This window comes from Pseudopipra pipra, chromosome 5 (genome assembly GCF_036250125.1).
Source record: "Pseudopipra pipra isolate bDixPip1 chromosome 5, bDixPip1.hap1, whole genome shotgun sequence".
Lineage (NCBI taxonomy): Eukaryota > Metazoa > Chordata > Aves > Passeriformes > Pipridae > Pseudopipra > Pseudopipra pipra.
The window spans coordinates 33,659,937-33,779,633 of NC_087553.1; the positions used below are offsets into that span (position 1 = coordinate 33,659,937).

A 119,697-nucleotide genomic window follows, 5' to 3' on the forward strand; every position below is an offset into this window, starting at 1 on the left:
ACATCTGCAAGCCTTGCTTGTGGGGAGGGAGAAGGAAGTAGGAAGAGGGAGGAACCTTTCCACATACTTGCCCTCAGAGGTTTGCATACATTTGTGTACTCCACATTGTTTGAACCTGATTTATAAAATAGTTAAAATAGTTGCATTTCAGAGATAATGAACATCACAGATTACCTCTCCAGAGGGGTTTCCCTTCCCTTTTAGGGACAGGGGGAAGAGAACTTGCTAGCCACAGAAGAGCATAAACGCTTTAAGGAGCTTTAACCACCTAACTCCAATAACTTTTGTGGGATACGTTATATATGAGCAGACCTGTGCAAGAAATTTTTTAAAAATATAGTCTCCTTATTCTTCCTTGTTTCTCATCTCAATCTTCATGCGTGGCTCCACTAAACACAGGGGGTAGGAATACAAAAGAAAAATCCAGAGGAGGCAGATTCATGTGGGGTGAACAGAACCAGACTTGATCTGACTTCTGGCAGAGGTTCAGAATTATGAATCCCAACCTGGGCAATGACTGAGCACTCAGATAGGGACAGCACAGAATTCACCTTATATTCTTCCTTACTGCCCATAATCATCTCAGGATGGGCTGCAGTAAGCCGCTGTAAGCCTAAGGAGGCTTTAATTTATACCAGTCATTCTTGCAATCATCTTTCATATCTGTACCTTAAAGCCAAAAAGATATATGTACTTTCTGCCTAGTAAGTCAGTGCAAAAGCTTCAATAAAACTATTGGTTTCACAAAACTAACTTCAGATAGGCAATGCCAGCTTTCCGAGGCTTCCTCTACAGCCAGTGCTGTGAAAAATGCTGGTTAGAAGTTTCCTTTAGTATCTTTAGTATCTGAGGAGACTATCACTTTCCATTAATACAAGAGTTTTCTGAGCAGAAATATTCTTTGTATAACTAGAGAATATTGCTGCTTCCTTATCTTGTCCCACTTATTTCCTGCAGAAAAGGTTAATGGCAGTGGATTGGTTCATCTCCATAGACTAAGCATTACAGAACTCGCCTTTTACCCTTTGCATTTGGTAATGAATCAGGAAAACATCCTTTATGTGTTCTAGCACATGAGGAGTTAGAATATATAGAAAATGTTTATCAGGTAGAAACATGGCAAAAAGTAGCATCCATGAAAGGGATAGTTCTAAGTAGTCCCTCTTGTGTGATTGTTTTTACAGTGCATGTTTTGATACTTATAATATTTACTTGGCTATATTTTTATTCAATTGCTCCTAAAGTAACTTCTATTTATGATTAATGGAATGCATAAAGTAATGCAGCTTACTCATCAAAGACCTGGTTCTGCAGTATTCTCACTCCTGTAAATTTTTAGAGCAGTTTAATTTCCACTGTATGAGTCCTTTGCAATGTAAATACTCATAACTGCTTTCAATGGTTTCCAGTGTACTGCAAGCGAGGGTGAAAGAGTAAAACTGGGAGATGATCTTTCTAAGATGTGACATTAAACTCAAAATAAGAAAGAACTTTTCTCCAGATTCTGACTCAAACTTATGAAACATCTTTTCTGTCCAACACACCATAAATGGTGTCAAATAATGGGCATTTTTTTGCAAACTGGGACTTGCGAAATTTTTTGAGAAACAATAAAACAACATTTCACAGAAAGACTGACAAGTGAAAAAAATTTCTCCTGGGCAGTGGAAGACTTTTAATCACTTGAAATCTTCAGTCTGATGACTGCACAACATGTCTTAGATAGACCCAATTTGTTCAGAGCTAGAACCAGTTTGGTTTTAGTGGTGTCTCAGCCTTGGCTAACAACCAAACTCCCACCCAGCTGCTCAGTCACTCTCCACCCCAATAGGAGGTGAGGAGAAACGAGGATTAGAAAGCTTGTATGTGGAGATAAAGACAGGGAGATCACTTATCATTTACTGTGATGGGCAAAACTGACTCAACTTGGGGAAGACTAATTTAAATTTAAAACTTTGCCAGTTAAAATAGATGAGAGTAGTGAGAAGTACAGGCAAACATTAAAACAACTTTCCTTCTCACTCTCCCATGCTCAGCTGTGCTCCTTCACTCCCAACTCCTCTACGCACCCCAACACTGGCACAGCATGAGTAGGGCAGTGAGTCAGTAGGTAATAGCTCCTCTCTTCTGTTCCTTCCCTATCACACCTTCACCCTACTCCAGCGTGGACTCTGTCCATGAGCCCTAGATCCTTCAGTAACTTCACTGTGGGTCCTGCACAGATTGCAGGAGATACTTGCTCTGGTGCCTGGAGAACATCCACACCCTTCTCCTTCTCTTCCTCTGATCTTGGTGTTCCGTCCACTGTTCTTCACTCTATTACCTCCTCCTCTCTCTGCCCAGTAATTTTGCCTTTTCTGAGGATTTTCTCAGAGGCACCACCAATTTCACTGCTGGGCTCTGCTGTGCCCTGCAAGGGATTCGGCACAAAGCAGACCCTGCCCTTATCCCACAGAGGCCTCCTCTGCAACTCCTAGCAGCCAGCACCTGCATGTCTACTCACAATGCCATTTTCAGTGAGTAAAATCCAATAGCTTGAGTCGGAGAATCAGCATTATGACACTAAAATTTTGTCTTCGTTTATAACAGGCACCAAATGCTCTCATCAAAGCAAGTTCCAACTACCAATCAGTCACTGCTTCCACACAGAACTTGCAACTCTTTGCACCACTGATACAAAGTCTCTTCAGAATCTGTAAAAGAGAAACCATATTTTTATGAAAGACAAAGTCAGAAACCAAGATTAGTTTCTAGAATTGGATACAACTCCCACTTTAAGGCTTGTAAATGTTTCAGGTTCATGTGGTTTTGTCTGATGAACACTTTACTGTAAATATCACCTACCTTGAAAAAGCCACAGTTTCAATTTCTGCATTTTAACATCTTTCATAAAACTTTCTGCAACTAATTTGACAACCTGTTTAAAATATGCATAGAGAAATTCAAACATAAACATTTTATTAGTGTTAAAATATTTGCTTGTATATTTGGAATATATCAACAAGATATTGTGTTATGCTGCCTTTGAATACTGAAATTAAAAATGCAACCTGGATATTCTTAATCATGGAACATTGTTTTATAAATATGGTAATAAATAATAAATCTTGTGTAATGCACCTATGGAAGACATAGTTTTTTGGAGACATGCAGGGTCATTTCTGCTTTGCAAATCATGGACCTTAAGAGAAACATCCCCTAGAAGAGACAAAAGAGAGGAATTTGGGAGCAGAGTCAAGGATTTATGATAGATCCTTATTGGAACTCTTGAAGATTTAGGCATCCAGTGCCATTTTTTATGCAAGGTTAAAGGTTGCAATTTCAACACTCCATCTAAGATGATGCCTAGCCCAAGAGGTACCCATATCTTCAACTTTAAAGTATTCAAGGTGAGGGGAACTGTTTCTGGGCATGTCCTTAAAGGCCATCTTCTCCCTGGGCTTCAGCGACAGAAAACATAGCTCACAGCTAAACCTTTTAGGATTTATAAATTCTTTCGCAAAAGGTGGACTTGAATTTTCAGAGCATGTGAAAACTTCAGACAGGCTTATCGCTAAACTCCACTTTTTATGACAGCAGGCTCAGCTTCTTCTTCTGCTTGAAAAACTGTAATATCGTTTACCTAAACACTATCATTGCAACAAGCTATCAGATATTTTAGAGAGACATGTCCTTCTATTACCTTCTGCTGAAGCTTAAGAAATCACCATGGGTAAAAGGAGAGCAAATGTGAGTGAGAATTACTTTTATCATGCAGTAAACAGACACTCATCTGGAAAAGACCCCATCCTGTTCCAACCATATTTGCCAGATTCTTCCTTTAAGTATTCATGAGAACAAAGCTGGAGTCTTATCTTGTAATACTTCATGTAGCAGAGTTCCCATTGATGGCCTTGAGCTAAATGGTACTTCTCTCATGTCTCCTAATGATGACTTCAGTATTAAAGAAAGGTTCTTCTGCTTCAGATTAAGTCCTGTGCTGGGACTGGAAAGCCACTTCTCACCTCCTATGATCTAGGCTAAGTAAAGCTCATGGGGCAAATTCTCAGGGAAGAAGGAATAAAAATAGGTCGAGTATAGGGAGAATGGTTTCTAATTCTACATTAAAAAACATTTTTATTATTTATTTAGAAAGGTGGGAGAATAAAATATGGATATAGATTCATATATCTATAGTGTAAGTCAGGAGAAATGTTATGGCAGGGAACTTTACTTAAAATTCAAAAAAAAAGTAAAATGACATATCATGACTGTTTAGCAGAAAATCTATTGTGTTCTGTGACAAATGCAAAATCAATCTGTTCTATATGAGTAACATATTTTTAAAAAAATAGTCGTCATATTCAGTATATAAACTTGTTTTTCATGTGTTGGTCAGTCAAAGAGAAAGCTGCATGTAAAAGATGTCCTCATGAGATACTTCTGCAGTGATTAAGGATTCAAGTGTTGTTTCCTCATGCCCCCTGAACTTTGCAGAAGGGCAGCTGATAAAGAACTAACAAGGTCGACAGATCTCAATTGCTTCTTCTCCAGGATTCACAGGGAAAAATATATAACCCATGATTAGTTTGCTGCTACCATGATTTTCCCACTACCAATATATTTGCAACCAGACTTTTGTGCTAGTAAAAGCTAGATGCTGACAGCACTTCTGTAGTAAACACTGGATAGAAGAAGTCTTTTAGTATGAATCACATACAAGACAGCATCAGCAAGAACACGTTATGCACACACTTAAGTGGAAAAATATGTTGGCCAGTACATGAAAACTACATCAGGGCTGCAAGCAGAAAAAGGTGCTAGGTTGATGAAAAGAGGGATGCAGCTTAGAAAGAAAATAGAATCAGTATAATACTAAAGAAGACTAGTTTATGACAATCAGGTGGTTGAATAGATGGAAGGTATCAAACGGGAAGCAAATATGGAAGTTTTGTTCAGATGAGAACTAAAAGTGAGGAAACTGTTGACCTATAACAATTACTTTACAAAGGGTTTTTTGCTAATCATTCTGCACAAAATTATGGACAGTTTCTGCTTTGACATTTGGGCAAATGAATGACATTAGATTTTTTTGTACAAATCCATAACATCCTACAAAACCAAGGAAGACAATTTAAAGAACTCATTTTTGGGTTAGTCAAATCATTAAATGCTCTAATACTCTATCAGGACTATGTAAAAGGAGCATTTAAGTTGCCATGCAACAACTTCGCTAACACTGATGAAGCAGAGACAATAGTTGACAGCCAGCTTGCATGTTAACAATAGGAAAGCAGAGATGTTTAAAACCCTGAAGAGTTAAAACAGGCTTGATTTTGCTTTGACATGCTACAGAAATGTAACAGGACTATTTTATATAAAAACAAAGAGCTCTAAAATCAAACTGGAAAGTAGCAAACACACTTTATGTATATTGGATGCCAAAAAGGAATGGACGTGGAGAAATTAAAATAAGTAAAATGTCTTCTGTAGTAAGCTATTGCAGTTTATAGAATTCTTGCCTCTGACAACTTCCTAAGGACCCCCATCAGAATACTAATAGGCAGAATAAATGGAAAATAGCCCTTTTTATCCTGGGCTGTGGTTTCCAGCAGAATCAATAAAGCTGAAGGACAATAGAAATGTGATTACTCCATGAATCCACAGGACCAAATTTAACAGCAAAATATAATCTCTGCAAACATCCCAATGAATTTTCAGGCAGATCAAAACTGTGAGGGTTGATTTCAGGATGGATTAATGCTTTTGGAGAAATGTTAAGACATTACAGGATTCCTTTCAGTAAGTGTCACCCATCTTGGATGCTTACTGCCTGGTGCAAAACTGGTGAGAGGGAGAGATTTGGTTTTGTTTCATTTAAGGCAGATGATAAACCATGTTTTCTTCCTCTAAAAAGAGACAAGTTTCTTCCCAGGCTAATAAAAGTTTTCTGTGAACTTTGATCTTCTTAGAGAGTGTAAACAGATGCATGCTTATAAAAAATGTGAGTGAAGATAAATGTTATACAGTAGGACTCAATCACAGGATGTTTGCTACAATCTTTCCCTTTTTCTGTAAATTGTGTATTTTCACTCGAAGTATACTGGGTCCAGGGCCCAAGGTCCTTGCTTACACCTCTGTAAATCAGAGTAAGTGATTATAAAACTAGGGAAATTACATCAGAATTGGGTCCCTCATCTCTGTATTTGACACAGAAACACCTAGCACGCACACACACGCACACAGAGGTGCACAAATAATGAATAGCTATAAGAAGAAAGCAAGTGGCCTTTTGTCTTTTCTGAATCTAATAGCAGAAGACTTTGAGAACTTGACCTAATGAAGAACAAGACATAAATCTGCTAGGCAGCTATGAATATATGTAATATAGTGCCTTTTAAGGACTTGGGAAATTCCTTTCATTGTTCTGACCTCAAGAGGGTCAGTATTGATATCTCCTGGCAATGAAACATAGACTGGCAATAAAACAAGACTGTTTTCTCGGTTTTTGAACACTAAAGAGTTTCTATGATGAATCAGGCAAGACTTGGACAGCATAGATTTCTCCTGAGCTAAAATATGTATCTAGCTTTTGGCTGTTCACATAAGACTCGTAAATGATGTAGATGATGGAGGCTCCATGCTTTTTGAAAGCTTTGGGAAATTTAATGACATGAAGGACTCCACATATAGACTGTTAAATTTCTGAGTATGAGAAGAAAAAGCTTCTTCTCACAGTCATCAACACTATGATTTCTGAAACAGTATCAACAAAAAATGCAATAAAACATTATCACTTATACATTCTTATTACTATAGACTTCGGGGAAGTAGTAATTGCATCTCTTTTGTTTGGGTAGATGCCATAGGAAAAGTGAATCTAAAAAAGCTGAATATTTTGGTCAATTCCCTTCTGCAAATGTTTCATGATTCTCTTTTTGGAGGCATAAAGGAGATTATAATACTATCAGTTCTGCTGGTACGACTAAAATTGATACAGATGGGGAGGTTCTGGTCTCCACATTATAAGAAAGATATTAATCCATTAGAGACTGTCAAAAGGAGGGCAACAAAGATGGTGAAGGGCCTTGAGGGGAAGCCGTATGAGGAGTGGCTGAGGTCACTTGGTCTGTTCAGCCTGGAGGAGACTGAGGAGAGACCTCATTGCAGTTACAGCTTCCTCATGAGGGGAAGAGGAGAGGTAAGCACTGAGTCCTACTCTGAGGTGACCAGTGACAGGACCAAGGGAATGGCCTGAAGTTGTGTCAGGGGAGATTTAGATTGTATATTAGTAAAAGGTTCTTCACCCAGAGGGTGGTTGGGTACTGGAACAGGCTCCCCAGGGAAGTGGTCACAGCACCAAGCCTTACAGAATTCAAGAAGTGTCTCAGGCCCATGGTGTGACTGTTGCAAAAGGTCCTGTGCAGGGCTGATTTGAACTCAATGATTCTTTTGGGTCCCTTCCAACTCAATAGATCTGTGATTCTGTGATTCTGTATGTCCACAGTAAAAACTTAGCTTACTCATCTAGTGAGTCTTTTCTCCACTTTACCATGCAACCATTCCCTTGGGCTGGCACATGATCTTCTCTTCCCACACATCAAGGTTATCTTTGTGCCACTGAATATCTTCATTTTTCTGCCTTTCTTATGATCATTGCACAGAAAAAAAAGATGCAAACCATTGTGCTTTTGTTACCACTAAAACCCTGCTCTCACTTAAAAAGTATATGCACAGACTTGGGAGAAGGAGAGTTAAAATTCCTGCCTGCAGTTTAGGTATCCTGTTAAAGGAAGAAAAGTTATTGGTAGAAGTAGGAGTATCAGCTGATCTAGACAACTTTGTAATAATCTATTGACTGTTTATGTTCTTTTTCCAACACTGGAAATAAAATAGACACATGCTGAATTGCTTTTGTTACTCTGCTAGTGTTCTGGTAGTTAGATGCCATTCGATTTCATATTGATCACTATCATCCATATGGGTAGTGATTACACAAAAAACTATAATAATGGCAAATTGAAGTATAAATACAGATGATACATATTTGATAGATATGCTAAACTTGAAATGGAGATTTAATTTGGGTAGTGATCAGCAACTTTTGCAAGAACGAGAAAGCAAGATGGGTGTACAGATTTTCAGATAGCCGCTAGGGAGGGAAGTAACCTCTGCTATCCCAGTGTTTGTAGGTACATCTGTGATATCTCTCAGCACTCTATATTTCAGGAAGTCAGCCTGTTTGTGAAGTTATTGTAAGGTAGCAGCGGGCATAAGTAAAACACTGCTAATATAGTACTCAGCCAAAAGTAGCCTCCCCTGTAGGAGTTTGTTTATAAATTGCTTTGGTCCACTTGACAAGGTCAAATCCATTCTCTTAATGATGAATCTCATCTGTTCTGGTGCAGAAAGAAATGTTTTCTTTCACTTCTACGTGTGGTAAGAGCTCATTCATCTCTGTATGTTCTAAAGGGAAATCTAGCTACATCAGAGAGAGAAGGAGTATTCAGAGGGCAACTGATGGCCAGGAAGATATATTGAATTCACTTTCCTGGGACAGACATTCAAATGGTAACAAGTGATAGAAAACAGCTCTATATTTCAGCATGATGTGTGTTCTCTCTCTTATGATTAAACCCCCTGTGAGCCATCTGCATTTAATGGGTTAGAACTACTTTGTAGCTGCAGTTTTTTCCTTCCACAGCTCTTATTTATTTGAGAGGAGACCAAACTGCACTCTTAAAAGTGCAGCATGTAGGAAACACTGCCAAAAGAATGAGAACAAAAAGGCAAATTTATGGGCCAATGTTGTTTTAAGCATTTAGCAGTATAAATAGAAAGTGTAGATAAATGTGGACATGTAAGTGACTCTGTTTATCTTAGTTACATTATTTGCCTAAATTCCATAAGAGAATTAGTCCAATTAGTTTATACAAGGGTTAATGCTCTGCTCTTGACTAGAAATTTAGCATATGCATAGAACTGTTTTCACACCAAAACTAACACTCCTCCTTAGAATAGGTCTTCCTAAAAATAAAAATGTTTTAAAAAATCAGGCACAAATATGGAAACTGTTCTAGTAAAATAGACGTAAATTGTTGATTTAATAAATTTCAGTGTTTTAAAAATAGGTGAATGGACTACCTCAGAACAAAACATTCATATAAACTAAGTAATGTTGTTCCAGGACAATTTGATTTAGGATAGTAAATCTATTATGTGTTTATTAGTGATCATATTCTGCTCCCAAGTGAGATCACTGGCAAGATTCCCGTTAACTTCAATTAGGATTTGATCATAAGGAGATTTTTGAGTAGAGTTAAGAAAACTTCATTCCTTCTTGCCAACTCTGAGTATTCTGGCTCTAAATATTCAATAAACTCTGAGCCAATGAGTGTATTTTCCTCTTTTCTCATTGTATATACTACTTAAGCATTTGCTAAATAATATTCAGTAACTCTGATCTCTATTCCAGACCTTTTTCTAAAAGGGCTCCAAAATCATTTAGTCTTTTATTTACCCTATGTGTTCAAACGACAACTGATAGATTTTTCCATATATAAATATGCATTTCATTATACATTAAAATGTTTATAACAAGTAATGAGAAAAATCATTCTTAGTACATTAGAAGCTCAGTTGTTCCCCTAATATTGCTTTGAAAGAAAAATGCAATTAGCATGTTCTGTACTGTAATTTTCTGTTAAAGTTCTCAACTGTTTTCCATTTTTTATGATTAAAAAATTTATTTGAATAGATACACCTGAGTAAATAGAGCCTTACAAAGATTCAGATACTTCTGGTTTTGAGGATGCTGTTTAACATATCTTTCATGTTAACTGTACCCTTTTCTTCTCAGATGGGCAAAAATATTATGAAAGTGTTAACTAGGATTTTATCCCACCTACAATCAATCTTTTTAATTATAATCAGATTGGATTTAACCAAAACCAAGCAAACTAAAGTTTTAGTTTTCAACAAAAAAAAAAAAAAAAAAAAGCCTTTAAGCAACTTATTCATCCCTCTCCATATCAATAAATTGCTCATTCACAGGGCAATCACGGTATCAAAAATTTTGCAACTAATGGATTTTAGTAGAAGACTTTGTCCCACTGTAATGACAGTGAGACTAAAATAAGCTCTGGTTGGTAAACATATAGGAATATTCGCACAGGAGTTTGAAGCATGGAGGATCAAGCCTATTTAAATTATTTTTAATATTAAATAATTAGGCAGGGGGAATTTAGGCAACAAAGGGAAGGGAGGGTTGCATTAGTTTTAGGATTCTCTCTTACTCCAGCACTGCATCTTAACTATCCTCCTAGAAAATTATTCTGCTGTCCCCAGTCATCATACTCTCATATTTACGGCACACTCCTTCATCATTCTGATGACAGCCAAATCTAAAAAGATCACTGTAGAGGAATAAGAAAACTGTATTCTGGAAATGAGTAGGCCACTTGTTATTTGGGTATGAAAGTGCTGGAGGAATATGCTGATTTTGGCTGGGGTAGAGTTAATTGTCTTCACAGTTGGCTAGTACAGGGGGCTGGGTTTTGGATTTGTGCTGAACATAGAGTTGATAATAGAAATGTTTTTCTTATTACTGAGCAGTACTAACACAAAGCCAAGCCTTTTCTGCTTTCCGTACTGCCACGGTGGCGAGGAAGTTTGGGGTGCATTGGACGTGTGCAAGAGACACAGCTGGGACAGGTGACCCAAACTGATCATAGGGATGTTCCAGACCATATGACATCATGCTCAGTATATAGACCAGGGGAAAGAAGGAAGAAGAGAGGATGTCTGGAGTGCTGGCCTTTGCCTTGCCAAGTAACTGCTACGCGTGATGGGGCCCTGCTCTCCTGGAGGTGACTGAACACCTGCCTGCCATGGGAAGCAGTGAATTAATTCTTGTTTTGCTCTGCTTGTGTGTGTGGCTTCTGCTTTCCCTATTAAACTGTCTTTATCTCAACCCATGAGTTTTCTGCCTTTTACCCTTCCAATTCTCACTCCAAACCTAATGGTGGGGGAGTAACTGAGCGACTACGTGGGACTTGGTGGTTGCCTGGGGTTAAACCACAACAGGGAAAAAAATCAGTGCCTTGTGACAGAAAGAACTTCCCCTGGAAACATTTTGAAACTAAGAGGTATAATGTTTTTAATGGGTTCTAACTCTGATCAGCCTGATTTAACTCTGATTTCTAAATAGCTTTGATGCTTAAAAATTTATTAAAAAAAAAAAATTAATTTTTGTCATTTTGAAAAAAACTGTAATATTTTATTCTTTGCAAACAAAATAATTTGCTTCTATCATGCTAAACTATCTCACTATTAAACTCACAATATTGGTTATGTTTGTTAAATTGTATACTTCAGGACCTTATCCTAAAATTCACAGCCAAAATAAAGTGCCTTTAACATATTGAACTGGATTTTTTCAACACTTCACAGTGTAAAATGTTATGACAGTGAAGAAGTGAAATGAGAAATATAGTCCATTTCAGCTTATTTGCAGCAACAAAAGATGCTTTCATTGATATGTTCCTGTGGTATGTAACACTGCTGATTAAACTGTAGGTAGAAATCGGTTTTGTCAAACTTTTCTGACCATCTTTATCATAAGGAAACTTTATCATAAGGGTCTTTAGCTCTTAAATGCAGTGTTGTCCATCACTTATGTGAGTCTGTAAAAAATCATAATATAAATAAACTTACATTTCATAGATAAATTTATATTTGTTCAAAAATTTGTTCAAATACAGGCTTAAGATTTTCAAATTGTTGATGAATCAATCATAGGAGTAAAAGTGTCACAGTGCTAGGTCATGGCAATTCTTCACAGCAATAATTACAACAATATTTCACTTTCTCTTTTAACAGGATAGGGACTCTGTCGAAAAGTTCTATAAATTTGCTTCTCAACATAGCATGATGATCACATATCTCAAATGTTAGTTAAAGTACTTGGCAGGATGGCTATGTAAATCACCTCCATTTGTTTTTAGTGCATTTTCCACATGTTCAAGAAGCAGTAAAAATATTTGTTGGTCATGCTAAGAAATCCTTAAGCAGATAAAATCAAAGCACAAGAACATAAGTCCTATCAAATTTGGGAGGGTAATCCAGTGGAAAATAAAGTCATTTACCTTGAATAGAAACTTGCTCAAATTATTCGCATAAACTGAAATGTCTCTTTTCTAGAATTTTCTTATGAAAAAAGAACATTACAAATAGCCCCGTTGGATGTTTGTACACTATTTGTGGAATAAGGAGCTACTCATCTTGGTTAAAAAATTTGAGTCTGGACTTAAGCCAATGTGGCCCAGATTCTACCATCCTTACCAAAGCTGAATAGTACCTTAAGTTGGGCCTGATTATGAACTGATTACTCAAGTTATGCCGAGCAGCTTTTTTTTTCGCATGAATGGGGGCATTGTGAATAAACATTTACAAGTGATTCACAATTTGGCCTATGTGAGTAGCCTAACTCCCATCAATGCATCTACTCATGGAGTAAAGCACTACTAAATAAAAGTGGCAGAATGTGACCCTGTTGTAGTACTTGACATCTAACATGAAGATACTTTTTCATTAGGTAAACGAAACGCTGCAACCAACAGGCTATCATTCATTCTTTGAGACAAGGCTGATGCAAGAGCATAACAAGCTTAATGCAGGCCTGCAACTTATCACACCTCAGGTTTAATGAGGGGTTGAATACCCATTTATTTAATGCATAAAATTATGCTAGCAACATGTAACAAATAATTTCCATTGCTGGATTTGAGGATGAAGAATTATTAGAATTGCTTCGCTTTCACTTAATTAAAATCAGCAGGAAAATAACATGGTCTTTTATTTTCCCCTTTGATTTTGGAGGATTCAAGCATCTAAAAATGTTGTAATATTTTGAAAATGGATATTTATTCTCCCCAAGTAATCTGTCAATGCAATAAATGCCTAGGAATTGCTAGATTTTACTCCTGACACAAACTTCATAAAAATTATTTTGGGGAAGCTGTCAGAAGACAACAAAAGCAAATTCTGCTAAGAAAATAAATAAGTAAATTGAAAAAGGCAACAATAAAAATGGTTTGGAGTTTTCCAGCTAAACTTTTGCTTCTCTATCCACTTACGGTGCTCTTAAAAATTATCTGGAAATCACTTTGGCATGTTTTAATACTATACCTTAAAAAATGATTACGTGGAAACTGGATAAAATAAAACATAAAAAAACCCCAAACATATTTTTCAACCAGAAAGAGTTAGACCTGCTAAAACATCCCCTGTGTTTTCACCACTTTCATCCTTCTGCATGTGACACAATTATCTATCTAAAACTAGTGTCTCTACCTTTACCAATAAAATTCTTTTTTCTGCTTTAAGTTATAAGGCTCATTTTACTGCTGTCTAAACAGACCATAAAAAAGGGAAAAGATAAATTCTAGCCAGAAAACTCTTTTTCAGTTCCTCTGGCCAAAATCGAAGCTAATTTTTAAAAGGAGAAACAAATCAAGAAACCCCAAATTGGAGTATATGTATATGTTAAACTTTGAGTTTATTATTAGTGGCAAATAGGACAACCTTCCTTTCAGCTGTGTAAGAATCTGCTGTAAAAAAAAATAATTCAACTCGTGGTTTCAAAGTTAAGTTTGTTTATTCCTCTGATAGGCTGCCAAATGGATCCATCTCCAATTTTTGTTTCAAGTTTAGCCCCCCTAAGTGGCATCAGAGAATATTTGGGGGTTCCTTTTTGTTTGTGAGTACTGGTAGTTCTGCAGTTTCTGTGAGGAAATGTGCTTCCTGGATCTTCCCTTCTTCCTCCATCCACCCTCTGTTCCTAACTAATGGTCAGAGAGAAAAGCAAGAAGGAACAGAGGGTGCCTAGAGAGTTGTATCCTGTTCTAATCACAGCCATGCAAGTCCTTCTTTATTTCAATTAATTTGCTTGCCTTTATGAACCTGAGAGGCTGACTGTTGCTTTCAAAGAGGCTGACATTTCACTCATCTGAAAGAGCTTGGAATGTGACAAGGGGAAAGGGAGGAGAAGTAAATCAAAGCAGATAGCAATTCTCCAGATGTAAAGTATTTTTCTTCTCCTCTATTTTTTTTCCACCAGAAATGTCAGAAAGTCTGCTGACATTTTAATTCCTTTGTGATAGCCTGGGACCTGAGAGCCAAATCCTTCTTCCACTGCGGTAGAAAAATTTTTTCCTGTATACTTTAAAGGGAGCAAATCAGTTTTATACTCTGGAAAACATATAAACAAAGTATCCACAAATGGTTACTAAAACTAAATGAAATGTTCTTTTATAATGTCTTAAGAGCCGTTACAAACTGAGACTGGCAAGCCTTGTTAGAGTTCTTTCATTTCAGTTCGACTATCATTAGCAAAACCCAGTAAGACAGACTGCACCGGAAGTAAGACTTCACTGTTGTGGGTTTTTTCCCCAGATCTGGATTCTGTTGAAAGTGTAGCAATACTATTGCATGCTCTCTTTTAGTAACCAAAGTTTCATGATCCTATCTGTAACCCTAAAAATTTAATTTAAACACTAGTTGACGTAGATAATCTATGTATGTCTTTCAAAACTCTACTAACCTCTGTGATCCTGCTTTTATTGGTATATTTGACACAAAAAAAAAAAATCTCATTATCTTTAATAAGAATACACTCAGGTCCATAAGATAAAGGATTACTTTCTATTCTTATTACATTAGTTGTTCATTGACATAAGTTTAACAAGCTCAACATGCATTTAGCAAAACAGCAGAGCTGACTTAGAGCAGCAGCGCAGTGCTAAGAAAACTCAGTCTACAAATTCCACCTACAACATGAACGGTCATATATTTTCTTCTTTGCATGATGTGCTTAGAGATTTACATCATGGTTTGAGTATAATAAATTTATTATCCTTTACAGAGTTGTTCCCTTATGAAGTATTCATTTGTAAAGCATGAATTTTGTATACAGGACTGCTAAAAACCATGGACCAGACATATTTGCTTAGTAGTTTTATTCTTTTTTGCAGGTTCTATAATCATATTTCATCAACTGGTACAACAAAACATACCTACATGTAAAAACCAAAACAAAGAGGGTTTGTTGAGCTTGATGTATGGTAAATCTATTTGGTTTATTCTTGTTTTATTGTTAAATATTATATTGCATTGGTTTAAGCAGACATCGTGTATATTGTGATTTCTAGCATTCCACACACAGCAGCTTATTTTTTTTCCCTTTAAATATGGGAAATAAAAATGGTTCTAGTTTGCTATTAAAAAAAAGAAATTGAGAAAGGGTACTGCTATATTACATGGCCCAGGAAATATTGGCTGCATGCTCTTTGGCTTTCATCCGTAGAACTGCAATGCTGGAGGACCTCCTTTCAAACTCTGGTTTGGTTTCAAACGCGTGTCCATTGGTTGCCCCAGAAAGTAATGAGTCAGTGAAAAAATTATTGAGGGGCACGTGGCTGAACTGATTCTGGTGGTTTGAAAAGCCTGTGTAGCCAGAATCTGTCCGGGGTGAATGGGAATAAGGTGTCATACAGGAGGACGTATCTCGTGGCAGCATGCAGGAAGTAACCACAGAACCGCTAGCCGCATTCCCTGCCCACAGATTGTTCTGAATCTGGAACATATAAAATTAATACAATTAAATTTAAGTAGTTCATCTTTTGTTTTCTGTAATGTTTGATTTCCTTTACTTCACATATTCATTATTAGTTGTCCTCTAAAACAAGAAACAAGTACTTAACCAACTCTCTACAATCATGTTAGAAAATAGCATGAAGTGATCACGAGTCAAAATACTAAATTCTTCATTTAAGAGCAAGGGCTGATGAGTCATACTCCTTGCTCTGTCATCCATTTGCTCCGTGGCTCCATATGTGATGTTTACTGTTGAACCTCAGGATGCCATCAGCCCATCCAGTCAATAAACTTAGTGGAAGCACACAATAGACTTCAGAGAAAAGGTGTCAAAAGAGTGTAAAAGATCATAGTTGTTTTCACCATAAAAACTTCTCCTCATTAGAATTCTTACTGTAATGGTAGGAAAGAATAGAAAAGGGTGAACCAAACAAACCATTTTGGATTTCTCAAGCGACAAAGCCCAACAAATATTTGCAAAATTTAATATTGAGAAGCCTTGCATAATTACTTTAAAACAAATTAAACCATAAAACACAGGAATGATTGATAATACATTCAAGAGTTTTGCTTCTTTTCTACATTCAAGAGTTATTCAAAAGTTTTGAGATAAGATTTCTTTTCATTAGGTTTTTAGGTGAAATGATACTTTGAGGGCATTTCTGTTTCAGCTCTCAGCCTTAACAGGCTTCACTGTGCGTCCCTGGAAAATGTTGCATGACAGACTAGGACACAAACTTTGTGGTTACCAGCAATGCTTGGATTAACCATGTAGTCAAGCTTTGATGTATAATCCTTTCTATACTTGGCAGTCACTTAAAGCTTCATTCTGAGTTTCAGGCCTTCAATCATCTATGTATAGATGCTATTTATGGAGAGGTGTTTTTCACTTATTTGTTACTAGACAAAGAGATAGGAAGATTTTAAAGACCTAGTATAAGTCAGTTCTTGTCATTATCTCAGACTGTGCAATTTTTTATTCCTGCCTAATTCACTTTGATTTAATAAAACTTCATACTCAGCAGCTGGCCTTCTGTTCTTTAACACTCTCTACTCTCTATCTCTTTATGAGTATTACATGGATATGATATAATTTCTCACAAAGTCAAACTCCCTCAGTCATTTCTCACTTGCGCACACCATTATACAATATACAGCTTTGTATGTCTTCTCCACTTTAACGTATATCTCTTTCCTGAACGCTGTTTTTTTTTTAATGTACAAATAACATCATGCAAGACATTTTTAGCCCTCATTCACAGCACAGAACTTGTCAGCCAGTAACTATATCCTTTTATTTGTTTTACTTTGCTAAATTTGTCTTCGTCCTAAAAATCTGTTGTCTGTTCAGTATATCATTGCTCCGATGCACTGTGATTGAGCCCACATGTCGTTGTTCTCTGCTATGTGTTGAAGTAATTGCAGTTAATCTTCAGCTAGCACTGTAAAGTGAATTCCCACTTCAAACTTAATTTTACATTCATGTTCCAAATTCATAGACAAAGGAATTTTGACTTTAAGATATGAAGGTTATCTCTCTAGCTGACTGATTTTTTTCTGCCAAAGTAGAGGTCAGGGGAAGTAATGAATTATGACAGACACACACATACACACACAGAGAGAATGAAAACATGTTTCTAATGCTGATGAGTTGGATTTTTTTCCCCTTGTCCTATCACTTTGCAACAGCACATACTCACCAAACCACCAACAAACTAAAGTAATAAATTATGGTTCGCTGAACTCATCTAGCTGAGATCTATTGCAGATAGCAAGGATGAAACAGTCTTATTTTAAAAGTTAGTTTTAAATAGTTATATTAGCAAGGTCACCAGGAGCTGACAAACTAATTTGGGCTCCTTAGAAATTCCAACACCAAAAAAAGAACCAGTAAATGCACCATTTTTGTTTCTTGCAGAAACCTCAGGAAAAGTCATGGTAGCAACATATCTCACCAAACTCCTGGTCTGCTCAACTCCTTGTTTACACAGACATTCATTTCTGCAGTCATACACACAATTCCACACACACTTGTGAATGGAGCTTGCTTTTTCACTCACACACATACACATAGCTAGTTAGGTACATCTCAGGCATCTGCTCCTGTATATTTTAGGTGGTCTGCTGAGAAGTAAAGGAGTGAGAAAAGTATCTGGGGAAGGATACAGAGGATTTTTCCTCTTTCTGGTCAGCCTCCTAAAATCTACATGAGGAAAGAGAATCTAATGAGAGTTTCAGAACTTTCCAGTTCCCTCTACCCTTAATCAGTTTTCAGAAGACTCTGAAACATCAGCCCATGGGAAACCCTCTGTATCTTGGCATGATCATAAGCTACCTTATTACTCCTTAATTAAATTACCTGAGACAGTTTTGACTTATAATCAGACAAATTTACCCGGGGAGGGACCAGTTAATCTATGCAGTGTCTAATACAGGAGCTATTTTTGAAGGAGTTTATAATCTCCAAAGTTAACTCATATGTGACAAAGTCTCATTTATCTGAAATTTCTTTCTAAGAAATGTTGTGCTGAATGCTGCAGTCATCCAGACTGCACAGATATAATTATGGGAAAATTTTTCCCAAAAAATCTGTTTAAATAGGAACATGCACAAATTTCCCTTTAATACAGTCATGATGGGAAGACTTCAAAAGGCTTAGAGACTCAGTTTGAAAGTGCTCAATAACCTATGTGGTCTGGAGGAATCACAAAAACACTCTTTCCTTCCATATTTAGCAGTTTGGTTTACAGTAAACTAAATTTAGTACCATTAATTTTCTTGATATTTTTTCCTAGACAAATCTCTTTCAATCTAGCTTCAGTGAGATTGCACAGGTGTAAATGAGAACAGAATTCAGCTGCAAATCCTAAAATATGCCAATGTCTTGTTAAGGAAATATGTGAACAAACTATTAATTCCTAAAACTTTCAAAGGGTTCTCCTAGGTTTCTTCCTTAGAGGTAGGAATCCAAGTTAGTAAACTTAACTTCAGAAATACCATAGGATGCTAGAAAAGTTTTACATGAGGCAATTATATTTTCCAAAAGAATGTTTCAGTCAAATAAATTTTCTATTCATTTTAGTTGGTAGAATGACTTCACTTTTTATATTAGATTTTCATTTCTTAACAAGGAATTACAACATAAATATCTTGTAGAGAAATTTAGGTGCAGAAGGTATCCCTGTATTAAAAATAAATACAGTAGTGTTTCACAATAAGTTAAAATTATGAAATCTTCTTCTGGTATGTTAGAAGGAAAAGGAACATTATGTACATAAATTTAAAGAAAATATTTTTCCTCTTAAAATCTTGTGTGATCCATGAACTATATAAAAGGCAATTCAGAGACTGTGAATGAGGCTATACATACAGCACATCTCTGGTTTCTTTTAACATCACAAACAACTTGAGCTTTGCTCTTGTGGTTACCATGAAATTACCAGAGCCCTTCGATATATTTACCTACTGTATGTTTTATACACACATACACGTGCACACACACCCTTCCTGATAGAAAAAGAAATAGGATTTCATAGCTCTGACAAGAACATAAGGGAGAGTTATGGTTGTTAACACAGCTATGATATCATTTCCTAAGCACATGACCTTCTGCTCGACACTTCAGAGGAAAATAAGCTGAGGTAATTGGTCATCCCACTTAGTGTCATTGCTTTTTTCTGTTAAACTTTCAAGCTCCTCGAGCTTCAGCCTTTTTACACAGCACCTGGAGAAATCACATAAACTCAAGTCTCAAAATTTTCTGAGTTTTACTTTCAGGTTCTCCCATCAACAAATCTCTTCACTCATTATTTGAGTCACCTGCCTATCCAGACTGGACTCTGTTTCCAGCATACACATATGAGCACACTACTTCTAGTTGAGTAGAGATATATTTTAGTCTTCACATGGGAAACAAAATTCTTATTTCTTTTAAGGTCTCTAGGTATTAATAAATTATAATTGTTATTATTATATTACATAATAAATGTTATGTATGTTAATTATGTTACTATAATTATGTTACTATAATTTCTCTAATAAGTAATTAGAAACTAGACATTTTCTCTGTTTTCATGGTGTTCCTGGACACTGCAAGGAAAACAAGAGCAGCACTAACTTAACAGTTAAGAATTTACGTAATTACATACAACTTGAATATCAGACTGATTTGCTAAATTTTTGTCAGTCCTCTTCTTGTATGAAACAACAATACTTTCACTGTCAGAAAACATCAAGCCTGTGGTAGCACAAGGAGGCACTTTAGGCAAATTAAATGCAATAGCTCTGAAACTGCTCAAAACTGCTAGTTCACAATTCATTCAGCTATTAGTTGTTCCTAGTACATCAGCACAATTAATCTGGTGTCACTTCCACTTTTTTTTTCTGAGATCCTCTTAAGAACATCCAAAATATGGGTAGAGATTTGTTTGTACTTCCCAAATTTATATATTCTCAGAAGAATTTAAACTGAAAAGAACCTCTGGGATTATTATTCAAAACCCTTGCTCACAGCTAACCTTGAATTTAGATAAGATTACCCAAGCCCTATCCAGCCATGTTTTGAGTAGCTCCAGCTACAGTTTTTCATTAATTTCTATGAGCAATTTGTTCCAAAGCTTTACCACGCTCATTGTACTTTTTTTATTTACATCTAGACAGAATATTTCTTGGTTTAATTTTGTAGGAGCTCTTGGACCTACTGAACACGTGAAGATCAGCTGTACTGTGTCGAGTCATAAGAGAGCTGCAGCACACTGTTCTCAGATATGTGCATAAAATGCTACTTGGTCCATGGTAGTGAGAGACTTTATAATACAGCTCTAAAATATGTGGTAGACCCATTCAGTCCATACATTTACATTTGGTGAACAAAATAAAAATCTGGTCATTTGATTCCATGCTTAAACAAGCTTGTTAATCTGAAAAATAGTGTAGGATTTGAAAAGTCATCAAGCTTTCATTCTTGTACAGAATGCTTTGTGAACTGCTGTAAATTCTCCCTACTGCAATCTCAGGGCCAGTTATCATAAGAATTAATTATATTTCACATTTATGATAAAGACAAAACTTCATAGTTTGAAAAATACTATTAAAAACAACTATCTCAGAAAAAAATGAATACACCCTATAATTAAGCCCAAGTAAAGCCACTCGCACATTTAAAGGAATACATGTTTCACAAGAAAACCCATAGAGCAAAAAGCTGAATGTTGACACTATGAGGAGGACCACATACAGTGGTGGTTTAGAACCAAGAAAAAATAAGAGGGCAGTGCACAAGCTACTTTGTGTGTGGAGCAGACACCACCCAAAAAGATTAGAAGTGTTGCTCTTGTTGGAAGATCAGCCACAGCAAGGCAAGCCAGCACACATGCAGCAAGCCATGTACCATCCAGGTGGTGGCTCAGCCTGAGCTTTATGCTGTGGCAGCTAGACAGCACGAGTGTATGATAAAACTTCTTTGAAGCTAGTTCAGATATGTCTACCACATCTACTCCTACCTCATCAGTGTACCCATAGCTATTACCTTGTTGAGCTATTGTGATTAACTGTCATTTATATGTCTGCTATAGTTAAAAGAAATTTTAAGTCCTATAACATGTGATGTCTAATATATTCCATATGAGCATTTAATTGGAGCATGTAACCGATCATTGCTAATGAGGATTACCCATAGGTACTAAGGCTAGGGCAAACTGTAGTGATGATCCAAGGATTTAGTGCTTAACACATGTGTACTGAAATCACTTCTACACTCTTTGAGTGCCAACAAATCATGCGATGCCATGCAGTTCAACATATAATTTGATTTATCAGTCTGGTGGATGGAATGCAAACTTCAGCCTCTTCAGAATGCTGAATTTCTGGATTTCAACATTCTCCCTTTTTTCTACATCTTCTATATCATCCCAGTTCCCATACTTTTGAATTACTTTTGTCTTCTTAGGACTCCCACCTGCACTAGACTTGGTTTTTCCAGCCAAAACAAAAATTTAAATTCTATCTAACTCTTGCCTGCATTTTCAAGGAAATAAAAAAACCCAAACATTTAACATGTGATACTGAGAGGGAAAGTAGAATGGTGTGGCAAAATGAATTCTTTTAAAAGAACTTAGAAGAAAAACCTCAACAAATGAACATGATTCAAAGAACAAGCAAGAAGGAGAAAAAATGCAAAGTAAGGAAAGAGCCTAGGTGGGGGAAAATGTTGCCCCTTACATCTGCTTTTCAGTTATACAATTTAATGTTTATTTACATACTGGTGCACTTAATTATAAAGATAACATCTTTATAAATTTAACTTAGACGGGGAAAACTGGAAATCTGTGTTATAATAGTGTAGGCTTTTGATCAAATTTCACTCTTCAGTGTGAATAAGGAGGGGGTAAAATGAAATTTTGTCTCAGCTTTTTTGGTGCCTTGCTACTTCTCATGCTTAAGCATCAAATCTGAGGAGATCAAGTACCCTTTGTAACAGTAGCCTTCCCACTAACAGGATGGCAAAAGTAGTGAAATAAAGACCAATAAGGTAAGAGAATTATAAGGCTAAAGAAGCTTTTTATTGTTCCTCTCCCAATACATCATATATAGATCCATATAACTACAGAGGACTGCAGCTGAACAAGACATCAGAACTAAAAATACATTTTTAGAGATCATCTTGTCTATTTTATACCTTATACTTTAGAAAGAAAAAAAAATAATTGTTCAGATTTTTGCCAACTATAAAAAAAAAATATCTCTAGCCTAAAAGTCCCTTCTGTTAAGTTTCCTAAATACAAATGTCTAATATTTATCTGACCACAGCTGCCCACTGTGAAGGGTGCATCCTTCTTGCAAATCCTGCTCATCAGCACTCTAACAATGTTTTGTATATCCTGAGACATCTTTAATAACACTAGACACTGTATCTAGGTGACTGAATTAACTATCGCTTGTTTACTAACATTTACTGAGGTGAGTTGAAGTAAGATTTCACTTCCCCATAAAGTGAATCTTCATTCCCCACTGATGGTAAAATGCTCCCTCTTAACTTTCATACTATCAGTAGAATATTGCTAATTAATAAGGCTCAGACTGTCTGGGATATTTGTTTTAATCAGTAAATTATTTTCTGAGTGCACTTAAGATGACAGACCACAATGTGCTGCATCTGCAAGAGAAGCTTGAAGTTCAAGTATTGAAACTAGTGAAACTGAAACCTTTTACTAAAATTAATGAAAAGCACTGTGTGTAACATTTTCCTAGAAAAATCTGGTTCTCAGCATGTTATTAAAGCCTTGAAAAAAACATGTGAATAACAGATGATTGTGCTACAATATTGCACTAACTACCCTCCTTTGTAATCCATTATAATTAATGGAAGATGTATGCATGCAGAATTTGAGCAGTTCAGAAGATATTGAAATTCTTGGCAGAGAGATGAACAAATATTTTACACAATAAGCAACAGCTAAAGAATATACTGTAAAAATAATGAAAGTTAGACTGAAAGAGCAATGCAAACAAATATGATCTCAAAAAATAAAACCAAATTATTATTATTTTGAAGATAAAGATGTGCAATTTAATAGCAAAATTAGACTGGATTATAGAAACGGGTTTTGGACCAAACCACCTCCAGACGTCCCTTCCAACTTCAACCTTCCTCTGTTTCAGAGCCAAACTTCTATCTGAAATAAGTTGAAAGAATCATTTTCCCACAGGACAAACTTTTCAGGTTTATATAGTCACACAATGCATAGCAGCATCATGTTCTTAATTTGTATTTGATGAAGATAATTGGTGAAAAGACTAAGCAGAAGTCTCCATGACACCCTCTGTTGACTGCAAGAGACTGATGCTTCTGCTGGAATGCAAGCGGGATGTGTTTTGTCAACATATCCACGGTGCGATTCAGAGAAGAAAATCTTCAGGCTGCAAATCTTTATAATGCACACCAGAAATTCACATTTGTTCCCATTCCTTCTGCCACACAGCTGTAAACATCTTATCATGGTTTCATCCTTTTTCAATATTCATCCTATACTTTTTTCCAGCCACAGGGAATCTGTTTTTCCCTGTTTTAATAAAGGCTTCATAAATAAGCTCTAGTGATCTGTGTTTCACAGTCCTGAATTAAAACTATTTATTCAAAAGTATGGTAAAGCTTGTCTAATATTTGTTTATTTCATTGTCGCAATAGGAGTGCTTGTACATGGCTGGTGGGGGGAATAACAGTAAAGAAAAAAAAGATATTTGATTTTTTTTCTTGCATTAACTACAATGAAATAATGGAATTGTCTGGGAAATCAATCTACGACACTAAAATCAAACATGCAGATAATTTTAAATACCTCTTTCTGCCTCTGGGACAGATGGATGAATTTATAGCAAGTCATGTACTGTACATTTATTTTCCATAAGTAAGTCATTCAAAAATGGACATCTAGTTCAAAACACTTGAATTTAGTGCTGCTAGTGGTCATCGTGTTTTTAAAACAGGTTTTTATTTTCTCAAGCATTCTCACTGGAAATACCATGTATATTACACAGACGCAGTTTTTCTGAAGGTAAGGATTTAAGAATGTGACAACTATAAAGAATTACCACCAGGTTAGCAAGAACATGAACTTTTATTGAATGCTCTGTGATAATTACCTGGATACTTATTCATATTCCAGTATACAGCAAAGCATCCACCTTCTTCGCTGAAGAGTAAGGTATTATGTTTTTATCATGTAGCCAAACTATACATGCAAGCACTCAGCTGAGATAGCCAATGTAAAGAGGACTCAGACCTTCATTTAGCTCCTTGAAGCTCCTTTAGCTTCTTGAAGTACACTACAGTACAATACAAATTTCTTAAGCAGGTGACTAGACTCAGGTACATGTTTGTGCCTCTGTTTACCTGCAGTGTGTTAGTCTGTGTTTGTAGGTGAGCACAACATATTTGTGTTTATGAATGAGTATACATTTTATATGTGTATACATTTTAGAGATGCTTGATTTAAGATTATGGGACCAACATTTGCATTTCAATTCCTATTTTTAAGAATTTATAAATTAATAATAGAAAGCTTTCCAGGCTGAAACTCTGGTATGTCATCAGTCTAGGAGATATTTTTTTAACAAAACTCTAAATAGAAATGCAGTGAACTCACTTATCTTTTTAACAACCTGAAAGTACAGAATAGATATTTTATTGGTTTTAGAATTTTATGGCTTACACACATATTATCAAAAAATTTTTGGGATTTTTGAAAAACATTACTTTTAAAACAATAATTTTAAGTTCTTACCAATGACATGCATTATTCCATTATGTTTTGCTAATGAAACTTCTGTCAATTGGGAAAATTTGTAGATGACATCCTACTAAAATTACAAGATGAGCTTGCAGACACAAAATTTAGTCTAGAAATCCCAAAGCTTATGTATGATTCCTTGTATGATTTGTTGTGATGTTACAGATAAGTCAGAAAGGCCTTCAAAAGAGAGCTAAACACCTTGAGTGAGATCTGTGAGTGACCGTGCATCTCTCTCTTTGTAGATCTACCTAGGCGTACCTAAGATCTTTTTGCACACCTTTACCTGGGTAAGTCTCAAATAAGTATTGTGTCCACCTAATTAAACACAGAATGTGTAGTGCAGTGGTTGCTGATGTAATTTGGGTTAATGCACTATTGCACTATAAAATAAAAACAGGCTGAACTGGTTACGTCCGTTTTCTGAGCTGATGGAGCACAAAGCAGCTCTGGCTCAGGCACCAAACTTAGTAATGTGCATCCTCTTCAGAGGTAAAGCACATTAAGCTGGGTAGATGACACAGCTGGTTCAAAGCTCTGGTTCAAAGCTAATTACATTCATAGAATCATAGAATCATTAAGGTTGGAAAAGACCTCCAAGATCACCAGGTTCAACATTTGACCAAACACTACCATGCCAACTAAACCATAGCACTAAGTGCCACATCCAGTCGTTTCTTCAACATTTCCAGGGATGGTGACTTCACCACTGTAATGTTTAAGCACCCTTTCAGGGAAAAAAATCTTCCTGATGTACGACCTGAACCTCCCCTGGCACAGCTAGAGGCTATGTCCCCTTCTTCTGTCACTTCTTGCCTGGGGGAAGAGGCCGACCCCCACCTGGCTACAGCCTCCTTCCAGACTCACTTGTAGAGAGTGATAAGGTTACCCCTGAGCCTCCTTTTCTCCGGGCCAAAAAACCCCAGCTCACTCAGCTGCTCCTCATATGACACCCTCCAGACCCTTCACCAGCTCTGTTGCTCTTCTCTGGGCAAGCTCCAGCACCTCAATGTCTTTCTTGTAGTGTAGGGCCCAGAAGTGGACACAGTTCTCAAGGTGTGACCTCACCAGTGCTGAGTAGAGGGGGCAATCACTTCCCTAGTCCTGGTGGCTACACTATTTTTGATACAAGTCAGTATGCTATTGGCCACCTTGGCCACCTGGGCACACTGCTGGCTCATGTTCAGCTGGCTGTCAACCGGCACCCCCATGTCCTTTTCCACTGGGCCACTTTCCAGCCACTCTTCCCCCAGCCTGGGGGAATGCAGAGCATGACCAAAGCAAACCCACATAGAATATAAGCATATTCCTAAGGCTGGAAAAGATTCTGCTACTTAATGAAGTAGGAGAGCAACAAAAAACCAGCAGTGGAAGGGACCCATGGAAGATATTTTGCTTTGCATAGTGCTTTTTTTTTTATTAATTATGTGGTAAAAGCAGTGGGAAGCTTTTACATGAAAAACAATGGCTTCAGAATAAAAGTATTCAATGTGCTAAAACAAGCAAGCAGAAAAACAATAGCAGAAAGCAAGGCAAGACAGTAAACCATAGGACTGGAGACCAGACACAGAAGATTATAGTCTTATTACACAGTATACCTTACTATATGCTAACAGGGAACTGAAAAAGAATAAAACAAATTAAACAAACTACATCTGTCTAAAAGAGCAGTCTTGTCTCTATGCCTCCCTCTCCCAGCCATATATATTCAATTCTGATTGTACATGTCTATAATATGCTTTCATGCTAGTAGAAGACTTGTTCTATTTAATGGTCTGTCAAGGTCCATAAAGAAATGGTGCATGTTTACTATATCAAAAAGAAGTTGTCTAGAGATCGCATAGTTTATGCCTCATCTTAGCAGAGCATACAAGACCAGAGTTATTAAGACAGTCGCCAAATGTAGAACCAAAGTACTACTTGGTATTTGCCATACCTGAGGGTAGCTGTCAGTCCTTGGAAGAACAGATATATCATATGTGGCAGCAAAATGGCTCTTAGCTTGCTGGATCTGACCATAGCGTTCTCTTTTCCTCCATTTTGCTCTTCGATTCTGGAACCAAACCTATAGTATAAAAGGAAGCAGTCCTAATGTTAACTCAATTACATACTGTGCAAAGAATTTTAGGAAAAAGCCAAGAGATTTTGGACAGTAGCTTTGAAAATTTCTTTTTATCTAAGAAAGAGCAATTTTCCACCTGAGAATTAATTTCTTGTGGTTTCAATCTTGTCAGTGTCAAACCTGCTCAGGTTATTCCTGTCTATTTTAAAAGTACATATTATTTTCTTTCTATTATCGGAAAAAAACCCAAAACCAAAAAACCCAAAACAAAATCAAAAGCAACAACCCACTTGAGAAAGATCAGTCCACAGCAAGTCAAATTGTAACGAAGCTTTCTCTTAATTTCTTATGCCCACTAACTTGCTATGACTACCCATAATCTGCCTCTTAGAGGTGTACATAGTCTTTATTAAGTGCGGTAATGAAAAGGTAGAAAAAACTGGCACCAGGACAGTAAAAGCTGGCACTACAGGAAAGGTTTCTATAGGGAAGGCTTAAAATGCAGGATGAAAATAAAAATTCACCATGACACAGACAGTTTTAAAAACATTGTGACTTTTTTTCCACAGTGTTGTTAGGTGATATCTCTTTCTGATAATGGAAAACTAAAGAATTGTATTTTACATTTAGACTATGAAATAATTTGGACTATGAAATGATTTAGAACTGAATGCTTTCTTGTCAACTAAAAGCTAATTTCTTTATGCTTGAATTTCTTTATAGCCTTTGTACTGTTCTCTAATATTTTGAGTGTCGGGTGTTATATCAAAACCTATTATTTACACATTTCTTTCTTTTACTGATATCTGTCATTGTCCCATGGTTTTCAAAATTTATTTTTTATTTCAGACAGTTTAGTTTGGACTGGTTAAGACTTATGCTGATAAAATAAAGGAAGTGCTAAGAAAAATAACACTGTATAAAAGTAATATCCAAAAAGTCTTTATTGTTCTGGTATAAGCATACTCATTACAGCTTTTTTTAAGAAGTCACTCTACTAACAGAACCATTATTTTTTTAAAAGGAAACAATGTGATTGGTTAGTCTTCCTGTTAAATTGATCATGAATCAATTTTGATATATACCTACTTAAACAGAGGCTTTTTGTATAGACAATTCCTGTATTTTGAGGGATATTTTCTGATCCCAGATTCTGGGATAGTTAAAATAACACTGTTACATAATTGCATTCTTGCATTGATCTTTGGAGAACTCAACTGTCCTTTGATGCTGCTTAAGCAATCAGGGCATAGTTTTGCTCATTTTAATTTACAAGGACATGTTGCAGATTTGTATGTACAATCTTTCAAAATGTACTCAGCAATCAAAGCAAGTCTCATGCATGTAACTCCTGAGTATATATTGTTAGGGACTTTGTTGGTCAATTTGTGTTATTTATGATGCCTGAAGTTCAACAAAAAGAAAAGAAAAGGCAAAAAAAAAATTCTCCTGTGTCTACAGGAATGGTCAGGGACAAGATAAGAGAATTTAGTCATGAGTCTCTTTCATTGAAAAAAGACCTTGACAATCTCTTTAAAATGGGTACCAATTACTGCACTGATATGCAGCAGGAAAGAGAACAACTTAGATAAATTAGACTCAGGTTGGCTCTCTCCACATGTGTGCAGGACAAATATTAAATTGGATGTTGATGAAATGGCAGTGAAGGGAACTGTGGGTAAGGTCTCCAGCTGATCACTGTGCTAAAGTAAATCAAACAATTTGCTTGAATTTATAGTAACTAAAGGAGAAAAAAAGCACACATTTTTTTCCTTTGACAATCCCCCAAAATGTTTCTGTTTACACCACTTTACTAGAAACTGACTCTTGGCAGAGATAAAGTAACCATTTGCCTCCACAAAGCAATGTAGAAATCTGCTGCTTGTTATCCTTGAATTGCCAGATGCTTGCCTCTAGTGACGTAAGGCCTTTTAAATTGCTTAATCTTGTGATGGAATACTCCTGTTACTCTGGATAGAAATGCTCACCATATCCTTTCATATTTAGCATATGAGAAATGCAAAGATCACTTATCTTTTAAGAAAGGGAAGAGCATGTTTAAATAAGAGAGAAATAGAAATGTGTGAAAGTCTAGTACAGACATATATATTTTTCATTTACTCTTTATTTTAATTAATCTTGGCATATGAAGCCTCTAAAACTTTGGGGAAAAAAGTGATAAAAAGTCAGTTGACACTGTAATCCAATTCTCCTCTCCCTGTTCTGACTATTAATTTGTTCTTGAAGTAGTTCTCTTAATTCCAGAATTATGCATTTGTTAGAACAGTGTTTTAACATTATGCAAGCTTTTTTTTTAAGTCAAATTCAGAAGGAGAGGGATTGCACAGAGCCTGAAGAGTTAAAAGCCACTGAAATAAATTCTGTCAGCATTGCTGATATTACATCAATGTAACTGAACACATAGTTTTGGACTCTATTTTCTGATGACAACAGTGAATATGATGTCTGGTTGAACAGACATGAAAGGAACACTTCTTTATAAAATTAATTAGCTGACTTTGTTTCTGAAAGTGATTCTGATTTAATTTCAGTTTGTATGCATGTGCACTGGTATCTGTTTCTTTATATGCATGTGTGAGTATGTGTTTAATTACAAGTTGTGAAGTTGTTATCATATTCAAGTCACTAAATTAAAAAAATTAATCCCAGTCTGTAAGAATCAACAGGAGTGCTATTCTCTACATTGAAATGATGATTGTTACCAGAACAGGGAAGATATCTAAAATTAGGATAAACTTGCAAATTGTGGCTCACACCGTTTCCTTATGGAAGATCTCTATAAAGGGGAAGGGCTGCATTTCCTGGATACTTAGCTTCTTTTCTCACCATTACACATCCAAAGCTATAAATATTGTTGAGATTACTGTGCGAGCACATACTGAGTGAATCACATTTGTACACAGTGAAGATACTCAAATAATGCACTAAGTGATCAAGAGTATGTTTCATCCCAAAAACTAGAATAATGTTGTTCATCAGTTATACAAGTTTAAAAACGAGCAAATATTCCTCCTAATTTTGTGATTTCTAACATAATTCCATACAACAAAGATGAAAGGATTGCTTCACACATATACATAAACATATACACATTTATGTATGTGCATTTTCACTACATAGTCATGGGATAGAAAAAAGGAATTTGACTACTTTTTAGACTGTACTTTTCATGCCGTAACACACACAGAATCCTCTGTGTCTGAGTTCTGCATCGTCATCAATCTGAACTATATGCAACACGTCTCTTTAATGGGATCTTTATGTATAACAATTTACATATTCACTGCCTGGTATTCTACAAGAGATCAAGACAGCTTAACTATTGATGATGTTTTCTCATCCTTTAAACAAGTTTCTAGAAGAGCAACACAAGCTATTTAAAAAAATAACAAGTTATTTTAGTACTGCAGCATAACAGCTCTTATCCATAAAGAAATAAAGCAAAATGAGCAGCTTACTTTAGCTTTACAGGCTTTCGTACAATCCCCAAGAGTGTCATTTACCAGTTCCTACAATACGCAATTTGTCATGGAAATGCTGAAGTTTGTTTCCTACCTGGACTCTGGCCTCAGTGAGCTCTGTTCTCAGAGCTAGCTGTTCTCTTACATAGACATCGGGGTAGTGAGTTTTCTGGAATACTTTCTCCAGTTCCTCCAGCTGCAAACTGGTGAAAGTTGTTCTGTGTCTTCTCTTCTTACTACTGGAGACATTGCTGTCACACTTATCACCAAGTTCATCCAGGTCCCCCTTCTCCTGCATCCCTTTCACTGGAGACATCCTAAGATTGTTGCAATTGTCCATGGGCCTGCTCAGCTCTGTGTGAAGAGGCTGTCCTTCCACTTTAGTAATCCCGTAGTTCACTGTACACAAGGTGGGTTAACAACTGGTTAATAACTGGCTAAATAATTGATTAAGAGGGCAGGGGGACCGGGGAGTGGGAGGGAGGAGAGAGGCCAGGGGTGCACAGGATGGGGGGGTTTAGATTCAGGAGTTCATATAAAACAGTTTCACAAGGAACATGATTCTAGGAGGCTGTGTTATTCCTACACGAGATCATGGAGGAGGAATTTGTAATATTAACCACAGACAGAATAAAATGCTAAAACACATTGAATTTTAACTGAGAATTTTATCTGAAAATATCATCTAAAAACCTTCAGAGTAAGGGGACTACACAAGAGTACTTGGAGTACTCTCCCATTACTGCCACTAAAGTAGTTAATAATCCATGAAATTGATGTCAACTAAAGTTGCACAGATAAAGAATCTTAGCCCAAAACGTATTTTCCTAGAAGTGGCACAGACTATTGACAGATGTGGCTTTAAACTTGGAAGCAAATGGAAAAACTTCTATTTTTATGAAAATACAAAATAACAGTGAAATAAACTAAATACCTGTAAACTGACAAATCAAGAAGCAAATGAAAATGAAAATTAACTTCACTTTACAAGCTTAATAAATTCCATATACATTCTCTTGGATTCGTAAAGTGGAATTGTTTCCAATTAGGTTTGTTATGGTTACTAAATACAGAGCATTTCTGCAAAATGTTAACTTATTAAAAGAGATTGCTTCGTATACTTTGTATAAGGATTGAAGGAACTATTTGTCTTTAGGTAAAACCTGAGTGGTAGAGATAAGAAATATTCTGCAATAGGTTCTTAATAGGAAATGAAAATATTTCCTATTTTTTAATATTTTTACTTACATCACTGGAAATGTCATAAGTTATAGGATCCAAAAAACCTTTCTTTTTTTTTTCTCAGAAAAAGGTCAAAAAAAAAGGTTTAAAACTCTATAGAAATTAAAATCTACAAAGATGGCATGTAACACACTAGAAGAAGCTTGCTTTGGGATTTTCCCACATTCTCAAAAATGTTTTTTTTTTCAATCCGAGCTGATAGGAGCAAAACAGAATTTTTACATATTTACCATCAACATATCATCATCATCATCAGATAGGAAATGCACCAAAGCCCTCGAGGCACCCATTAAATGAAGTAATTAAGAAAAACTTCAACGTATAAATCAATTTTCTGTAGTTGTTTTTGTTTTTTTTTTTTTTAAGTGGCACTTGCAGAAATCTGTCATTATTCCTTGTGAATTTTTTCGTACAAAAAAAAAGCATGTTTTCAAAAAAGTAGATACTTCAGTGACTAAATGAAGTCAAAAAAGTAAGATATTGTCGGTCACCTTATTGCAGCTCATATTAACCACGTTTTCCAATTCTGATAGGAAATTATTTTTTTTTTCTATATGCGATTTCCATCATGTTGGAATAATGAGGAAAAAATTTAAATGTATCAAAAATAAAACCTTCCACATTCGCCTTGCCTATCGGCCAGAAAAATATAACAATTGATGGAATGTTTAACATTATTGTTTGGATTACCTACATCATTTTTCGGAAGAATCACCTTTACGCATTATTTGATAACACGGCAGAGAGAATCTCGCTACCCTGGTAGGACGATATTTGAAAGAAGCAAACATGACCAAGTAACCTTCCGTCCCCTTCCTGGTACGGCACTGGGGAGCCGGCCGTGTCTGGTGTCCCTCCGACACCGACACCCGGGGATGCTTTTCCCGGGAGTTTGCTGGGTGAAAATGTCGCTGCCCGCAGCGGGGGAGGGGGTGCCCGGGGTGCGCCCCGGGGGGCGACCGGAGGCCGGCTAGGGGCCGGCCGGGTGGTGCCGGAGGGCGGCCGGGGGACGACCATGCCCTTCGGCAGCCGCCGGGACCCGCCGGCTCGTTGGTGCCCCGGGTGCGTGGGCTCGGGGCCGGGTGGGCTGTGCCGGAGTGCCCGGCGCTGTGTTCCTCGGCAAGCCGCGCGTTCTGGCAGAGGCCAGGATGGAAGGCAGTAGCCAGAGGGTTGCACTGAAAGGAAAAGAGCTCTTTAAAGTAGACAGTTGCCTTCTCCCTCTGTTTTTTTTTTTTTTTTTTATAATAATAATAACTATTATTATAATTTTATTTATTATTATTGGTTTTGTTATTGTTCTTTTACTACGACCTAACAGCCCCTCACATGCCTGCACCCAAAGGCTGCACAGCTACCTTTGGTCTCCCTGTGCAGGAGAACCCCTGCCCTCCCCTGTACATCTCCAGGAGGGAGAATAACTTTGGGACGACGACTCACCGTTGTCCTGGCAGGGTGATGTCCTCTCCAGCCTCACATGATGCTCAGCCCTTTGCAGAGGATTGAAGGCCTGTACGCATTTGCTGCCTGACGTTTTGCTATAAAAGGATTCATTGTCCAAAGTTTCCATAACGTGCTCCAAAGTGCCTCCTGCTCCCATGTAGAAGTCACTGTTCTTGCTCGGCTGGCTCTTCAGGGCAAACTTCTCGCTCAGAAAATCCATAATCATCTAAGGCTGCTTGAAAGCCTCTTCCCTAGACAGAGGCTGGACTGTGAACAAGGGAGGGAGAGTGAGTGGATGGGAGGAAAAGAAGGAGGGAGGGAAAGGCGTTCAGAGCTCAGGGAGCTACTTTGCCTCCGACCCTTTGATTTGTCTTGTCTTGAAAGGGGGGACCCGAAGTTGCTCTTATATCTTGAAGCTCAGCAGGACTTCTTATGCAACCTCCCATTTCTAATGAATATGAAAATAGGCAAGAAGTCTAACTCCACCCCAGGTCCCTCAAGACCTAATCCCAACACAGGAGGGAGTTCCAGGCCCATTTTCGATAGACAGATCTGTTTCAGACAGACACACACACACACAAACGTTAGGGGAGGGTGAGGGGAGAGAGGGAGGGAGGGAGGGAGGAAGGGAGGACAGAAAAAAAAGAACATTTCCCCTCCGCAACCTCTTCACATTTCTCCAGGGATCTTTGAACGACAGTAATCCCTCGCTTCTCTCCCTCTTCCCCCAGCTTCCCGAGAGGTTTAGAGCAAGATGATTTCAGGGGCACATACCCTCAAGTAAAGGGTCTTCTTTAATCTATTTGACTGATACGTCAGTAGCTGCAGCCCTGTTCTCGGAAGCTGTAAAATTAAGAGCTGGTGTTTCTTCTTTATTAAACAGCTTAGAAATTTGTCCTAGGGTTAAAGAGAGAAATAAAAATTATAGGCGGTTGTTTGTGTAGAGGGAATGGAAAACAGAGAAACTTAAAACTAGAAATCTCTCACATCAGAAACCAGCCTAAAAGAGAGTTTGTCTGTTATGAAACAGACCTCATCCAGTCTGCCTCTCTGTCTGTGTTTGGGGTGTGTGTGCATGTGTGCAAAGCGGTTAAAATGGACCTTTATTTTAAATCTGAAATATCACTACTGAGTTGAAAAAAAAAATCAGTTTCTAAATGAAAGTATTAAAAAAAAAAAGGCTTAGGTAATAAAATGAAAAAGAAATGAGCCATATATGGATGCATTCCTGTGGATATTGGAAAAGGAAGTAGTTTTCACACAAAGTGTGAACTTTGAAGTGTTGAATTCCATGGCCCTTTCGCATATTGACAAGATTTAAAACACAGTCGAGAGATAGGAGACTATTTCGAAAAGGGTCCGAATTAAGGAGTAGAGCTGCTCCCTGCTTCCTCGTGAAAGGAGTACTCGGTGAAGTAAAGTAAACCCGAGACTTCAATCACTTCATATGAGTATTTCAGCATCGTGGGCCCGCGCTTGCTTGTTCTACTGAGGCTGTTTTAAAACCCAGTTCAGTGGGCCCTTCCCCCATTGGAGCGGGAAGGGGGAAAAGCAGAGAGGCTTTAATGAAAGGCTGAAGTTTCGGTGCAGTAATGGCCATGGGGGCTGTGGAACGGCTTAGAGACCTTTCCTGTGAACCTAGCCAAAGGTGAAGGGAAGATCAATTCAGGTCCAACGTATTTCTCGGCGAGCGGCTTCCCTTCCTTCATCAGCCGACCTCTAATTTAATGTTTTCCCGGAGAAAGGGGTAGCTAAGTGAGGGATGCTTGTTTCATCCACAGTCGAGTAGCTGCGGGCATCACCCGCCACACGCACAACTTGCCTTTCCCTGTCATTTCTCAGAACCAGGCTGCCACCCCCGCAACTCCGTCCTGTTTCACAGCGTTACCTGCCGCCACCACGGAGCTGGCGCTGCGGGCGGCGCGGATCCCCGTCAGGACAGAACGCAATGGTGGTGCTCGGGGACTTGGGGTGGGCCGGTGTGTTTTGTGGGGTGGGGTGTCGCTTTGCTCTCCTGTGGAGAGGGAGAGATGGAAGCGGTTCCCGTAAGCCTCCGGGAGACGGAAAGGTGAAGGGACGAGGGAGGCGAGCGGTGCCCGCGGTGCGCGGCCAGGTGCGGCGGGGGGCCAGTTCGCTGCCTGCCCGGGAGAGGGGCTGGACACGGCCCCGGGAGCCGCTCCAGGGACAGTTCCCGTCCCCGGATTTCTTTTGAAAACGACGCGTTTCCTCCGTGAACCTCTTGGAGAAACGCCTGCTCCGTACCCGGAGAAATAGATCCTCTCCCTGCCCCCGCATCTCCTTGTGTTGGCACTTCGGCAGCGTGTTTATAACTGTGCCTTAAAAGCACTAAATGCCTTGGGGGAGGAAAAAAAAAAAAGACGGGGGGGGGGGGGGAAGGAGCTCTCGATGTCTTTTAAATGAAAGACACATGCAACGTTGTTGCAGCTTGCAATCCACTTTTATCCCAATAAATATCCCTCTTTAAAGACAGCTATTAAACTCCAGGATAGCCGAGGACAAGGAGAATCTCTTGTGACCGTAAAAAACCCAGGGGCTCCCAGCAGCAGCAGGACTGTTTCTAGCGAGGCCAGAGGGAGCGCGGGTGCCCGTCACGGGGACACTCGTGTTCCGCTGGCTGCGAGGAGCGGCCTCGGTGGCGGCGGCGCTCAGTCCCCCCGGGCTGGCCCGCAGCCTCAGCCCCAGAGTTCCCCCCCTTCCCAGGACGATCTGCCCACCCCAACGGCGCTGACTCGCAGGGGGCGGGAGGCGCCGGCTTCGTCTGGGGACCGGTCTGGGGACTGAGGCTGCCGCGTCCTCTGTGCTCTTCACCCCCTCCCCGCTCCGCTGAGAAAACGCGATCCTCCCGCACCATCTTCACCCCACAGGAGACTCCGCTCGCTTGTCCTCCCGTCTTTGTAAAGCACTCCCCGCCAAGATTAGCGCCGACATTTATATAAATGCACTTACAATATCAGAGTATTAGAGTGCGACAAAACTTATAACCGGATCTTAAAATCCATCCCTCCTTCACGTGAAATAAATAAATAAATGAAAATCAGAGTGGTTCCACATCACAGTTAGTTCCAGGGACCAAATTCTGCTCTCATTCTCCTCTTTGCAACCCAGCAGACTTCAAAGGGAAGGAGAGATGTAACCTAGGGGAGAATTGGCGCCACGTATGGCAATCGTTCTCCTTAAAAGCTTGAAAACAGAAAGCTGACTTCAGCGGGCTAAAATTTTTTGAGATGGGTTGGACACATCCTGGGGGAGAAGGCGGCAAAGGAAAAAAAATTTGTGCTGAGGTGAGACAGCTTTGAAAAGCATCTTTCTTCAGGGACCGACTCCCTCCGCCAGGCAGCCCGGTTATTAAGAGCTGCATGCAGATGTGCCGCTGTGTTTCCAGAGATGGAGTATCTCCTAAACCTTCTGTGAAGGGGTGTTATGTGTGATGGAGAGACATTTCGTGGCCAGAGGTGGTGTGAAGGAGCTTGCCCCTGCAGTGCATAGGGGCTTCTCCGAGGAAGCCTGTCCACTGGGACGAGCCGGCCGCGCATATCCCGGAAGGCTCCCCGGCACCACTGGGCTCTCCTGCGGGGACGGCGGGCTGCCTTCCCCCCGCTGCCCTCGCATTCCTTCTCTTCCTGAGATCCGAATTTACAGACCAAGTGTGGGAATGAGGATCCCGCATAAATTACAAGCGTCTCACTGCCGAAAAATCCAGGAATTTAGGAGAAGTGTGCGAGTGCGGTGCGGGACCCGCACCGTCAGCTTCTGGGTCCTCAGCCGCTGCTGCTCTGCTACTCGGCGTGGCAGCTTCCAGCCCAAACTGGGCTACTGCCTGTTCTAGGGATCTCCTCACACTTGCGTTTGTTTAAATAAAGTGAGAACGGCATCGATACCTTCCAAATGCCCAGGAATCCGAATCCCCTCCCGTGTCTCCTCCCCATTTCTAATACCGGTTTTTAACTATGGATCTCAGTACAGAAAGAAGATTGCTTCTTTTAAATCTGTTTTACACTAACGCTTCTCTTCCCTCCAGAAAAGTTACAACACGAAATGTATTTAAGGATTGAATGAGAAGAAATTTGTGCTACCTTGGACTGGTCTCAACGAATTTTGGGGGTACTATTCACCTTCTTCCACATACGTAAGCTCCAGTTATCCGGGAAAATGGAAAGTGAAGCTATGAAGATGAGAGCTGGGTGTTCCCTCTGGGGAGGGCGGGGGGGGCGGGGGGGGATGGCCCTGCAGTGAGGGGCGCTGAGGGGAAGAAAGGAAGCGATGCGCTCTCTTGAATAGGATCAAGCACCCCAACAGTTGCCGGGGAAAAGGAAGGTTCCTGAAACACAAAGAGAACTGTCTATCTCGAAAAACAGGTGCTCAAATGGTTCGGTATTTTCACAAGCCCTCTGTTTTCCTTGCTGAGGCTTTACCTAGCAGCTCATTTCACGTTCAGTTCCAGGGATTTTATTGCATGAGTTGGATGCAGGCTCCACAGAGACTGCCTGAGAAACCAGCACTTTGGTCTCCACCACGCGGTCCTAGGAACCGACCTGATCTGCGGAGGCGAAAAAAGTTGTAAAAAGACACTCCACGACTCGCTCTACATCTCCCTCCCAGTGGAATGTGACAAACTGCAAATTATAGATTCAACATCTAGCTTGGCTGAGTTATAATTTTCCAGACATCCTGTTTGTGAGAAGGATAATGCGAAATATTGTTGCTGCCAGTAAAAAGAAGTGCATTCCCTCTCAATCAACACTGAAAGAAGTTGAGTTTTGGGGACGGTTGGATTTCCTTTTTATTATTTTTTTTCACTATTATTTATTTTAAAGTATGTGAAGCATCACTATTTTAATCACTGAAAATAAAGATTGTGTTCCGGATTTCTGCAGCTAGGCTGCAAAAAGGTCTTCTTTTAACGAACTTTCTTCCTAACAGGCAGGTTTTGTTCACCTGAGCAAATCGGTTCTGGTGTATGTGGGTAGCTTTAAGATTTTCCGTTTGTAGAGGAAGTGTTTAATTGACACTATTTGGAATGACTTTACCAAATACCTGGGATATGTAGTTTCAGAGATCAGTGAAAGTGTAAGAGCAAGTCGACTACTTTTCTACTCGGTAATTTAAATTCTGCGTGGGCAGCGGAAGAATCTGTCGAGCTCCGTTCACCTCGCACAGGGAAAGCGATGTGTCGCGTCTCATTAGGCGGGCCTGAGCCTGCAGCCTTTCTCACTTTTCCAGCCAGGTTCGAGGTTCAGAAATTCCCAAGTTTAGTCCACAAACCATCCCAAACGTAATGACAGCAATCATTTCACGGTTCTGTAGTTTGGCGCTTTGACAGTACCTCAGCTGTTTGGGGGGTTTCCTGTGTGACATCTGCACGATTCCGACATGGAATCCTCAAAGGCATATTCAGAGGGGAGACAAGAAATTGATGAATAGGAAAGTTACCCCGTTAGGAAAGCACGATTGTTGTCGGAGCTAGACGAACCTCGACAATTTTCTTATTCTGACATGGAGTCACTCTTCTTAAACCATCTAATATTTTTTTTCAACAAGAAATGGAACGAGATAATTTTTAATGTGCAGATTTAATCTTAGCCCCATAGGAAATCTCAGCAGAGATGCTCTATAAAAGCATTAATCTCTTATCTTGATCTAGTTTAAATTATAATGAATCCTACTTACATATGTGCTATAAAAACAAATCATACAAGAATTTAATCTATACTTCGTTGGACTGCTATTGTAGCCCTTTATCAAGTTTAGAAAGGATTTGAAAGTTGGGCAGTGAGACTCAAAGCCCTGTGCAGTTTGGCACCATCAAGAAGAAGAGATCTGCTCCTAAAGATACTTCCTGGATCCGATATATATATTCAATTTCCCTCCACCCCAACCTGCAATTCGAATAAGAGTAGGATCTGACTTTTCACGTGGGATATTAGGGAAGACAAGCACAGACTACTTGCTCTGACTGCAGCCCTGGAGGAGGTGGCTGTCTCCCGCCCTCGCCAGAGGACAAACCTGCTGGCGGCGCCGGCCGAGTCGGGCTCCAGCAGCTCGGAAGGCAAATCCTCCCCACTCCCACTCCGCCGAGATTGCCTACAAATTCTAGAGATATTCGCAAGGCAAAGACAAACACTGTTCTTCATATGATAGAAATAGACGCCTTAGAAGAAAAATCTAGAAGTGAAAAAGCTCACTAGTGGGTTTTGCAGAATGTTACGGGTGAATGGTCTTCTCCCCTCAGCCCCACCCCCGGAATATATTTCCAAGGAGGGGACGCTCCCCGAAAGGAGTTGTGAGTTTTAAGTGAACAATTCTGACTAAATTACCCCTTCTCGCTCTCCCTCCGCGAACCAGCTAAGCTCTGGACTGTCGGGCACTGAGCATTAGCGCATCTCTGCGAGAGAGCAAACCAAAAGCAAGGCCTTCCCTGATGGCAGTGTAATTAGTAATGGGACAATACCGAAAATATAAGGGCTACACTACCGTAGCGACCCGAGGCTCTGAATGTATCGAGGGGCCCGAAGAGTGTGTGGGGGGCTGCCTTGTCATCTCAGATTAATTGATTTCTTCTAAGGTATGAAATATGGGTCGATATTCTAGCTTCTAAGCACGAAGCTAAAGGAAGGTGTGAGACAGAAGGGACAGGGGTAAGAAATAGATCCCTGTTCAAGTGGGAGGCACTAACAAACGGATGCATTGAGCTGCTTTGACAGGGACTGCCGGTTTTCAAGTCTACCTCGTTTAAAAGAATCCTTGCTTTTATGCATTTTTTTTTTACCTCCATGCGATGTGTGCTAGATCCGATTAAAAATGTATAATTCAGAGATGTAGAAAGCCACAGAGCAATTTTATTCCGGTCTTTCAGCACCGCCTCTGTACAGTCTCAGCCTTATTTTGTCACTTGCTGAGAGCTGCCTGTATCTTTTGAAATGCTAGCCTGCATTAAGGAGCATCTATCCCCGAGTCTTTAGACTCTTGCCCTTCTTACCAGAAACGGTTCGATGAATACAAAAAAGAACTTAGTGGTTAACCGATATGCTGCTAATATTTCATTCATGGGCGTCCTCCTCCTCCTCCCCCTGTTTAAAACTTCAGCTCTTGGAAAAACAACATATTTTAAGCTTTCCACACAAATATTGATTTTGGCAAATAAAGCCAGCCCCCAGCCTATGGTTAGAGACAGTCTTCTTTTTGTTTCTACCCTGAGCAATCAAAATTAATCCACTATATTACAAATTGCCTCCAAATATTTCACTTTTCCCGACAAAACCCGTACCTGGCATATGCCACCGCGGGAGACATTCTCCCTAGCCCGTTTGGAAACTGGCTCTTTTTAGAGGGTATCAGGCAGTGATGGGCAGTCATGAGGTGACATGACCCAGCAGGCAAATCTCTTATTTGTGTTTGCATTTGTGCTGCGGCAAAGTATAAAATCCTTCATGTTATCAAGTAATCATGTAACGCGAAACTGGATAAGCATGAATCCCTATCTCGCCTCCTGTTCGCAGGGCAAGAGGTGCGGGCCAGGTGAAAGCAAGTCGCCCCTTGGACCACTTATCACCACAACCAGTGCATCCCCCCAGAGCAGGGATAAATCCTTCCCGCATCGCCCTGGCCGAGGCTCTGAACTTAACTCGGCACACGGCCAGGCTGTACATTACATAAAGGCAACAACTTCTCGAGTCATTACCTGCAATTAAAAGTCAATGAAAAAGGCATAAACATGAAGGGGCTGCATAAAATGCAGCTCTTTGCTCTTGTTTTGGGGGTTTGTTTTGTTTGATGCTTTTCTTTCTTTTCTTTTTATTTCGGTAATTTATTTTATTTTCAGTCAAAAGTCGCACAGAACTCAGTGGGGCTGAACCCGCACTGCAGAATGAAGCTGTCGCTCTTGAAATGGAAGCCAGTTTCTCTGCCGGTTTCCCGGGCACAGCCCCTCGGTGCCGCTCCCGCCTGGCACCGGCCGCAGCCGCTTGGCGCGCCGCAGCAGAGAACCTGCAAATTAAGAGTAAACTGTGGGGGAAGAGAAAAAACCACCAGAAATTACCACTTCTTGAGACTGTGTGGATGATGTATTATCTTCTCGCCTAGCTGTGCTTTTTTAATCCCGCAGCGCGCCTTCTTTTCTCACAATAAGGACATCGTCGTTTAAAGGAAAACGTATTCAATCGCACAAATGGCAACGTATTAGGGAAATGAGAGTCAAGGTCACGGCTTAATTTGTGTTCTTGCAATGAATAACCTCTCGAACCACCCCTACGCGGTGACGGTAGCAGAAAACATGCCATTTGGACGGGGCAGCTCTCATCTTATGATAGGAATGCTGCAGGAACATAGAGCCCGTTTTATTTTTGTATGCTCCTTTTTTTTCATAGCATGGTTCACAAGCACAGAAAATTAAGCTGTCTTGAAACAGAGGCACCTATCCATTATTAGAATTTAACTAAACAGTTACAGCGATCTCTCCTAAAAAGCTGTCTTCTGTCTCAGGATATAAAACCCGACCTTTAGCTATTAGTAAACATGTTTTTAGTCACTTCTTAACTTAGTGGAACTGGCATAACATAAAATGCTTTTACCTGCTCTATTGTTAAAAAGCTATCAATTGCATTTCATTCAGTAGTAATTTTACATCTACCTGTGTATTTGGCTTATGTAATGCTTTACGCAACAAGAAAAAAAAAGCATTATATAAATAGCAATCAATCAACTAAGAAAAGGTTACTAACTCCAAATAAACCTATCTAGCATTTGAATGAAGACCAGGAGAGGAACAAATACTAGACCTTGGTGGATAGAGATCATATGTGCTAACTAGTCGTGTCAGCATCTCTCACCAAAAAAATTGAGGCAGTCCGTCTGTGCTCATAAAGAACAATCCAATTGTCAAAATGCTCTGTAAATAACAGCGTAGTTCACAATGTCATTCACTTCAACTTCCAGTCCTTGAAAGGATGGTCAGTCTGGGGCTGTTACACAGTATTTCTACTAAAAATCTTTTGAAAACCCAGTCCCTGATCATTTGACATCATGAAACTTCATGAACTCCAATGAGGATTTTACTGCTAACAAACCCTCAGCACAACTTGGGGCTCAAAAGAGTGCCTTCTGGATGTAGCCAAGGGCATTTTTCTGTCCATCATTGACCTTGGAAACCAGGAAAGCAGTTCTCCACAAGATGCAACAGCTACTTTAGTCTACTTGTTACTTGCAGGCCATACCAATCTCCTTCCCTACTCTAGGCATATTTGTAAGACTTTGTGTGAGAAGCAAGAGCTGTCCCATTCCTACTTATCCACAGCTACATCCATGACCAGTTGACATCCCATTTATACGAAAGAATATATGAAAGTATATATGAATGTATAGTTATACATTCCTCACACAGGCTCTAGAAACTCCTGCAGTGACAGACTAATATTCAAGGCTCTTATGCTTTTCCAAACTCCTATAAAAATAGTTAATTTTTCACTTATTACTGTAAAAAGAAATAAACAAAACATAAACAAAACAACTTAGCTTGCTGGGGTTTTTTGTTTGGTTGGTTGTTGGTTTTTTTTTCCCCAACTAGGGGAGCTAAGAACAAACTGCTTGAAAGTCAGATGTAATATCAGGTTACTCAATCTTTCATAATATATTTTTAGTTCTATTCCTGTCTTTTGGGGGCCATGTGTTAATATTACTTTTCAGGTGGGTTTTTTTCACTAAAGAAAATAAAGATTGCTTATTATTTCAGTGTGTATCAAGGAAAGACTGTACCTTCATAAATACACATTGCCATTATCACGATAATTTGAAATTAAAATCAAAAGGATATTAATCCAATATATTCCTCATAGTGCTTTTAACAGTTGTAATGGAAGATCAAGTGGCAGTTTTGCAGCCATATGTCAGAGGCTAGATTTGGATTCCACTTGTGGCATGTTTTTGAAAAATGTACAGTGGACACACCTTTAAAGAATGCATGTTTGAATAATAGGATTATTAATAATTAATTATAATTATTTACTCAGTCAGAATGTGACACCAACTCAGCCCGCACCAAAGCAGTGTCTATGCTATACATTGGCTATTTACATACCTGATAAAACAAGCAACAATCTTTTGAGTCAGCATGGTTACCCTGTCTGAATATTTAAGTAGGAAAATATGCCCGTCTTTCGTGATTCAGGTGTGGGTGATCCGAGTGCCATTAGCACTTGGTTATCATTGAGAATATGCATTTTGGGGAGCTTTTTTTTTTGTTGCTGCAGGTATTTTTCCTAATATCTCCATTCAAACAACAGAGGATTTAAAGAAGTACTGTGCATACCTTCAGGTAAATTGCACGGGAAAAGACACATCAGGGGTCCCTTCAGGAGAGATCCCAGAAAGCTTTCCAGTTTGGGGAATGACATCTATCAACGGTTCAATGCATAAATGCACCTTAGTTGCTTTCTTCTTGATTTCTAATGAATTCTTTTCCACATTTCTGAGTCTCAAGCTTCATACATCCAAGGAAGATTTTTTAAAAGAGCTTATTCGTATGACGTCCCTCCTCCTAAAAGATCTACAGGGAACAGAAAAAAGGGTCGAGGAGATGAAGCTAGTAAGCCACAAAGAAGTCTGGAGCACCATCCAGAAACAGAGTTTTGTGGACCTGTGGTGCAGGCTTTGCTGGACTGTCACTGTGACTCAGACACTCCAACATCAGAGCAGACTGCCGGAGAAATTTACTTTTAAGAATATGTTCTTATCCTAAATGGGAATTGCTGCATCAGGGGGTAGATGAAAGAAAAGAAGAACAACAAGAAAATGTAGAAGAAAGAAGGAAAAGAAAACCCCCAAAAGACACAAAAAATCATGAAACTGCTTGCAGAGTAGGGCTTGAAAAATTCATGCCATAAATATCCACCATGTGTATCATTTGCGTTACCTCTGAGCTTACATATTGTAAGATGTGACTATGAACAGCAAGGCATGATGGTTGCTTCGCCTTATTCCTGAATGCAATAAATGTCTCTCCTAGCCTGAACAGAAGTTGCACCTTGCACGTTTTTCTGTATTTGATCAGACACACTGTATTTTCAACACGGCAATTCTGAGAAAAATGTGTTGGATACAATAATAAGATGTCATACTATTACACACTGCAATGTTACGTAATGAAAACAGCAACTTGTTTTGACATACTTTATAATTTCATTTGTGTTGAGTATATTACTTAACCTATGCATAACAATATCAACTCATGGAATAGCAGACTAAGCATATTATAAATCCAAAAAGGCCTGTCAGTGAATATCGCCATTCCGATTTGTAATTTAGTAAATTGTATGTTAAAAAGCTACCTTTTACCTTTGCAAAATAGAATGCTTTTAAAAATGCTGCCAAAGCATTTTATTTAGGCTGGGCCGTATTTCTTATTCAGAAACACTTGGAAAACAAAAGACACCAGGTCTGATAACTTTTATACAGAAGGTAGTTTTTAGATATACAGCTAGATAGAGATATAGATGATATAAAAGATATAGATGATATAGATGATATAGATATAGAAAGGTACACAAAATCTGAAGTATCTAATTTACAGCTCTAGTGATGTGCAGTATATTATGGTTACTCTAGACAAATAGAGGGGATAATTTGCAAGAGATGTCAAACTGTGAACTGCTTGATTTTGTATTTGGATCTCCAGTTAACACCTGTAACAGTGGTTACACACACTGCCACATGTAGCAGTGTATTTTGAAATAACAATTGTTTTCCTATAAAACTTACAAATCTGATGTTAAAATTGAAATCATAAAAGCTCCAGTCTTTGGGGGTGACATTTAATAGTATTTATACTGCAGACTCTGAAATCTAGTTTAACGCTAACTACATACATTGGGAAACCAACTAGATAGCATAAGCATCTAGTGATATTTAATATCCTGCTGACAACTGCAGCATTTCTACAGTCAGGTAGGTCAAGCAATCTTCCCGGACCGTAATTCCCCAGAAAGGCAAAGACATCTTTTCTCAAATAGGCTGCACTGACTTTTCAAATGTAAAATGATAATAAAAACAGGACACTGACTCAAACAAGCAAGGTTATTTACTGGAGGTTTTCCATGAGATCAGCCATCTTTTTATCTGAAAATTAATGTGAGTATTCACAAAATTGGAGATAACTGCTTTTAAACCATACAAATGTGTATGTTAGCATAAAAAGCACCTCACAAAATAATGTCACAAGTAATGTAAGTACATTTTAAAAACTGCCATAACATAAGAGTTTATGTTCTTTTCTTACTAAATTTTCAAACCCCATTGCCTTCCCCACCTCTTTCTCTGTCTGTAGGGAGTTGAGGCTCACAATATTGGACAAAAACAGACAAGTAAATACCAAAGACAGCCTTCCCTAGATTCAATTAGCAACTTCTCCCCTTAAAGTGGAAAACACTAAAATAATGTTAGGCTTTGAAATCTGTCCTGTATGTTGATGAACAAAGCATTCACTAGAAGTAATGAGTTAGATACCCATGAATAGTTGAAATACTATTTCTCTTCTCTTTCTCTAGATCTTGCACCACAAAATGTTTACACATCAGTCGGAAGAGCCTGGCTACATGAACAAATTAAGTTGCATTAACAGCGTCATGTAGGTCTAATTTTTCATTACCCCAGAACAAAACAGGAACCTTTTAAATTATTTTTTTTCTTTAATCCTCTAGGAAACCTTTAGAAGTATTTGAAAGTATAAAACTACAACAGGTTGCTTTATCATACTATGACAATAATTTATGATGAAAAATCTAGAGGACTTCTCATATTCCTAAAAAAAGTGCATTCTCACCATTTGTAGGTTGCTGCGAATTTTTGCTGCTTCAGTAAAATATTCTAAACAGACTTCTCTAAGAATAGCATTGATGGCTGTTATATCTCACAACACAGTTTGCAAGCATGTATTTTATTTAGTGAGAAAATGAGAATTCAGTGTTTCAATATGTGACATACATCACATGAACCCTTATTACAGGTTTCTCATCCAGTTCTTATAAGCAAGCCTAAACTTAGTCACTGTACAACAAACCTTGTAGAGTTAATCAGTTCTGCATTCTACACCACAAGAACATATAAGCAATTGAAAACACAAACTATGATAACTTACTGACAGGTATAAAATACTTTGACCAAAAACACAAAACCCAAACCACTGTAACCATGGATAATAAAATAAGTCAAATGTAGTTAAGTGAAACTGGTTTATTGGTTATAAATGAAAATTCAACAATTGATATTCACTGGCTTAAAAAGAAACAGGTCTCCATATGCTCTCCATATTTGATTAATCAACTAGTTAAATTATCTCAAATACTCAGCTAATATTCTTAAGCTTTTGCCTTTTTTTGCCTGCTCCCCATCCTCCGCTGAGCTGCACTGGATGGTCTCGAAATGATATCCGTTCTTTACGAGATGGACCCAAACAGGATTTTTCTGGAGTAGAAATATTCTTTTCTAAACAGTAAACAGACATGTGAAATTAAAAACCAACCAACCAGAACTCCCTAAATTTCACTGTATCAAATTCTTTTTTAAGACGATAAAATTGTCATGTTTAATTTGACAGCATAAAATTTCATAATTATGTATTGCTCACTTTTAAAAGTAATACAAATATTTTCACAATGCAGTACTTAAAAATAAACTCCTTTGTGTACTAAAATTACTACACAAAATTATTATATTTTTAAAAACGCAATTGTCTGTCCATTTTGCACTTAAACACAGAGATACTCAATACTTTTGACATAGAAACTCATACTTCAAGTAGATGGAGAACCAGTTCAATTAGATATATCTAATTAATAGTTATTGTTTTACTATATTAAACTGAATAAAAAAGAGATTTCTTTTGTTCAAAGTCCAGGTATACTTAAACTTAGATGCTGGATGGTGCCACAGTAAGTTTAAGAAAACACAGAAATACGTGAAACAATCACTTTCACTGTCACGCACACAGATGCTTGAGTAATGTAGACAATAGTTTCTACAAAATACTTAAAACAATTATGTAAATAAAATAACCAGTAGGCTTGACTAAAGGTATGATATTAGTCTAGCATAAATGAACACTTTATGCCCAGAAATATCTTTCTTTGGCATCTGTGGAACAGAACCCAAACTTTGCAAGAGAATGATGCGATATTCACAGTACAGCAGTTCAGTTGTTTATATATATATGTATATATATATAATTAATGATAACTCATCAAATACAAATTTTATTAATATCTTTTTGCCACTTACCAAAGGAAAATATTAATAACTATATATTTTTAGTAAGTATTTTTGATAGTTTAACTTTTTAGTACTTCTCGATAGCAAAATAAATTTCTCACAATACATTGTCCCAAAAAATTAGAACAAAGTTTAAATATGACTGAATATCATTCTATGTACTAATATATACAACATAGCTATAAATTTCAAAGAGTAAGAGTTTTTTTGTTTTCTCATGGATGATTTTCTGTAGCCTGCTAGATCTAAATGTCAGGAGCTTTTCCCAGCCTAGAGTTCCCTTTCTTGTGAATTCTTAAATTATGGCAAATGTATCTTACTAAACAGTTCTCTATTTTGGCAATCAAGAGCTTTCAAGTATTATTAACATTATCTCCATCCATTTTCTTATGGCTCTACAAATGTAGTCAATTGCTTTTTTCTTAAGATATATAATTTACTCTAGGTGTACCTACTAAAGGTTTAAAGTACTGATGTCTTGCCTCTACAGAATTCCCAGATTCTCTACCTTTGGATTATTTAACACCTCGAATGGTAGTAGATCTCTCCAGTGCAGTGCTCTTTTGTTAAAGAGCAAAAAAAATATTATTTAATCAAGCAGTAAACTTTTTTCATTAATTATTTTGCCTGGGAACCATAACATATTCACTGAAGGCTGAAACCCTCAAATTAGTAAATTAAGTGCCTAATTAGTGAAACTTTAAAATAAATCTAAGATGGTAATAATATTTTTAAAATTGCATGCTTTCTTTAATTTAAAGAAATATTTTCTGAAATTGAAAACATTGTTAAACAACAAAAAGAATTAAGATTGGAATATGTTCTTTGTTAAAATAATAATAAAAAGAAAGGAAATTACTATTGCATGTTTAAAGTGGAAAAGAAGTTTGGGGCTAACTTATGCTTGTGACTACTTTTCCTATGCACTTATCTTCAAGATTGTATCAATAATAAAGGTAAACTAGACATACCAGCTTTTTCTTTCTATGTTTTGACAATAAATGTTTTTTATTACATTATTTTTAAAGCAGAATAAATACAATGCTAAAAGAAGCCTATCAATAATGAATTCGAAAACTAGTCTAGAAGTAAAAGAGTCAATGTAGTAAGACAGTCAATCAAACTCATCCTAATTGCCTGATCTGGATTATTTCTGTATTAACAACCTCACTTGTTTATGAACCTCTATGTACTGCTAAATATCATTTTTAGGATGGATTTCAGAAATCTATATGCAAGTTTTCTGGCTTTCAACTCATAAGTACATGCAATTGGAAGGGATATATTGTTCTTACATTAGTATGAAATGTATATTATTGTTTCAAAGACCTGTTGTAATTTGCTGCAAGAAACTTGCGAAAAGTCTTCATAAATTACTAATATATCCTTTTATTTTGGCAGAATAACAGCCACCTTTATTATAGCATGAATTCTGCTCGCCTAAATCTCAGAGTCAAAAGTTCACAAAGCTATTTTTTTATTTTTGATTGTAACTGCTTTACACATTGTTTAGAAGGTAGAGCAGTCAAATATTTTGTGCAAGAAATGTAATAAATTATTAATCTTGCATATATGCAATTATAATCAGCATATAAGGTGTCTGACAAAACAACATTTTATATGTTGGTGAGAATCATTGCTCAAGATTTGCAGACTCTCAGTAATAGGGCAGGATAACTTCATCAGCCTGAAGGTATTTTCACAAAAATCCCAGATACTCTAAAGGTGTTGACTCTCTATTCCTTTGAATGTGGGTTTAACAAAGTCTGACAGTCATGGGTCTCTTTTTCTTTATCTAGTCTCATTAGATTTCGTAGGGTCTGCTTTAAACTTTATTAACAGTTGTGACCTAGACAAACCAATTTAAAGCATAGACTACTCTTTCTTTCCATCCTTCAGACAGATCTCAGCACTTTCAGCCAAAGAAAATAAAACCATTGTAGAGAGTGATCAACTAATTCGGAATGAAGTATCTACAAGACAGGTTTGTTATAAATCACTGTAAATCATTCCCTTTGTATGTCTCTCTTTCCATCTTTGAAACTGACATAATTATGCTTGCACTTCTGATAAAGCACTTTTGATATCTACTAAACAGCACTAAGAGATGGGTATTATTGTCAATGCTGCTGTTCCAGTTATTGGTCTAACTGGAGTGATGAAAGACAGAGCTGGCATGGAAATCCAACAGTCTATTCCCTGAAGAAGAATTCTCAAGCACAGATACGACTCATTCCAGCATAGTGCAGTTTTCTTACTCCTGTTCCTATCATAGCTATTTCTTAGACACTATACTCACAGACTGCTTCTGTCTTAAATGTTATTTATGATTGAAAAATTGTGTCATGAAGCAAGGAAACCTCATTTACAATGAAGGTATTAGTCAAATATGCAGTTCTTTCTCCTAGTTAATGCAAGACCAAACAGAAAGAAAAATGAAATAGAAATAGAATCATAGGAATAGAATCATAGAATAATAAAGGTTGTAAAGGATCTAAGATCATCAAGTCCAACCATTAACCCAGCACTGCCAAGTCCACCTCTAAACCACATCTACATGTTTTTTGAACATTTCCAGAAACAGTGATTCTGCCACTTCCCTGGTCAGCCTGTTCTAATGCTTGACCACCCCTTCAGTGAAAAACTTTTTCCTAATATCTAATTCAATAATGATAATCCAATAATGAATGGAATGCATTGCAAATATATAGGATTTACCTGATTGATCATACTGTGGCCACAAATTATTATGCTTACTTCTACTTCATGTCTTTTGCTATTCCAGGTAAAATCTAGGTATGAGCATTTTTGTACTTAAGTGCAAAGTAAGCATCTAGGTAGAATCTTGCAAGAAGTAAAAATAATTGCACATCAATTAAAAAAAACCTCTGGAGTTGTTGTCAATACCTGTGCTTACAACAGGTTTTCTGATTCTACAGTTTTCAAACAGACAATTGTTTCAGAAATATTCAATAAAGACAGTTTCATTACCAAATGGTTAGAATTTTGTCAAGATCGAGAAGATGACAGAAGATGAGAGCCTGGTAAGGGACAAAAATGCCACTTTGAATTAATAGACTGAACCTAGAAATGTTCCTTAAAAATACAGACTTGTTTTTCTAAAAAAAACCCAAACCAAAAACCAAACTGAAATCCCCCAAACATATCAAAATTAATAGGCAGCTGAATCCTTATTATATTTGTTTCACTTATATTTGTTGTTTTGGGTTTTTTTGAGGAACTTCATATTATTTCTCTTACAGCATTAATAATGGTATGAACAGTTGTTACAGAGAGTTTGGATTTGCAATACCTCCATTTTCCTCTTAACTACAATGTGTCCTGCAAATGAATGGTTAACATATTAGCATATATTACCAAAAACAATTACTATTATCAGATTATTTGACTGATAAAATAAAAGGTGACATTTACCATCATATTTTGCTATAAATATATCTGTAAGGCATATATTTAATTAATATGCATATATACACACATAGGTATGCACACGTGTATTTGTGACTTATGAATAACTGCAACCATAATCATAATACTTTTCTTTCATGTTATGTTCCTTAAATGTATTTGTAGTGGGCAACAATAGAAAGATTCACATTGCTTCAGATATTATCTTTACTGAATATAAATTAAATATATTAATTGCATATAAGCTAAGTATCTTTACTAAACATAAATTTGAACAGTTACATTGGGTTTACTATATACAGTACTGATATTTTTGACAACAACAATAACTATTATTATTATTACCATTACTTGTACTAGAATTAAATAGAACTTGGCAAGTGTATTAAGTATAATTTAACACAATACATGGTCATTCTAATACCAACTGATGTGGGAACAAATCTTAGCCAAAAAAGCAATTTGATTTCTCCTGTCCCAAAGCAGTCTTTGGAAGACAGGCTGCAGCAGGCTGTACATTCTCTTACTTGTAGCAATTTACTGTATGAAGCTCCAGAATGGTCTGAAAGACTTTCAGGTGCCTGTATATATCAAATAACCATTTCTTTTGAGTGTGTGCTGAAAGCTTGTCTTGGGGTAACTTCACAAGCTTCTATTTCTAAGCAGTCACTTTTTGGTTGTTTAATCTGTTTTCTGCTATTGATTTGTTCTGGTCTTTTTTTTGTTAAAGCCTGGGTCTTTTAACAAATGTTAAGGCTTACATATCCTCTGTTTAGATAAGTAATGCAATATGTAAAATGCTTTGAATCAAATTCTTGGTGTCCAAGAAGAAAAGCTTTGTTAAACAGGTTATGATAGAAATTTTATGATGCATAGTAGACGTCATAGGGTATTTATCGATCCACCTAACATTGTGTGTCTGGAGATATAATTTATTTCAAAGTCTTTACCATATTGTATTACTTAAAAGCAAATACAGCATAAGAAGGCATGGAGAAAAAATTCAACATTTTAATGAAAGTGACCAGAACGAATCCTCAGCAGCAAAGTATTTACATCAATTTAAGCTCTGAAAAGAAGGTAGGTTCAGCAGGTCTGTGAAAAAGGTAAATGCTACAATATCAGAAAAGTTACTTTTTAATAATGTTACTTATGCCTATACTGAAGTTGGATCAAATTTGTTTTTTAGTTGCACTGTTTACATAAAAAATTTATTGTGTTGCATTTTTATATTTTTTTTAATTCAAAATTATATTTAAATAGCATTGAAAAGACTCAGGAGGAACTTATATGAAATCCCACATGATATGTAAAGATACATCTTCTTGCTGTATGGAGATTTGAAGACAGAATATATTCATAATTAATTTTTTTTTTGTAAGTAAATGAGGAATTTTGTCTATAAATCTTCTTGACATCACATTGGTAGGACTAGAGACTAGTTTTAAAATCTGGTAGAAACCATGAACTTAAATTTCTTTGTTTATCAAACATTGATGCTGTTCTAACTAGATCCTGCTGACAACTACATACTTGAATAATCTGAACTCTAAAATGTGACTGAGTCACATGAAGGAGTTCAGAGAGATAAGCATTTACAAGATTAATTTATAAACATTTATTAATTTCCATTCCACACACTTAAAGTAAACATAATAACCATAGTGCTCCAAATACATTCCTGTAAAATACAACTTTTTTTTTAACTACAAACAGGACTTTCAGCACCGCTGGTTATTAAAGCTCAGAATTTATTTTGTGTTTCAGCTCCTTATCTATTTCCCCAATTTTGACCATTTAGGATGAAAGTTTACATACTGAGTATATGCCTTTGGCTGAAGTTTCTGAACTGTTGGTCACTTCTAAGAAAATACAAAAATATTTATGTTGCTCCTGCAGGACTTGAAATCTGCCAAGTAACAGAGCCTTCCTTTTAGGATATGTCCAAATTTGGATCAACTATATACAAATTGAAGGTTTTCCATGATCAGAGAAAGAGTTCTTGATTTTTTGGGCTATATTCACTAAAATATCAGTCAGTATGGAAACATGCTTTACCATGACACTATATGGAGCTAAGCAAGACTTCCTAAAGAAAAGGTTGAAGATCATGCTAAGTCAGGGAACTTAAAAGTCTGCTTGTTCCATGCTGTCTGTGGCAGGTGGAGCATAGCTACAGGAACCATGGAGAAAATCAAAATTAAAGCTCCTATAGGAAGGAGACTGAGAGAAGAAGCAGAGGGCTGGAACTAAAATTCAGAAGAGAGATGAGACTGACTTGGAATCAAGGTAGAAGAAACTAAAGCTAACTTGGCAAACAATACCCTGGCACAGCTGGCACAAGAGACTAGAATGACTTGACAGATAGACTGACAGAGCAGAGAGAAAAATATAGGGAAGAAGAAAGTTGTGAATTGGCAAAGGGGAACAGAGTAAGAATAAAGATGATGAATTATGGGGCACCAGATGGTCCCTAATTCTCAGAACTTACATAATTAAAAGTAGTAAAAATACAGGTGATGATAAGGAAGACCACAAAGAGTAAGTACATTAAGAGTCTGGACTCAAAATCTGCCTAAACAGTACATTAAACCAGGCCAAATTTGGAGGAGGTCTAAAGTAGGAGATGGTGAATCTGAGGAACACTGTCAGGAATAATCTGGATACAAAAGGAACAGAGCATGAGAGGAAAAAGGTAATCAGACCAGTATGTTTGGAAATAAACAAGACTTCATGGCATATGTGTGAAAAAAGCCTAAGAGTGGATGGGAGAGGAAGCTTATGCTGAAATAAGAATTTGGAGAAGCAGAAATAAGAACCATTCATAATAAAAGAAAGGATTACAGAACACAGGTGTGGGAAAGACAGCAATTAAAAAGAGAAAAAGTAGAAGGAAAAAAAAAAGGAAGGAAAGACTGACTTGGGCAAGAAGATCTTATAGACACATCTTTACCATCCAGTGCAACAACCTGAAGTAGCCCAGCATCCATTACTGGACCTTTCAGTGCACTGACTTGAGAAATATTTTTGAATCTACTTGACAAATATCCCACAGCAAAGGAAACCTAAAATTGTAATTATTTGCTCATACAAAATGACAGAAATCCTTGTCGCTGGTCTAATGGTTACACGGTTCTAAGTGGGTATCTAAGTGAACTACAAGCCAGTGTCTCAGAATGGATTTTTATCTTTTTTTTTTTTAATTTGGTTTCTCTTTAAAAAAACCAAACAAAACCACACCCACACTGAAGAACCCCCAAACCTTGCAGAAGACTATCAGGCTATAATGTTAAGCATTTAAAACTTAGGAAATGCCTTTGTGTATCTGTTCTTGAATTATTTTCATAATTGAAAACACAGATGATGAAATTACATGAGATCATGTATCATTTTTCTCCCTAGCCTGTTAAATTCAATGAAAGTAAGTTCTAAATGGCTTTTAAAATCTGCATTTAGGTAATTTTTTAATATGCAACCTCAAAGTGAATTAAGCAGCATCATGTAGTCTGTTCAAAAAGATTATGTATACATTGTTTGATAGTTAACTAATACATAGAAAAATCTGTATGTATTTCCATAAAAAAAAAAAGAAAAAAGAAAAAGCAAGAAGGAAAGAAATATGCACAAGAGACCCCTGGATAAAATATAAGTAATGACATGTAGAGCTTAAAAATGAGATGTTTACTACACACAGAGAGTTTACAAATCCCAAATGAAAGACAGCAGTCTTTGAACCAGAATATATAGACAATAGTGATGCTAAGAAGAAAGGAACAGGAAAGTAAGAATTTTTTTAAGTGAAGCTTTACCATACACTGCTTAAAACAAAGCTGAAGACTTTCTAAGGACTCTCATTATCAAAGAAAGGGAGGCAAAAAGAATAAAATCAATGTGGGGTTCTGTTAAGAGCAAAAAGAATGGAAAAGATGTAATAAGAAATTGCAGTAAAAGTTATCATGGGTTTTTTTTCTGAGGTGGAAGACTTTCCACTGTAAGAAATGCAGAATTAAGCTTTATTTCACTGACTAACAAAATAGTAAAGTTTGAATTTATATGAGAAATAGAAATGATTTTTTTTTTTTTTAGTGGGTCCACTTTTTGAACTAAGAGTGATGAAGGAATGACAAGGTTCAGGTCCTAATTTATTTAATTTTTTTCCTGGAAAGCAGTGTTTTACTGATATCAGAGGCTCTCCGAAAAGCTATAATTCAGGGAAGAAAAGAACTAAGAATTCTGGACAGTATTTAAATAATGGTTAAAGGCACAGCTCCCACTGCATTCCACTTTCAAATTCTGGTGCTTCTCGAAATCCCTGTCAAAAGACTGCAGTTCCCAAGGCAAGTGCAATGAAAAAAACTTTAAATTTGCACAGAAAAGAAAACCACAACATTGTGATGACAGTTAGGCAATGTAAATATATAGGAGACTCATCTAAAGGTCCAACATCGGTTGGCCAGAAACAGATTAGGATGATAGACAGTAGCTGATGATTGTCATAGCCTATTCACAAATTGGACATTAGTATATAAAAAATTCGTCCTGTCTAGTCAGATATTAAACAATCCTTAACTTCTAATTCTTGCGAAATATTTCTATGTCCATCTTGCAACTTAGTGATGACCACACTACTAGTGTTCAGGAAAGAACTAAAACAAAAAATACAACCAGCAATTCACACCAATGTTTATGGAGTTAATAAAAATACCAGTGATTGTAGGTCCTATACTTGAATCTTACATAACTGACTGTAAGCCACTAACCATCATGTCTTATGTATGTGTATCACAGAAATATTATTCAGCGGGGAAAAAGAATTTTTTTCCCTGTTATTTTTTACAAAATCAAGGTAAATCTATGTGAAAATAAAAGGCAGAAAATATAATCAGCAAAAGGTCGTGCTAACACAACTACTTTTGCAATTTATTGGGACTAGGTATCACAGAGATTAAGATTTTAGCAGTGGTCAGGTAAGAATGGACAAAAAAAACCCCCTAGCTACACCCACCCAAAAAAATCAGCTCAAGCAATAGAAAAAATAGTTACCTGGGATCATAAAGTAATACCTATGGTTTCCAGAAAGAATATAATGTAGTATATATATATATATAAAGTTCTTAGATCATAACAACTGGCCATCAACAGAAGCAAGGTCCTAAATTAGATAGATAACTAAATAGCCCAACTGAACAATGGCTACTCTTTCTTTAGGTTATATTTAATTTTTTTTTTTTGAGCTTTACTTTTTAATACTGGGTCAATTTAATTAACAGTCAGTTTCCCAGGGAACCAAATCAAATACTTACAAGTAAAAAAATGGTTTCCTTAAACTAAGATATACAATGTTAAAAGCATTTATTTTATTACTTAATTAATTTTGCTTTGTCAAGGAACAGAATTAAGTCAGTTTAGGATTAATATATCTCATCCAACTTTTTGAGAAAAAATAGTAAATTTGGGTTATAAAAGACTTAAATTTTTTTAACCCCGAATTCAAAGAACCCACCTTTGGAAAATATATAAAGTACATAATAGTTGGAAAGTTCCCAAAAATATTTCTGAAAATCCTGACTTAGCCTTTCTAAAAACCCCTGTGAATTAAAGGATAATAACTTCGAAGTGTTGCATGTTTTGTCTTTACAAAGATATGACCACTCACGCTACATTTCCCTGTAGTATATATAAAAGGCATTTTATTTCAGTATCACATAGATTTGGGTTTTTTTATTTTTAAGTAAATATACTTCAGAATCATTTATCTTGCATTTTTAGACCCCACTTTCCAGCCTGTAAGATCTCAACAATTTATTGATACAATTTCTAAATTACAAGTTATATATAAGGAACATGATTTAACAATTTATTCAAGTGACAGCACCTCTGAAGTCGTAGAATCTTTATAATAATCTGTAATACAAAAGCAAGTTAACTCAAAAGGAATATATCTTCATTTAATATTTCAGAAAGCAAAACCAAGAGAGACTATACAACAGGAAAGCATTTTATAACAAATACATTCTAAGTAAAGGCAAATTTATGATATATTTACATTAAGGATCCCACAGGGCTAATAATTTATTTTTGATCATTGAAAAGCAACGGTCTTTGGTAAACAGAACTAATGTAACAAACATGTTTATATACAGCATATGAAACACAGAAAGGTAATAGTTATGTTTGGTTTTATATAGAATATGCATTACCATTGAATGTATCATCACTGTTTAATTTCTCAAATCCATGATGATAAAATTTATATAAACACACATGAAGAAACTTATGTAAAAAGGTGTAAGACCAGGGCCTTTTTTAACATAGTTCCTGGACTACCGAAAGGAGAGTGAAGATGTAGTTATGCTGTAGATGTGTATTTTTTGGAAGTATATTTATATTACTGTAAACTCTCTTTTTCCCCCTGCCTCCCACCTCTGCCCCCTCTCTCTCTCACACACTTATGGCTCTGCCAGTTGACTATTGTCCCTGCTCCTTTCCTAGTCTCTCCTTATTGAAGGTACACTACAATGACACTTTTTCCTTTCCTGAAGAAAAAAATCTTTCCCAAGCTCCTAACATAGGCAAGTTCTACATGCCTGTATTTGTCAAAAGAGCTTACTTTTATTTATTTTTCTGGATGGAGTTACAGTGTAGGTTACAATCTAGACAGCAGTTATACATTAATATGAATGCAGTGTATACTATTTAACTCAATTATTCAAGATATGCATGCATTCTATTCTGGATATATCAATATAATGATAATTTTGCCATTGATAACTAGCTTAGAGTTATCTCATCTAAATTCAGGATCTTAGCAGTTAGGAATCTCATCTAATTTAAATGGTATGGCTTCATCACTAACCAATGGAGAGAAGCAAGAAAACTCAGGACAAAATTTGTTCTTTTCTAAGATGGCAGGCACAGAGAAAGAATCATATTCTTTCTCCATGGATAAAATTAACTTAGACTGTGATGATAAATTTCATCTAATCTAATTTTAGGAATGTAAATCGAGTGAATAAGCACAAACAAATTGTACTCACTGTTACTGTGGTGAACTAATATAATGTAAATAAATCTTTATTCCAAAACCTTCAAAAAGTATGTCAGAAAAATAGAGATATCAAGCATTTTTACATGTTTTTCTTGAATTTTAATTTGCTTCTCATTGAAAGTGAAAAGTCAGCATATATGAAAACATAACCAAAAAGACAATTCAGTAATTACATATAATTTATGAAATAATCCATTTTCTACTTTGATATAAAACATTTCAAGAAAATTCACTCCTTAAAAAGTTCTAGGAATTTTGATAACTTTTCCAAAATTATTTAACACAGCTTATATTTTTCTTAATGCATATTTTTGGGGTTTGGAGTTTTAGTTATTTGAAAAAGACATTGTACACAAATGACAAAATACAGTATGACCTTATCAGAAATATATTAACATTTCTTTAGTTATGTTATGCAAAGTAAGACATGAAACTTAAAATTCTATCATTTTATGACTTTCAAGTATTATTTTTGTATTTTATATATATATATATTATTTTGTTAAGTTGTATGATATTAGAGTGGTAAAAATATAAGGCTTTAAAGGGATCCTCTGCTACTGAGCTATAGTAAGCTCAGTGGGATCATATACTACAGCATAACTGGTAATCAACACGACAGAAATCTGTGCCTTGATTTAGGATATGTGTTCTAGTATTCAGATAACAAAACAAGCATTTTTAAAAGCTCTTTTGGAAAAAGAAATTCAAGCAAAGATAAAAGAACCAAATCTGTATTATAATTTAGGGAAAAGAAAATCTTTTAAGAGCTCAAACATCAGAAGACCTAGAATATGTCACTGGCAACTTCCCATTAAAATCACAAGAGGAAAGTCTATTGATATTAAAGATGCAGTTTTTAAATAGAACTGTAGAAAATGAATGAAAAGGCTTTAGGTAAAAAAGAAACAGAAAGATAAGTAGCATGTGTTATTAAGGATTTCAAGCACACTCAGTTCTACCTAGCATTTTAAAGTGATCTTTAATACTGATATTGAAAGAACCCACAACTTACTCGAAGATCTTGTTGAGTGTCTGTGTGGCAGCGTGTTTTTTTCTCTGTTCTCAGTCAAAGCACTTCCACTGGCCATAGAAACAAGTTCTAAATCCATGTCTTCTCTGCTTACAGGGCTTGCCTGGAAGCAGTGGGAGAGAATGTACACAATCATGAAACAAAATATAACATTTTTTGAATGTAGCTCACATTACTCCAAATAAACAAACAGGGTCTGTCAAACAACCTTCTTCAAAATGATACCACAATCCTTTTTTGTTGCCTAGGCTGAACAAATGCACTATGTCAAAGCACTTTTGTAAATAAGAGCCGATCTTAAAATTGTGGTTTGTGATCTGAGTCAATGCAACAACAAAAGAAAACATTTTAGTACAGTAATTTTGAAGAAAATCAATCTTGCAGACGGCTGATGAAACCTTAAACAGCTTAAGATCATTTACTGACCAGTCTATAATTTAAGTTATAGTTGAATGTCAGAGATGTCATATTGGATTATTTCCTGCAATATTTATGTTTTATCCAGGACACATATCACTTCAATCAGACAAGGGCCCAGTGAGTAATTTAATCTTTTAGGTTTTTGCTAATTAGCCATAACTATCAGACAGCATTTTAATTATACTTTAGCTAAGAGTATTGTATTAATTATAAACTTCTAACATCCAGTGGTCATGTGTTTTGGCATGAGGCAGGTTACCTGCACACAAATATGGCAAAATAGAAATGAAAATCATATTTCATTTTAGCAATGGTATTTTGGGAACACGTAGGGCAAAGTTTAAAAACTCTGACCTGGAAGATACCACACACTGTAAATTGTAGATTGTTAGTTTTGCAGAAACAACTTCACTTACTCATGAAGGAAATGAAAACTATGCAGCCATCTAACTCTGCTGTTCACTAGATACTGAGGGCCAATAACAATGTTGAGAAAAATAAGACACTGCAGATGAACAACCTACAAAATCTCCAGTGTAGAGTCAGTCAGCTGGAAGTAATAAACATAAAGATAGAATTTTCTAGTCGCTGGACCTTCAGAAGTGGAGTCCAGAAAAGCAGATTAAGTCCTTCCTACCTGGGCTGAAAATCTAGGTGTCTTTCAGAAGCTAGGTGTCTAACTGAGTAGAGACCCTTTCTTTTTACATATAAAACCAAACAAACTACAGAAAAGGAAAGACTATGCTAGTAGTAATGTCACCAAACTTTTTTGTAACATTGTAGTAGCATGACTACTCAATCAGGTATCGAGAGACTGGGTCTCAACTCCCAGAGAGTTAAAGCCTGCAGCTCCCTTTTTCTCAGGAAAATGCTGTGACTGTGAAGTTGTAGGCTATTCTGGAGGAGACAATCTCCAGACTTCCTGTTCAAACTAGCTCACTGTATCAAGAGCAGCACTACACCAACGCAGACAGGCTTTGTAGTCCAGTCTAACTCAGAGAACTCAGATGAAATGGAGACCTGTTTCATTTCCTTGTCTTTACTCAGTCACTGTTTAATGTAAAATTCATTAAAAAGCCCGTGCATTTTCAAACCAAAACCTCCAAAGATACAGAGATTTTACACTCTTCCTTAGTGACTGCATACCCTTTGTGTCCGCACAGAAAGTTTATCCCTTGTTTTCTAATGCTTGCCTTTTGTTTAATGACCAAGATTTTAAAGTTTTGCTTTGCACGGGTAGCAGGCTTTATTATTGCTGTAAACATCAATATTTTATTTTCTCTTCCATAGCAGTGTCAAGAAACTTTGAAAATAGTAATGTTTCATCCTGCCAATTCTTTATATTTTTTGGACTTAATATTTACAGTTGCTTTAAGGTTGTGACAACTTCCTATATTCAAAATCTTTAAATAGAAAGCTTTTAGTCTTTCATTAGTAGAAGTAATGTAATCATTGTGATGCTCAGAGAGATTCAAACCAATGGAACTGATCATTCTTATTTCCATCTAACCTTTCAACACACCGCAAAAGTTTTCTAATATCCCAATTCCCAAAGACCCAGGATACCACAGTATTCTAAACAGATAGCCTTTCCACAGTATCCAATCTCTACCATCATATAAACTGAGGCTTCATCATCTTGTAGACAACAATATTCAGGATTATATGATAGCTTTTAATAGGGCTGGCTGTCTCTCTGATATAAAATATTTGTTATTTTATTTCAAATAAAGATAAGTGTTTTCACCCAATTACAGTCAGAGTAATATTTAAGGTCATATTAATCACTGGAGCAAACTTAATTTCAGGTTTGTAAAGAAGCTGATTGAAAGTCCTCTGAAGCTAATTAAAACCTTCCCTTTTATATTTATAGCTTAGAGCCAAAATTTGGAAGAAATTTAAGATATTGATACAGTTTTTTGCAGAGTGTAGTATTGGACTTCCATCTGTAGTGATCTCCATAGTCAACTCTTCAGACTTTATGCCCTTGGTTTTATTACTACAAATCCTTTTTTCCAATTAATTAGAAATTAAGTTCAGTCAAGAGGAATCTTAGCCTTGAACACATCTTTGCATCTGTATATTTGCGCATTCCTATGTAAAATTATCAAGATATTCTGTAACCTTCAAAGATAAAAAGCGCTTTTAAATTCAAGGTATATCTTGAATTTAATGATTTATATCTTGAATATATGATTTGGAGATACTGATCAACAGTGAAATGGTTAACCCTGTAGGTAAGTTAAACTTCATAAAAAAAGAATCAGGAAGTTCATCCTACTTGTTATTCAACAAAATCATACTAATTTAAAGTAGTAAGTTTAAACTGTAAGTCAGCACGCCTTCCTAAGCACTTCTATGGTAGTATTAGTAAGAAAAATCATCAAAATGACCAAGATTCAGATAATACAGTCTTAGATTTACTGCAGGTTACTACATAGGAATAATCCCCAGTGAGAAGTGCTAAGACTTTATTGTTAATATGCAACCATTGAAATACCATTTTGTATCCCTGAAAAATAAAGTTTTAAATTATTGGAATGTGCACAAAAAGCAGTTAGAAAACTATATTAATTTAGTACTTTCAGAATGCAGGCTTATGGAACACATAAAATCCAAGGATCCTATTACACATCCGGAAACTTCATGATCGAGCATATGACATATGAATAAACTACTGGAACTGCCCAGGAATGCCTTCCTCTTCTATTTCTCTCTCTTTTTCTCTTTTTTCTTTTACTTTACTGTATATTTTCCACTTTCTTTCGGTTTACCAGAAATGTTTGATAATGATTGAAGCTAAGTGTTAACTTCCTTTTTATCATGATTTCATAGCTTTTAACTCACCTACTGTGCAAAAGCAGTAGTTGTTCACATTTCAACCTTTAAAAAAGAACCCATGTAAATTTTAAACCCAAAATTCTCCAGCCATCTGTGTGTACAAACCACATCATTATTTCATTGCCTATATAGTACTGTTTTCTGCATTAGATATACATTTTATTCCATTTTCTATTTTTTGAACCCTCTATTTCAATTTTCTCTGCATTTCATTCATGTGGAATAGCTATGTAATTATGTGGCACAGGCTGTGACAATTCCATAACTTTGCCAGTTATGTGGGCACACCACATAATACTATTGTGGGATTGCAGCAGTATTTTGTGGACAGAACCGCTTATTGTAAATAACATACAATCTACCTATGTGCACATATGCTTACCAATAATTACATGATATGTAATTTAGATAACATTATTAGATTATGATTTGCTCAAATTAGATCAATTACTGTTTTAGACTCAGCCTAACAAATAACTATTGGTGCTGCTGCAATCAAACCCTACCACAATCACTTGGTTCATGATTTCAGCCCCTAAACTTTAAAAGAACTTTAAAAGAACCTAAGAACTGGACACACCCCATACCAGAGAAAAATATTTGACAAAATCTGTCTTAAAGAAAACAGTAATAGCAATAACTAAACCTCAAAAGCATTTTTTTCAAAGGTGAATTTTAGAAGAGTTTATGGAATTGTTTCCAAAACATGCAAATTGCATAGGTGGTGAAGCTAAAGAAGACAGAGGTTAGAAAAGGGCAAGATTGCTCAGAGAACAAAATGAGGCATATGACACATCGTCTAACTGGGAAATACTTTTTATGCAATATTTTACATCATGTATATGAGTATAAATCACTAATTCTGTATAGTTTCCTTTTTTGCCCCACCTTTTAAACCCCACATACTAATATCAATAAAAATATTGCTAATTTGGCAATAAAATGTAAAGTGTGTATATATATATCTGAAACGGAGTGAGTATAGTCTAATTTTATGCAATGTTTTTAATAATGTTACCATATTAATATACAATTCCAACTTACAGTATTTCAATAAATGGCACTGAAGGTATATTAAAGTGATTTAGTTATGTGACATATAGAATTTGAGAATATTTAAAGTTGTTCAATAGACAAGAATACAGATTTTTAGTAAATAATGTAGTTGGTATTGAACCATATTTAATTTTTCCTTTTTTTTTTTCAAATGCTAATTTAGAAGCTTTAAAAAACACACAGTGGCATTTGATGTCTTAAAAACAAACTCAGTGTGAGACATGAAACTAGAACTCTATGTACAAACATGGGTTCTTGTGCTTCAATATTTCTTCTGATTTCTATCAATGAGTAACTTGCTTGCCAAACAGAGACAACAGTAAATAATTATATTAATCAAAAAATTCTCTTTTTACACAAAGTGTGGATTGGAAATACCTGAATTCTGAAAAATCTCACAAAGAAACAAGTTCTTACCACAAGCTGTACTCGTCTACTGTCACATATCGCTGGATCTAACTCAGGCAAAAAACGACAGCTGGGAAAAACATAGGATAGAAATTTCAATATGTCCCACTGTACTGGGTTCTCTGAAATACCTGTGCAGAATCTTTTCCTAGCAACAATCCTGCTTATTTTTAAAAATAATCCCATTATTAAAATTCATAATATAAAGTAATATTAACTGATAAAGTAGCAGATTAATATTAAATTTTTTTGTACTTAAGATTAAAATAAATAATTTGCAATTGTCTATTCAAAAGACAGAATACTAAGTTAAAATATATATGTCAATGAATGCAACCATGCATGAATTTTTGCATGTGTTGACATAAATTGCAGCCAAACAAGTTGTAATATTACTCTATGTAGGAATCAAATTGTTCTCAGTTGCCTAAATGTATCAGCTGTTATAAACTGTCTATCAGTGACGTTCCAATGGAGATCAGGACTTTTGCCACATTAAAAAATAATTTTATGATCTTTGCACTAGTACAAATACTAGTGCATTGCACACATCCGGAGAGGTAGCATAATAATATTTAAGAAAATTTTTTTATTAATTTCTGTTCCTTCTCACTTTCAAACATCATTACATGTTTCTGTTCCAGTATTTTCATTCAAATTAAAAGTCGTGGAAGTTATCTTAAACAAACACTTGGGAGTATTTCACTATTATGGAACATGACTGACAGATAAATATTTTTGCAAAGCCAGATAAATATTTCCTAAGGAACACATTCTTCATATAATTTCTACAGTCATTGATACAAACTGGGTATGTGGAATATTTTTCCACACAAGACAGAACAATATGGAGCCATACCTGCCTACTGACACTTTGGTTTTATTAGAGGTGCTTTGCATTGTGTCTACTAATGACTGTACTAAGGCATCAATGATGCCACATTGAATTTATGGCCAAAATATACTTACTGTGTCTTCATGTTAGTTTAGGGCATATTAACCTTTCCCTTAATTGTGTTGATATTTTATCTGTTCAATAACCAAAACTGAATACAGAAGGAGCATTTTACAACATTTTAATACAGTATACTATGAAGATGTAAAAGTTGGGTTTATGTTTTGAAGACAAAATACAAATACACACTATCTAGTTAAAAAAAGGTATTTTTTAACTTCTTTAATCAAATCTAACAATATAGCTAATGTTACAGTTGATCTAATTACATAAACCCATAATATATATCAATAACGTTATAAAATATATGATGAATAAGAACTTTTTTCCTACACTCTTTATGGTCTAAAAACCACTGCATTGCTACCATAAAACTATGTAGTTATTTACCATGAGATTCTGCACTGTTTATCATTTAATTTTCACTGTGGAAGAAGTATCTATACAACGATTACTAAACAAATTCTAAAGGGTGACATGTTTGGGATCCAGAAATATGGTGTACTGTCTGCTAGCTGCAAAATCATGTTTGTTTTAGAACTATTAACGTAGGTTTCACTTTACAAGAGAAATTTAAAATAAAAAAAATCTAATTTAAAGGCAATGACCTCACCACTTCGTATTTCTGGAACTCGCTGCTTCATAATCCAAAAGCTGTGCATGAAGCCACTGGTATGTGAAATCTTTTCTCCTTTGTAATTTCTCATCTAAAGCAGTATCCAGTTGAGAACATTCTTCTTTTTTACCTGGGGAGGAAAAGAGATACTCCTGTCTGTCATCATTATTTTAAAATATATTTTCTTTAAGGTTCTCTATATAAACTTGGAGCCCACTGCCTTTTGCAAAATAAAAAATGCAATTACTTTATTTTCACGCAAACAGTCCAACTATTCCTTCAGATATGTTTAAGAAATACTTTAAAATTAGTTTTATTTTTATGATTATGTTCTGTGTTGGGATGTAATATTGGCCTTCTGAATAAATTTATTTTATTGGGAAATAAAACTATCCTTTATTTTGAAATTCATATAGAGGTAAATGTTACACATAAATTGCTTGTCACACCTGCCATGAATGTTGTTTATTGTGCTATTTCTAGAATTAAAAATACACACTCATTTATACTTACAATTGTATTTACCAGTCTATAAGGTTAAAAAATATATCACCACTATATGCAAGAGGGGACACATGGCAATCATGTTACTCTGATCCATCTTTTACTGATATGATCTACTAAGACATTTCAATGGCAGTTTCTGATATTGGATTCCAAAGCAATTGCATATATGATACTATTTTTTGCAAATTACTACCTACTTTTGGATCACAAAAGACATCTATATATAAAGAATAAAATAGTGACATTATGGAAAAAAAAATATCTGTACAATTCTGGAGACCCTTCAGTTTTTGGGACCATTCTGCTGAATAACAGATATGTTTTGAAACATAAGGAAGAGGATGCCAGAACTGGAAGAGACTGCAGAGGAAGCATCATTGTTGCATGGGGATATTCAACTTTTTAGTTTCTACCCTTATACATCAACTTTATAGGTTATTTCTTTTTTGCACCTTCAACTCAGGGCTCTTATGAGTCATCAGAAAACTTTTTTACTTTTTTTTTTTTTTTTTGGTACAAAAGCTTTTTGTTTTTCTCTTTAATGTTATTTCAGACAACACTGAATTATCATCCCTGCTGCTAATTATTCCTTCATTTTTCTTTCAAAGATTTTTCTTTCCTCAGTGATAGGTGAATTCAGCAGCTACTAAAAGTTGTTTAGTAAACTGCAGGAGCACTTGAACCAGCAAAAAGCATAGGTGACCTCACTTAACATCATTCCATTTGCCCACTATGAATGCTTTAACTATCAATAACTGTAAAGGTGTGGGGGAGGAAAATGTCAGAACTGCCATAGTTTTTATTCATGTTTAGACAACATAAACTGGACTTACAGGCTATGCATTAACTCACCTTTTAAGACATTTGGTACCTGAAGTATTTTTTAAACTTATCCGTAAAAATTATAATTTACTCTGCATAAGCTCCACAATATAATTCCTCACTTGTATTTTACCTGGCTTTACAGTGAGCTCATCACTTTCAACTTTTAGCTCTAAGGGATACTATTAAAGTATCATAGCTACTTATTTCATAGTCTGAAATACAATGTCTTTTGGTTATGCTCTCCATTTGTCTTAGTATAGGGAATCCCTATCCCAACCAAATCCATTCCTTAGGCTGAATGTATTCAATTGTCAAGGCCATAGTTACACCAATAAAATGAGGCAAGGTCCTGGTCCAGAATATAAAGTCATATATGTCTTGCTAGTCAGTCATGGACCAGAACTTAGGCAGAAGAATTTATCCTTAGCTGATGTATAGAATTCTCCTGTACCTCCCTAGGAAGACAGAAAATGAAAAGTTTGGATGGACAGTCACTATCTACGCAAATGAGGTTGTGAGGGCTGATTAAAAAGGTCAAGCAGTGAATTGCGCAATCAGTGCCAAATATTAAAGAATTCTAATTACACAGTTCATCACCTTCCTTTATTAAAGTGGGAACTATTTCTTCTTTTCTAAGTTTGTGATATTGCTCCTGGTTCAGGAGTACAGTTTTCTAACCTTTACATTTTGAAATTTATAGGTTCCAAGTCTACAACTACACTGGTACCTTTGCAGCTCTCCATTTAAGAAAGGTACCGATTTATAACAAGAGTAAGACACATTCTGTGTGACTTCATAAGAGCAGTCCTGGAGACTGAGCTTTCTACATATGTTCTGCAATGAGGAATAATCTCCCAAGAAATTACATTTAGTTTTTTTCTTATTTGTATTTACAGAAAAGTTGTTCCAGTGTTACCATCTTCCTTAGGATAATTACTTCTGAATCAGTGTTATTTATGCATTTATTAAAGTGTTTGCTATCTTTTCATCCATTAAAAGGGAAATCAACATAGGGGATTTAAATTTAAAAACAGTATTAGAAGTTTACATCTGAGTCTGTGTGTTGAAAGAAGATGAACACACAATAATCTATGACAAAACTTACAAAAAAAAAGAATATTTTTAGCTTGACAAGTTACTTTCAAAAATAATTTTAAACAATTTTCCTTAGTTGCAGTTTCAATTTTTGATTGAACTATGTTTGAAACACAATTGGTTTTATGTAATAAAATTTTATTTTAATTTATTTGTATTTATTTTTCCTTGTTAATTATTGAAACACAATTCAAACAAGAAAGCAACCAAGATAAAAGTGCACACAATAGGGTGCATATATATAGCATATATATGGCATATATATAGCATATATGCACATATATATGCTATATAGAGAGAATATTCTTGTTCCATATTAGTGTTAATAGTGACTTTTTTTTCTAAATGGGCAGACACTGTTCAATAATTTGTTTATAATGCTGTAGAACACTGTATTCTATTTTCTTATTTGGAATGTACTCATATTCTTACTTTTAATAGTAACACCTCTCTTTTTAATTCTTATGAAAAAAATATCTATGTTATGAAGTAAAGCACTGCATTATCACTTTTCCACTTATGAACAACATGTGTTTGAGAATCTGGTGAATCAGTATCATTAACATGCATTGGCTTGATAGCTTTCTTACATTAGGGCTATAGGCTTTTAAAAACCTGGACCTGATTTTGTAGAAGTACTAACACTCACAGAAGTTCCAAAGAGCTGTAAGCATCTGCATCTTTGAAATGGATCAGAGCCATAATCTTTAATTGTTAAATGTGGACAACTCTTAGACTACTAGAGAAAAATGAAACACATCAAAGAAGGCACAACTCCACCAAAACCCAAATTAATTTCAGAGGTATTTCAAGTATCATACCCTCATTAGATTATCGCTTCTAAGCATTCAATCTTTTTGACTTTTTTTTTTTTTTTAATACATGACACACACATTAATAATTTAAGATTGGAATTGTCTTACATTTGGCATTAATACAGTAATAATTTTTAGGTGTTGCCAATTAATCATCCACACACATATTGTGTACTTAGGCCAGATACAATGAAGCATTCAGGGCCACCTACTGGCAATTTCCTACAAAATTTGGGCATCCAAATAGAGAGAACTCAGAAAAGCATGGACATATGAAATATCCTTGGAACTTAGTATTACAGGAAACTAACAAATTCTTTTCTAGGTCACCAAATCCACATGCAAACCTATAAGAACCTGAATTTTGTGATCCAGAAAAATCTCATCCTTCGTCTGCCAAATCTGTTTGCTGGGTGTGCTCTGAAACAATATGACTGTACCAATCCTGATCGGTGTAAATCCCAGTTAGCTACTGTACTCTTCATCAATTTATATGCAAGAGGACGCTAAGGACCCTGATTCAACACACTAATTTTTTTTTTCAAATATATTTGTTGATGATGGGTAGATAAAAGGTCTAACTTTATTATGTCATATGTTTCTTGATACAGAGAGAAGTGTGGAGAAGTCTGCACCGTATCCAGCCTTTCAAATTTTGAGCTAAAAGGGTGATTTCATTCACTTCAAAACTTGCTTCATATAGAGTACAATACAAATAAAGTAAGAGACTACGAAACTTAAGACCTACAATGTGAAAGAAGGGCTTGGAAATTCTTGAGCATTCTAAGTTTTCCTCCCTTAATAAAAAAAATCTGTGACCAGAGTTAATTTTCTCAATATGTATTCTGGAAAAGGTGTTCTTAATATAGGCCTTAAGTAGCTGAGCTTGGATATAAAATTATTGTCTGTGCTATTAATGCATTAGATTTTTCCTCTGTCAGTATTCTGGCATAAATTATTGGTCAGCAATATATATAAGAGTGTGTGTATGTAAGCCTGTGTTTGAAATCCCACATCTAAATTATAACTTTTTATCTCATTTTTCCATGTCAATCAACAAAAAAAAAATGGCATTATTTCTGTCACAGTCTATATAAGACATGCAGAACTGAAAGTAAGAACTACATGATTTGTTCTTGCTATTAAGGCAAAAAGTGAATATTTGGAAACAGACAGGAAAATAACAATAATAATAAACAGCCCCCCCCCCGTCCACTCCTAAAACCTCCCAGAAATTTACAGTAGAATGTAAGAGAAATGAGAAGAATTTGTTTTTTTCCACACAAAGCTTGACACATTTGTCAGAAGTCTACTTTGTCACTAAATACACCTAAGCAGTACATAGCAATCACTACAGGCCCCAGACTGTTTTGGAAAAAGAATGGTATTTAGCGTGGTCTTTAGTATGCTTACAGGTATTCAGTGAATACATTTATAGTAGCAAGATCTATATGACTTCCAGGCAGTTGGTAGTACCATGTGGCAGTAAATGGTTCAGAGTTCTTTTTACCAAAAATTATAGCTCCAGATAATGTTTATCTACAACTCAGGTCTGGAATTTTCAGATAGTGGGGCACATAAATTTCTACCTTAAAACCACAGAAACTTGTTTGTGACATAGCTATCCTGTAAGGATTAGATTATAACAGAAGCTACTTTTTCATCTCAGTGACTTTTGACTAAATTGACTTGCAACTCTAGGACCAGAATTAATGAAATAAAAATATTTATAGTAGTGTCTGAGTGAGTTCACAGCTGAATAAAAGATGAAATAGGATTTTGTCACAAGAATATCACATCAGGTGATGACCAACATTTTTTGATGCTTAAAAATGCTTTATCACTTACATAATAAGGAGTTTTGAACATGAAGGCACTGATCAATGTAAATGAGAATGTCTTTCAAAAATTATAAAAGTAAATAATGAAAGGGAAAAAAAATGGAGTTTTTTTTTCCCTAAATCTCGTGCCCTTTTCCCCTTTTTGCTAGGTATTTATTATTTTTTCAGACTACAAATAAGATCTACTATACTGCAAACCTCCTTCTCTTGTACAATCTCTTCATCTACTAGTTCATTCTGCTTCAGTGGTTATCATATTTCAGCCTGTGCTTTCTGTGTTCTCTCTTTGATGTCTTTATTATAATCTAACATATTAGATTATGCAAAAGCTGAACCCTTTCATTGAGATTCCTAAACCACTGAAACAGTACAAATTTCAGCTTCTAAATTCAAGGAAAATAGGATTTCATAGTTGGACCTTCCCCCAAATTATTTTCTATTTTGCTACTTGTTCCTGCCTCTGCAGAATGCAGCACTACTACTATTTATTGGTAGTAATTGGTATTTATCCCTAGCATGCTGTTTATGCTCAATTTGTTCCTTTCCCTATACTGAAGCAAATCCAAGTCTTACCTTCAACAGTGTACTTTTAAGACACCTCACTTACAGTTATTTCTCTCTATTCATGTCACAATGGGGTCTAGGAAGTTCTCCCACTATCTCCTGATTACTTAACCTCTTCTATTGCAACCCTCTGATCACACAAATCCATTGCAAACTACTGCTCCGTATTAAAAGGCTTATGTCTTTTCTTGTGAACATGGTACACTTCCACTTGAATAGCTTCATGAGCTTCATTTTCCTAGCACTGACATCAAGGCAGCATAAATACTGTTCCTTACAATTCATCCAACTGTCACCACTTTCTGTACTCTTCCATTTATGTTAAATACAATTTCTCATTTATCTTCTATAACTAAGACATATGACACCTCTCTGAGTTGATGTATAAACCTAAAGCACTATTTCATCTAGTGTGTACAGGAAGCTACAACATTGGCAATTGCTGATTTCATTTTTTTGCTAATTTGTAACTGTTTGAATCTGATTCAGGAAGTGAATTTTGGGACAAAAACTTGAAGATCTGTTTGGGGAAAGATGTAGGGATTGCATAGTGGAGGGCTAATAACTAATAATGTAAGAATAGATTGCTTAGGTCAATTAAAAATAAGTCATAGACACGCAAAAAAAAGTAAAGAAACAGTAGTGCACTGGTTTAATACAGGTGTACACTCTCTAACAGATTGTATGAGATTCCCTGTTTCTCTAAAAAAATGAGCCAGAAAACAAAACAATATCCATGCCATTTGATTAAAATGATTAATTTAATTAAAGCATTTAAACCATTACATTCAGAGTTATGTAGACTATTGTTGAAACACATCCATATCAAGGAAATACACAGAAAAATTGGTGTATTTCTTCAGAATGCTATTCCAGTCATTTAACACTGGAATTAGATATATAGTTATGGCTATTTATATTAATGCCAGTGAATAACAAAGCCATTGCAAGTTTTTTACCCTAGAAAAGCAGAAGAATAGCAGGAGAATAAACTGCACAAACATCTGGAAATATTAAGATTCTAATTTCTCTGAAACCTTCCAAGTTTGGAAATGCTGGTGACTGACTCTATGATTTTGAATTTTACTGAATTATTGATTAAATGCTATATAGTCATTGACTCTACTTAGATGAAATGTATCAGCCATTCTGTGTAATATTCTTTGTACTAAGGCAAGTATTGAAGGTATCCAAACTTTTCAGCCCCAGTACACTGGACACATATTTTGGCAATATTATAATAAACAACCGTGGTGAAAGAGAAGATAGATTGTATTTTATTCAGAAATAAATGTAAAATAAATAACCACAAATAGGATGAAGAGTATATATAAAAAAATTTGGTAATTCAGCATCCACCTACATACACAGACACATGTTCACACATGGGTTCCTCAGGTTCCCAAAACATTAACAAATAGAAGTTGCAATCCAACTAAAAAGAACAGAAATAACATTTCTCAGTCCAGACACCCAAGAGCAGACTTCTTGTACATATAGCTTGAGAAACAACATGGAATTGCTTCATGCTTGAAAAGTTAAGTTGGTTTCTTTCTTAAAAAAAAACCCAAAACCAACCCTGCCAAAATCAAACGTCAGCTCTACAAAAATGACGAAACTAAAGAGGTGATGTTCTACCCACATGCACAGAGAGAGAAGAATTACTGATGTAAACTACTTCTACCCACAATCAGCATGCTTCCAGGATCCACTCAGGTGCTTACAAGTTCAAAAAGCACACAAAAGCTTTACACCGCTATGCCTGTATGATGCACATCCTTTCACATTATTCTTTCGTGTAGTCTTCTCTGAACAAGGTGTTCTGTAGTCTACATAGTACTCCCTTCAGCCACACAGGCAAATCTCATCAACAGCTTTGCTGAGAAGTAAATTTGGAGAACAGCCAAGAGTTACCCAGAGATAACTTTGGATAGTTAAGACCCTTGAAGAACCAAAGAGATCAAGGGGAGCAAAAAAATATTTTGAAATAGTATGTTCAGCATTTCCATGCTTAGTTATCCGTCAGAAATTGTAAGGTAGAAATAAAATGGAAGTAGATTGAGCCTATTTTGTTATCTTTTCTGTCTACATGCTCATATAATTTCTGTCTGAACTCCCAAATCCGCCTAGTACAGTATCTCTAGTTTTTCTCATAATCTTTGGGAATTAATAAATCCCCCTAATGATGGATGTTCTCTATTGAAAAGAGGATTTTATAGTGTTCAGGAGAAAAGATATGCAAAATATAACCCCCCTGTTTTTACAGAATATATTTTTTATATATTTTATTTGTATCCATTCCCACTTCTTAAAATTAAATGACAGAAACAATCAAGAACTTCAACAGAAGTGTTTAGTTGCTCAATAATGAAACAGTATTCCCAAGTAAGAAAAGATTATCACTTCATATGTAGTCCAAGCCAGAGGAATACCTTTCTCTAAATTCAATAAACCAAGCAAAATTATTTAAGACATAAGATCTTCCAAAGGCATTCTCAAAATAACAAATACAAGGGAACATTTTGTAAGAGTGCAGGAGGTCTAACTACTATGTTGTACCCTATAAAGAGGGCAAAAATTACAAAATACAATCAATTTTTATTGAGTGTGACAACCATTAAAGTAGGTTTTGTTTGTACTGAAGGGCTTAAACATACAAGAAAGGGACTGAAGAATCTAAACCCAACAAAACATTGTTAAAAATAAAAATTTGAAGCTTCCGTGTGACAAGAAGACACATATGACAACTACTAAGAAGAAACAAACAAAAAAATCATTACTCAGGAGCAGCACGAACTTAGTCAGTAAAGTTGACTTACACCACATTAACAATTATCTCATAGTTTTTATGAACAAGTAATTAAATATCACAGAATCACAAAATAGCCAAGTTGGAAGGGACCCACAGGGATGATGGAGTCCAACTCCTTAACCCTGCACAGGACCATCCTTGGGAATTTACATTTTAAAAAAAGTATTATGTTTACTCTTGAGAATAAACATTTTTTCTAGATAGTTATCTGAATAATAGAAGAACTTGTTTTAAGAACTCAAGTTCATCAACACACGTGACATGCACAAGTACCACAAATGATTGGTACTTTTCAGTGCAGAGTAACACTGAAAGGGAAATAATGAAATTATTGTACGAATGTCAATATGTAATTCAATTATGAATACCTATGAACTGGTTATCTATTCTATCTATAGAATTTCATATGATATACATGATTTATCAAAATATCATATATTTTTCAATTTAAAAGGTTTTATTTTGTTTGGGCAAAACTATTTCTGGCTTACTTTCTGATGTTGACTTGAAATACCTGTTGGTATTTGATGAACATACTCTGACAATTCACAGCTTTGTCACTGCAGTAATGCATAACAGCAGAACTACTTTACATTGTCAAATACACACATAAAGCCTACAGAGACTAAGTACAAGCCTGCTGTTTAATTTATTCTATAGCAAAACCAAGAGGTTCCACTGAAGATCAGGCCTGTCATTATGCCAAACATTGTATAAACAAGGCTTGTGCTCATTGAATTAAATGAAAAAAAAAAAGTCTCAGATAGACATGGTTCTTTTTCTTAAAACTCTACATCTAAAGTGAGTTCATCCCCCATTGTGTGCAATTCTTATATATTTTCATCCAGCTTAGATATAACCATAAACACTAATCTTATGAGTTTATGAGTGTCTATAAATAAATATAGACATAAAAGTACTAATTCTTCTCACTAGGTTATACTTAATTGGTTGATATCATGGAAGAAATTAAACAATCCGAAATTGTGTCTTATAGATCTATTAAAAGAAATGGAATTTTCATTTGTAAAGAAGGTCAGGTAAAAAAAGCAAAACAAATCCACAGTTTGCCTACAAGTTGCCCCAGGTTAATTCTCAATACCTGTGTCTCAAAGAGCTTAGTATTTTTATAGATTTCTTGACTAATTGGACTGAAATTTTCAGCTTGTAAACACATGGAAGAAAAGCAAGAATTGAAACACAGTGTATCATTTTAGAGAAACCAACAAGAGTATTCAGCCCCACGGGTATGGAACCGACTTAATTATATTGATTTTGGATCAATTATAGTTACAATGGCACAGGTTTTTTTCTATCCATGCAGAGAGGGTTTGAATGATTAACAAAATTAACACCTCACTGAATGAAGAAATCAGAGTTGAAATAGGAATAAATTAGCACTGATTCCTCCTTTTATAGAATTTTATTTAGATCTTTATTAAAATTATTTTTTAAAGAGAAAATTAACACAAAACCTCCAGTTCAATTTCTGAACATAATTTAACCACCTTTAATCTTGAGTGTAAACATTTTATTCTCAGACTAGGTGTGTTTAAATTAGTTTCTTTTCACTAAACTTTTTAGCTAAACTTGCTACCAAACTCTCCAACTCACTGATATTTACATATATATTTTGTATATATACATATATATATATATATATAAAATTTGTTTGAAAAGGAAGGAAAAAGTTAAATACCATAATGATTCCAAATAGGTGAACTTGCCTCATGTGCATTCTGTTTACATTTGCAAAAGCTTTTAATACAGACATAACTTAAAGGTGTAATTTGTTTTATCTGTTGCACAACAACAGGTTAAAACAGTTATTCACTTGTTTGCAGCTGATGATCTAAGTTCCTGCAAATAGGAATTTATAGAGCATTAAGGTCTGATCCAGAAAGGACTGAAATCCCATAAATTCCAATTAGGTAAGCAAACTCCCACGTAAGATTAAGGAACTTCAGTAGCTAATCTTATACTATTTAATACAGAAGAAGGAAACAGATGATTATGAGTTTTAAAACCTTATAGACTAAATGAAGTTAATAAAATTGTATAATTGTACACGGGAATTTGTCAAAACATAATTTAACTGCCCAAACCAAGATTTTGCTTCCACTGTAACAGTCACTGTCATGAAGCAGAATGATAGCATTTCATTGTCAAGTTTGAGTGCAGCAAGAAAATATCCACTTTTTTTCTTATATAGAACCTGTTTTGTGAGAAAGATTCCAATGTAGTTTCCTTTTCATACAAGATACAACAATTTTAATATAAAGTAATCTGATTGAAAAGATGGACAGAACTCCTTAAGGCACTTGAAGAAATACAGAAATATTAAATGGTAATATTTACAGAATTTTTTTTTAATTTAACTAGAGACGTGAGTACAAAGAATTATTTTCTTCAGCAAGATTTTTCTGCTCTTCTGAAAAGATAAATAAATTGATTAGAAGCACTGTGTTAGAGGTACTGATAGAGAGGCTAGAAAAATGTATACATATTTGCAATGAGAATACAGAAAATGCATGTAAGTAAATACAGAAACTCGTCTGTAACTTGTACCACAGTTCTTGAAATTCTCTTTCAAATCTTTGAACTTCTCCATATTGTGGTTCAGTGAATGCATCAAGGGGTACTAAAACTGGAGAAATATCTGAATAGCATCACCACCCTCAAGGCATCCAGGTCTCAGAACAGACTCTTCTTTAGCATTCTGGCTAGAAGAGGAGGAAAAGAGGAGAAAAGAATGCAATGATGTAGCAAAATCACCACTAAAACAAGGATACCTTATTTTCAATGGTATTTAAAAAGTCTTAATTCTACTCACCTTCTCCTGGATTCCAAAGAGATTCTTCAGCTTTCACCTGACTGGTCCTGGACAACTACATCTTACAGTGTTCTGGGTGCTCATCAATACTGTCTTGTGTGACTGTATTAATTATGCACCAAGAAAAAGAGATTTGCCCCTATTTCTATAATGAACAAACATACTGTTGATGGGAAGTCATAGAAATAAGTAACACTCTCATAGGGGAAATAAATTTCAAAGCAAGAAATTACTATGATGCATGGATAACACACATGCTTAGTAATATTGTGAAATAATAGTAACTATTTATACAAAGGTGTAAACCCCAAAAATCCCAAGCAGCCATATATGTGGAAGAAGCAACTTCTAAAATTTATTCCAAGAAGGATTTTATAAACATTTTCATTTGCAATAAATGAAAGATGTTAGAAAGAGAATTTTGAATACAGTGCACACAGCTCACATAGTATGATGACATCCTATGCAGTATTTTAGTGTATGTAGAGCAGACTACAAGTAGACTCTGACAAAATCTAAGAAGGCAGACCTGGCTAAGAGTCAGGAGTCACGCTTATTAAATTGAACTCTCAGGGGTATCATGCAATCAGAGGTCACAATCGAGGCAACAGAAGCAATGTCACGATATCAGAGAAAGGGCCAATTCAGACCTGCTCCCTGACAGGCAGTGAGGTCACGGCTTGCGGCAAATAACTGTATTAAAAGGGAATATTCTCTGCACACTTTTAGAACTGTCATCTGAACAAACAAAGCCAGGTCATTGGTAGGTTAAATCAGAACTTTCTGGCTTAGTAGCACATAGCTTCCTTTCTTTTCACATTCACTGCTAATTTCTCAATTACAAAATATACAACAGGTACTAAAGCAAATACTCAGTATACTTAACTTAAAAACACAGAGTAGAGTTTAAATTACTCCTTTTTAAAAGTCAAATTCTATCCTTGACAAGAGATATCCTTGGTCTCTTCATAAAGAGAAAACTGCTGAGCTTGCTTCTTATTGGAAAACAAAAAGCATGCAAGTGCCTTAGGGAAATGTCTTTTTACCGTCAGAGTCTTAGTAAGCCTGATACTCAGTGCGCATTTAGAAACCACTAAAAAAAATCAGTTATTCATAATATACTTGTTTAATGATGATTGCAAAAGTGAAGTTCTTTTGTCTGGGTACTTGGATTTCTTTATCTCATTGTCTGGACTGGGTTACTACAAGATTCTACAAATGTGGTAATTTATGAAATTACAACCATGTTGGATTGGTAACATGACAATAAACCTGCAAAGAACTATTCTAGAATGTCACATAAACAAAATTTTATTCAAAAACATTATCTCTGCAGCCCATCTTGGGAATATGAGAAAAAAAACCCCATATCTATCTATCTATCTATCTATCTATCTATCTATCTATCTATCTATCTATCTATCTATCTATCTATCTATCTATCTATCTATCTATCTATCTGTGTAACTGAAAAATTCACTATTTCTACCTTTTTTATACTCACAAGTATATCACAGATAAAATATCTGCAGTGCATGCATCAAACCAGCACAAACCTATGAATTTCAAGCAACTGCTAACATGTTTTGATAAGAATTGAACCACAAAGTTATGAAGTTGCAAGATGCACATTATAGAAATAACACAGCATAAAAGTTACGCAGATATCACTGCATAGTTTACATTTTCATTAAAATATTTGAGTTACTTGCAATCCCTTGTAAAATCATCTATGTTCACCACACATTAAGTATTCTAGATTACATGAAAATTGTAAAGGGTGTAGAACTTTGCTGTTAGTATTGAACAGCATAAAATTTTGAATATCTGTATTTCAATTTTAGAGTCTTATTTTAATATTTTGCTTGAAAAATGTTGTACGCTACCAAAATATATGATGCATCTGAACAATAACATCATTAGTTATAAAAACAGAAGGATACTCCAATGTGTGTTTAACATTACACTCATGAAAATGGCCTCCCTGGAATGCTGTAGATCTCTAACCTCATTGATAGTATTAATTTTTCGTAACACCATAGTTCCCATTACAGAATAGGAAAAAAAACTCCTTTAAAGCAAAGTTTAATCAATTACATTTTCAAATTAATTAAAAGCTCTGGTATGAAGGGCTTCCTTTAATTCATCTCTGAAAGTGTTTAAAGTAATGCAGAGTTATTGCTATTAAAATCTATAGCTAAAGGAAACATTTCTTTAATTGTGACTTAAAATGTGTCATGTATTCTAGCTGAAGCAAGATGTGTACCTATAAAATATTTCTAAGGATGCATTATATTCCTCATTCATAGCATCATACTAAATGGAAATTCTTTTGCAAGAGGAACATTTGTGCAATGTAACATTCATGATACTTTTACAGACACAGAGTCTCCACTTTCGGTAGCCTATGTTAAAACATTATTTGCATAGCAATATGATTTTAATGCTTGAAACACTCACTTTGGAAAATGCTTTGAATATATCTGAAAATGCACTTTTAATGACCTCTTTATTAGCAATTGGTTTTTTGAAGTGTAAAGAAGAATATTGGGTACTGCTCAGTAAATGCAAAGCAAATAAACAAACCACACCAATATTGACTACAGTTCCCCAGGCATCCAAACAGACAGCAACAAATTCAACAATTAGTTTTAACTAGACATGCTAAATCCAAGTGCTGTAACACTTTATTTTAGAGGAATTTAGCCAAACCTATTCTCCCTTACCCCCTCCAACCAAATCCTTCTGGATTTAACTTGTTGCTAAAATTATCTGTCTTTTGCACTCTAAGACCTGGGTCACGACCTTACTTAGGGACAGGAAATAGTTATCAGGTCACTGAATGGTCAAATGAAAAAGGATTTGAAATGCTTCGGTACTCCGGGATCTATTAATCTAAAATGATTGCCTTATGCAGTATTAAAAGCTGTGGATCTGATTGTGGCATCAACTTGCTTACCTGTACATTGCTGAGATGCAGATACCTACACTACATATATTTTGGACACAAAATAACAAGGAAAGGAGAAAAAAGAAAGGTAGAACCTCAGAAGATGAAAATAAAACTATCTGAACTATTATGCCATCTTATTCAACAAGGAGAAAAAATAGTTTTCAATTCTGATGACATTTTGGGTGAAATCTCATTCCTACTGAAGTCATCACTGGGTAGTTATTAACAAAAGAAGAGTAAGATTTTTTTTCTTAAGTGCAGTTCCTTTTAAGCTGGTAAAAACTGGTAAATTACTATGTTATGAAAGGACAGGTAACTCCCTATACATGGTATAAAATCCTAGATTTGCAAGTTTGCTGGAAAATCATGCTTGCTAGCTTAGAGACCACATTTAAATCTGATGCACTAAAAGAATCCTTGTAACACCACAAATTACAACAGTCTGCAAAATAGCAGAGTCAAGAACAAAGAGATAGTACACAGGCAGGTGAAATATGTGGTCAGAAACCTTTAACATATGAATTCATGAACCCTGAAGACTAGAATCACAGTGAAAATTCATAATAGTAAGTTGGTATGTATACATGGCAAATTACATGGTATGTATACATGGCAAATTCCTGTTCAGGAACTTCAAGTGAATAGATAATTCTTTTCTTTTTGTTTTGTTTTGTTTTGCTTTGCTTAGGTTTTGTAATTGAATGTAAAAAACAAGAATATTAATAAAAATGCCATATGGCTAGAGCATTTATAAATATTCAGACACTGAAGTGCACTGCATAAACACACATAAATGATGTTTTACATATTTATTTTTAACATAATTTCAGGAACGCTTCATTCCACAAATACTGAAAAAATCCTACACTATCATTGATGGACAGGAGCCTAGAAAATTAGGCACAGATTTTATTTTTCAGTTTTATTTTATAATAAGAAACTGGGCCACCAGAAGTATGTAACCAAAGCTTGAGTGCGTGCACTGTAAGGCCCCTGCAGTCTTTTACAACTTTTCAGTGTACCGCTGTTGTGAACTGGGTTTGCACTCTGCCAGCAGAGCAGCTCTGACCCATGGAGAGCAGTCCTTCAGATCAACACTGCCTCAGGCTTTAGTGCTTTCTCCAAGAAGTCTTACATTTCAGGCATCAAGTTGAATTTCTTCTGGAGATGATTAACCCAAACCCATGACAGATTTTTTCCAAGATATCCAACTCCTTATGTTTATTTTATCCTGGCTCTTTTTGGATGTACTGGACACAAGTAACCTACTCATTTTACATGTTTAAGGGCTGGTGGAGAGCCATTAATTCCTTAAAATGAGAAAATATTTCAATGCAAGAGTTCTGTTGTGCGAGCTCAAACTAAATAATAAGAAACAAAGCCACAGAATTCTGATTTTAAAAGACAGATCCCCTTCCACAATACAGGTTCCTGTAACACATTTTCATCACATGTCAGGACAGATCTTATATTCTCTGAAAATGCATTATTCTGTCATTTTTGTCAGTGCTGTATGGTTTAGAAACTTCTTCCCTAATGTGGCATACAAATTTAAAGTCTGGGAGATATGTAATAATTAGATTTTAATGTAAATATGGCAATTCAAGTCATAGAATTGCAGCAAGCCAGATTTCAAAAGTGGTTATTAATCCTTTACAGACCACAGTTCAATAAAAGATGACTTAATTTAGAAATGGATGTTTACAAACAATGCTATTCCTGGGAGTTGATGGCATTGAAAATAGATAATTTCTAAAAGGTGAAAACAGTAACACAAATTATTAGTTATAGTTCATTGTCTTTTTAAATGCTCTTAAATAACAAACATCAAAACATTTAAAGCCCGTAAAAAGATGAGTATTAGCATTACAGTCTCAGTACCTTCTCTTAACTGTCATACAGATATTTAAAAGCATCAGTGATTTGAATCAATATAAATTCTATTAAATACCACATATACCTTTTCTTCAATGTATTCATATTTTGTCATATAGAAAATCTAGGAAACTAGGTTGATCATTATGTAACAATATTTTAATGAACTCACAAAATTAACTAAAAAGATAATCTTAAAGTACCACTTTCTGAAGTCTCACATTTGCATTTTTAATTATCGCTAGTAATAATAATATATAAGAATTTTTTGCATTTTTTTTCACTTTAGACTACAAGGAGTTTCATAATTATATATAACTATCAGCTGGAAAACAGATGACTAAATAGATTCCTTGATATTTATCTTCCAATCATATGACATAATCACAAGCTCATTTTACCTCTTATTCTTGAAAAATAAATGTTATTTCTACTGACAATTTAAACAGAAATGAATAAATACTGCTGTAATTAAAAGCCACCTGAGAAAGCATAACCTATTCATTATCAAATTTGTATTGATGAAATCTGTCTTAACATTATATCCATTACATTTTCTTTAGTCACCAATGAGCATAAAATGACAGGAAATACAGTACTGCCAATTAGAACTACAGGTTCCCAAACTACAGCAAACATATCTTGACAACACAGTCCAACATATTTTTAAAATAGTTAAAGTTCCAGGCATAAATCATTGTGCACGTTTCTGGGTGAAGTCACAGTACACTGTTTCCACTTCACTGATGGATACGGATATGACTAAAAATAGATATACTATATATGCCAATAAATCACCTAACCTACAAAATTAAGTAGGGAACATTCTATGAAATTCTGTGAAACGAAGGGAATCATATACAAATAATACTTGGATAGTTTGATCAGACTCTCAGCTGATCTACTGCAGATTGGAATCCAGCTTCCCATTCCACTGAAAAAAAATTATTTGGATAACCCACCAAAACTGCTGAGGCAGCTGGATCAAAGAGGACCCAAAAAGACATATACTGTTCCCAAAGCTCGTAGCAAAAACAATGTGTTAGGCCTTAGGGCTCCTTCTTTAGTTTTGAGCTGCTGTACTGGGACTAAGCATTCACACTGTTGGCTGGAAAAATCAGTATCCTTCCTCTGTGTAAATGAAATTACAGATCTTGTAATTACAGACCCACAGATGGCAAAGATGCTCTCTTACATGTTCAGCCAGGACTAATTGGAACTGCCCAAGAGAAGGAGTCAAGGATAGATTCTTCCTTCAATTCCTGATCTACTCCATCCAAAATTGTCAAGACTATTTGACGTTAAATTAGTAACTGGAACAGCCTCCAGACAAAAAGAGGAGAAGCAGTCATAAAGCTTTCTAAAAAATATGTTTTGATGCAGAATAGGAAATTATGACAATTATCTGTGTTCCTTATAAAGTTTCCAGGAGTTTGAGATCTTTGAAATGTCACCATCTGAAAACCACAAAAAAATCTCCAAGAATATTCATTAAAACAGAATATTCATTAAAGCAGGCATATTTTGTTTGTCATGTACCTGACACTAACTGAAACTCAACAATCAAGATGGAAACATACCAAAGAAAGTACTGTAACATACATAATCCCAGAAAACATCCAGCAAATTGTGAGAAGTGAAAGTACATCAAGTCAGGCTTTCATCTGTCTTCAGGTTTTTGATCAGGGTATAGTTTGTTACGAGAAACAGTAAATACATATTTACACTTGCATATTCTGTGGCTTACTTTACAACCTACTCAAGTTAATGTCACAATATAAAATCATGACTCAAATATATTACTTATTTAAATAGTTGTAATGAATCTCTATTATACAATGACCACATGCATTAAATTAATCTTAAAGAATCTGAAACAGCATCTGATAGAATGTGTTAGGATTAAAAAATGCATTTTGATACTAGTAATTACACAGAGTAATCGTTCATAATTTTCCTTTCAAAATACACAAATAAAAAGGGATAAGTGCTATGCTTATTGAATTATTATACCTACAAATACTCATGGTATTTGCTTATATATTTGTGTGACCAGAAACACATGTATTGTATGTATATGTATGGACACATACACATGTATACACATGTACATATCCACTAAGACGCAGTGAATTACATTCCCATGGTTTGTGCCTTCACGTGTTCCTTGTATTTTTAAATGGTAAGCTATTGTCTGTCAGAACAATGTTTCCTCATGCTGTTGATGAAGTGTGTAATACAAAGGGGCTCTGACTAACTTTTGTGTGCTATTGTGATACAAATGCGCAATAATGGTCCCTTGTGGGCATTTTTCTAATATCAGTGAGTAAAGCATGATGACTCTTCCAAAATTTAGTAAAAATTTATTATGTTGCTCAAGTTTTGAAAATGTATTTTCCTACAATGTGTATGTCAAATTAGAGATATGTGAATTATCCTATGGGATTAAAGTTATGCACAAATTTTTGAAATTTGTTACCAACATTTTGCATATCAGCTTACCAAAACTTCTGTAAGAGGAAAATGAGAAGACAAATTATAACAGAATAATAATATCAGGAACACACAAGCATCAGATATTAAACTCATTCCTTTTCACTCTTTAGTTTTATACCTCATGTCTTTTTATTCTTTTTGTCTTATTTGTACTTTTACACAAAAACTAAAGACATAACAAAGACAAAAGAAATTCATCGTACATTTTAACTAGATTACTTCTTAAATATTCATTACCATGATGTGTTCCAGTTTGAAAATCTAAAACTGTTCTAATTGTTTCACTTCCTAGGGCATCCCCTTTCAAAAGCAGTGATTCTGTTATTTAACAGATAACACATGTGTACTTGCTGTTTTGCTGTTGATCATATGACTTCCCCCCCATTTCCCAATTTAAAGAAATAAAGAAGGAATATATAGAATGTGCCTTTTTAATTTTTTTTATTTAGTTGTTTATGAAGGAGATGGATTGGACTTCAAATTTTCTACCCAAGGACTCACTACCAATTGGTGAAGGTTAAGGGGCTTGAATGGAGGAAGTTTATTTCCACCATGCAAAGGACAGGTCTGTGTTCTCTCTTAATATATGGTATCCACAAGATTTATGGATACAGAGTGAAAACATACTACCTTATTACAGAAAGAACTCCCATTGCAGAACAGACCCAAAGAAAGCTATTCCATGCAAAAGAGGAAGAAACGCACAAAAGGTGAGAGAGGGGAAATGGGAAACAAGGGAAGAAGTAACTGATAACACACCTCTGTGAAATTATCATGCAGCTGCTTTTCTCTGTAGTAGATAACATGCAAAGTGTTATCCAAATCTAAATTTAGAAACTCCTAGTTCTGTCTGATGGTATCTCACATACATAAATGCTCTGTGTTGCACTCTGCTTCTAATTCACAACCTAGTATTTTCTGGACATACCATCTGAAGTAGCAATGTCTCTGGTAGAAGGACAATTTTATATTTAGGTCAAGCAGAATAGTATTGACTGAATTGAAGGTTCAGCAGATTGCATGTGAGCATCCATGACTGGTGAAAAAAACCTCTGTTTATTAGCTGGCCAAAGGAGTACAATGGTCATTGAAATGAAAGATAATCGAGAATGCCACTAATGTGCTTGCCTTTTGATATCTGATCTGCCTTGTTACCTACTCTCCATAGATTCAAGAAGTAATTTCAGTATGCATACATTGGCTTTTAAAAACTAAGCGAAATGTCTCCAGGCAGGAAAGCTAAACTAAACCTACACTGACTTTAGGGTACTGAACTTTTAAACAAGCTTATCTCTGACATGGTTTTGAACATTCACACTACTATTTATAGGCTTGGACATCCAGTGTTTTGCAGGCAGTCTGCATGTCCTGTTTCTTCAGCATATGATGCATTCTGACATATATAAGCATATGCCACAGGAACGTACATGAGACAGTGGGAATGCTCAATCACAGTATACACAGACTCTCTATAGTCAAGGTACATTCATGCTTGGATACAAGACAATAAGAGTGCAAAAAATATTTCCTCTTCAGAATTCACTAAGATTTGTTTCTAAACAAATATGAGCATGGGCTCATGAATGTTAGGCAAATCTGGGCTTTCATATAGTTAGCTTAATTGATTGAATCGCACTTCAGGTATATTGAGATTAATTTCACACCTGTCTCGGACGTTCTAATTTTTATCCTCATGCAGTGAACGTTAATACAGTATCATTTATAACTTTACTTTGTAGAATTGAGAATAGATCAGGCAGCATATGACAATGTCTTTGAAAAAGATAAAAAGATAGAGGTGAGGACTTTCCGAGCACATCATTGAGTTGCAAAGGAATCAAAACAGTATATATACAAACAATGTCTCTGGTCCTTCTTCTTACAAGAAGGACCTTTTTACAGAAACCAATGATAGTTTGAGCATGAATTTCAACAGTGAAAGAGCTACATCAGTATTTAAATATTTTTTGAAAACAAACTTTATATTTACATGCTGAAGCTTCTTTCCTCATCTTATGTCAAATGGTGTTTTTTTAGGGAATATCTATGAAAGTAGCTTCCTAAAAACACATTAAGGATTGTCAGGAATTAATGGCTAGCTTGAGAAAAGGTGACAATGAAATGAAGAATTCGAAGGGATATTTCATTTATAAAATTTTATTCTAAAGCTTTGTATTTTATACCTCTGTGACATGCTTTGACATTTTTTATGATGAAGATTTAATAATAAAAATGATAAATAAATAAGTTAGGCTCCAGCTCCATATGAATTAAGCTCTAGGAGCACCCTCTGCCCTCCACAATGAATTGAAATTGAAATGTTTTGCTGCTGTAACTTGAGATACACAGAAATAGATAAGGACATTAAACTTCTGCTTTCTTCTATTTGTGCATATTGTTTTACATTTCAAGTAGGCTTGCTTAAAAGACATTGCAAGATATATATGCTTATATGCATTGGGATAAAGTGAAATACTTGTTCATACCTTCAAAGTATCCAGCATTTATAGGCTGTGTCTTCCTTGGTGATTTCACAGGGAGATGTTTATTTTCATTGTTTTTGAACAACGCCAGGCGCACAGCTGGGTCTAGATGACAAGAACAAGTTAAAATCAAAGGTCAGACCTGGCTCATTCATTCCTTCAAGCAATTTTTCACCTTTTAGCCACTTAATAAATGAAAATATCTTAAAAAGTAGGTTATATATTCACAAAGGATTACACTTTCTAAATAAAGCAATATAAATACACATGCAACTGAGAATCAAAGTCACTATTGTGCAGGATTTTAACACTGTTGATCTTTTAGTTTGTTCATCTCCAAATTAAAAATAAACTCTAAAGCATACATTTGCAGAAAATATTTTTTTAAAAAATCTAGTTTTAAAGCTTGAAATTAAAGTAAAAATATTAACAGGATCCATGCCAAGCAGTATTTCCAAAAGCTTTGGTCCAGAATGATTCAGCAGTCTAAATCAAGACATATATATCTAAAAAATATTAAGGAGACAGTTTATTTTTTCAGGCTCAACTTGTAGATAATAATCTAGTCTTCCTCCATATCCCATCCTAACTGAAATAAAAAAATACCCCAGAAGTCTATAGATTCATCTATATGCCAAAATATGAAATCTTGATTAGTTTCTTAACTATTATTTTGAAAACTTTGCAAAGAAGCAAAGATGAGCACAGAATTGTATATAAATCTAGATAAGACATGTTCCTACACTGGCAGAAAAATATAAAGTTTAATTAACAAAAGGTAAACTGATGTAAAACCCACAAGTCAGGAGAGGTGATTCTCACGCATTATTTCTGAAGTGAACTAAGAACTGTTTGCTTGGCATAGGAGGAAAGTAGGAGCTCAAGGGAAACAGTGCATTAGAAGGAATGTGAAAATTCTGAGCACAGTGCAGAATAAACTGCCAGTTATTAAAAAAAAAAAAAAGGGGGGACTGAAAAGAATATAGAAACAAAAGCAGATGCACAATGACAAGTAAAAGCATATAGGGTTTTGTATGTATGCCACTGAGCATGATAACATGAGTAACAGAAAGCCAAAGAAAAACTAAAAGAAGTATGTTTGACATGGTTCAAAGAAGACAATAGCCCAAGCAGATATATCTGCTCTTGACAATATCTGAGAAACGATGACACAGAAGAAGTTTGTCTACAAAGGTGACTACAAATTCTCTGAAAGGGTAGAAATTAATAACAAGGAGAAAAAAAGCAGTGGAGCTTATCAGGAAGGTGGATATGGCAAGGGAAGGATCTAAATTTTTACAGAGAATACAAGTATAGCAAAAATGAGTATGTGAGACACTGCCAGAACAGACAGAGCAGGAAAAGAGAGGTTATGGAAAGACTCAAAGAGCATTCAGACATAATAGATTTAAATGACTACTTATGTCTGGTGCTTCATTTTGAGCCTGTAACGTGACCTTTTTAGTGTTTATTTAGAGAGTTCACAAGAGAATCTATAATAATGCAGCAAAGTAAGTAGCTTGTTTGTTTGTTTGTTTTCTTATTTCTAGAAATAAAGCATCAGAATGTCCTGTTAAGTTGGTAGGCAACTTCTTATGAATTTTAACAACAATTTGTAAAGTTGGTTTTGATTAGAACTCTATATTTGTAGTAGACAATTCAACTACAAACTAATAGAACTTAAAAGGATTCTAGAAGCTCAACTTTTTCCAGAGAATGCTGTCTTGACACAAGCAGAGATATTGTATGTAAGTTTGCCTTCTAAGCTCGGAGAAGTTGTCGGAGAATGGGGTGCGGCACTTCAAGAGATAATGTATTGACAAAACTCATCCAAATGTTACGGTGTTCTTGGTCAGCCCACACTGCAGCAGCATGGTGCTAACCTCTTACAAAGCAACAAGCTTGACTAATAAAGGAATTGTGGCAAGTGGGGAGGGAAATAATTAATGAAATGATCCAGGAAGCACAAAAAATAATGATTAGCTCCATTAGTTTTAAAGGTAGATCATTAGAATGACTCTGATAATGAGATCACTTCATTCACAAACTGGATTACCAGGCTTGTAGATATTTTCACTTTGTGTAAATGGATAAAGTAGCCTTACTTTGGCATGTCTTCCAACTGAAAAACAAATCAGCAGCAGACTAATGTTCTTCAGGGTAGTAAATATTTGATACAGTGAATCACAGTAAGATTTGTGCTAAAAATACCTTGAAATAGTAATACATTGTATTTTAAAAGTTCTCTCTGAAATTTTAGATAATAGAAGTTACAAAAAATATTTTAAGTAAAGTATGAATTAGTATTGTCTTTTCTATAGTTGTAAGATATATGGTCATACAAGTCCTACACATGGATAAAAATGTACAGGATAAATTTTTTTATATTTGTAATTTTCCCAACATTCAGCATACAGTGTTGATAAAAAGACTTCTAACTTCTTTCAGCTTTATGCCAGTTAGAAAAACCAGTCTCTTTCTTCAATAGAAGACCAAATACAAAGTGATAAAATCAATTAAAACCTCTTAAGACAAAATGCAATTGAAGATTCCAAAGTATTTTAGATTACTGTAAAACAATTCCTGAAATTACACATTTTTTTCCTATGTGAGTCTATCAACATTGTTCCAAGCTGTTTTAAAAATGTCATCTTTCCTTAATCCAATCTCCCACTCAATTCTATTCTAAACACCAACAAATCCAAAGTTCAGTTACACCATGGATTTTGGGTGAAGTCACACAAAGTTATTAGTGCCAAGCTCGATTTTTCAAATATTTATCTGTGCGCAAAGATATCAGCAGTAAAGAAGGTCTGTGAACTGGGAAGAGGGGTAAATAATGGAAATTGTTCTTCTAAGAGATTTATATCAGCAGATTTATCTTTGAATCTTCGCAAAATAACTTAAATAATCTACAGGGATTTAACACAGTGCCAGACTACTCGAATTTGTACCTACCTGGATCACCTCAACCATTGCCTACAGCTCTTTTGTTATTAAAAATGAGTCCTTTTCTTTATTTAGTCCAAAATGTAGGCAATATTACATAGATTACTTCATAATACTAGTGCTTTTCAGTCTCTGAGTGAACTAGGGAAATGAGCTGCATGTATGCTTTGATGACAAGCAATCAAATGTTTTAGATTTCACACAGAGAACTGTGAAAGAGTCTAACAGTTCAAAATCATACAAATATCTTACTGGATTCTGGCATACTAATTTAAATGTGGCTTATTAGATGATGATCTGTGCTGGCAACCTATAAACCAGGGAGGTAATCTAATGCACATTGCTTGGCTGCCTCCAAATATAGAAGTTAAGTTGGACAAACACAAGAAATGTTATGGAAACAATATGGAAGGAATAGTTACTGCCTGATCTGGGACCACATTTCTGAACAACTTCTCAATAATATTGAAACTGAAAAAATTAAATGTTTGTCGTTCATTTTGTTGCGCAATATTTGTAACTAGGAGAACACAAGTATAACTGTGACAACTTTAAAGGGTTGATAAATCTAAGTAGCACACAGCAACATATAGCAACAAATGCTTATCTATAAGATAATTCAATTTGTAAATGAATTTGGAAGAAAGACCAGATTTTGTTCCATAACTGAACAGCAATTAGAACTCCAGCTAATCTATGGCTGGATTTCTCAGATGATACTGCTACATGGAATAGACAGTCACAACAAAAGTAGCTTTTTTTCTGCTACTAAGAAAACGTACAACAATGGTCATTTATGTAATGTGTAACAAGGATTAATAATATACCCCAAATTTTTATCCTGACTGTTGTTAAGTCAGATCATCTGTTTTGGGCTTGTGGGTTTTGAGGGAGGTGGGTTAAGTTTTTGGTTGTTTTTTCTTTATTTCATTTTTTAATTAGGATTGCATTGCTGTCTGAAATTCTAAACACAAACTAAAAAATATTTGCTGACCTCTGTGACATATCTTTTTTATTATGCTCTGCTTCTAGTGAACAAGGTCCACTTCAGCTGCTTTTTACCTTCCTTTTTTTTTGTCTCCAACCTATGTGGCATCAAGAATTACCACAGAATCATAGAATCATTAAGGTTGGAAAAGACATCCAAAATTATCAAGTGCAACCTTTGACTGAACACCAACATGCCAACTAAAGCGTAGCACTAAGCGCCACATCCAATCACTCCTTGAATACTTCAAGGGACGGTGACTCCTCCAAATCCCTGTGCAGCCTGCTCCAATGCTTAAACACCTTTCAGTGAAAAAACTTTTCCTGATGTCCAGCCTAAACCTCTCCTGGCAACACTTGAGGCCATTTCCTCTTGCCTGTCACTTGTTGCCTGGGAGAAGAGGCTGACCCCCCCCCGGCTACAACCTCCTTTCAGGTAGTTGTAGAGACCAATAAGGTCTCTCCTGAGACTCCTTTTCTTCAGGCTAAATAACCCCATCTCCCTCAGCCTCTCCTCATATGACTTACTCTCTATACTCTTCATCAGTTTTGTTGCCCTTCTCTGGACACGCTCCAGCACCTCACTGTCTTTCTTGTAGTAAAAGACAATCACTTCCCTGGTCCTCCTGGCCACGCTACTCTTGATATAGGGCAGGATGCCCTTGGCCTTCTTGGCCACCTGGGCACACAGCTGGTTCATGTTCAGCTGGCTGTCGACCAGCATCTGCAGAGCCTTTTCTGCTGGGCAGCTTTCCAGCCACTCTTCTCCAAGCCTGTAGCTCTGTATGGGTTGTGGTGACCCAAGTGCAGGACCTGGCACTTGGCCTTTTTGAATCCCATACCACTGGCCTCGGCCCATCGATCCAGCCTGTCCAGATCCCTCTGCAGAGTCTTCCTACCCTCCAGGAGATCAACACTCTAAACCAACTTAGTGTCATCTGTGAACTTAGTGAGGGTGCCTGTGATCCCTTCATCCAGATCATCAATAAAGATATTAAACACGACTGGGCCCAACACTGATCCCTGGGGGACATCACTAGTGACTGTCCAGCCAACTGGATGTGGCACCATTCACCATGGTCATTCAGCCAGTTTTTAATCCAGCAAAGGGTGCACCTGTCCAAGCCATGGGCAACCAGCTTCTCCTGGAGAATGCTGTGGGAGAAAGTATCAAAGACATTACTGAACTCCGGGTAGACTACAACCACAGCCTTTCGCTCATCCACCAGGCAGGTTACGTGGTCATAGAAGCAGGACCTGCCTTGTCTAAACCTGTGCTGGGTGGGCCTGATGTGCTGACAAGAGACTATTTTTTTGGAGAGGAAAAGGTTAAACAAGAAGTACTACAGCAGTGTAAGAGAGACAAGCTGAAAGTAAGACATGGCTTTCAGCCATCTTAAAAGAAAAAGAAGTGAACTTTCAGCGGCTAATATAAAATTCACAGAAACAAGGAAATTCCAAGTTAAGCAAGAAATTCTGTACTGCTGTGCCAAGACATCTTTAGGAAGCTAGGATTGTTATGAGTCACAGACACTTAATGTTAAAGCACAGTGAGGTGCATTAATGACTGCTTTATTTAGATTTTGAATTAGAATTTGTATAGAATTTTATGCACCCATGATAAACAGAAATATTTCTGACACTATGCCAGTTTTACTTGGCTGAAAATTTTCTGGTTCCTTGCCCGTGTTTTTTGTATTATCTTACTGTATAGTAAAAATAGCATACATTTGGTATTATTAAAATATAGGCCCCAACTTTATTTAACTACATAAACAAGCATACATAACTGTAGTGGATTAGGGCATAACAGACCTTAAGGCCATTACTTGGTGGGACTGGTCTGCTGCAATATAAGCCTTAACTGAATCACTCCCTATTATAAGGTTATGCTACTTTAAGCTCTTCCTTGTAATACAAACCACAGGATTCAGTGCACTTGCTAGTATTTTCCATTTTTTTTTCTCTACCGAGAAAGTATGTGGCCAGACACATGAGGTAAGATACTTCTCAGTTACTTCTACACATCTACATTTTAACTCTGTCCTTCAGCAAGTCACTCTAGGTTTTGTGTCTAGGCAATGGAGAACCATAAGTGCTTTAACAGTGAGACTCAAGTAGCCTGTTTTTTAATTATGTTTTAAGAGGAAGCTTCTTTTCATAGAAGTTTAGATGACTAGCTCAGATGCGGATTTCTGTAATTATCAAATGAATCCCATCACTATTGCACTAGGAGAAGACAAATGTTTTAGATGTAAAATGAAAAGGAATAAATTCCCACACCTGAGTATGTTAAGAATCAAAGCTGTTCATGGCTGTCCAGTTGAAGTTCCAATCCAGCAGACATCTTGACAACATTACAGAGCAACTGTAAAACTCTCTGAATGCAAGCTGATTTAACACTTTGCATTTATGAATCTCAGTTTTAAGGCAAAGGACTTCGATAGCATGTGGAAGCAGACAACATATCTGACAGCTAATTTGTTCCTAGAAAATCCATCAATACCTTATCATTACCCACAAGTAATCAGATCCTTACCACAGAATGATCAATAGCACATAAAAGGTGTTTGGAATTATGCTGAAATCTCATCATAAAAGCTATCAGTTTATTTGTTAATAGCTTATAATTTATTTATGTCTAGAACCTTTACAGTTGTTGTTGATTTGCTTTTTCTCAGAACCTAAAGTTTTGCTTCTAAGTCAGATGTGTAGTACTAAGCGAATATAACATGAAAAATTGCTTCTTTATACCTTATAATATCCACTTTTAAGTGGATGCTGGTTAGTTACTTTCTAGTGAGTATGAAACTTTATCACTAACAAAATTATTTTATCATAGTTACCATACCTTCAACTATTCTAAATCAGAAAGCTAAAAAGGAAACAGTTGAAATTATAACTGAAGACCTGGAAATTCAAAAGAAAGAACAGAAATAATAATGCTAAAACTACATTTCATATGCAACTTCAGTAAGTACAAGATAAATAAACCTCATTTCAGTGAAGATGAAGGCAATAGGATGGTAATTTCTATGGAAACATTAAGAGACAATGTTGACATCTACTTATTCAGATCAATTTCAATCTGCTTTTAAATATTAGAAGGAATAAAGGAACTCTATGGAGTTCTTACTTTGGTATGGCTAAACTCACAGCAATTGCCTAAGACTGTGAACTCTCCCTATTTATACTGGACTTGCTACAAGTAATCTACCACGAGCTGTACCACACAGAGATCCAAGAAAGATACTGGCAGCCTAACGGGTCTGGTTACAGTTTCCTGATCTGGAGCTGGCTAGCCTCAGGATAAGGTATATCCACTCTAATTTAAATGCTGTAAAGCCCCTCTGTTCAACCAGACCCTCAAAAAGACCCCAACTTACTATCACCACTTCAGAGGCTGTAGCTGATGTAAAACATAATTATGTTTGTGGAGATTCTTTTCACATGAGGAATATTTGATTGGGATCATTGTTTTAGTATAACATCTGAGTTCTAAGATCAGCTTAATACAAAAATCCTTGTTTTAATTGATAATATCCACTTCTTCCTTACTGACCAAGGAAGGGTCAGTGTGCTGTATGAGAAAGAATAGGTGATAATCTTTGGGATGGAGTGGAATATTTTTAGTCATATTTTTTGGCTCTAAAAACTATTCTTCCTGCTCATCTGAAAAAAACCCTGTGATTTTAATGACTGACAGAGAACTCCATATAGATAAATTATACATACAGGTTATTTTTGTACTTGACATAATACTCAGAAAAACAAAAACATTCTATATGAGGTAGTTTCAAGAAGAGAAAATTTGAAACTATAAAAACATTGGGCAAACATTATTTCATTTTTTTTAAAACTAGTGATATACCTTGAGAATATTCCAAGTGATACATTAAAAAACTCACCCATACACCATATTGAATAATCTGAACAAAGTGAATATAAACATATCCAAAAAATCCATTAGAACTACAACAAAAATAGGATAGCAAATTTGATATGCTCAATCAGACATTTATGACAGGATTAATTCCTACTAACATAAAACAGAGAGCATATGGAGAAAAGATGATATAACCTAATAAGCTCTATTCATTGAAAAATTATACAGAGGCCACAAAATGGAATATATGTAAAAAAACCTTCAGCTGCACATAAGATACTTATTACTTTTTTTTTTAATAAGGTAACATGGTAGGGTACCATGGAAAGCTATCAAGATTTAAATATAATAACTTTAATCTCTTATCCACATATTCTCTTTTCCACAAAGAACGGTTTGCTGATTACATGGGTTTTTTTCTCTCTCCCCTTTTATTTTATTTTTTTGATTACAGATCTTTTTTGTCATATTTAGTCTTAGTCTTAGGCATGGTATTTAAAGTAAAAAAAATTATACAGAGAAACACTTTGCTTAACTATATCTGTAGGCTGAATTTGTTTCCTTCCAAAAGCAACATGTCTTTCAGTAATTTCAAAACTTCATACAGAAGAGTTTTGCAAAGTTATGCAAAAGAGGAAAATTAACTGTAGCTTGTGATACAAAATATATGTAAATAAGGGTACATTTTCCATAGACCTCTAATGTTAGGTCCTATTGTCAACCAGGCTCTTACGTATTTAAATGTTTCTTATACTAGCAATATCTGACTAGTATTTTTATTAATATATTCCAGTAACATTTATATTAGCATATCATACTAACAATTAATGATTCCAAGAAAGGTTCATTGACATAAGAAGTATCAGAGAAGAACCAGAAGACACTTATAGAGAAGCTAGATAAGCTTTATCTATTTCCACATTGAATATTTAAGAGATATGACTTTATTTCATATGTGTCAAACTGTCATTTTCATAAATAGTTCTTGTACAAGTCAATAATTTTAACCTAAGATTTCCCCAAGAGGAAAATATAAGAAGCGTAAAATGCAGAAATATAAACTTCACATCTAGAAAAAGAGATACATAAACAGGAAGAAACAAAATTTCTGTTTCGCATAGCCATCAAATATTCAACTTCAAAATCCAGTAGAATTTTTTTTAAAATCTGAGTATTTTGTCATTGTAACAAATTGATTTAAATTGTTTTTAGTGAATAATACTCCAGCTTTATTCAAATTAATGTTTAATGTTGTACAAGCAAACTTTTAAAAGAGACACTACTTTGAGATTTAAGAATGTAAAAATTACATCAATATAATCATTATTTTAACTCTTGACTTACCTAAACTTTTATTACTATATTTTTTAGGCTTCATTTTATGGGCCCTCTTAAGCATTAGCTGTGCAGTAGAAATATCCTTAAAACCCCTAGGGAAAGAAAATAACTTACTAAATATTTCACATGTATTATGTTACACCAGCTGCATGTTATTGTATAATACACTTTTCAAAAAGAATACCAGTGTGTAGTACTTATGCATGGCATGAAACTTTCTGAATTACAGAGATAGCTGCAATTCTTAACATTACATTATTGCAACTTATTAAGATGGTTTCCCAGGCACTTGTAAAAGTAATTACGATAATTTTTACTTTGGTAGAAAACAGATATTCTTGAAAGGAGGAACTTAGAAAAAGCAAACACCAGCAGCCAAGTATACTATACCTATTCCAGAAATCACTAGGTAAGCAAAATAGCTTAACATACCATTCTTCCGAAATTTTCTCTTCTTTTTCAGACATAAATAAAAATTTCTTTTTTTCCTTCCAGTCAGAAAGCTGTGACATTATTCCTGTCCCTGACCTGGAAACAAAGTATAAGAGCAGTACTGAAAAGTAGGTAAATAAGCAAGGGTCTCGGGTGACTATTTTGCAGCCTTTGTTATTCTGCAACTTGTTTGTGCCTTTTAAAGGCACTTTTGAAGCTTGGAAACGATTAAAAAAAAAATCTCTTTTAATATTCCATGGAGGTTTTATCTTGGAGAGTAATAAAAGTCTGCCATCAATTTGAAATGTTTATATTTCAATTACTTGAGGCATATTTCAGCCCTTTCACAGAACACAGCTGTACAAGAACTCTCTTTTAATCTTTATCTAGTCTTCAAAATCTCTATTTCAATGTATATCTTGTCATATATGTGAAAAAATAGAAGTTTTATGATTTCTAGTCAAACCTAGATAAATAAAATGAAACATACATATTCTTATATTCTTAATCCTTAGTCAATGAAAAATAACTGAATTTAATATATTTGGTTTTAGCAAGTAAATACATTTTAACACCAGCAATATCACATTAACCAAAAGTAGCACAAGCATCAGAAAATAGCCTCTTTTTCTCATTTTAACTTTTGTCAAACCCAAATGAACTAAATATAATTTTAAAAATACATTATTTAACTTACCTGCTATGAAAATGGATATTTTCTGCTGAGTCTGAATGTGGTCTGTTAGCACACTGCCAAACTTCTTGGGGTGACAATGGCAAACTATTTGAATGTTCACTGGAATCTGAAGGCCTAGAAAACTTCTAAGACAAAGAAAAGGATGCAGCTGATGGTCCCTGTAAGCTTGAGTTTAAAATGTGCAGGAAAACCTGCACTGGAGTTTGCAGAGGCTATTACTATAACTGAAATGATTCTTAATGGTGATATGCCCATTACAGACCTTACTTTCAACTAACTAGGACAAAAAGGTGACTTTAGTTACACTTAACGTCCCAAAATATAATGAATTATACATTTATAAGACCCCTTTGTCTTAATTGTAGTAAATAAAACACCAATAATACTGTGCTTGTAACAAGAATAGAAAACTCTACCAAAACAAAAAGCTAAAACTTCAAAGTTTATCAAATAACTAGCAGACATTACAGTTCGATGACCTTTAGCTGTTCTGAAAACATTCAGCTGTTGTCATATAATGCAGATCGTAGTACTTTTAAAGTAGTTTGTCAACTAGCAATTTTTAATCCATTGCCAAATGTGCAGATGAAGCACATCATCTTTTTTTCTGCTACTGTGAAGTAAAGTGTTGAAATAAATCCAAAATAAAGAAAAACTAGGCAAATGAAAGAAAATCTAAAAGAAAAATTGCATCTGGAGATGAGGAGGAAGTCTGAGACTTCTAAAAGTAATTGTGTTTTTCAAGTCACTAGATTGTCGTATTAATCACCCCAGAATAGCATATCCTTAAGGAATGAATAAAGACTGAAGACTAAGATGTTTCTGTGACATGTTACCTTTGGCCAGTGCAGCTGGTTTGAGAGCAGGAGTGTTTTTGAAGGGAAACGGGTGGAATCTAGAGTTAGCCATTCCTTCTCTAACGCAGCCTGCATGAATGAGCAAAGTCATATAGTGCACTGATAAAATCAGTTTACTTTTGATAACTCTTGCAAAGTCTCTTTTAAAGTGTCCTACAGACTGTGTTTTCAAATGGTATATCAGAACTGCTACCTGCAGAGCAATCATACTCAAAACACCTTTGGAGATGCTGTATTGTACTGTTTTATTTTAAACAAATCAGATCAACAGTATTTGTGGGTTGTGGGGGGTTTTTTTGTGGGTTTGATTTTGTTCTGTAAATAAGATGCATCCCTTGCTTCTCAAATTCCTGTAATTTTATTCCAACATTGTTAATAGACCCAAGTTATTACAAAAGACTGCCAAACTTTGAAAAAATACAGACCCAAGGTACTTAAAGGCATAAAGAACACGAACAGCTTTGTATGCTGTTTTTGCCTAATTGAGTATTTTATGTCCAGATGTAGGTGCCTGATTCTGTCAAACTTGCTTTCATTGAGTCGAACTGAAATAGGAAAGTTTTCATTAAAATTTGGGGTTAAAAAAGTGAATCCTACATGTATTTATTTCTTCAATTAAGCACTTTTATTTTTGATGTAATGGAATAATTTGGAAACTAAAGTAATGGTTGGAAAGAAGAGGGGTGACAGAATTAGTTGCCAACTAGTGTCTGTAGTACCTAAGGCAGAATTCAGTTTTCTTTCATAAAAACGAAATTTAGACTTTGGTTCAAACTCAACCTGTATATGACTTATTTTTCTTATAAGTCACTGAGGTTTTTTACCACATGTTCTTTCAATATATTCTGATAAGTGAGAGAAGTAAATCACTCCCACACGGTAAGTAAATACTGCTGAAGAATTTGGCTTGACTTACAGGGCTCAGTCATTCAGGTTCTTATTTCAGCAGCAAAGAGGCTGGGGTTCATTCTTTAGAAAATGTCTAATTTATAAAACTGGACTACTTTTCTCCCATTCATAAAATATTTCAAATTGTACTGATTTCTGACCCTGAGAAATTATTCTAACTTTGGATACCTTACTGTGTAGTTTGTGTAAACAGGACTTTGTACAGCCTTAGATTGGCGAACAAGGTCTTCCAAGCCCTTTGAATTTCTGAGAGACAAAAGGATCATATTCCAGCTATTTTGAAAGGTTACTTCAGGTACTGGTCATGTAATTTGGTGGCTTGAAGATCACTCTTTCTGCTTCCAATCTGACCATGCTTTTAAAAATAATAAATTTTTATTTTATTTTCATGTCTTAAAAGGGATCTTTGATTCCCTGCTTCAGGAATTCCCTATTACTTGATTACAGTATGTTTTGGGTTTCATTCCTTTATTTAATAAATCTGGATAAATTCTATGCCCTCATTATTAAAGGTAATGTCTCTTTACCATTTTTCCCCTCCTTACCATTTCAATTAATGATAAATATACAACATTATCCTTTTCACTACACCTCCTCTCTTGAGTGGTTGTATATGTTAGGAAATCTATATAAATAAACTGTAAAGACATGCAACAAATAAAATGCATCACATTCTTTAACTATAACAATTACCTACAACCCAGTAACTTAGCTCTTCTCAGTGATTACTCTTATGCTGATAACCACTGAATAGTTGATTCAAACAATTTTCACTAAAAAAAACTATTCCAGAAGCAGACTGTAGCAAATCAAATCTCAAAGATAACCATTTAAATATGGGCAGAATGGTCAAAATTAATAGCTATGAAAAAGGGAGAAAATCTGACCAAAAACTTTCAGTGAAAAGAGATATTATTCCTCCCTGTCCTCTTTAAATTTATTTTTCAATTGCACTATGCAAATTAGATTTTTAGATTTTCAGATGAGAGTTTTTCTCTTCTTTTCCAAGTCTGGGTATACAATCCAGCCAGAGGTGAACTCCATATTTGCAAAAGATGTGTTTTCAACTTTGCTGATATATAAAGATTTATAAAAAGCAAAGTTCAGACGAATTTTTTCCCCCCTCTATTTCCAAAAGAATCCATACAGCTGAGAGAGATGTAGATTTCCACTTCTTGTACAATTTAAATGTCAATCAACTTCACTGATGTGTACAATAATGTGTCCATTAATTACCTGAGTATCTAAATGTCTTACATTATCAGTGAATATGATCTGAGCTCTAATGTCAGATTTCAGGCCAAGCCTGCATCCTAGCTATTTGAATTTTTACCTCTCTCATGACATAGTTTGTGATAGAAATTAAAAAAAAAAAAAGAAACGTGAGAGATAACACTCAAGGATGCAGTCAATTTTTGGTACAAGAATCCCTTAACAGTACATTGATTGAATAATTTTGTTTTATAGTTGTACCATAGCCAAATTAAAGTTCTTTACTTTTAATATTGACGTTGAAACTTTTCTCAGAAGTATTTTTCTAGCCCAGCATTTGCCATTTATGAATTTAATATTAATTGTGTTATTTCTTTTGCAGCCTATAAAATGTATTTCAGTGTTCTAAGTGTTGAAAACAATATCAATGAAAATATTAAAGCATGATTCAAAGGTATAAATATGCAAGACAAAAAAAAGATAACTGATTTATCAGTAAGCACATCTCCTACAACTGTGTAGCATATTACAAAAATATACCATATTGATGTTTGCTTTGTCCAACAAAAATAAAGACATAATTGATTGTCAAATATGTGCTCTTCTACTATGTTTTCCCCAGAGATTTTCACAGCATTAAGCTCAAGAAACTTCTGTCCATATCTTTCCCATAAACAGTCATAAATTATAAATAAGGAAAAGTTTATGACAGATTTACCAACACCTAAGGCTAAAAACAAGATCCATTTCTACTGATATTTTCCACTAAGAGAAAAAGACAACAATCTGATGGGAATTACAAAGTAAATAAAATCATAGTATTTGATTGCATGGTTTACATAAACAGCTACAGACATACTACATTAATATTTCTTTCTAAAGCCAAGTGAAGGAGTTGATTTCATAAATACTGAGAAGTACAATGTAGCTTTACACATATGTGTAAATCATATACATAGTTGATTTAACACACTTAAGTTCATCTGAAGATATCTTTTATACTTCTATATCCTCCATACTTTATTTCCAGTGTTTGGTTCAAAAAGACTATATTACTTCAAGTTTCACAACCACATAAAACATACACGGACCTTTCTACTTTTTGCTACACCTCACAGAAATAAATTCATTTTAACTTCCTGTTTAAAACTAATTTTTAAATTTTTAAACACAATTATCCCTGATACCACTCTTCAACAAGAAGGAGATGTGAATTCAGGTTTGGGGTTTTCTTTCTGAATTTTAGTAATAAAACTTTCATATTATTAGCTGTTTCCATTTATCCATTAGGATCAGGCACTTTTTATTCTGGTTCACAATGCATTTATCCTTTGAGAGACTACTCTTACAGGGTTTTTTTTCCCCCTTTTAATTTTGCAGCTCATTAATAAACTCTGGAGACTTAGGGATTCTTTTTCATGGCATATAGCCTTTTTCATTTTGTTATTCCTTCATTTTTCAAATATTTGTTCTATTGTTTCCTCTGTAAAATGTAATGACTATTTATGTCAAATATTAAACTTCTGTGCTCTCAGAAACAGAATTCAATCCTACAACACCAAAGTCACTGAGAATGGCTCTTTTAACTTTAATTGGGTCTTAATATTGAAAAGTAGAGTTTTAGTGCCATTGTTATTTATACAATCTAATCCTAGTAATCTTTTATATGCTCTGGATTACAATCTGGAGCTAAAGAATCTTTTATAATGACTACACATGTAATTTGGGCTGTTCTGAGTTATATTTAAACCATGAACAAAAAACAGTTCACAGGACACAGTGTCAAATCTACACTCAGCTTTGAAGTGCTTCTATAAGTAATTGTCCAAACTGTGAATAATGCCATCACATATTGCCTTTCATCTCTTTGAGATCAAGGAGGATCGATCACAAGAGTGTAATAGAAACCAAACCAATCCTCAAAACTGTACTAGAGTTTGAAGCAGAGGATGCAAGAAGGCATGAACAATACAGGCTGAAAAGTAAGGCCAGCATTTGACATCTCACAACTCTGTTCTGGTGAGACCAAATATCTATCTACATCAGTACTCTGCTTCCAGAAGAGTTCAGTAGCAGAGGCTTATGGAAAGAATAAAAGAAGCTGGACATGTTGAGGATAATCCTTCCTTTAGTATATTCTTTCAGATCTTGGAAACTGGTCTTTCTGCTAAAATCTAGGGACATATTCCTCATCTTAAAACAGTAATCTGTTTTCTAGTGACAAATATAACTATTTAGTCAGTGTGTTTGCCAGGTCACTTCTATGTCAATCCAGAAAAAATGCAAATCATGTACAACGCTCAGAAGATATAACTGCTGAAGTAGTCCAGATTAATTTCAAAACACCAACATGTTGAATGCCATGGGAGCTGAAGCTCCCCCATGTTTCCAAACATGGTCTATCTCAGAATCACCACCTAGCAAAACTCTGAAACTATCTTTGAAAATTAGGGAAAACTAACTCTTTATACCTCTTTCCTTTCTTCTTTCATTTCCTCATTGACTCATTCACTGTTTTCAAGATAGCAATGGTTTAGTCAGAAAAAAAAATTATATTTATGTAGTGCTTTTATTTATATGGTATTTTAAGATAAAACCAGGAAAATTACCCAACAGAATATAAACAAGCAGAAGAAAATTAACATCCAAAATACTCTGTGAACTCAGAGTTATGACTGGCTCCTGATCACTACAGCAGAACAGGAAGAATGGTAGAGGGGAAAAAAGGATCTTCTATTCAAAGCAGTATTTCTACATTACAATTTCACAGAAATAATATGTGGAATTCTTCACTTTTAAAAAAAGATTCACCCTTCAGTTCATCTGCCTGGTTTTGTCTAATGTGTTTTTCTGGACTTCTGCTCCCCTACATGAGGCAGACCATTAACGTCATTCTCAGGAAGAATGGCCCTTTTTCAACCAGATTTTACAATGTATCTGCACTCTCCACAATCAAATTAATTTTTAATAAAAATACTATGTAATAAGAGTAAATAAATAAATGAATCAGAATGAACCTTTCCACTGGCTTTCTCTATAGAATACAAATTTGAATAAAGTTCTTCGAGGTGGTGATGTCCTTGATTTCTTCTTTCCTAGTTTTTAGTGAGCATATTTGAATAGTGCACTTAAAGTCTTGCTCACTTCAAGACTAAAAAAGTTAAAAGAAAAAGACAAGTGAAAGGCAGAACCTTCAACAGCCTTCTATTACTATTTCAAATAAGGTGAAAAAAATTCCTCTTGGGCAATATATGCTACATGAAGAACTACTTTTCCTGGTGTTAGACATTCTGTAGGTTAAATAATTGCTTAGACTGGGAGAGGGAGTGGTCAGGCAGAAGGATCATATACTGAAGGTTACCCCCGTGGATACTCACAGGCAGCCTACTGAACTGCCTTTCATCTGGCAGAAAGCTGTAACTTTCTCTCTTGGTTCCTGGCAAACATATTTCATTCTGTGTGATATCTCATTCAAATATCATACTAGTCCAGGACAACATCTTTCATTTCTTTTTAAACTGAACTTCATTTCTGCCAAGGCCTAAGTATTTGCTAGGAATTTCTTCTCTAAAATCCTACATAAGTTTTGACAAATTTCTTAAGAAATCACAGATTTTTAGCTCTTATAGCTGAAACAGAAGGACCAGATCACTTATCTATGCTCTTCTGTGTATTGTTGATAGATTGTGATTGAAAACTTCCTTTGAAATTAAAGATCAGAATATATTTGTGTATTTAGCCTTTTCTTTCATCCAGTCCTTTTAGGAATCAGAATACTCTATGGACTAGTTTTTCTGTGAAACACAAGTTCAAGTGTAAAGCTTAGTTCAATGTTAGGAAGTTAAGCATCAAATCAGACCCAGACTTTTTAAAAAACTTCCAAAGCTAAGAAAATATGAGATATAAACATCCTTAACTCTATCACCTATTAGTTGCATTATTATTCCACGTCCAATACTACAAAAATTCAGTCTAAATTCTGCCATTTTAAATCTATATGTAAATATTTTATAAAAAAAATTAAATCTTTTTTATTAGACTATGTAGTGGATATACATTTTACAGAAAATATACCTCTGAACTGCAAGCAGTAGGAAAAACAGTCCTTTACTCTGAGTTTCTCTTTCACTCTTTTTCACATATTTTATGCGTTGAAGATAAATAGGTTAGCACCCTAATAAAGGTTATTTTAACCTTTGGCAATGCTTCTCTTTCTGCCCTGTCTTTATATAAGACAATATATATACATTAGAAAAGAAAGCTGGGTACAGCTGCATTCTTATGACTGCTAAAACCAAACAAAGTTTCAAGCCAAAAAAAGTAGTCAGTATCATACGAATTCCAGAGAAACATTGCAGTGATTAATTGACCCCAAGAGATGTTATAGACTTACAAAAGCTGGTTAATTATTAAAGTACATTCTTGTAGGAAAATTAGAGGACAAGTATAGTTGTGTAGTTGTCCATTTATAAGAAGGATATATTGATGATTACTGGAAAAAATCCCAACATTCTGTTAATAAAAACACTCAAGAAAATTTTATTGGGGAATGTCTTCTCCAAATGTCATTTTTCCTAACTTTTTATTAAGCTTAGAAAACTAGCTGTTCTCTCAAATTCTAATGACTATATGTATTTATATTTAATATATGGATCTACGTGATTTATTAAAATATATAATAAATATGAATAAAATTATGGAAAGAATTTGTTTTGGAAAAGTAAATGAACAATGAAAATTTCAAGGACCATAAAAGGTTTTGTTCAAATAAAAGGCTGAATGTTTACATACATAACTCTCCAAAAGTCTGAATCTTTTTGTACTTCATGTCAGTCATTCATAATCTACATGACCTAAACTTTTCCAAAAATCCATTTTTATCTTAAGCCTGACAGTGTTCAAAGGAAGTTCTGTGTCCTTGGTTTGAATATAGGAATAAAAAAATAGAGATGTGTAAATGGTAACCTCAACCACAAAGGTTAGACATAGTTCAAGTAAGCATCAGAAACTTATGCTTCAAAAATCTTTTGAGATATATGTGCCCAACCACCTAAATAAACATCAAGCTCCTGGAACCTTCAGGCCATCCCTCAGAATAGGTCTAGGACTCCAGATATGGTCTTTCCCCATTAAAATGACAAGAATCTTCAGGATTTCCCCTCTCTGACTCTGCCACATGACAAAATTTTAGCTGCCATGTCCCTGTAAGCCTTTTTCCAGATTTTTTTGCTTCTGTGAAAACAAACAAAAAAAAACTTTCAAGGGGAAATTAATTAAAAACTTAGAAAGACAAACAGTCAAGGAACCACTCATCCCTACCCCTTTAAATACCATGTATTCAAAAAATATACAATTTCAAAGGAACACAACCCAAAATGTTCTATCAAGTTTTGATAATGAACACTAAAAACACAATAGAAAAGAAAGCTGTACTTCAGTTTACAGTTTTGTCAAAAGAAGGGAAATCAAGCCGAAGCACATGGTAATAAAAAATAGACTAGTCCCAAGTTTATAGTCATTTAACCTTTAACATGTTTAAAAGTTCAGGTCACATGAGAGATTTTATTCAATTTCAAGACAACTTTTTCTTTTTGCTTAAAAGTCCCTATTTCAGAAACAAGAACAAAAAAGTATTTGGAAGACAAAGAGCAAAGAAAGACTAAGTTATAAGCATATATTTTTTTGAAACTTATGTTAAAAAATCTCTAATTACATTACAATATGCTTAATTCTAAAGAAGGTATGTCTCAATAACCTCTCAGCTTCACTTATATTGTCATCCTTATACGTCCCTAGCACTGTCTCTTCTGTTTGAAATAAATTATGCACAAATGAATCTTCAAGTTGAAATTTGTTGATTCATAACTGTAGTCTCAACAACTTTAGTCTTTTGGGACCTGCAATGCTACTCTCTGGGAAATTCTAGAGCTTCAGGAGCTGATTCTTTGCAATGTTTTCCTGGTGTAAACTCAGATTTCTGAAACGATCAGCAACTACTCCTGTTTCCATATAAAAAAATTTAATAAGTATCTTTCATGCAAAAAAATTACTAGACTGAGTACTAGGAGATGGTTTTAACAATATTTAGCATTTAGGATTCCTTAGCCCACTCTGTTCAAGGACAAACTAGACATAAAGTCATGTAGTTTTTAGCTAAATTAAGAGAGTGTTATAGCACAGAAGATTTTTGTTTTTGTTTTTGTTTTTACCATTCTTTGTTTCCACTGTTAAGAACTGAAGAATTGCATGGTGCATGGCAAAGAAAGTCCATTATGACCCTATATCCTTTGCTCTGGGACTGCTTCCTAGACAGTCAGCTCCTAGCCAACAGTATTGCCCATACATATTGGACTTTGGACTTGCTCTTGTTAAACATCATGAGGCTCTGGTCAGCCTGTTTATCTAGCCTGTGCAGGCTGCTCTAGAGAACATCCTGATCCTCCAGTCACTGCCCTCAATTTGCTACCATCTGCACAATTGCTGAGATTGCATTCTGTTCCAGGTTGGTAATTAAAATTTTAACTATTTTGGGCCCCCTACCATCCATGATGGGCTCTAATAATTACTGTCCACAAGTTGGACTTGGCACCAAAGAACACACTACTTGAGCCTGGCAGTGCAGTTAATTTGACAGTGACTTTTACTGTCTACTTGTTCAACTCACACCTCAAAAAATTTTGAGAATAAAGCTGTGGGAGACAGTCAATGGCCTTGCTAAGGGCAACGCAATATGCACTGCACTACCCTTATTCATACTGCCAGTTACCTTGTGACAGAAAACAATGAAGTTGACTAGTCCTTGGTAAACCCATGCTAGTTTTTCCCAGTCATCATCTTTCATAGGTTTAGAACTGGCTTCTGAATGTATTTGCTCCAAACTTTCCCAGGAAGTGAGATAATGTTGATTGGCATGTAGTTCCCTGGATCTTTCTTCTTGACTTTCCTGAAGATGGGTGTGATGTCTACCCTTTTCCAGTCACCAGTAACATCCGCCAGTTATGTTCTTTCAAAGATGATAGAGAGTGACCTCAAAATGACATCAGGCAGCTTGTTGAATCCCCTTGGATGCATCCTATCTCTTCCCTTGGACCTCTGTTCAGGGGAGGCAAGCTGTGCTCCAATTGGATAACAACTGCTATGTTCTAAACTAAGAGGATTTCAAGCTCCAGGCAATGAGACATGCATAGATTTAAGAGCAGAGGAGAACAGAAGCTGACATGTCATGTTCTTCTTCGGTTCCTCCTTTAAGTACTGCAATTTAACTCAATTACAATATTCACTGCATCAATGGCCTCTTCTCACAAAGCACGGACAAATCACTTAGGATAGCTCCCGAAATTAGTAAATATGGGTTACTAAAGATCTCTTTTAATGGAAATCAGTGTATGTGGACATGCTAATTACCAGACATTTAACTAGATACTTTAAACACAATCTATACCTATATTAAAACATCAATTTCAACATTACACAAAAATTAAAGAACTTAGGGGAGATAAATTCAGTGATTTGAGGTCCTTAGCTCAGCTTTCAAGAGATTCCAGATGCAGATGTACTTACTGAGAAGAACTGATGCCTGTATTATTGCTTCCACTTACAATGATGCCTTTGGCTTAAAACAGTTTTCCTTTCAGGCAACTATAATGGGTCTAAAACTTCAAAGAACTAAAGCTTTTTGCACTTTGATACATTTTTCCATTGCTTGGCCTGTTTATTCAGTTCCGAGGCTTGACTTTGTATTTAGAGAAATAAGACTAGGAAGTATAATTAATGACATCACTACACTTTGATATGTCATAGAAGCTAAATGTAATTTAGAAAAAAAATATACCACTGACTACATATAGGTTCCAAATTATATCTGTAGTGGGCTTTCCTTTGGGAAGTATTTGTTTGAATCTGGCTATTGAACCAAGAACTGAGCAGAGACAAGCTGTGAAGATAGGTTCTGTTTAAAAATTAACAGCATTTCAGGTGGTATGAAGAATTCAGATCTCATAGTGGAAGGCCAGAAAGCAATCAAAGCACAAAGTACTGTGAGGCTGGAGTGTTAGTGACAGTCACAACTTCTAGTAGCTGTGTTTGTGTTTATTTTATCAGCTACTGACTGCAACAACATACTCTCAAGACCAAAATATCTATCAGATAACTAGAAAACAAGATTTCAGCATGTAAGATAAGCAGCACTACTGAAGGAGGTAGAAGGTTTATGAGTCTGTTGATGCCACAGATTGAGAATAGCATGCAATTCACTAACACAGCAGCTGAAGAAACAGGAACATATCAAGAGATCATTTATAAACACTCATGGAAAAAAGATTGATCGTTCAATATATTACTTAGGACACAGTTTTTTCCCTCCTTTTTAAAAGAACGGAATGTATCTAAGGAAATTTTCATCAGACACTTTTTTGCTTTTCTACAACATTGTAACTTTATATGCAATTTGATGGAAAAAGGATCATATTCTTTGCAGCATGCAATACAGAAAAACTGGATCCTGATCTGACATTTACAAGAGCTAGACATATATAAGAGTGTCAAGATACAAGAAATAAACATTATGAGGACCTTCTAATCCATATGCTACACTTATTTCCTGGCACTAGCAACAACATCACTGTCACAAGCTCACAGTCACAAGCTCACACCCTGAGACAAACCACATTCTGAAGGATTATCAGAAGACAGAACACATCGTATGGCTCTAGTTGGGATATGTGATAAGAATACTAAAGATGGGAGATGTGAGGAAATTGTTGTTCTAATTGCTGTTTACTTTTGAAGAGTTAGCACACAAGAGGTAGTTTTCATTCTTTCCATCCTTCAAAAAGGAAAAAAATGAGAAAAAAGGAAAAGAAAAATGCTACCTAGATGTTGCGGAAGGCAAGTAAAAAATTAGAAATGACTATGTGTCTGAGTGTGGATATGCGAAAAAAATGTGAAGGAAACTCCTGATGAATAATTTCAAAAGCTGTCAAGAAGACTGCAATTTTAAAAATCTACATAATCAAGCTTAGAAGGAGAACAACACTTGGTCTCAGGGCAACAGAGTTATTGCCTTTGATGAAAAAAGGAGTGATAGATTTCTTTTTAGCTTGGTTGCAACTTACAAAGTGACTTTCTTTTTTAAAAAGTATGACTAGACATTTAAATTAAATTAAAAAATGAAAGTTTGAAAAATAGAGTACTTACTTTCTGTGCCACATAATCATCAATATTGATACCTCTCCTGATGAGAATAGGATGTGTCCATATGCTTACTCAGTGTAGGAAAGCAGTGATCACTGCTCAAGGTAAAGAACTGCCTCAATACTCATCATATTCTATTTATTCAGCTTTCTGACACATTGGCAAGTTCAGCCGTTTTGAATTTGGCTCACAACATATTCACATCAAGAAAATAGCAGTGCTGATATTTAGATGGTACAGAAAATAAGAGCTATGTCAAGCAAATGTGTTGTCACATTTTGTCCACCAGAGGTAAAGTGAGCTCTGCCTTGTAGATTGTTTGCTACATGGATGGACTGCTGATGAAAGGTTGCCTTAAAATCAGCCTTCTGGAGCATATAGGCTGGAATTCTCCAAAATCCACATGAAAGACATGAAAATATCACTAAATACCAGGCTCATACTTTCGGAGACATCTGTCGGCCAGATCTTTCATCTCATCTGAGATAAACTGTTTGAAATTGCACAATAAACCAGATACAAAACTGTCATCAATTGCATCTTTGGCAATGTATGGGAGTTCATATGAATACAAGAAGGTATCAGGAATTTTTCAGGTGAAACTATTAATATTCATGCTATTGTGAGCAAGTCAAAGCTAATTCCTCTAGCCCAATCACACACAATCCATTTTTCATGAGATATGGTGTCGTACTAAAAATATACCATTGCTCAATAGGCATAAATGAATTAAAGTGAAGGTCTTTGGCAATGACTAGGGTTTTCCCCATGCTGTTTCACAGCCTCACCTTCCATTAAGCACTGGGTACACTAAGTTTATAATGAAGATATTAAACAGTTACTTAATTAAGACTGATGCCAAATGACTTATTGCACTGTGATATTTGCAAATGGTTTAAAAAGGTGCTTGCAGACTAGTGACTTTGTAGAATGCTAGGTAATACTGAATAAAATCATTATGACTGAAATCTACATAACAGAATAAGAAAAACCCAAACACAAAATAGTGAACTATTCAAAAAACTTTTGGACAAGATTTAATATATTTGTATCAGTTTGCAATAAGGAAAGGTTTTTCTGCCCTTCTCTCTCATTTCACTCACCCTATACAACAGTGAAATCTGCAGTGCAAAATGGTGTCCAAATATTTTTCTCTTCCTTCACACCCTAGCATATGGGATCTCTTAGCCCAGCAATATGTACTCCTCCCTACACAGTTGCTTGAGATACAACAGATAGCCACTGATATCATGTGTCATTATTTGGCTCTGCTTCAGCACTTTGCCGTAAAACACTGAGGCCAGAAAGGAAGGAATAGGAAGTATTGACTGTTCCAAGTTTCTGTGGCTTGTCTCTGTAGAAGTAGAAAGTCCATGTGATCTGGCATCACCCAACTGCAAAGAACAAAACAGCTAAACACACATGGAAACAGGCAACCTAGTACTGACTAGCTAGTCTGAGCAGTCAGAGCAGAGTGTATGCCCATCACAGTTAAGCCACACGTTTCTCACAATCAAAATCTTCAGCACAGACAAGATATACACTTGAAAAAAAAAAGAAAACAAAAAGAAAAAATATGACAAATATTACAGGGTATAATTCTAGTTACAGTCATCAATCTTAAACATTGAAATGTTCACTCACTGAACAAAGGATATTCTTCACAGATGCATACATTGTAAATTTATCACATACACCGCTCTGTAGAAAACAGATGATATTTTTCATCACAAGAAGCTAAGGGCTTGAGTAACTCATTTGACCTCAGTCCCTAGTTCAGCCTTTGGGCATGCTGTGCAAATTAAAATGTCAGTTCATGGTTCACCTGTCATCATCTGATCCTAAACACTTCCTGAGAATTTCTCCCTAAACCCATGTTTTATTCCTTACCTAATAAACTCAATAACAATTTGGGGGGGAAGAAAGAAAAGAAAAAATATGTGGTAACATCAGGGGGTGATACAGTACAAATCTCTCTGAAGTCAGCTGGGCTTCTTTTTTTTGCCTTCTCCACCCCTTCCTTTTGTCCCTGGCCTCATGAGCACCTGCCCAAATGCAACTGTCTGGCTGACAGACGGAACAGAATTGTCTATGTAGTTTTCAGTTTAGCAATTAAAAAAAACCCAACCAACCAAAAAACCATGACAGGATTATTTGGGTCAAACAGAGTGAAACAAGAATGGCTCGACTGAAACACAGTGTGTAAGACTCTGGCCTACTGGCTGAATAATTCAAAACAGGATATTTTCCTTTTTAAATATATGAACAGATACTTCCTTCCTGTGTGAAGTAATAAAACCTTCATTGTTCTGCTTTTTATTATTTTAGAAAGAAGCCAGGGATCAGAGAACATCAACTAATGAAACTGTTTTGTATATATATTTCAAATTAAAATGAAAAAAATCCTAAAATTTAAGCCAGGTCTCTATGTTTACACACACACATTTCCTCTCTGATTCTTGGGAGTCCTGCCTCAACCATTTTGCGTGATCATAAATAAGGCAATAATTCTGAAAATGTATCTTAAAATAGTTGCTGAAAGGGAGAAAAAAATGAAATTACCCTAAGTCATCAAGTCATTGGTAACAATTTCATTCAAAGTTCAGCTATTTTGTACAGGGAGGGGTTGGCAAAAGAAGGCTGATACTCAGATGACCAAAGACTGATCAACTGTAAACTGCATTGCACCAACCAACAACATCTTTGATTTCATAACTTGATATGATCAATACAAACATAATTATAAACAGGACCTAGTCCTGTCAGTACAGGCAGTAGTAGGGCTATCGCATCAATCTCCCTTGCAAAATTAAAGTGGAATATTGACAAACGGCTTTTGCAAAGACACAGCAGCTGAATAAGCACATTCAGAGACAAGAAAAAAAATCTGAGTCATATCCTTTTAGGTCTCAAATGGCCACACTGCTGTCAGTTTTCTTTGCTTTACCTGAAAGCATTTAAAAAAAAAAGTCAGCAACAAATGTGAGCAATTAGAGAAAAAAGTGTTCCAGTCAAATATATAGGTAAGTCATCAACAGCTGCCTTACTATTTACTATGAATACTGGGTCTAGAACTTCCTATGTGGACTGTCTTTTGAGGCTATAGAAGATAAAGTTCCTTTAAAATTTCTTTTCCTTGTTTACTGAATGATGATATTGATCCTGTAGACATTTTTATTTTTTACTTAAGTATAGCTAAATGCAACTTTGAAAGTGACAGTACTCCCCAAATTCCTTTGGAGCCTGCTTTTATTCCTTAGAATGGAAATGTCTGATCCAATTTCAATCCTTTTGAAACTGAAAGAACATTATTAATGCTATATAACTTGCCAAAATTATTAGTAATAATGTCTGGATTTTGAGCATTACAGAACTTCTAATTGTGAGGTTTGGGTTTTTTTCTGATTTAACTGTACTTCTCTTCATTTGATTGCATTTAACTGTAGAAATAGGGATTCTATGGTGGGTCTGACATTAACAGCACAGTAACTATCAGAGCACCTCAAAGAGCAGGAATCAATTAATCCATGACAAATATATTTAAATCAGCTATATATGTATAAATGCTTCTTTATTTCTGGACATCCAACATGTTAGTTCTAGCTTTGGTAGTCCTTTCAATTTTTTTTTTATTCCAACATCTACATGATTCCTTAAGAAGAATAATGAACATTTTATCCTAATGACAGTGCTTACTTCAGGAAAGGTGAAAGCATCCACATTTATTTCTTCATATTCATCCTCCACTTCATCACTTTTAACAGCTGCAAGAGCACTGGCCAGTTTCTTTCGCAAAAGAAAACCCTTCCAAAATGCCTAAACAAAAAATTTAAAGCATGTTACACAAAGCCATAGATCAAACCCAAATCCAGATTCTCTGTGTTATCCCATTAGGAAGATAAAACATCTTGAGCCTTTGTTTAATAGCTCAATGATCTGTTTTTTGAACTTTATGTGACATGTAAAACTACAAGACAAATTAAATGCCAGCATATGTCTAAAGCTTAGAGTACTCAAGAGGCTCTCCACAAGTAAGCAGAAAGGAATCCTGCAACTCCCTCAACTACAAACCTGGGTCAACTAATTAATTATTTGACAATTCCTTCAGGGACTATTATAAACTGAAAGGAAAGGCTACATAAGAAAAACCTGAGTGTCAACTTTCAAATTACTGAGAATAAAAATACAGTTGTACTAAATGTCTTACAGTTTACAAGTAGCAATTCTTGGAGACATCTCATGCAATTGACCTAGGTCAGTTACTCTTTCTTAACTGTCTAAGCTCTTTATTTTAAAAAAATATTACCAGTAAGCACAATCATCTCAAAGAAAAAGGAATACATTAGGAATTAAAGTGCTAGAAAATGAGGAAGGTTGTTAGGAACATATGCCAAGCATAGAATCAGATCCAGGAAAAACACTTCAGAGATCACAATTACATGGATGGAGTTAAAAAAACTAAATGCAAGACAGCAATTTTCTCCAAAATCAGTGTTTGACATCACTAGAATTCAAGATGCCCTACACATTTAAAACACCATGTAAAAAATTTTCACTGTCATGAAAGAACTGGTGTTGTCCACCTTTAATGGCTTTGCAATGAAGGCACTAAAATAAGAAGGGTAAATCTCATATTCTGGTTTAACATTTAGCTCATTAATTTTTAGAAAATTATTGTCCAACCATCTAAATTAATGAAAATTTTACCATTTTTTACACACATAATTCCTGGTTATTATAAAATTATTAAATGTATTAGAACTGCTTTCTTATCATTTCATTCTTATTTTCCTACAGATCTGCATAAGCATCCTGACAAAATACCCTGATATTACTGAATGATCAAACGACAAATATATTTCATTCAACACACACAATTAGTTTTTACAAATACAAAGGAGAAAAGCAATCCTAATGATATATGCAGAAGGATAAACTGTAGATCTGCAGAAGGATAAACTGTTGATCTACAGAAGGATAAACACAACTCTATGAAAGCATCAGGTCAGTGCTCAGTCATGATCAAAAAGAAAAATTGCATGTTAGTAGCTTCTAAGAAACAAGAGGAAAACTGTCTTACTGTACTAATTCATTATATATCTGCCTATGGAATTAAGTTCTAGTTGCTTCTTTAAAAAAAGATTTTAACAAATTGTGGAAAAGGTTCAAACACGGACAAAAAGAGAAAGAATTACAGAGTAATGTGAAAAGAGACTAAACAGACTAAAATTTTATTTCCAAAAAGTGTATGTAAGGATGGATATAAGAGAGACCTAAAAATCTGTAACACACACAGAAGATAAATAATGAAGGACTTTATTTTCATACTCACTTTGGAAATCGTCATGTTTGAAACAAATGAAAAGAAGTACATATTAATCACCATATAAATCTGTGAAACTCATCAATTTAATATGTAGTAGAGGTCAAATATATAAGTTCAAAAAATGATTAAATAAACTTATTGAGATCAATTGTTAATATGCTAGCTACACAATATACTCCAGTAACAAATTTTTGCTCCTAAATCACTGTCACTTCTGACATTTTTATATAAGACTTACAATACAGAATGTTTCTAAGTTAACTTGAAATATGAAACCAACACAGGGTCAATTTCTTTCAAAATGTAGAAAAAAAACCCATTAACTCTGGAAATGTGTCAGGCTAATACTATGCCTGGTTAGCAAACTAGACAGAATCAAGGTATGGACTTCAACTCTTGCAAATGGTAATCCATGCTATTTAACTGTTATCGGCTCAGTATCTACCATAGCCTAGGCCGTGGTCTGTTCCCAAGAGCAATATGGATGAAGCAATCCTGGTTTTTGGAGATGGGGAGAGAAGCAAAGAGATGGATAGGTAGGATAGAAGAGACAGGAAGAGTAGTTAGTCATATAGCTATCAGACACGATATATTACTTGCGCAGCATCTGTCACTTTAATAGCACAGACATACCTCAGTAAGAACATGGGCACAGTATCTCCTAGGCATAATATTAGAATTAAATCAAGCAAAAATAAGTCAGGGAAAATATTTTTATGTTTCTATGAAACTTTTCATAAAGTAGTCTCTCTTTTAGAAACATCAAGCTTATGTTGAGTAAATAAAACAAAAGTTTAATTGTTAAATTATTAATAAATTCATAAGCAAAACCAGATAGAAGTACAGGTACAGAAAATGAGTAAGATTTTTTTTCTTATTTAATTTGCAAAACAAGTAAAGAGAGTACCATAAACCAACCTGGATTACTGTGGCAGCTTCATGCTTCTGTCTCAGTGCTTCTGTATACTGATGATTCTCTGTTTTGTTGCAGTCATTTTTATTCTGAGCATGGTACTGCCGCCAAAGGGACTGGATCACTGACGCTGCCATATGTACTCTCCTAGAAAAATAAATACCTTTATGAATGACACAGCCAGTACAACTGGATTATCATATCTGCCAAACTACAACCGTAAAACATAGCACTGTGCTTTGCGACAAATGAAAAGTTCTGCCATTAAACATGAAATTACAACCCATACGTGACATATATGTTCAGAAGAATATTCACATTCTATAACTTCTGAAATCCAATTATCTAAAGACTAATCTCTGCTGGGCTCTGTTCCATTTATAATCATTGTAGAGGAAGAGTCCTCCAAGGAAGAATTAGGAGTAGAACTGGTTTAACAATGACTGAATAAATTCTTGGAAGAGTGCACTTACTCCCACCACCTGTATAAAAAAAAAATAAAACAACAACAACAACAACAAAAAAAAACCCAAAGAAGCAAATACCAAGCACTAAAGAGAAAACTGCACGAGACAGATATTTCCAATGGAGCAGACAGGAAAAATGGAAAGCGCAATTTCATCTTTTTCCTGCTTTTACCCTTTAATCTAAGACTTCTGACTAGTGGTTATCCACGTAAATTTTCTAATTTGCTCATTTTTTAACAAGCACTAATTACAGACTACTTAGATTTGTTCAGTGATTGAGATTTCTAAATATATATTCAATTAATTTATATTGATGGAGAAAAAGTTTAATGTCAGCTCTGCATTATGACTTTACTATCTTTACTATCTTGGAATCCTTTTCTCCACAAAATACTCATTTCAACTGGACAGTGGGTTTAAATTTTCCCCAGTCTTTACATAATTTCTTTCCTTGTGCAGTGCATCTATTTAAATAGAGAAATACTATTCAGAAAAAAAAAAAGCAGCACACTTCAGAGGTCAAGACATAATTTTTTGCCCTAAATGTGTTTATTAAGTTTATCAACCCCCAAAAATGAATTCTTTATAAGCTTTGCATCTGTAGGAAGCATTAATTGAATTAGAAAAACAAACATAAAAACTGGTTCGCATTCTGTTTTGAAGAGACGTCTCCAAAAAGACACTTACAGAATGCATTTAAAACATTAACTAAAAACTAAATTAACTTTTCAAAAATAATTTTTTTAAGCATTCATCTTCTGCAGTAGACTACTGTACTCTTGCTTTCAAGTTGCTGAGAGGTAATGATGAATTGCATGGTCTTCCTGAATAATAAATTTTATGACAAATTATTAGCGTCTTAAGTATCCACTAAGCACTACTGCCTATTTACCATGTCTAAACAGAACAAAGAAGCACACCCACCATTACTGCTTTTCATAGTGTTCTCAAGACATCTATTTTTGAAACTGAATTCTTATGAAATTGTAACTGAACCCTTGACCCTTTAGGGAAAAAAAAAAAATCAGCTTCTGTTTCCCCTGACTGTACATCCAAACCCACACAAATCAGCAGTAAATACATTCCATAGAGGTAACAAGCCAGTGTATTTCATGTGGGAGAAAATGTAGGGGCACAGAAAAAGTTGAATTGGCCTCTCACCCCTGTCTCTAGTTTTAAGAAGCAGGTTGAGGCATGTTGGAGGAGTACCAAAACCAGGGCAGGCTGCTAGCTCTTCAGTCATCACAACAGCAGGAGACAGGCCTAAGGTCAAGGGAGTAGGATGGTAGATTTAAGGAATTTTTACCTCTTGCCTTCTAAATGGTACTGACTGTAAAGTCTACACAGATGAATCTTGAATGTCTAATGAAGAGTATAGCAAAAAAGCTTTACACTAGTTTGTAGTCAAAGCTTCTGGAAAACATCAGCATTTGCATTCTTAACACTGCAAGTGTGTTTGAACTGATGTCACAACATTATTGCAAAAAAAAAAAAAAGGAAATTAAAGGAGACCAAGAGGAAGTTTTCAAATTCTCTTATTATACAGTATTTTTAAATTATTTGAAGTGCTTACAGATCTATATTCTAATATATCAACTGACAGAATACCACAAAGAATTCTTGTTAATATGGAAGCCTAGTGTGCAACACCTCAATATAACTCTTTATTGTGTAATAAGCTTAAAAATATTATCTTACAAGTTCTGTGCCTCTGTTTTAAATAAGAAATCCTCACTCCTATTGTCTATCTGAATAATCTATTTGAAAGCAATCTGACATCTGTCTTACCTTTCCGTATCATTCTCAAAAAGCTGGAGATTTCTTCTCATAGTACTTGCTACTATCACTGATTGTTGTGATGTGAGTTGGGCTGACATGTTATTGTTGTCTTTGCTCTCCCCACTGTAATTAATACAAGATTCAGTACTCTTCTGCTTCACTCTCTGATCTTCTTTATTTTCCTTTTGGTGTACAGGTATGGAGGAGTTAATGAATGTGGCCTGAGTATCGCCAGTAGTAATCCATCTTTTGGAAGGATCCAACAAGACCTGTTTATTTTCTGTCACACCCATGATAAAGAGGTTATTTTCCTGTAGGCAGCCAGTGGATGCTTTTTCTAAATGATTTTGAAGTGTTTCTGGTCCATCTCTATCCGTAACGTTTAGTTCACCGTATTCATGTGCATATCGATGTTTAATACTAAGTTTCATCAACTGATTAAAATACCAGCATTTTCCCTGTGCAGAATCAATAGAAGAGGAAGAGGTAATTCTGAAAAAAAAGATAAAAATGTTTTTACATGTGTTTCTGACTGTAAGAATGCTTTAAAAAGGATATATCCCCTCTATTATTTTCTAAAATACCTTGTATTTTCAAATATTCTTACATGTTTCCATATTCTTAAGGGAATAGCAATTATTCTGATTGGAAACTCATTTTCAACACTTATAAATCTTAATAGCATTCGTCTTCTTTTGGACATATTTAAAATATGCTCACATAGATTTCTTATTTTATTTTGCCTTTTTAAAGAAAAAAGGTTGGGTTTTTTTTAAAAGTCTTTTCAAATAGGCACTAGGGCATGCATTTCACTACTAATTTTCTGTGTGGTTAAGGGCATAGGAAACTAAAAATTTTAGAGGATTTGAGGCAATTTTGCTATAAATCCTGAAGCTGCCTTATTAATCCCTTATCTAGGAACTATGAAAGCTACTATAAAAACAACAGTAATTTGAAAATTTAGATAAGAACTAAAGCAACCAAACCCAGACTTAGAATCAAACCAACAAACCACAATGTCCAAAAAGAATTTAGGAAAACAGAAACTTTTAAGTATAGATGTATTTATCAATACATCTATAAGGTAAAGTGCTAGACTGAAGCAACAGTAATCTATGAAGTCTGGCTCTCATTAGTTCTTTGTGTTTCACTCTGTAAATGATAAGTAAGAGTAAATATGAACTAATTGTTACAGATTCAGATGGCAGTTTGTCCTGTGGACAGCGTCCATCATATTAGGTAGCAGGTACTTCCGGAATCATGAAAACATTTTTCTTCAATAACATAGATAGATGCAGAGATCTGTAATGTGTTGCTAATTTCCAAGGAGCACAAAGTCAATTCTAGGACAGCAATTCAAGAGAAAAAGTAGAAATAAAATCAATCTTCTTGTGCTTCTGAAAAAATCAGGTCCTAAAATTATAGTTAGAATAAAAGAATTTTCCTTCTTGTTCATCGTTCTTGAAAGATGAAGCTTTTATAAGGTTTTACTGTGAAAAGACTCTTTACCATTATAATTATATCCTCTAACGAAGTTCAACTAAAAACATTTTAGATTTTTAAGAACATAGTGAATCAGATCTTACAAGATCCTACTGTTAGTGCAACTTCAGTGCTAAAGGACAAAATCTGAATGGCTAAATTGGAAGCCAAATCCACGTAGCTTAAGCACGCAACTTCAATAGCTCTGCATTTGATTGTCCATTACACAACATTACTCCTACTCCTGCTAGTTCCATAAACATGACACTTCCTAAAAATATTTAAACCAATGCATATATTTGTTTAAGGATCTAACACACTATATATTAAGAATAGCAATTTCTTTACTGGAAAATACCTATAGCATTAGTTAAATATTTTAGTTAAATAATTTTAATTCATTGAAGTATTTAAAAAGATAAATTTGGTACAAGATCGTTACCAAATTTGTAGAAAAAATACTACAATGAGAAGACAAAAAAAAAAAAAAGATTTAAAAAAAAGTCCATGTCCACATTTTTCCCCCCTTTTCTTTTGTTGTTTATTTGAAAATAAAAATGTTGCAGAAAATGCCAGAATGTTTTATATATTGGGGCAAAATAAACTTTTGCATGAAAAGCATATTCTGAGTATCCATGTTCATTCTCAAAAAAAGAAACAGAAAGAAAGAAAAACAAACCACTATAACAGTGAATCGAGTAGGATACTTGTGCATTCTCTCCTATGACAGGTGCAGGGGTATCTCAAGTACCTGTTTCACCCTTCAAGTGGCTACGAATATGTCAAGCAGAAACGGGAAGGGAGGTTGATGGGAATTCAAAATTCAAGCAGGGAGTAATTTTGTGGTCACCAGGGATCATGTGTTACTTTTTTCCACAGAGGCTGCTTTTTGAGCAGTTTTCCCAAGCGGTGGCTGAAAAATACAGTCTTGACGCTGTGGGTACGC

At 35.3% G+C, this 119,697-nt stretch overlaps 2 protein-coding genes across 2 annotated transcripts; both read right to left on the reverse strand.

Moving 5' to 3' along the window:
• Window positions 1-11,869: 11,869 nt before the first annotated feature.
• ALX1 (ALX homeobox 1) lies at window positions 11,870-59,001 on the reverse strand. The gene is made up of 5 exons (XM_064655534.1): window positions 58,913-59,001; window positions 33,144-33,413; window positions 30,559-30,863; window positions 26,857-26,985; window positions 11,870-15,613 (listed from the first exon to the last, which is right to left on the reverse strand). The coding sequence occupies exons 2-5, from the start codon at window positions 33,370-33,372 to the stop codon at window positions 15,293-15,295; spliced, it is 984 nt and encodes a 327-aa protein (XP_064511604.1). The 5' UTR covers window positions 33,373-33,413; window positions 58,913-59,001; the 3' UTR covers window positions 11,870-15,292.
• On the reverse strand, window positions 58,915-117,768 carry LOC135414598 (leucine-rich repeat and IQ domain-containing protein 1-like). Its single transcript, XM_064655533.1, has 11 exons — window positions 117,279-117,768; window positions 115,029-115,170; window positions 112,481-112,600; window positions 97,451-97,540; window positions 96,615-96,739; window positions 95,918-96,013; window positions 95,492-95,577; window positions 86,329-86,430; window positions 65,219-65,356; window positions 63,665-63,725; window positions 58,915-59,033 (listed from the first exon to the last, which is right to left on the reverse strand). Exons 1-9 carry the CDS (start codon window positions 117,698-117,700, stop codon window positions 65,220-65,222), a joined length of 1,320 nt encoding a protein of 439 aa, XP_064511603.1. The 5' UTR covers window positions 117,701-117,768; the 3' UTR covers window positions 58,915-59,033; window positions 63,665-63,725; window position 65,219.
• Between the last annotated feature and the right edge of the window lie 1,929 nt (window positions 117,769-119,697).

Excerpts from the sequence above, each read along its gene's own strand:
- LOC135414598 (XM_064655533.1), bottom strand. The coding sequence starts at position 117,700 with ATGAAACTTAGTATTAAACATCGATATGCACATGAATACGGTGAACTA. Across the intron at positions 96,740-97,450 it reads ACCAGCTGCACTGGCCAAAG|AAGTTTTCTAGGCCTTCAGA; the intron begins GTAACATGTCAC and ends TCTTTGTCTTAG. Across the intron at positions 65,357-86,328 it reads AAATGCTGGATACTTTGAAG|GTAAAAAAGAAGAATGTTCT; the intron begins GTATGAACAAGT and ends TTTCCTCCCCAG.
- ALX1 (XM_064655534.1), bottom strand. The coding sequence starts at position 33,372 with ATGATTATGGATTTTCTGAGCGAGAAGTTTGCCCTGAAGAGCCAGCCG. Across the intron at positions 26,986-30,558 it reads TCACTGAGGCCAGAGTCCAG|GTTTGGTTCCAGAATCGAAG; the intron begins GTAGGAAACAAA and ends TTTATACTATAG. Across the intron at positions 15,614-26,856 it reads GGACTGACAGCTACCCTCAG|ATTCAGAACAATCTGTGGGC; the intron begins GTATGGCAAATA and ends TATATGTTCCAG.